This window comes from Amblyomma americanum, chromosome 7 (genome assembly GCF_052857255.1).
Source record: "Amblyomma americanum isolate KBUSLIRL-KWMA chromosome 7, ASM5285725v1, whole genome shotgun sequence".
NCBI classification, from domain to species: domain Eukaryota; kingdom Metazoa; phylum Arthropoda; class Arachnida; order Ixodida; family Ixodidae; genus Amblyomma; species Amblyomma americanum.
The window spans coordinates 24,203,255-24,347,433 of record NC_135503.1 but is presented as its reverse complement, the minus strand read 5'-3'; the positions used below and the strand labels follow the sequence as shown (position 1 = coordinate 24,347,433).

At 46.2% G+C, this 144,179-nt stretch overlaps 4 protein-coding genes and 1 non-coding gene across 6 annotated transcripts; 3 read left to right on the top strand and 2 right to left on the bottom strand.

The window, feature by feature from the left end:
* Positions 1 to 35,472: 35,472 nt before the first annotated feature.
* On the bottom strand, positions 35,473 to 64,361 carry LOC144098700 (GRIP1-associated protein 1-like). 2 transcript variants are annotated; one of them, XR_013307224.1, is made up of 22 exons: positions 64,239 to 64,361; positions 63,845 to 63,911; positions 63,170 to 63,231; positions 60,871 to 61,005; positions 58,700 to 58,853; positions 56,831 to 56,846; positions 56,648 to 56,733; positions 56,523 to 56,593; positions 56,336 to 56,415; positions 54,891 to 54,938; positions 54,614 to 54,791; positions 52,496 to 52,630; positions 50,658 to 50,753; positions 48,470 to 48,616; positions 46,124 to 46,348; positions 45,423 to 45,554; positions 45,195 to 45,297; positions 42,663 to 42,814; positions 39,159 to 39,310; positions 38,792 to 38,885; positions 37,967 to 38,130; positions 35,473 to 37,308 (listed from the first exon to the last, which is right to left on the bottom strand). XR_013307224.1 is itself a non-coding variant. In XM_077631517.1 (22 exons), exons 1-22 carry the CDS (start codon positions 64,278 to 64,280, stop codon positions 37,252 to 37,254), a joined length of 2,358 nt encoding a protein of 785 aa, XP_077487643.1. In that variant the 5' UTR covers positions 64,281 to 64,361; the 3' UTR covers positions 35,473 to 37,251. The 2 variants fall into 2 exon arrangements, 1 of the variants encoding a protein (XP_077487643.1); XM_077631517.1 differs by having other exon boundaries at positions 39,159 to 39,272.
* Positions 64,362 to 64,415: 54 nt separating this feature from the next.
* On the top strand, positions 64,416 to 67,358 carry LOC144098701 (mucolipin-3-like). The gene has a single exon (XM_077631518.1). The coding sequence runs from the start codon at positions 64,665 to 64,667 to the stop codon at positions 66,540 to 66,542; it is 1,878 nt and encodes a 625-aa protein (XP_077487644.1). The 5' UTR covers positions 64,416 to 64,664; the 3' UTR covers positions 66,543 to 67,358.
* Positions 67,359 to 88,475: 21,117 nt separating this feature from the next.
* Positions 88,476 to 90,940, top strand: LOC144098698 (mucolipin-3-like). Its single transcript, XM_077631516.1, has one exon. The coding sequence runs from the start codon at positions 88,832 to 88,834 to the stop codon at positions 90,659 to 90,661; it is 1,830 nt and encodes a 609-aa protein (XP_077487642.1). The 5' UTR covers positions 88,476 to 88,831; the 3' UTR covers positions 90,662 to 90,940.
* Positions 90,941 to 96,144: 5,204 nt separating this feature from the next.
* Positions 96,145 to 131,909, bottom strand: ras (Inosine-5'-monophosphate dehydrogenase ras). Its single transcript, XM_077631515.1, has 15 exons — positions 131,643 to 131,909; positions 117,404 to 117,504; positions 113,782 to 113,830; positions 112,636 to 112,737; positions 112,009 to 112,083; positions 111,646 to 111,852; positions 110,386 to 110,473; positions 109,192 to 109,391; positions 106,038 to 106,128; positions 103,317 to 103,412; positions 102,973 to 103,116; positions 102,712 to 102,865; positions 99,223 to 99,366; positions 98,563 to 98,646; positions 96,145 to 96,930 (listed from the first exon to the last, which is right to left on the bottom strand). Exons 1-15 carry the CDS (start codon positions 131,835 to 131,837, stop codon positions 96,909 to 96,911), a joined length of 1,752 nt encoding a protein of 583 aa, XP_077487641.1. The 5' UTR covers positions 131,838 to 131,909; the 3' UTR covers positions 96,145 to 96,908.
* On the top strand, positions 125,363 to 125,434 carry TRNAS-ACU (transfer RNA serine (anticodon ACU)). The gene has a single exon. It is a non-coding gene; the product is annotated as a tRNA-Ser (tRNA).
* Positions 131,910 to 144,179: the final 12,270 nt, after the last annotated feature.

The window sequence follows — 144,179 nt, the reverse complement described above, 5'->3', positions numbered from 1 at the left end:
AAAAAACACTAATACTGAAAGAATAATAATGCGCACGTGTGATATCGCTTTCTAATTACTTCAGTGGACATACAACTAACTCGGAGTGGAAAAAACAAATGCAGAAAAATAGCAAATCAATCAGCTATCTAGGCACAAAATGAATAAAGGAACAATACTTTTGCACTCGTAGTGTCGAAAGAAACAACGATTCGACATCGCACTCGTCTACATAGTAGTTGACAATATAATGACTAATGAATGCTGGCGGGTTTTGTGAAAAAAAAGGCGGTGAGATAGAAGTAAGGGAGAGGTCTAACGAATCCCCTCGCGAGCGAGGATAGTTTTCGATTTTTTTCAAGCAACATTTATCAGCACCGTACGGAACTATTTGAAACTGAAATCGCGAAATGCGAAAACTTTGCTCACAGGTATGGTAAAAGAAGAAGTAAAATATTTGGGGATAAAGACGTTTCAGCTTCCTCACAAGAACCTCGTTCATAGAGTGAACATGTCTTTTCTAAGATGCATAAATGTATTTAACCCCAGCCTTTTGGTAGGCATCTTATTCCTAACGTGAACCCAACCACGACCAAACGAGATTATGTGAAACAATTTTTCTCACAGCGATGAACTTTCAGGGCGTGTCACAAGCCTGACGCGACTCTCGAACTCTGTGTGGCGAACCTGAAGGCTCCTGAATGGAAGTTCGTTTTGACCTGGCATAGAAAACGAGTTTCAAAGCTGGCGTCATTGGCATATCGTTTTTACATCAGGCACTTGTGGGTGATTGCTGTTAGAGCTTCCCGGCGTCGGCACAAATATCGTGTGAAAGAAGTTATTTAGCACTGCACTTGTCCTCACCTTCTTGTCCTCCCTTAAAAAATTATCCGAATTCGCGTCGTTCAGATCAAGGTGCAATGTTTTCGTGTCAAGTAACCTTGTTATCCTATCTTTTCCTTCTTCTAAAGAGGTACCTCAGGTACACTTCAGACTCCAAGAAAACTATTCACCGTGAAGAAAAAACGATCTTTTTTTGTTAACTGCCGGTTGATAAGTAAGGCATGAATGCATAAATCACGTCTATTAAACGGGGATCCCTCACAGGACACAGCAAACATTTTTTTCTGCCTTCCCTTGTTCCATAAATGTTACAGGCAACAAACGTCCGTGCAAAGCGCACCATCGCGTACGGCCACCCCCGCTCTTTACCTCGTCCGCAGATCATCGATGCGCCTTCTTCGAGTAGAAAAGCTCACGGGCGCGTCTGTGAAAGCCAAAACCGGCCGGCACACAAAATGCCCCCGTCGAGCCGCGGAGCCCCTGAAAAGCGTGCTATGCCCGCACTGCCTCCGAGCGCACAAGGAAGCCCAACCCCTAGCCGGGACGATCGAAAGTTCTTGAGGTCCCACTCTTCCTTCCCTCCTTTTCATTCCCACTCACTTGGACAACCCCTTCTCTGCGCTAAAAGGCGGGTCACCTCTTTGTAATAACATTTTCAGAAGCAACGTCCCCACTTCCTCTGCGCTTCTCTGCCTTCTTCCGACTCGCCCGTACTCTTCCATTCATTTGCTTTTTGGAACTCGTTGGTTCCGGCTCCACTCGTTCCTATTTCTTTTTCCTCTTCTTATCTCTGCTCTCCCGAATTAATTCGCTTATTTGTCCGCCTTCCTCGCCCGCCCTTTTTCATTACGTCACGCTCAGCGTACGAGTTTCTCTCTCATTGTGTCTCGCACGGCCGTCGTCTCTCATTCTTGTGACCCCGCATGTCTCCACCCTCGCGTTTTTTTTTTCCTTTCCAGGTCCATTCTCTCTCCCCTTTATTTTTCCTTTCCTTCCTTCCTTTTCTTCTCTTTCACTTAACTCGACGGAAACCAGACCGGCTATAGCAAAGCAAAAGAAAGACTCGCCAACAGCCAGCCGCAGAGACGCAGAAGTCCTTCCGCTTTCCTTGCTCGGAGTTTATTTCGCTCCGCCATTTTATTTTCAAAGCAAGGGGCGCTCTTCTTCTTCCCTCACTCTCTCTTTCTCTCTCGGAAGTGCGAAAGTGGCCAGAAAACAGCGCAGAGCGATTGTCACGAGGAGGACAATAGGCGGCGGCCGGCCATCACTTGAGAGAGCTCTCGCTGGCCAGTCCGGCCCGGAGGAACTTCACCCCCCCCCCCCCCCCCCCCCGCCGCCTCCAAGCTTCCCGGCTGTGCTTGGCCCCGGCCATCCTGGGAGATTATTTACCTTTCCTTTCTTCGTCCACAACGGGCCAAGTCTGTTTTCTCTATTCCTCTTGGCTCGGCCTTTTCTTCGACTCTAAGGGTTGTCTCCGTCCCGAAAACACACATCCACATACCAACCATCCTAGAGAGAAGCTTGCCTCTCTATATTGCCGCCGCGCGCGCCACCTATGAGGCTCTCTGCTTCAGCTCGCACGCGGAATGCCGAGAAGCGTGCCTGCATATACCACGCGAAATCGAGGTCAATTGGATTGCTTTCTTCCGCTCTGTAGCCGCCTCGGTATGGGGCTCAGTCGCTATGCCGTTTTGCGACTAAACACAAGGCCATCCGTTTAGTTTTTACAGCAGTGGCCGCATTTAATGGAGAGTGAAATGCGAAACGTCCGTTAAAAACGGTGCGCGTTAAACTACCCCAAGTAGTCGAAATTAATCCAGAGTCCTCAGCTATAGGCTACCTGCGATGAAGTTTGCCGTGTCGATCGCAGCGTCATAATACACAGCCTAGTGAGGAAAGCAGGCCTTTTTAGGCGGCCCCGTAGTGTTTTTCCGTGCCACGTACCTACCTGCGCTGATAGGCATGAACTTCCGGGCTATGTAAACGCCACACGTAACGACCGTCAACTAACTGTGTTACGTTGAGAAACCTACGCAAGGAATGTTATCAGCCAAATGCGCGACTAAAATCGTTCAAAATGTTGTATCGCGTTTATCGCGACCCAAGCGGCAGATGGCAACAGTTTTCAGGCGCCCAGTGGAACAATTTCAGCACCCCACTCGGCAGTGCAGGTTGCCTGTATCATGCCTCGTGCTACTTCCTCCATGCCTTGGTAGGTAAAAATCTATTACAGAGGCGGCGCCGTGTAACTTCACGCCTCGAGGGAACATCTTGCCCATCCAAAAATTGAGACCGGTGCCTTATCATGTTCTATCAGTGACCACCTCCCAGTGTTCTTGTGCATGAATGAGCCAACCCCTACACTGAAAGAGCCAGAAGGTATTAGATACCAGCGTATAACCAGTGTTACACTGAAAGCTTTTCGCGATGCTCTTAAACAAGTTGACCTGGCCCACATAGCTCACCTCAATGATGCTAATGAAGTTTATAATAAGTTCCTTGGTATTTTCAAACAACTATACCAATTGTATTTTCCCTCTACAACATATAAAGCCTCACGAAAAACTCGGAAACCATGGATCAACCATGAGTTACGAAAAGAAATAAAAATGAAAAACAAGCTGTATAGAACATTTCTAACCACACGTTCAGTTGAAGATTTGAGGTTATTTAAAGAATTTAGAAATAAATTAACAAAGAAATTGCGATCAGCACGAACAGAATATTACTCTGCATTTCTAGACGTCAAGAAGGGTCGTCATGATGTGGTTTGGACCCGTTTAAACTCATTGCTGCACCGTAACCAGTCACATGGCCAAGTGCGGAATCTTAAGATCGATGATAAAGAACTTTCAGGGACAGAGCTGGCAAATGCTTTCAACGACTTTTTCACGAAAAAGAAAACGGATGGGTCTGCACGGAATGCATGCGATTACTTAGACTTTCATAACGATAATACAATATTTCTTGAACCTGTCACGACGGATGAAGTAGCATCGGTCATACTCAGCCTAAAAAATAGCAGCAGTCGAGATATTGACGACATCCAGATAAAGCCCATAAAATATGTAGCCGATATTATAGCTCCAGCTGTGGCACATATTTTTAATGTTTGTTTAGCTACATCAGTATTCCCAGAAAAAATGCAGATTGCTAAAATAACTGTTTTATTTAAAAAAGAAGACCGAAATGACTTGGGTAATTATAGACCCATCTCTGTATTGCCTGTTTTCTCTAAAGCATTGGAGAAAATTCTACACTCTAGACTGAATAAATTTTTAGATAAATACAACTTGCTCACACCATATCAGTTCGGATTCCGGAAAAACAAGTCTACTGAACTAGCACTCTTAGAGCAAAAAGAATATATTCTGACACAGTTTGAACACAAAGAGCTCGTAATAGGAATATTCATAGACTTCTCAAAGGCTTTTGACTTGGTTAATCATAAGTTACTTCTAGAGAAGCTATGGCACTACGGAATTCGGGGCCAGGCTGCAGAACTAATAAAATCTTACCTGTCAAAAAGGAAACAAACTGTCAACATAGATAATACATATTCAGAAATAAAAGAAATTTATTCTGGTGTCCCACAGGGAAGCATACTTGGGCCCCTACTTTTCAACATTTACCTTAATGATATTGTGAACATTAACCCAAATGTCAGGTTCATCATATATGCCGATGATACTAGCATTTTTTTCTCCGGAAGTAACATTCATGACCTGATACAAATGTGCAACACAACAATGATCACACTGGAAAGATGGTCACAATCAAACTATATGCGCGTGAATGAAAAAAAGACTAAAGCTGTAATATTTCGACCAAGAAACAAACCGATCACCCCACACGATAGTACTACCTTTAACTCGAGAGAAATAGAAATAGTTGATCACTTCAAATGCCTAGGTGCAGTATTTTCTTCGCACATGTCTTGGGAAGATCACACAAATCATGTTGTCCGGCAGTTAGCCAGGGTAACAGGCACGATTGGCTGCATTAGATACATTCTTCCTAAATCAATTAAACTACTTCTCTATAACACACTGTTCTGTGCCCACATTAACTACTGCCAGCTTGTATGGGGCACTGCAACGTATTCTTCATTACAAAAAATTTATGTTCTGCAAAAAAAGTTTCTTCGCTACGTCTTTAATGCGGACTATGGAGCACCCAGCAAAGCGTTCTTTCGTGAAACGGGCATAATCAAAATCTTTGATTTATATCAATATCGACTGAGTGTGCGTTTTAAACTTGAAACCAAAAATAACATAAATTATATTCGACGTCTGGCAAATTTGAAAGAAAAAGAAGCGAGTTACCCTTTTAGAGAGCCTGAAACCTGGTTGGTGCCTACACCACGCATAAATACCGGTAAACAGCGCCTGCAATATAGACTTCCTTCTCTTCTAAACACATACAAATCTGCCAATTTCAACTTGTCTACCTGTACTAATCGTGAGCTGCGTTGCTTATACATAGACTGTGTTACAAAATGATTTTTTTTTTCTTTAAACTGCACTAAGAGGTGTTTTTGTTTTGTTTAATTTGTATTGTTTGATTCATTGTGCTTTTGTTGTACTGCTGAAAGATACTTATGCAATGATGTTTGGATGAACATGTAAATTGCCCACATGTACAATCTAGTGGTAGATTTTTTTTTTTTGGTGTTAATGTGTTTTTCTCTGAATTGTTTTCTTTTGTTTGTTTTGTTATTTTTTCTCGTTGCCTGTCACTGCTGCCCGGTATAATGGGGGCTGCGGCTCAGTCAAGCTGTCTATGACAGCTTTTTCTGCAGCTCCTCTGTCACTTTTTTGAGGCAGAAATAAAATTGATTGATTGATTGATTATATGAACGGGGGGGGGGGGGGGGGTATTATTACTGTAGCAGCTTAGCCTTACTTTAGCAGCCCGCTCTTGCTTTCATTTGGCGCCACCACACTTGGGTACCGCCACTTGTCTGTTTACTGCGCTCAAAATTTTTTGGAGTCCCGTCGATTGCCTTGCTAAATTTTATAGTATTACCCTTTGTCTTTATTTGATTTCGTTTTAATTGATTTATTTCTGTCTATATCCTACTTGAATTAAGAACCACAGATGTTGCTCTTTCGCGTGCATTATCGGCATTTTTTGTTTTTCTTTTCCCACTTTTATGTACACCTTAGTGGCTCCCTCTGCCTCCAGTTTTTGACCGATCCGCCAGTGCGGGTATGTGCCATCTGTTGTTAAGCGAACAATAACAAAACCTACATCTTACACCGGCGACTTACCTATGCAAAGCTTAAATATCACGTTAAGATTAGTTAAAATTAAGTATTGTGATAGAGAAGAATTAAAATAGTAACTGAAACGAACTAAACTACATTTAAATTTCGTTTCAAGACAAACCGCGTCAAAATCGAAAGCCGCTAAATCCACTGGCCTTTTGAAAATGGTCTTTTTCGACACATTTCTGGACGTCATAATTGTGGAATTCATCCGCACCGAAGATGAGAGGGCAACTTACTAGCTTGGCTGCAGCGCTAGGAAGCAGTGAGAAGCGCGATAGTCACGTCAAGCGCAATGCGCTCAAACCGGCTGGCGCCGGCTGACACGCAATGGTGACAAGAAGCTCGTACCAGAGTGCAATGCAGTAGATTTATTGACAGTTCCAGTGAAAGATACCGCACAAGAAGACACGGGATACCGTCTTTGTTCGAGAGTCAGGTACAGTAAGGGAGATTGAGGCGGTGGAGCACACTGTTCGATGAACGCGCTGAACGCCGCAGATGCTTCTGACCCATCAAAGCGCTCGTAGGGAACAGAAAGAAGAGAGAGAGAGAACTAACTGTTTGAACAATTGATTTGGGGCACACAGGTCCCAGAGTCCCCGCACTACCCCACTGCACTACACGTTCACGAGTTCATGGAGTTCCATGACGTAGGCGGCCCGGTCAGTGGCGATCTCTTGTCCGGCCGAGTCCGTCGAGCGCATTAAGGTTTCCCATTCCTTCCAGGTGGTCAGGAGCTCCGAGCCCCACAGGGGAGGGTCCACCGGGCATTCAAGGAGAATGTGGTAAGAGTACCGTGGGGGTGGGTGCTTTGGGTACAGAGGGTGTGTGTGTTCCCGGATTGATGCGGGAGAAGAAATAGAGGAAGAGAAGGGTGCGGGTCTGAAGGCGGCGCCAAAATATTTGGTGACAATTGTCAAAGTATTGGTGGGGTGGGAGGTAGAGCAGAAAAGAATCTTGCACGACGCGCGGCTGTCACTGCGGCGCCAGATGTGAGCTCGGAAGATACCACGCCGGATCCACGAAACAGTACGTCCTATCGGCGTGCGTCGTACGGTAAACCCAGAGCCTGTACACCAGCAGACACAAAAGGCGATGTAAACAAAATGGCACAAAGATGGAATTCGCTCGTGCTCTTTGACAGCATTCAAACAACCAACGTTGCTAGGCCCAGCAGACTTATTCGGCAGCAAAACGGGAGCAAGAGAGTCCCCGGATGTTTACCCTCCCTTGTGAAAAGGCGAATTCCATCGACAGATGGCGTGCGTGGTCGACAAGTTACTGGAGAGGATAGGGGTGTGACGAATAAGGGGAGGGGGGGTGCTGTAGGAATGCGTCAGGCACGGTCACTCATTCATTCATAATTGATCTCTAGAGACATGGGCGCGGGTGAGCAAGTAGCGGTGACAGGGTTGGAGTATCCGGGTACAGTAAGCAGTCAACGAGTGCGGAGATGGGGGTTGGAAGTGTGGGGCTTGATTGAGGTGTTATGGTGCATAGATGGATGTTGCTCCTCAGGTTGACCTTTCGATTCAGTGTGGCGGCTGTGCAGGCTCTATATTATATGGGTGTAGGGGCATAAGAACGACACTCATGCAACTATCGCTTAAGATGTAAATGAAAAGAATCGAAAGTAAATCAAAGTCTGCTGGTGCGGGCTTACTCTGCAACTAAACAAATATCAGATAATAAAATGCGTTTCTGCTGGTCAAAAGTAATTCTCAGGAAACCAAAACAAAGGTATGAAAACAGCAAGTGAAAAACCGCGCACAAGAACGGGAAAATTGAGGCCTCGATCCAGACGAGCCCGCTGCATGGGGAGAGCTTCGAGGAGATTAAGACACAGCAGTGGTCTGAAAAAAAAACAGAACGAAAGAAAAATTTAGCAAGTGAAACGAACAAAGCTTAACGGGGTGAAAACTACACAAGATATGGAAGGTTTTAAAGCGTCACGAAGGTGTTTGCAAGCGACATTTCATACAACACAGAATTTACGAAGCTCACATATTCATAGCAAGCAAAACAGAGGATGAGTCATATCAATACCTAATCATTTTGGCCCGACGCAGAAAACAGAAGTCCAAAAGCAGCTTGCTCACTTGGGGCAGACGTGGATGACATGGACACTCAAGGCCCTCGACACGCCACCTCGCGTCGTTTATCACCGAGTAGAGATGACGGCGGCAGCTTTAAACGCCATGTCGCCAGTATCTCGGAAGCTGGCCCACTGGAGCCCTCGCAGCGGTGACTACGGTCCGGTAGCAGTAGGTCACCGCGTCTTCGTCCCATAGGTGCTGACCGGGGGCCATCGCTTTGGCGGGAAGGATCAGCGTGAAAAGCGTTGGCGTTTATGCCCAGTCGGTAGGCCTCGCGAAGGAGACGACGAAGTCCGCTGGCTGCGTTGCTTCGCCGGCAATTATACCGAAATTTGCACATGTGCCACACGTTGTTGTGCCACGTCGGGTTTTACTTTTACAATCCTTGCTACACCTTTCTCTTCTGAGCGCATCCCGCAAGCCTCATTAGTTTCTCTTTTAATCTTCATTTCGCCCAACCTTGTCCACTAACACATGACATAAGCACACTGAACGCCTATATACGAACGCCTATATATGTGTTCGAATAACAATGACATAGTCGTAAGAAGCACAGCAGCTTCGCTAAATGAATAAAAACGCACCTGCAAAACTGCTTTTACTTTGTCTGCACACACACACACACACACACACACACACACACACACACACACACACACACACACACACACACACACACACACACACACACACACACACACACACACACACACACACACACACACACACACACACACACACACACACACACACACACACACACAGAGAGAGCCGCCGCCGCCGCCGCGGTGGCTGAGTGGTTATGGCGCTCGGCTGCTGGAGCGAAAGACGCGGCAGGGATATGTTATGCGCCTTTAAGAACATAACGCAAAAACAAACAAGATAATGCAAGAACGCAACGATAAATTTTAGTTCTTTCTAAGTCTCCCAGGTACATTTCTGAGCTCTTTTATCCTATTGCTGCATATAAATTCGTAATGTAGGCATTCATTTATCTTCTTTATTTTCGTGTATCTTCACGCATTCTGATACCTACATCCACTGATTGCATCTTACGTTTCCTTTCTACTAAGAGGAGAAGTTCTGATTGCAATTTTTTTGTTTGCCTTGAAACCTCCTAGTGAATATTTCGTTCACAATAAAAAACCTTGCACAGAAAACGAAACAAAACTAGAAATTGAATCCCAGCATTAACTACCAAGTATCAAGTATCTCAACTTGCTTAGAAAATTTCTATTAATTACCCTAAATCGCCCTCCCCTCCCCGATTCCTTTAAGACCTTCTCACAGCTTTCAGGATTGGTTGATTTGCAGCTAGTCCTAGCGGCTGACGCCATTTATACAACACAACCTGTCTGTCTAAATGTTGTTGATTTCTGTCTTCAGCAGACCAGCCAAATTTACTCGAAGATATAAAGCAAGCACAGGATTTACACAAATAATAAAACAGGCCGCCGCGGTGGCTCAGTGGTTATGGCGCTCTGCTGCTAACCCGAAAGACGCGCTGGTTCGATCCCGGCCGTGGCGATCGAATTTCGATGGAGGCGAAATTCTAGAGGCCCGTGTGCTGTGCGACGTCAGTGCACGTTAAAGAACCCCAGGTGGTCGAAATTCCCGGAGCCCTTCACTACGGCGTCTCTGATAACCTGAGTCGCTTTGGGAGGTTAAACCCCCATAAACCATAATAAACCATATACACTCGAATAGAAAAACTGAAAGAATCATACAGATACCAACATACAGGTGAAATACGTAAGAAAGCAAGAAAGGCAGAAAAAGAAGATGCCCAGCAGACAGAGACGAAAGTATTTTAAAGAAAGCAAAAAAAGAGCCGGACTGGCGTCCACCTTGCGTGGTCAAGAGTCCCCCTTGAATGTATGCTAAGGTAGCTAATTAGCCCATACAAGTGATCAAGCAGAAATTACTCTACTTATGAGAAGGCTTCTTCTTGAATTGCTCAGGCACGGGTAAAACATGGTTTGCAACAAACGTCTGAGACTAAGAATGAGCAATTTGGATGAAATCGGAAGGCAGTTTCTAGAGTAATGCCAAACGTCTAGGCGTTCGTCAACACGTGCACAAATATCGATGAAATGTGAAAACTGTGCTAATGAAAAGGGAGCTGCTTTAATTCGTAATGGTGTTAACGAGAACTTTGTTGGGAGGAAAGTATTTGTTGATATCGAAATTATTATGCACCCAAAAGTGATGCTTGTCTGAATCATGTGACAATAACTGTCTCCAAAGCAGGCGTTATACAAGTAGGGCGCGTATGTACGTGTTTTTGGAGCGTGAATAAACTCTAGAATGTGCGACTATAAACAAGTGCACTAGCTGCAGCTGGATTGGGCGGAATTAGTGCAAACATGGGTGACCGGTAGCCACCCGACTAAGCAAGACAGACAAGCGTAAAAAGAAGAATTTATATTCAAAAGAAGGGTAAACAGACCAAGTGTTATGTGTTCCTTGTGCAGTTATCAACTCACAATACATACTTGTATTGTACTAAACAGAAAAAGCGCTTGTGGCGAAGGCGGCGGCATACGTGAGGTAAGAAGGGGAATATCTTGCGTGGCGCACGGATGTCGGACAGGGCCTTACATCCGAGCTCGCACTTGCCGAGTCAGCGAGCACATAAATCGGCGTATCTGCAAAGAGACGTGAAAGCATGGATGTCGTGCGAATGATATACAGGCGTCCGACTGACACAGTGTACACTTACCGTAGTGTCGGGGGCAAAGCAAAAATGACATATGCCACGCGAGCTTCGACTCACTTATCGCCCCACTGCTGGTATCAAGTGCACAAGGCACACAGCACAGTTCCGTGCAAGTAGCGGTAGCCAGCAGCATATGCAAAGCAGGAAGGAAATATCTTGCACAGTGCATGGATCCCCACCGGGAACCTCCACCAAATGCAATCATGGATGCCGTGAGCATTCGGAGGCTTCCGGGGGTCACGCTGTACACTGCTGTACTGTCGGCAGCAAATGTGACGCATGCCACGTGACCTTCCACTAAACTGCATCCTCCACCTCCTTATACCACCGCGGTGGCGCAGTGGTTATGGCGTTCGGCTGCTGACCCGAAATACGCGGGTTGGATCCCGACTGTGGTGGTCGAATTTCGATGGGAGCGAAATTCTAGAGGCCCGTGTGCTGTACGATGTCAGTGCACGTTAAAGAACCCCAGGTGGTCGAAATTTCCGGAGCCCTTCACTACGGAGTCTCTCATAGCCTGAGTAGCTTTGGGACGTTAAACGCCTATAAACCAAACCAAACCATCTCCTTACATCCAAACCCAGTGGAGAGACCGTTCCGGGGGGTACAACTTTCGTCAGCAGCCATGTCAGATTTCTCGTTTCGATAAGTCGCGGTCCTGCTTATCGAAAACGCAGAAAACTGGACGCTGCGATGCAGCGCAGTCGAAGGATGCGACAGTACAGTGCTTGTTGTGGGAGGCAGCGCCCGGTGGCATCCTGGCGCGATGTAAGAGTCAGCATCCCTGTAAAATAAGAAAAAGGCATCAGACACTCACTCATATCGCAGTTGCGCATACTCACCGCGGTAGCATGATGAGCGCGACGGATGTCTCAAGCCGCAAGGCTGAAAAAAGTAGGGAAATATAACTACCGACCTTGGCTGCTGCGGAAACGCGATGCAGCGTCCGTTCTTCGGAGTTGCTAGACGAGGCTGGCGAGAATTTCCCAGCGTCGTGTACGGCCACAAACCATATGCCGCTCAAGGGCACATCCGCGCACGGGCGCTCGGTGGCATGACAGTGGCTTGGTCGCAACGCCGTTCGGAACGTGTTTTTGTTCCGTGACGCAGACGGCAGCGGGTTCGCAGTTCTAAACCCCCTTGAGACAGCGAGCAAACCGAACATACAGAATGTGCTCGGATAGTAATGCAATTACTTTTTTCGGGTGCTGCTATCGGCCCTACCGCTCTCTGATTGGTTGGGTTAGGTGAGGGGGACTTTCAGCTTTTCATCACTGCCAAGCGCAGTCTGTTCCAAGCTCTGGGAGCGTTAGGATCACTGTTTCCATGTGCCTAATGATAGTGGTGTGTCACGACGTGCGATAGCATCCGCACGTGAACAACGGTACGCGCTCAAGTTCTACGCTGAACTCGATAAGAGAATTGTAGACGCCTACCAAATGATTCAGCAAGCCTACGAGAATTCTGCTTTGTCACATTCTGAAGTTTCAAGGTGGTTGAACGCGTTTAAAGCGGGCCAGTAAGACTTCGATGATGTATCCCGCTCTAGACGGCCATCAACGAGCAAAAGTGACGAAAATGTGTCTCTTGTTCGTGATATTTTGAAAACCGACCGTCGATGAGTGTGCGGATGATATCAGAGACTCAATATTCCAAAAAAAAAAACCACTGTGCACGACACCGTAAGCGACAATATGAAATGCGGAGAGTGCGCGCCAAGCTGGTACCCAAATTGATTATGGATTTTTATGGCACAAGGGCATCTGTTGCCGAAGAGCGCCACGACACAAGGTATTTTCTTCTACTCAAGGTGGGGTCAAAGACCCATCTCCCAAGCATTTCACCCTAAATAAGCCGAGCATCAGAGCAGGAGAAAGTTTTTACCCATTGTATCACCAGTGGGTACCCGGCGGCACTGGGGATCGAACCCCGCACCTAACGCATGTGAGGCGGATGGTCCCCAAATTGGTGACTGACAACCACAGGAACAACCGATTGGTGATCGCGAGTGAACTTTTGGAAAGCGTGCAAATTGAACCTTATTTTTTGGACAGTGTCATTTCCGGCGACGAAACACGGCTACTTGAGCATGACCTCGAGCCGAAGCACCAAAGTTCCGAATGGCACACCTCAGAGTCCCCTCGCCCCCAGAATGACCAAGTTGAAAGTGAAAACAATGCTAATTGTCTTTTTGACGCCAAGTGGTTTACAAAGAATTCGTACCCCAAGGGCAGACAATCAACGCTGTGTGCTACGTGGATGTGCTCGAGAGATTGAGAAAAAGGGTCCTTCGAACGCAAAAGGAGATCGCCGATACCTGGAAGTTGCACCACGACAACGCTCCCAGCCACACCTATCTACGCGTACTAGAGTTCCTGGCCAAGCACAACTCGGCGACGCTACCCCAGCTTCTCTGTAGACGTGACCTGGCTCCGGCAGACTTTTTCCTGTTCCCGAGTATCAAGAGCGCCCTAAAAGGAGTCCGTTTTTGCAACATCGAAATGATCCAAACCGCCGTGACAAAGGCTCTAAACGAGGTTCCTGTCGGTGCCTTCCAGGATGCGTGCAGTGCATGGCAGAGTCGCTGGCAGAAATGGGTAGATTGCAAAGGGGACTACTTCGAAGAATTTTAAACGTTTGTAACGATATCCTGAATATTTTTTTTCTACGGATAAAATTGCTTTACTTTCCGGACACACCCTGTACTGTACTACGTGCAGTTTCCTCACTGGCTCAATACCTACAGCTGACTAAGCCTAAACCTGTACACCGCAAATCCTAGCTCACCGCGCTTCCGCCACGGAAAAGAAACCCGATGGCGACGTCCTATGAAACTTCCACATGCTACGTCTTACTTGCTGACTATTGTCTAGTGCTCGCGGAAACAGCGCGAGTAAACCTTAAATTCGGTCTAACGGAGCAGGGCAGGTTTCACGAACGCATCGCCCTCGCTGCGAGGCCTAGCCTCGCACTCACCTTCGATGCCGAAGGCCTGGCTCGGTCATTTGTCGGTCGGTCGTGAGTGAGTAACGGCTTCTAGGCGTCTCCGGGGCTGTGAAGACAACAGCAGCTCACTGAAAACGGGCACAAAGTCACGTCCAGAAGCACGGCCGCTTGTACTACGGCGAAAATAAGTTCCCGTGGCTTGTATATTATCGGGGACAGCAATGCTCCAATGTAAGAGCGTGCGAGCAGTCGCAAAAATACGTATCGCCTGCGACGTTTTTTTTTTCTTTTTTACCGTCGTGTCCATTCCTGCTAGAAGGGGCGATCATCTGAGTGACTTCGGAAATATAACCTTTCAGCTTGATACGCGAAGAAACGCCAGGAAGCGAGCCAGTTTGTCGACTCATTCTGTTGGCTGCGTCTCGCACCGAGCCCAAGAGCAGAAGCTTCCACACGAACACCCCTTGGCGCGCGATATGGACTCGCCATTACTGTCGCCGACAGGGCTTTTTCTAAGGCAGTCTGCGCTATCAGACTTTTCACCGATAGAAAATTTCCCCCGTGTATGCAGAAGCCAGGAACAGTCACCGTGCGCTTCGCCGCTGCTTCCATGGGCGGACGGCGCGTCGTCGCGTTTCCTGCGGCCAGGCTTTTTTAAATTTGTTTTCGTTGTCTGCCTATGGTCCGGCTAGATGAAGGGGTACGAAGCCATGCTTCTGATGCGCAAGTTTAGCCCTGCATGCGCTCGCTAGAGCTAGGGCGACATTTTTCGTCCCTCTTCGGCACTTATAACAAGCGGACTGAAAGCATAGAAATTATTTTCGCGTCCCTTCTTGTTTATTCAAAAACCTAGAGGGGTGCACTTCTGTAGGGTGCACGAAACGCCTTGAAACACGGAACGGCTGACCATCTGAGACATTTCTGCAATATGCGTCCAAACGGCGAGACACTGTACGTTCGATTTCTCTCATTTCTTCTTCAGTGGCTCTAGGCTTCCTTCCTTATTCTCCTTATTTTCTTGCCTGACTGCTTCTGTTGACGTCTACGTTACGGGTTCACCGTCCGAAATGACGGCGGATGACCCTTCGCCTCGGCTATCTGCAATGGGTAGTAGCTTCGAGCCGGCGAGCAGAAAACGAATGTCTCACCTAAGAGCCCCCGGGGACATCTTAACCTTCACCGGCTCAGAAGACATGAAGCACGATAGCGGATGCACCGAGGTCGTGTACCGACGCCCAAAAAGGAAGCTCCGCAGGATATCAGAGCATGCGTATCTGATGTCGCTGAGCGTCCCGGCAATACGCCAGTTGCAATGGAGAATCGGTTGCAATTGGGAATCAATGGAGAATCAATGAGTTACTTTATGTGCCTGTCGCGGCCGCAGAAAACGAATTAATTTGAGAGACAAACTCTTGCAGCCTCTCCTAAACAGCTGGTTCCTGGGCAAGTCAAGGAGGTCCGCATCAACGCCAGGCGGAATGTCCTCCCTGTTGTCGTGTAGAACCTGGCAACGTTGGACACCCTGAAGGCCGTATCGACCTTCGCCACTATGGGGGGCCCATTTTTCGCCAACGGAAATACAGCGGCCGCTGTGATTTCCGACGTCGACGCGGTGATTAACGGCGGTGACTTGGCCAAGGTGCTTTAATCTAGTGTGCGCGTAACAGACATTCACTGTTCTGGACTGCCGATGTGTGTGGATGTCGTGTTTGAAGATGAGAGATTGTCGTCACATGTAAGGGTATAACTCGTGAGGCACACTTCCCTCCCATACGTAGTACCTACGGCTTTTGCAATGCCGCAAATGTCAGAAGCTTGGACGTCACTGCAACGTTTAGAAGCAGGACAGCATGTTTGCGGTGTGCCGGCACCCATGATGAATATGCGTGCTCAGTGGAGTAGCCGATGTGCGCGAACTGCGATGGAACACATTAGGCAACCTTGAGGGACTCTTCAAAGCTCGAAACAGAACTGAAAGTGCTAAAGAAAATGATCAGGGGTCGCTCCACGCAAAAGGAGGTGTCAAATTCTGTCGTCGCAGCAGGGCACGCTCACGGAAGCTGCACAAGTCAGCCGCTGCAGGCGTGCAAGCTACACGTGCAGAGGGTACGGCTCAGTACTCTGCTGGGCAGAAGCCATCGCCTGCGCCTCCACCAAGGCAGTATTTGGAGAGCTCGCAGGTGGCCTCTGCGACGTGACGGTATAGGGTGGAATGTATACGTACAAGTTACGCAGGGTGTATATATCCCGATTACGAACCAAATATACTGCGCACTGAAATATTCACGTTACGGCCACGTGAAAGCAGTGCGCATATTTTTTTCCCCGGGCGCGTAACTGTACGACGTAAAAGGCGCGCCGGTCTTTCGTGAAGCTTTCCACGAGATTACCCAACCGCCTTACAGTGTTCTACGTTAGATAAATGCAGAAATGATAGCAAGGACGTCGTTTAACCTAAACCACGAGGGGGGGAATATAGAGAACGCTGAGAAGCGTTGTGCGCAAAGAAGCCGCGGGTGTAAAGAAAGGCTTCCCTCCCCGTGAGTTGGCGTTTTCCAGCTATAAAGAGCCAAGCGAGGGAGGAGTAAAACGTGCGCGTCGAAAAGGAGCCCTCTTTTTTCTTTTCTTTTCTTTTATCTCTCTTTTCTCTTTCTTTTTTAAAGCCTGGGCTTTTTAGAGCGCAGACGTGCGCAACCATTCAGCGAGCTCCAATAAACACAAAAAGTCGCCTGCTGTGCCCCCTGACGACTTTAACGCACCGTTTTATTCCTTCGTTTTTCTCTTTTTTTCTTCTTCTTTCTCTTTCATCCCTCGATCTCTCTTTCTTCCTCCGTCTGGCTGGGGAAGAGAGGAGGAGGAAAGGAGGGTAGCAGAATATACGGCATACTCCTCTCCCGTTTTGAAAGCGTCGTTCGATCACGCAGGCTTTGGTTCAGAACGAAGCTAATCCACGGAATACACGCAGACAGAAATCGAGCCTCCACGGCTCGCAGCAGCCGAGGCGCAGAGCCCTAGGCCAAACAAGCCGGTCGGGCAACTTCGATAAACAAGAGCGCAGCGCGCATCAGAAAACCGAGAGAATGCCCAAAACTGTACGGAGCTATGGAAGGAGATAAAACCGGAAATAAATAAACGAAGAAGGGGTTGAGTAAGTTTTCTCTCTCCCGCCATCTCTCTTTCCATATCCCATAGTCTCTACATTTTTTTTCTTTTAGGCAAGTGCGGCGTCAAATTCTCCGGGGCCCCAGAAACGACCTGACGGTGCCCCGATAAGCGAGTCGCGCTCAAACCGGCCGTCGAGAAGCGCAGGTGGCTTCGTCCCCATCTCAACAAAGAGAGTTTGAATCGTATCGCTGCCACTGAATACTGCGTTGCGGTTTTGGCGTGTCGAAGGAACCCCTCGGAACAAACGTTTGGGCCGCATACAAGCGGTTTTTTCGTTGTGGCTATCGAGTAAGAAAAGAAGCAAATCAAGAAACATGGAGCAGCACGTAGAAATTCCATCTAGACGAAACTACACAGGGTTCGTGTGCAATCGTCAGTGGCAAGGGAGCGACCGGCGTAATATCGACTGCGCCTGCAGTGTGCTCAGCACTTTGAAACACAGCTGTGGTTTTTCAAGCCCTATACAAGTTTGGTGTGCAGCTGTGTAAGCAGCGAGAGAATAAGTGTCCATATATTTCACCATGCGCGCTATTTTTATTTGCTATTTTCAATACTGTGAACATATTGATATCAGCGCCGCGGGACGAAGGAAGTATTAGCATTGTGCATCAACCTCATCTTCATATGTCAATATTGATCCTTATCTCTCATCGTCGTCTTCGTCGATATTTACAGTAGACACTTTGATGACACACAGCCGTAATGCTTCTAGCGTTCATGCTGTTTGTGAAGTTGCAAAAATTTAATTAGTGTTAACACTGCATCACACTCAACGGAGCGACGCTGAGAAGAGGTCGTTTGTTCCAAGCTGGCTGGGCGTTTTTGGGAGTCTTGTTTAACCAAGCTACAACACAAGTACAGCTCTTGTGCTGTTCGAGTGCACTTTGGTTATATCTCTTGGACTGAGACCTTTGCGAGCATGGTTTTATTGCAAGCGTCATCGCCTTCCTAGCGCTGAAAGCAGCGGCACGTCTCAGTTATAGTTGAAGCCGTTCGAACGAGCCATTGCAAGATGTCGAGACTTGAGCACTGCGGATTCCTACTGTCGCGGCGGTGCGGTGTCAACAGGCACCGAGGTAACTCTATGCAACCTTACAGTAAAATAGTTGTTCTCTGCTGGCTTTTTCTTCCTTGCACCAGTGGTTCCCACCGCCAGAGACGGTTGGTTGATTTGACAGACTGAAGGCTTTCTTCGCACCAGGGGTGCTCCGTCAGAGACGGTTTTGCGACGGATTAGGATGCAGGTATTAAGGGAGTGCGACTTGAAGTTTTGTGTACAAAAATTTGCATTACATACAAGTTGATTCACCAGAAACAATTTAAAGCGGCAAAAAGGTTAAAGAAAATGCGGAACTGGCTAACACTAAGGGAGACGCCCACTCGACATAGCCGAAGATTAATTACATCTGACCGTAGCCCAGAACAACTTTTCAGGGCTCCGGGCTCTGGTTTTAATGACCTAAATGCCCGGCCCACATTCGGTAGCACCCAATCATATCAAACTATTAACATGATTGGTTAACAAACTGCATGGCACACTTTCCAGTTTCTGCAACGTTCAAAACCCTCTCCCTAAAATATAAATCATACAACACGAAAAGAACATCAAGGTTGCTCTAGGAAAATGGCATTGCGGGAATGGGCCTTCAAAATGATCGGTCCACTAGGTTTATGTGCCACGCCCCATACTTGCACAGTATTACTCCAACTCTCTCCCTTACAAATTGCGCTACGCTTAATTGGCCCCCGGTCAAGCACGAGCGTCCGGACCCGTCTCGCCCAACGGTGGTGACCATTCAAACCTAGGCAGTCTTTGTCAGGACGAGAGGGGGGGGGGGGGGGGGGGCATATGGCACCTTCGACAGGGTCACTGTCCGTCTGCCTCGCCTTGCCCGCTTCTTGCCGACGCACCGACAGCGATGGATGGATGGATGGAAGGTAGGAGCGTCCCGTTTGAAACGGGGCAGTGGTTGTTGCCACTATGCTCAGTTTTTTTCCCTTTATTTTTGTTTACTCTGCTGTAAGTTGTTAATACAATTCGCCATTTCCTTTAAAAAAACGTCTTCCTACACTTTAAAACTTATGTCACCTCTCTGCTTTTGTGCCACCAATCCTCCAATTGCTTTTTTGCTAATTTCCACCGCAGATTCATTTACATGACTATTGTTATCTCTAAACCATAAGGCCTGAGGAAGTGTGACTGTGCCTGCATCGACGTCGGGATGGATACCATCGCATTTTTGGATGAGGTGTTCTATTGTTTCTACAGATTTACCACACACAGCACATGTGTCATCTTCGTTAAATTTTTTTCTGTAGCTGCGCGTTCTAAGACACCCTGACCTAGCTTCAAATAGGAGGGCACTGCCTCTTGAGTTATCATAAAACGTTTCCTTCCTGATCTGCCTTTTCCAGCATCGATATAGTTCTACACTATGGTTCTTTTCCATTGAATCTATCCAATTTTTACCTTCGACGTTTTTAACCTGTCGTTTAATGCTCTTTCTTACTCCTTCCTCGTCTCTGGCAAACTTACTGGCCAGCTTTCTAGTTCGTTTCCGCCACTGTGTGTCAACGCTCTTTCTGTACAGGTATTTAAATACCTTAGCTGCCCACCTGTTATCATCCAATTTCCTCAGGCGTTCTTCGTATAGTACTTTACTCTGAGCTTCCCGTGCTTCGAACGTTGCCCAGCCCATATCCCCCTGTACTGCCTCGTTTGTGGTTTTCCCGTGGGCACCTAGTTCTAATCTTCCGACAGTTCTCTGATTTACTTCTAATCGCGACTGAACTGCAGCCCTTAAGCACAGAACCACATTCCCGAAAGTAAGCCCCGGTACCATATTCCTTTCCAAATACCAATGAGGACTTCATACCTGTTGTACCCCCACAATTCCCTATATTTCATTATCCCGGCATCTCTTCGCCCTTTTGCTATGAGAGACTGTTCGTGCTTTTCCGTGTACATATGCCGGTTGTTTACCCATACCCCGAGATATCTGTATTCGGCCACTCGGGGTATTTCATGGCCTTGTATTGTAAGCTCCTGATCAGTTGTGCCGTTGGAAACCATCACACCGAACTTAGCTGCGCTAAAACTGAAACCTAGACTGTCTCCTTCATCTCCGCAGCAATTCACCAAAGTTTGCAAATCTTCCTGGCTATCTGCTAACAGTACAATATCGTCCGCATACATTAAACCCGGTAGTCGTTGCTCAACAACCTTTCCGCCTAACGTGTACGACAGATCATAACATAGATTGCTTCCTTGTAGCCTTCTTTCCATACTTATCATATAAAGCATGAACAGCAGCGGTGATGGAGGACAACCTTGCCTTAATCCTTTGTGTACCTGGACAGTTGTTGTACTCTTAATTCCTTTCCATGTTATTTCAAATTCATTTTCTCGATATATTTCCTGATGAAAATTAGTTACCTCATGACCGACACCTTCACCTTTTAGTATGTTCCACAGGAGTTCCCTGTTCACGTTGTCGTATGCACCGCTTATGTCCAAGAAGGCTAAATACAGAGGTCTGTTTTCCGCCTTAGCTATTTCTATGCAATGGGTAAGCACGAACAGGCAATCATCTAAGCGCCTACCACTTCTGAACCCGTTCTGAAGTTCTCCGAGTATTCTATTACTTTCTACCCATGACTGCATTTAGCGATTAGCGAGCAGAAACCGCCCCTTCGCGATGCCGAGCCATCAGCAAAAGGTCAGATGGTTCCCACAAAGCCGCGGGCATCCGCAGATACCTTACACTTACTATATTCAATCAAGTAATATTTAACTTCGTTATAGTCGAGCCCGTCCTAAAAAATGCTCGTGCTTCAAAATCGTGCTCGGTAAACTCCTACGGCAGTCATAGAAAAACCGTTCCAAGCCCCCACTCTCTACGTAAGTCCTGTTCTTGTTTTCATTCGCCTCTTCACCGTTTTATGTTTCCTCAAGAAGCGGGCATTCATCCACCTAAAGCACCAGCTGCCTTCGGAACGACAGCGGCTGGATTTTACGAGCGCTGGCTTGAGCTAGCAATACGTCACAGGAAGTTATTGTTTGGGCAGTTGCTCCAGAACATTAAAAAAAACATAATGTGAGGGACGCACATAGAGGCTAAAGAACATTACAAAACTTTGCTTTTCACGTTTTTTTTTTTCTTTCCTAAAATATCCTCCACATTGCCGAGTCGCGAAATTTTCAAACTTCTGACACCAGTGCGCGCACGGCGGGCGTGTGCGGGACATAAGGCAAAATTCGTTTTCAAGCACAATGCATAATGCTTATGAAGCATGCTCAAGAAGCCCATCCAGTGCGCCGCAGGAGCTCTGCTTATAAAATGACCAGCCAAACTTGGCCGTATGGATGCCGCGCATATGTGCCCACTCTTTTGTATATACTAATTTCTGATGTAAATAGGACCAATACTTAAAATAGCAGCACTGCTCCGAGCAACGGTGAAACTGCGGCAATGCTCTTACAGATCGTTTCGCCCAGGGAAGGGTAACTTGATTTCGCAGGCAGCCTGAAAACATTAGTTCGCCACTCGAAAAAGCAGACTCAATAAAACGTGTAGTTTTCGTAGAGGTACTGCTACTGTTACGTTAAAACACGATTGGTTTTATATTTCTCGCTCGCTGAGTCGTTCTATACTCAACCGCTACTGAGTCGAGCTAGCAGCACGGCCAGCGCCACCTGCCGCAAAACATGGATGTCATGGAACGCTCATGTCTAGCCCACGCGGTTTTCTCCAAGACCCCTTTCCCGAGCAGTTCACATCAGAAAAGCCCGAGCACCAGGGTGGGGAAAATCTTGTGCCCATTAGAAAGCCGGTGGGTACCCGGCGGCACTGGGGATCGAACCCAGCACCTCCCGAATGCGAAGCGTATGCTCTAACACAAGACCATTTGCTCAACGTTCCCGCGTTGTGTGTTTGTTATCGTAATCTTTTCGAACCCGACCGCGGCGGCGGCGTTTCGATGGAGGCGAAACGCCAAGGCGCCCGTGTGTTGTGCGATCTCAGTGCACGTTAAAGATCCCCGGGTGGTCGAAATTATTCCGGAGCCCTCCCCTACGGCACCTTTTTCTTCCTTTCATCTTTCACCCCCTCCTTGATCCCTTCCCTTACGGCGCGGTTCAGGTGTCCAACCATATATGAGACAGATACTGCGCCATTTCCCTCCCCCCCCCCAAAAAAAAAAAACAACCAATCGTAATGTTTGCAATAATATTCTTCGCGGCAAGCTAACAAAGGCTGTTCTAACGCACAGCGTGAGTTTCAGAGACTGAAACTGAATGAATGAATGAATGAATGAATGAATGAATGAATGAATGAATGAATGAATGAATGAATGAATGAATGAATGAATGAATGAAACGTGCGCGCCATCCTTGATAGAGGCCCTAGTCCGAAGTTCTCCTATTGCAGGAGGTGCGGAGACATTTAAAACAATGGCGGCTCTTCATTAATACATTTTACATCAACCCATCTTATCAAGGACGCCGTAGCGGAGGTATCCGTATTAACTTCGATAAGTTGTTCTCAATACAACATGACGACGCAGAGACTGGAACAGGACAAGAGCGCTAACCAAACTTGTCCTGTTCTAGGCTCTTGGAACAGGCGTTTGTCTTGCTTCTGTGTGTCGTCATGTTGTGCTGAGAACAACGCATCAATATATGCACCACAAGCCCAACAAAGTATTCTTCTATACCAACTTCGACTCTCGATGTCTTTTCGGCGTCCTCTAAAATTTCAAAACACCAGCGATTCAGTACACCGCTTGCCTGAAAAATGTGACAGCCGAGACTGGTAATCGAACCCGGGACTTCATATTCAGCAGCACAGTGCCATAACCGCTAATCTATCGCGGAGATAAACCCTCTCCTTCCCCTCCTGTCGAACGCACACACTGACGTGAGGGCGATGCGCGCACTCAAAGCTGGCGTCACAACTAATTTCAAGTATACGGATGCAGTAAGTATAGGCGAAAGTGGCTCCTCATTCGTCATTCGCTCCCTGGCAGAAACTGTCTACTTGGAGTCACAAGCGCAAATAAGCATGCTATATATAACCGGCCTATATATGGCGCGTATAGCCACACTCGCGTTCACGGTGAACAGGAGACGTCGCCTCGTTGTCGCCCAACGGCACGCGAGGATTCCAGCCAGCGGAGGAATTCGTCCGCCGCCCATAATTGCATTCTCACTACCGCCGACTGAAAAAGAAAAAACCGGAACTAAAAACGGAGTGAAGCCAGAGAGAGAGAGAGAGAGAGAGATCCGCTGCCGCCAGACTCCAAGCAGGACTGGCGGCGGCGCGCGAAGTGTTGCAGCGCCCAAAGCCGCGGCCGCGAGTGTTCCATGCGGAGAAGACGCATGCATTGGGGTCTGCGCGCGCGCGCTCTTTGCATGCGTAACAAGCGGCGCCTCTCCCTAGCGCGTCAAATTTTTCCCGGCTTCCGCGCAATTACGGATCTGCCGTGGGCTCCGGATGAAGAGAGCGTGGAAGAAGGCCGCGACGGCACGCCTCCGCGCATGCGTGCGGCGGCGCTGCTGGCAGCAACGCAAGCCGACGAGCGGAGAGGACGTCGGTCGCCCCACACTCTAAACAGAAAGGAGTTTACTCCCTTTAAGGAGTTTTACTCCCAGTTAAGGACAGCTAACTGTCCTCTTATGAGTTTACTCCCTTTAAGGAGTTTTACTCCCAGTTAAGGACAGCTAACTGTCCTCTTATGAGTTTACTCCCTTTAAGGAGTTTTACTCCCAGTTAAAGACAGCTAACTGTCCTCTTATGAGTTTACTCCCTTTAAGGAGTTTTACTCCCAGTTAAGGACAGCTAACTGTCCTCTTATGAGTTTACTCCCTTTAAGGAGTTTTACTCCCAGTTAAGGACAGCTAACTGTCCTCTTATGAGTTTACTCCCTTTAAGGAGTTTTACTCCCAGTTAAAGACAGCTAACTGTCCTCTTATGAGTTTACTCCCTTTAAGGAGTTTTACTCCCAGTTAAAGACAGCTAACTGTCCTCTTATGAGTTTACTCCCTTTAAGGAGTTTTACTCCCAGTTAAAGACAGCTAACTGTCCTCTTATGAGTTTACTCCCTTTAAGGAGTTTTACTCCCAGTTAAGGACATCTAACTCCCTTTTTACTTTCATATGGGCGTATTCATGTTTTGAGAGCAGGGAGACATTCGCTTCACTGCGCGGGAGTTTTCGGCTATGACGTACTACGACGCCGAAGTCATTTACCACGAGAAAGTCGTATCTTTAACTTCGTTATCTTAGAGTGATCCACTGGTGTCGACACAATCATGTCGCCTCAGGGTATGGCTTTTGTACGGCGTATAGCTTTCACATGTGACCAATAAAACTTTGCTGTCCGGCGACCTGGTTTTGCGCACGTAGCTGTGGTGGTGCTAGATGGGAGATCGGGGGACATCAAAGACTAGTCCAGACTGCTGGCTTATTTAATTACAACTGCTTCATTATTTATTCGCGACTTTGACGACAACTACACACTGACGTCATTCACAGATGCGAGCTCAACGTGAAGCGATCCTGAAAAGGTCGCCTTTGTGAACGCGACTTGTTGCGCGCCTTTTTTTATAAACTGAGAAAAATGTTTTAATTGATTTAACCTTTTAATGCCTAAATTATGAAGGAATCAAATCAAAAATCAGTACTTCTATATTATGCTAACTAATGCACTCACACTCAAAAGCCAATTTCAAAATTTTGTTAACGCCGCTAAAATTGGAGAATCAGTATATCGCCAATTAGCAACAATTACATTTGGAGCATTTTGTGCAGTAAGTCCGAGCTGTGTGAAAGGCCAATTCGAAGACCGCGAACTAACTCTTGGGCCCAAGTGTGTAAACAATATTTTATGCAACAAATCTTTTTCTATTTTTCCCACAACATCATTAAGAAAATATGATGAGGAATTGTTCAAAGCTGGCCGGAAACCGCGCATTACAGCTTTCCTTTTGCTCCACACTGCTTGCTCACGCTGAACATTTTGAGTGAAAAGCGCTGGCTGCTGAGAACACGTTGACATCAAACTTCATGGGCAAGCGCTCCGTGTAGTAATGAGTGCATGGCGAGCAAACGGTATGCCGCTAATCAAGCGATATCGGTCATTAAATGGCTAATAAAGAGTGGAAACCTTTATCACGCTCTATGCTTGGCAGCCTATTCTAGGTAACCAGGGATCAATCACTCAGTAAATCTTCATCAGTAAATATCAATACAAACATGCTTATAAATATATTATTCAGGAGGTCCCAACACAAATGCTGTGAGGAGAGCTTCCATGTGAACTAAAACAGGAAAGTCGTAGTGATTGTAAGGGCCGGCCCCTTAACAGTCGGTCCAGTCATACCTCCCTGCACGTACTGATTTCGAGCCAATAATGCAAAACTCTTTCACCACAAGAAAGCAAGGAAAAAGTGGAAAGTACACTTAAGCTCAGCCTTAAGGGCATGACGCAATAGGATTAATGGGTTTTAATGGTCATACAAGCGTAATTGGTCATTCTTCGCTATTATACATTCATACATCGCGGGGAGTCCTCATACCAGCCCTGGCGCAGATCTAGGTATACAGCAGGGCCCTACTCCGGCTGAGCGAATGCACCATTTTATAATACGCTTGCGCGATCATTCTGCGCGCTTTTCTTGTTCAAACAGCCCAATGTAGGCATCATTCAAAAGCCTAATGTAAACTTCCTCAATCGATGCGCACGACTATAGTGTAGCTGCATTATCGACAGCACAAGAGGTGGCATTGCAGACGAAGAAGTCGGCTGCTTCGATTATATGACCTACTTCAGAGAACAATTCTCAGGGAACTACTGCACTTACGACAGTTTCATTTGGTTTACAAATAGAACGGATGTTTATCTAGTATAATATGGTCTCAGAATGTGATTTCGTTTGAGTGCATCTGATCGGCAGCGTTTTAAATATAGCAAAATTTGGCTATATTGCGCATGAAAATCTGCAGCGCATCGGGGTGCACAGCATCAAGTATTGCACCACGCACAGAGTGCTCACACGAATGTAGCCTACAATGGATCATTCGCTTAGCCGGAGTGGGACCGTGCCACTGTCCCGTGGCTGTTTCAAACGTCGCCATCGGGGGGTCTCGTGAGACTCAGGTTGCTATTCCCGATCAGGCAGGTTGTGATGATGTCACCAAGTCAAGTGACGTAGGCGGTCCATCTACGGTGCTTCTCCGGTGGTTTTTCTCTCACGCCGACGATGACGCCTGGTTTTCTGCTGAACGTGACACTTAACGCCAGCGCGTTAAAAATTACTATGGTGAAACAAAGAAAAACAACAATGCACTGCTGAGAACAAAAGCCAAGACTGCAAAAGGAAATGCACTAAGGACTTTATTAAATAGCAGATAAAAGGTAGGATTTAACTTGTCGTTTGAAGACGGATAAAGCACTCGAGCATTTGGTCAAGGTTGTTTGTTCCACACTGTTATGCTTGAAAACGTTAACGCCTGCTTTCCATATTTTTGTTTTAAATGCATGCAAAAGCGAAACGGCACTCGCGCAGGACACACATCACCGGTATCCACACCTCAAGAGCGAGTAAGGGTATTTTTAGGGCAGGGAACTCGTTATACTGCTACATTTGCATTTTCCCACGTGCGAATATCGTTTTTCTCTGTCTTTCTGAGCAGGAAAACTTCAAATGCATAATAATAAGGCTCACCCCTTACAAGGCTACATATCAGATTTGTACAAATAAAGATATGTTCTGCATATATTCTCAAATTTAATCTGACTCATTTAGATTGCTAACAGCATAAGTGTTCTTAGTCGTATGTGCACCGAAGTTATCCTGTTAGGGCTAGTGCGACGATGAGGGAGGGAGGGAGGAAGGAAGGAAGGAAGGAAGGAAGGAAGGAAGGAAGGAAGGAAGGAAGGAAGGAAGGAAGGAAGGAAGGAAGGAAGGAAGGAAGGAAGGAAGGAAGGGAGGGAGGGAGGGAGGAAGGAAGGGAGGGAGGGAGGGAGGAAGGAAGGAAGGAAGGAAGGAAGGAAGGAAGGAAGGAAGGAAGGAAGGAAGGAAGGAAGGAAGGAAGGAAGGAAGGAAGGAAGGAAGGAGCTCTGCAATGAGCCTATAGGCCGATGTGTTTCGGGAAACGGGAACAGCGTCATGCGGCTTCTTTCTCTTCTTCCCTTTCCCCTCATCCATGCAATGCACATGTATGAAATAAACACTCTTTAACGTGGTCAGTTACACTTATTCACCTCACATACGACACCAAATTCCCAGCACAGCCGCTCCGTACGAGGGTAGCGCTGCTACAGCCAGAAGTCGCGCATGCGCATGACGAGACTGTCGCTGAAGTGTATTTGCATTTTGTGCCCGCTTGTACACAATGGCATCGCTGTAGCGGAGCAGTTCATTTGTTTATTCTCCATTCAAAAGGGGAAACCGTCAGCTGCAGCCCTCGTTTACTAAAGCAAGAGGGCGTGAAAGTGCGTTGGGCGACGAGTCAACGTCCACACCAACAGCACCAATTTTGTTCAATACTCACTTTCGCTCTTCTTTCTTTCTCTGTTGTTTTCACACTTATTACTCATTCCCACCACCGCGGCGGCGCCGTGGCAGGCTTGCATCCGGCGAGCGATGTAATGAACACTTAGCTGTAATTATGCAAATACCCTAATCTTCTGTTAACCCTTTTCGCGAGACTCGAAAATGATAAAAAGAGGTTGTGGCGCACCCGCGCTCAGTGGACGCAACGGACGTGCTCGCCGACCTCCAACGAGCGGTTGACTCTCACCACCAAAAACCGGCATCTTTGCATACATTGATTTTGGAAGCTTCGCGCATCGCGCTAGGCAAGAAAATTCGAAGAGAGTGGACGGAGCAGAACATGGGAAAATAAAAACTGTGCCTATGTAAAACAAAAACGTGTATGGTCAGTGGTAATGAGGTGCACGTTTTTGAAGCTTTTGTCTTTCGTAGTCTGCGCATTCGCGTAATTTGCCTCATTTTTTTCATTCACGGTACAGTTTCCCCCAGCTCAGTTTGCGCCTAGGAGAGATAGGCTGCACGAGTCTGCGACTCTCCTCTACATAACAGTGGTATTGGAAGGTGAACGTAGTAAATAACGTTTACCTATATATGCCTACTGTCCAGCATGTAGACAGCCGCTTTTTTGCGCAGTAACTTTAAAGGTTTGTTGCATAAAGCTTGCAACCGATACAATCGGGTGAAGAGGTTCTGAAATATTCTTGTGCAAGTGTTGCGCTGTGTGCATACATAAACAGCTGCCAGTCTTGCCTGGAAGCAGTGAACCGATTCGACCGCGTAGACTAAGGTTCTCTAGCGCATGTAGCTGCTACAGAAACCTGGAACTAGAGGTCACGCTTGGCCGCTAAGTGTAACCTGTAACTATGTCTAGTCTAATACACTATACCTATAACTGTGCAACGTCTAAGCGGTATGCACTGGCGACGCCGCCGGCCGCCATGTTTGGGGTACAAGACGGACTCCTGCTCTGCAAGCATGTTTTTTGATCGCGTGTCGGATTCAGATTGTCGTTTGTAATCCGCGAGCATCGAAGATTTGGCCGGTAGTCACTGGGGAATGATAGCCGCACGAAACTGCGTCGTAGACGAACGCCGCTCCAGGTGGGCATCTGCGCTGGTTAGCGCTGCTACATATAGGGCCGGTCGAGAAACGGGCGCGCAACGAGAAAGGTTGATGGAGGGTTGAAGTCCTCTCGATCCCGCAATCGAAACTCGGATAGTGGTCGGAAACAGCAGCTCTTCCGTGAAACCGGACAGCCACGTACAGTTGAAGGTGTCTAAAGGTGTCTAATAGACACCTTTACCGGTACTGGTACCGGAGTACCGGGAGCCCGCGCGCAGCCAATGTGCATGCGCAAATCGCCTTAACGGCGCCAGATGGCGCCAGGCACCCGGCAGCTGCGCGCGCCTGCAGCATCGGGACCAATCAGAGCGTGCTCACCGGAGGTGGGCGGGCTCCTGGTACTTCGGTAACGGTAACATGGTACACGGTATGTTAAAGGTGTCTACTGACGGCCCGAGCAGAGATCGATGACCAGGCCACTGGAACGCTACGGCGTCTGCAGTGTATGAGCACACCATGCTGTATCTCAGAGAAAAGGCGCAGATTTAGCCGTGTGTGGAAGTACTCTACAGACAACGCATACGCATCACCGAACTTGGGAAGCCTATATTGTCAGTCCACTGGATCAGTCGCTTTTTTTTTACACAAATGTGTGGTCGTAGGTTGTCACAATAGCACCTCATAATTAGGCAACAAATTGGGTAAGTGGTTGTTGATTTTTGCAGTATGCGATGCGCTCAGAAAAGTCGGCATGAAAGCGTATATGGTAGCTCCCTTTTGATAGTCCGCGCTTCTTCCGTGTTTTGTCTCTCTTACGTGTCGGCTTCTGACAACACAGCGCACGGTGCTGAAATCAATGAGCTGTTTAGGTGGGGAGGCTGCCGTGCGAGCTTGCGGTACGGCCCCGACACGAGCAAACGTAATTTCAAATCGTTCACGATAAAAAAAAAAACGCCACCTGGGTGGCCACGTGGCCACGACTCCACCGAAAAAGAAATCGCATGCACCAAGGAATAATTTCAGCAGTTTAGAACACCACTGCAACCAACTGGGAGTTTCAGTTGGTTCCTATTGGATTCAAATGGACTCAACTGGACATAGCAATCTAAATGGTTTATCCAATTGGTTTCGAAGATGCCAATTGGAAGAGCTGGCCAATTGGACATTACAATTGGTTACTGAGAACTCAAGTGGCCGGTGTCCCAGTGAAAAAAATTGGGTGCTCTTTCCAATTATGAAATTCGCAATCGTGAAACTGGAATGTCCAAATGGAATGCCTTGAGCATTGTGAACAAAAAAAAAAGGGAGCCAATTGGAAGGTCCAATTGGCTCCAAATGTCCAGCTGAAATTTTTTACCTTGACTGGTATCTGCATATTGCTTTCTGGGAACGCATAAGAATGAACTAATTAGGTTTCTGGGAAAAAGACATCAGCAGCTTTAGCTGCTGAATTGTTTTCATCATTTTTGCCATCCCCGCGGGCGTGGTTAAATGAAATAACTTCGCTCAACGGACAAGCGCCACTGGCTCTAGCAGGAGGGTCCCATTAAAGGGAATATGCAATGAATAAAAAGTCGCTTGTAAATGTTTTCAATGCTTAGAAATGATGCTAAGAAGCATTCACACCAAGGAACTGAGTCGGCATTTTAAAACCGTGTTTTTTTTTTTTAATTCGCGGGCCGATTGTTGTGCTCGTAGTGACCGATTTAGAAACTAAAATCGTGAAAAAAGACGTCACTATACCCGTGATGTCACCAGGCCACCACACGCTGTCATTCGCTGGAGCCACGGCAGCCACGAAGTCACGGGCACACTTCTGGTAGCCGTACAGATCGTCTGCTCGTGCCGCCGCGCGACCCTCTCGAGCAAGCTCGAGCCAGGACATTGCCTTCGCGCATATGGTTTAAATTTTTCTCTGCCGCCTCCCCCTGTCGGGTGTTCCGGAGCCACTCACACTGGCTCGCCGAGTCGCTACTGTCGTCGCTGGCGTTCAGCCCGTACGGCGTCAACGCCTAGGGCTCGATGCCCATCGCGGCCGTAAGAGCGAGCAGTCGTGCCTCGAGGTCCGGGTCCATTACTGCTAACTAAAACAGACGACAAGCCAAGAAACCCGACGCGCGCCGCAATCACGCCGCCGACACTGCTGCTGGCAACGTTACTAACCAAGTCTAGTAACGTTGGCTGCTGGGGTGCTAGGAGCGACAACCGGAAGTTGCAAAAGGAACGTCAGCGGATGACGTATTCGTGGCCGGGGCCCAGTCCCAGAGCTGTTTTCTTTATTTTTGTCTGGTGCCCCGCGTGTACGAGTTGAGGGGGGAGAGGAGGAGCGTAATTTTTAATCGTCTATATCTTCGTTGTTATTGATGCTAGCTTAAAAATTCTAGCGTTGGGGTGACGAGTGATGAGATGTCTATCTCTCGTCTGCTTTACGTAATCTCAATTAATTTATTGCATAGTCCTTTTAATGGAGTACATAAATGCAATATACTCATTATTTCAAATCCCCATGTAAACATGCCGGTGCCGGCAGAATGTCCCCCGCAGTACTGACAAAAAAAATCAATTTGAACCAATTTACTTTTTGACAGACCCGCCGCGGTGGCTCAGTGGTTAGGGCGCTCGACTTCTGATCCGGAGTTCCCGGGTTCGAACCCGACCGCGGCGGCTGCGTTTTTATGGAGGAAAAACGCTAAGGCGCCCGTGTGCTGTGCGATGTCAGTGCACGTTAAAGATCCCCAGGTGGTCGAAATTATTCCGGAGCCCTCCACTACGGCGCCTATTACTTCCTTTCTTCTTTCACTCCCTCCTTTATCCCTTTCCTTACGGCGCGGTTCAGGTGTCCAACGATATTTGAGACAGACACTGCGCCATTTCCTTTCCCCAAAAAAGCCAATTATTACTTTTTGACACCACTGCAAGAAATTGCAGCCAATTGTAGTCGTCCAAATGGAACCAGTTGGAAGTGTTCAGTTGGCATCTAAAAACCGAAACTGGTTCCAGTTGGGACCAATGGACTTTTTCAGCTGCGAAGACAGGACGAGGTCACATCTTTTCATCAAACTTTTCAGCAAACTTTGGCGGCCGTCCTGCACTTCATCGGGACATACCTCGTCCAAATAGATCTCACGTAACCCTAAAATATTAGACTCTGAAGCATCATATATCTAGGTCACATATGTAGCACAGCTCGGGTATCAAGGGTTGTGCACAAATACGCCGCCCACAGGGAGCACCACAGACGCTCCACAGCGATCGAGTGGCCGTGTCACCGATCCCTTCCCAGTGAATTAATGTGCCTGAACCGCATGCGGGTCTCCAGTTTCATGGAAGCGCTGCTGTCACTGACCACTAAACGAGCAGGGATTCCGGAACCGGAAGAGGCGGGGATGTGAGGCGCCACACCCCCCCTTCCCGCCAGGATGTTAATGTAAAGCCCAGTGGGGCTGAGGTTGCCTTCATAACCAGTCGTAAAACATTTAATTTCAGTGACCTAAACTAATCATGTCCCAACAGAAATCGTTAATTTATCTCTGTTCATGAGCATGATAGTAGAATTGAAACAGTATGAATAACAATGCAGTCGATCACTCCTCGCCTGTACATGTTTATATAGTTGGCCATTTCAACTTCAGATTTATATGCATTACAAATACACTTTTGAACAGTGAAATTTAGAAATTAAACAAACAGTAAATGAATCGAATTAAAATTGAAATAAAACATGGAATAAATAAAAACAAAAAAAAAAACTCGAAGACCTGCCCCACCACTCGAAATTAAAGTTCCGGAGTCCCTGTATCGGAGCTTCGATTCCGGAATCGAGAGGAACCTTACCTGCGACCAACCTTCGCTGCTCAACTGGCTCGAACAGCGCTGCTGCCATACCAGAGCGGCGTTCGCTTACGCGTAGATTCGCGCGGCTATCGCAACCGAGGACTGCCCGCCAAATATCTGGTGCACGCCGATTACAAGCAGCGATGCGACACGCGAAGATAACATGCCTGCGGAGTAGCAGTTAGAGCTCGTTCACACTTCGGCATTTGGCGGCCAGAGCGAGCGGAATCCGCTGCAGAGATTCTACCGAAATATCAAGCGGTAAGCCTGATAGGTCCAGGACCGATTTCTGCCGGCATAAAAATTTCCCCGATTTTCATTGGCCAATAGGACGGCAAAGAAGAAGTTGCGTTCCCGCGGCACCCATGGCGGTGCACTTCGGAGCAGAACCCCTCGCCATGTCCCTTGGCACCCTCACTTCTGTAGTCATTACTGCCTTTTTAGGTACGTTCACTGGCCATAAATGGGGCACTGGTCTTTCCCTGCGATAAATTTACTTCCCGTTCCCATTCTAACAACTTGAAGGAGCCATTAAGCGGAGCTTATCGATAAGTCTCTGCAGACGCTGTAAAAGTGGGAATGTGACAAGTGGCGCAATGTCCCGAAAAATTCCTGCGTTTACATAAGTACGCTTATGGTACGTAAACAGCGTCGATTTGTACTGTTTTTCTAACCGTATCTGTGTACGCCGCAAGCAGACGACACGCAGATTACGAGGAGCGGAGGAACACGTTTAAGCTCGCGGTCGAAGCGCCTAGGTGGTGGCCGGGAAATGAGCGTTTCGGCGTCGGCGGATTTCGCTCGCTCTCGCCGCTGAACGCCGAAGTGTGAATAGACGACGTAAACGGACAATTGCACAGAATTCCGCGAGATTCAAGCAGGATTCAAACCTGTACAGGCAATAGGTAAAGCTTGCCAAGGTTTTTAAGAGCGTTAGCTCTTACTCATCACGTTTCGAGATCTCGTGGGGTCTGCTACCACGCTTGATCACAGCGCCATCCGTGGCAGCAACTACTCATCACGTTTCGAGATTTTGTGAGGTCTCCTACCGATGGATGGATGGACGGACGGATAAGGCTGAACCCTTTAAATCGGGCGGTGGTTCAACCCACCTAGCCATGACTTGTGAAATTTTACTCTTGTCTTGATTTTAGCCACCAATCAGATAACCTTCGCTTGGTTACTTCTACCCGCTTAAAATCTACTTCTCCTTCACTGTCCTTAAACCCCAATGCCTTAGATAAATCAGCCCCGCTGCTTTCCACTGTAGGGTGAAGCCCTTTACAGAAAAGCATTAAGTGTTCAGCCGTTTCCTCCTCCTCTCCGCACGCAACGCACAACGTTCGGTATCTCGTGGTACCTGACTCTCTATGTCTTAGTGCGCAAAACTCCCGTCCTGGCCTCAAACAATAAAGAGCTTCCCCTACAATTATCATAGATATTTTCTTTGGCAATTTTCCTGCTTAAAGATCCTGTATGTTCCCAGTGCCGATTTCATCAGCATCCTTGTTTTCCACAGAGCTCTCTCTGTTTCTTTAACCTTTTTCTTAACCGATAATTGCTGACTTGCCCCCCAACTGCTTTCCAGATATTTGCTTGTCAATTTTCTAATTCGCCTTCTCCATTTCGTGTCACCATTCCTTATGTACAGGAATCTGAAAACTTTCCTAGCCCACTGCTTTTTCCCCATTTTTCTCAATCGCTCCTCAAATGCTATCTTACTGCTAGCTTCTCTCCTCTCGAACGACGCCCATACCATATCACCCTGTACCCCTGATTTGGTGTATTGCCATGTGCTCCCAAATCTAGCCACCCTGAGATCAAATCACCATCTGCGGCTGTATCTAGAAAACAGCGCACCTCGCATTGAGACGTGTAGCGCCATCTACAATAATAGCATTGTAGAAACAACCACCTGCCACGTGCCAATGATGACCGCCAGGAGACGAAATGGCGGCATAGTTTCGGTTTCTCGAATCCAAGATGGCAGCCACTAAAATTGGTTGGGCCCTCTCATCCCTAACCCCTGACCAAAAAATATTCTAATACGGGTAGCAAAACTGTCTCGTTACGGGACCATGTACATGAATACATTGGTTCCGCTATGTATATACGCCGACAACAACGGGCACCCATTCGGGGACAGTTGTATACCGAATTTGGTAGGCAAATAAAACCCTATGGGCTGTGGTACAGAAATAAAACCATAATTACATAATTGGTAAACATTGTATACATGCAACTACTAACTGAAGCGTTACTATATCGCGCCGCAAGCCGAATTCTAGGCCCACCTTGAACCCCCAAACGAAGCAAATTCCGTTTGGGATGTATATTGAGGGGGTGCAACTCGACAATGGGTAGACGTGCATCGTAAACTCTCTGATAGATGGCACTAGGCGGCGTGCGTGCATGCACAGCCGAGCATAGTGGAAATTCACCCCATTTCAAAGGGCATTACATTCCGTTTCTCGAGACGAGCGGCGCGTTCCTCTTCGCTTTCTTCATCCAGTAAACCAAACAGCTCACGCTCGTTACTTCGTCTTCCAGATGGTGGCAGCCTTTTTTTTTGTTCTAGCATTTAAAGTGGTGAAGTAATCGACAATTAAATTTTGGGTTTCTCCTGACAGCACCGGAGGAGTGCGGAAAAGCTCAGTGTGATGTCACGGATGGTAAGACATCACGGCGCCGATGTCACACTAAAGCCATCACCACCTGCACCTGTGCGGTACCGTTGGGCAGTTGCGACCGCTTCCGCTTGAGTAGGCGCCCGTATCGAGCGGCAAGGCAGTAAAGAGCTATTGCATAACGTGATGAGCTACCCCGATACACTTAAGCCGGAAGCAAACTGTGGCTGCGCAGTCGCAGCTGCGCGCTTGCGCATGTCGCCAACGCCAGCCACGCATACGCCACTCTATCTGCGGCAAGGCGGCGTGTGTGAAGTTGTCGCCTCGCGGAAGCGGATCGCTTTGCGACCCTCCATGAATCTGAAGTCACATTCTTTGAAATAAGTCAGTTTATTTCTTTCATTACACACAATCTAAACGCAGAGACAGCACACTCCAGACAACTGTGACCAGCACTACAAGTTGCGGAAGGCTGGGGCACAGCTGTATATTTACAAAAAAATTAATACCTGCAGCTGTTACACTGACTGATCGGAGCACGCACATGCACCTCCAATGCATCTGAAAGGTGCACTACGTACAGCACACCACAAAGCCACTCAGTTGTTCCTTCTGTCATGGCAATGACACCTGCACACAATACAGGTATGTACAAACTAGCTGTTTTACATATGATTAAGACCTTAAAACGACATTACAATAAGCGCAAGCTGATAAAATCTCAAGCTATCACTGTGCAAAGTGGAAGGCCCAAGCAAGAAGGCAGAGGATCCATTGCAACAACACTTCCAGGTATATAACCACTACATTACAGTTTTCAGACTAGTCATGTAGAGCTAAAAAAGGATCATTTACACCAGACTGCATTCTGACAGCTATGACATAAGGCTTTTTTTCTCACCATGGCAAGAGTCCACAATGCTGTGCTGAATGAATGATGATACACTTGATATTTTTGGCATCCTTGGGAGTTTTTCAGAAACTTGCAGATCATTGAGAAAGAAAGAAATGCAGACTGAGAGCACTTCGAACCATCTGGCATACAAAGCTTGTAAGCTGCTCTCACAAGAAATAATCTTTTTTAACAGAAAGGAAGGGAACGTTGATCTAAGCCAGCACACTGCGGCCTCTTATGCTGCTTTCTAATATGAAGCTAACAGAATCTGCAAGTCACATGTAGTACTCCAAGTGTACTGACATGATTCCCCACCATTACCGAGCTCTTGTGACCATACAGAGCTGTAAATGTCCAATCATAAACCGATGCTCGCAAGCTACCCATCCTAAGCCATCAGCAAAGCTTGCTGTAGAAGCTCACAGCAGAAACTAAGTCCGGGCCATCAGCATAGTCGACTGCCTAAGACCACACATGGAGGCAAGTTATATGAATAATACCAAGAAGACCATTAGCTACAAAAGGGCTGAAGTCAGCCCACACTTCAACTTGCAAACCTAGATAAACATGCCATTTCACAAAGACAATACATGGCAGTACACACTGCGGCAGGACTCGTGCCACACCGACTTCAGGAATAATATTGCACAGATTACAAGTTTTCCCAATCACCAACATTTTACATGCTCTACTCAAGCCTACCGCAAAAGAAATGCTAACCGGAAAGGAATTTACAGTTTCCTTGCCACGTGCTGCAAAGAAGAAACACACACACAAGCATTGTGCTACCACTTCCTAAAATCCTTTACGATAAATAGGCAAAAAAAAGCATTTTTACACTGGTACAAGCTACACCACATGCTGTTTCTGTAAAGAAAACTTCCTAAGTGCCCGGAATGCTGAAGGTTATTTTGCATTATTAAAGCATGACCTGATTCAGAGTTTACATCACTGTAAAGAGGGAGCTGCTCTATCTGGAGAATGTGCTCACGCAGGCATTAATTATACTTGATAATTAAGTCAAGCCAACAGTAAGCATTATCTCTCTCCCTGCTCCCTAAAGGAAGAAACAATATCTCATTTACTTTGCTGACATGATAAAAAAAAAAAAATAGGAAGACATGTATTCTGCCTCCCATTGAATGGCAAACTTGTATACAAAACCTATTTACAAAAACCCATTCACACTATGTATAAGGTCACTGTTTTGATTTATGGTCATGACGACAACAGCTCGGGTGGCTGATAAGGCATTCTACAGCTCGTTGGCTTGCCTCAGCTTGTGCAACTCTTGGGAGATCACCTCCAAGTCCTGCCAGAAGAAAAGCCAGAGAACACTGTCACTCAGCATGAGCCTGGCACCAAAATGTCTCGATTACAGCAATTACAGCACCAGCAGAACAAGCCACATCAGTTGCCCCATGAGAATAGTTACTTGCAGGAAACTTGCACAATAAAGTTTAATGCAGAAAAAAAGTGGCTAAAGAAAAAAAAACATCGAGGCCACGGTTACAGCAATGTAACTTGAGATGCAGCAATGGCTGGAGGCATTGGTGGCACCCCACTTGTGCATCAACAGCGTCTGTAAGTTGCCGGTTTTCCCATTACGCCTCTCTTTGAGGGCTCACTTAGATCCCTCTTCAAAAGCCAGAGAACACTGGTGCCATAACAATTTAATCATTTTTTTTTCTCATATCACCCATACATGCCTGAAACTTGCTGCCAGAAGGTGTAGTGTCAGCCACTGTCATCTTCCTTTGATTTTTTTTTATTTGAATGAAGTTTTTGTTTTTTATTCATTTAGGCTGTAATAGCAGTGTGGCTGAGTTTCCTTTTAATTTGTTGTTCTTTTGTTCTCAAGGAGCAGCCCCTACCTTTATATCTTTCCACTTGTTCCCCTTCCTCCTCCAACGATGCCCACAAAAGGTGCTGCGAGTACCCGAACAAATGAATAAATAAAACAAACTTGCCTTCTGCAGGTGCATGTTCTTTGTGAGCGTCTCCTCGAGCATCCGCTGCATGCGCCGGTTGATTTCCTTGAGGTTCTCATCTCCCTTGTCCTTGATGAAGTCCACCAGTCGCTTGACAGTGAGCTTCTCAGTCGACGACGGGTGGTGGCTGCCCGAGACAGGCTCTGTAAGATTGCCCAAGGGAAGGGGGCCAGTGAAGCAGCAGGTCGGAAACCAGGCTCGGGTCATGGCATTGCAAATTTGATATGAAGGGAAGTCACTTCCTAACAAAGCACATCACTGGCAGCAGCGACGGGAAAGAAACAGCAATTTGAATGCATTCATTTCGGGGGAACAAAATGCAGACCGCGACTGTGCAGGCAGGCTGTTCACTGTAGATGTTTCCGAATAAACCCAGTTGAAAGTAGCGCTTGTCCCATCCTGTTTCCTTCTCCTTTTTCTTTACCTGAGCTTTCAGAATTCACTAATACTATGTTCACCATGCTCTTACATGCACTGCGAACAGAGACACATATTATTCTATAAGACATGCCACATTAGGATGTGTTTTATGGCACATGCTATTCATGAGGAGAAAAAAAAAAAGAAGCAGTTTCAACTTTTCTAAGCACAGCCGCAGTTCCCAGTTAACTACAGTGTCTCTGCAATTTCCCTGACAACCGCTTTGACAGATTCAGAAAAATAGAAGTGGCCTTCAGTCGTGGTATGAGTAGCAAACACACCACCATTCCTTAAGATACAGAATAAGCTAAAAGACGAGTTTTACAACTCTCTTTAGAATAGCAAAACTGAGTAGTCAACGATGGCTATCAACATGGCACCTACCATACTTGCTGTCCATGCAATAGTACTGGATGATGGCCGTCTTGTTGACCAAGTCATCAGCCATGGAAGAATTGCTCACCTCAAGGTGGTTAATCTAGAAATAGACGCACGAAACAGAAACAAAAAAATATTCGAAAGGCTTGTACAGACTACATTTTTGCAACATAATCGTGACACTGGGAAAGTCTCATCAACTTGAGCAAATTCCATGAGCCCTTTTCACCAACTTTAGTACCTGACTCTGCTGCGAGCAGATCTTGTGCTAAAAAGGCGTCACAAAAATACCACACATCTGCATGAAGTAAAGAAATGAGGTAACGTAAGACGCTAGGAGACCACATGGTTAGCAGTAAGTGTTCCCACAAACCTTCTCCTCCATGATCCACTTCTCCTCTTGCAGGGCTGCCAGCCGGCTAACCAGGTCGTTGTTCTCCTGCTCCAGAAGGCCAGGGGATGCCTTGCTTGGAGGAGGAGGAGGTGCCTGGTACACAGAAGATGGTCTGATCATCCGCAATGGCACTAACGAAGGGTACAAAGCACTTCTACTGCATCAACTGCTCATTTACAAGTACACACACGAGTTTCCCAACCAATGTAAAGTTCACCTTTCCACTTTTCGGTAACAAAGCACTAAAAACAGCACCTGCGCATAAATCACACGCTGTGCTGCATGCAACAATATATACTGTAGTTTCTTTTACAGTGAGAGCCATTATATGAAGCCCACCCCGGGCTTTCGCATGGATAAAGTACGTAAAGTATACAGTCGTCGACCAATTTTTCGGACTCGAAGGGACACAAAAAATTATCCGAATAATCGAATAGTCCGAAAAATCCGTGAAGTAGAAAAAAAATCAATTTATTGAGATGAAATCGGCTAAAAAATGTCACTGATTTTTTCTCTTGCAGACGGCGATTTGCGCCTGTATTTGCGCCAAAGTAGCACTTTCACTGTACACGCCAGACAGCAAGGTCATGGCATTTAGTTGAATACTTCCCACGCTTCTTTGACGGACCCGGCGGCACGATGTTGTCCACAACCCGAGTGTGCACCACACCACTCGTCAAACACACGCAAAGACAAGGAATGTTTCGTTCAAAGCGGTGGAACTACCGAATGCAATCACAAAACGGCGAACGGATGTAACTTCATGAAGACTAAGCGCCACTCGGTCGACGCGGTCGGATTAACCCAAGTGACGAAACGGCGAATGGCGAACGTATGAGACCCGCTGCGGTGGCTCAGTGGTTAGGGCACTTGGCTACTGATTTGAAGTAACCGGGTTGGAACCCGACCGCGGCGGCCGCGTTTCGATGGAGGCGAAACGCAAAGGCGCCCGTGTGCTGCGAAATGTCAGTGCACGTTAAAGATCCCCAGGTGGTCGAAATTATTCCAGAGCCCTCCACTACGACCACCTCTTTCTTCCTTTCTTCACTCAGTCCCTCCTTTATCCCTTCTCTTAATGCCCCTTCAGGTGTCCGCCGAGATGTGAGACAGATACTGCGCAATTTCCTTTCCCCAACATTCTTCAACAACCAATTTTCAAACTATGAGACAAGCGATAACAGTCCGCGACATCATTGGCGACAAAAGCAAGTTGACGGCGATGACAATCCGACTGCCACCTCGAAGTCTCAAAGATTGCAGGAACCTCTCCTGGCAAAAATGAGGTACAGAAAGTATGTCAAGCCAATCCAACTGCAGAGTAAACCCACCTCAATCCAAGATGGTGCCTTTCGTGCAGGCGAAAAGCCGATAAAATGGCAGATTTTGGCCCGAAGGCGACTGAAATTAGTGCGAAAAATCTAACTTTCGGATTTTGAAGTCCGAAATATCCGTCGCGAATATGTATGCGCTTCTATGGGTTGAATGACGGTGCCTCATCGAGGTCCGAAATATCCTACAAGTCCAAATTATTGGAGTCCGAATTACCCGTCGGCTACTGTAGCAGGCGCCCAGAGATCCACCCACCAGAGCATGTTCTGGAGGAGGCACCTTCCGGGTTCGGTGAGTGCCAACCAACAGACTGTGCAAATTTTTGCACACACACAGCTTCTTCGCCGAAAAGGGCGAACCTGAAACTGTCATCTCAGATGAAGCTCGTGCTACAAAGGTCGTGCAGCAATGCGAGTATAAGAAGCATCAATGCTAAGTAATTTGTGACTAATGGTGGCTCTCGCCGAATCTTTAACAGTAGCTTAATTTACTAATAATTTCTTTATTGCAAATTTTTCAGGGCTTTTTTCAAGTTATACTTCAGCTACATTTTCTATTTTAAACAGTGTTCTTTGTCGATTCATACCACAGCAAGGTCCCGCGATTTTCTGCTGGCCAAGTGAGGTGAGTAATCTAGCATACACTAACTAAACATAACTAGACTGTGCATGAAGAACCGCAGTCAACTATACGTTACGGCCATGTTCACGAGTGTTCATGACAATGTATATTTAAATTGAGCACAGAGCAGCCAAGGCCATTCAGATGATGGTGATTTTTTTTTTTTTTATGACGCAAAGGCATCTTTGACCAAAGAGTGCCAAACTCAAGGTGACTGGAGCCAGAACCATCCTAATCCTGATGACTCCTAAATGCAGTAATTTGAGAATGCCTTTTTTTCTTTTTCAACATCTTTTTTTACTGCGAAAGCAGTACTAGTGTCACAATGCGAAGAAGCCAGTGTCTGTGTGTAGCCTCAGCAAGTGCACCTTCCACCCCACATAAGCACTACGCACCACCCACCCTCTACCTCCCCCCTCCAACCCCCTAGCTAGAGGGCTGCCCACGCACCCACCACCACCCTCGACGACCCACCTCTGCGTGCCTTCACCCTCCTGAAAAATTCCGCCGTGCATTAAGCCTGGGCTTAGAGTAACAGCATCAAGGTAACCATTGAGGGCAAAATCTAACTGCTTTTGCAGAATTGTCGCATAGATGTATGCTTCTGGAGATGGTTTTGATGAAAGTTTTCTCTCAAACACACACAAATGTACGAGTACACCAACTCTGGCAGAACAGGCATTCTGACAACACATAGAAGGGAAGCTCTGCTTCCCTGACATGACATGACATCACCGCAGAACACTAAAGAAACTTTGAACCTTCTGCAGGCTGGCAGCATCTCAAGGAGGGAAAGCAAAGCTGTCCCCTGACGATTTACTTCACGACACATTTCGCTGAACTATTAAAGCACATGCAGACACTTCAAAAAACAAATTAGAGGGGTCTGCTGAGGTTCTAATATTTTAGCAAAACTCCTACTGTAGGTTCTCCTTTCTGTGGCGATCTATTTGCCAAATTTCAAAGTCGCACAGCATTTTGCTTCACCACCAATCAATTTTACGGTTTCCCATTTCAAGACCTCACCTGGCATGCCTTCTGTCAACTATCCTGCTTTTTCATGTCCTCGAAAGCATTACTGCTTACCTTATGATAATGAGCTCCCGTTTGCCAAATAAAATAGCGTCAGGCTTGTTTTTGCACCAGACTTTAACCATCAATATTTGCGACTACTACTTCATACCAGGCAGTGCCTCCAGCTGCGCAGCCGGGTCTTGGTCTGCTGTCCTTGGCTCTTTTATTTGGAAGTCAAATTTAGTGCAACAAAGAGAGGGTGCTCCAAGAAATGCAATTCTGTTTTCAACTTAAAATGCTCAAAATACCCCTCTGAGGTGTAGTACCCCAAGTTTTGTCCATCACTCTCACACAAAAGAAACATATATGAAAACTTTTGTTACGTGCCACCAGCTGTCACAAGTGCATGCAAGTCCATTTTTGGGTGCTTTCACGTAATGTCATCAAGCAGTCTGCTCACACCAGTGCCAAGGGCCAGGCACCCCCCCTCATATGTCCTTCCTACAGCATGCAACTTACCTGTTCACCATTCAGCGACACCGCTCCATTGCTGTTGTTGTTGGTACTGTCCTTGGAGTTCTCATTGTTGCCAGAAACATAGCTCCATGAGCCAATACTGCTTGAGTCGCCTCGCTGCCGCTCCTCACAACTAATCGGCTGGAACAGGTCATCTGCGCAAGCAAAACACAAAAGCGGAGAAGAGCACATGCTATCAGCACTTGTAAGGGTGAAAGATAATCTTTAAATGCAAGCTATTTGCAGTTAGCATCTAGAACTTGAAACTGGGCTTTTGAATGTTCAGTTAATTCACAGACTTCCTGCAGACCTGAAATACTCCTAGATTCCAGCAGGCAGTGCATGCATACAGTCGTGCCCTGATATATAAACCCGGATAATTCAAGTTACTCTCTATACTGAACACACAAATTATCACCTTGAAAATCCTATGTAAAAGTAGAGAAAAGTCGTGCAGTATATTGCACTCCAATTTCCCCGGTCATTCACCACATCGAACCGTGCACCACACCACTGCAATGCTTCTCCTAACAGTGCCCTTTGATGACTTTCCGCATACAGAGACAGACCGGCTGCACGGCCTTGGACACCTTCTGGTATCGCCAGCATTCTGAAACCATGTTACGAGGTGAACGTGGGGTGTCTTTGAAGGTGGCCTTCAATCTCTTGCAATCAATTTCCATGCTACATCACTGTCATGCAGTGAAGCCAACCTAGCTAAAACCTTGCGGAAGCTCACTGTACCTTAATTGTAATGAGCAATTATTCTATTTATAGTGTAATCAAGGAGTAATTCGTCATCAGCATCCACCCAAGAGCAGCCCCACAGCTGCAGAGGAAAGCTATACAGCTTTCACTAAAACATTGCACTTGAAGAAAAATTCGTCCTGGTCCGGGGTTCAAACCCGGGGCCACCGCTTAATCAGAGCAGTAGCTCTACCAACTGAGCTAACCGGGATGGCTAGCAAATGGTAAGACAAGAGTGATTTGATCAGCAACTCGCAGTGGGAATGGTGTTCGTTCAATAATTATGGGAATCCACCAAGGTGGAGTAGATTTGTATTAAAGGATTAATTACTCATTAGCATCCATTGTTTACTGAAAGCACGGTTAGACATTTTATGATAGGCAGTGCCTAGTTCCAAAGAATTGGCGGACAGTATGTCACTGCAAGAACCACATCACTAGCATGGCCGCGATGTATACCTGCTTCTAAACGACAGATACATTTATCTATTGCCACTTCGTATATATACAAGCAGATATATTGATATACCAAATTATTTCTCCATGTCCTTTGATTAGACAGATCTGAGTTCGACTGTACCTCCAGAATCTCTAGTTGGTTGCCTCTGGCTGTAATCTTTGCAACAGACAAACACAGCAGAAGCTGTATGGTCTTATAATACCCCTGTCACACGGGCACTCTAAAGGCGCTTTGAACTAATGCTCCTTTACGCTCCCAAAGGAGCACTACTTCAAGGGAGTTCGTCCGTGCTACACGGTCGCGGAATAACCTTCGCAAGAACTTTTTAGCGCCCTCATCGGCGAAAAGCGTTATTTAAATTGCAAGCCTCACTGCACATGTAAATACATAAATGTCACATTTTTTTAGTAAATTAGTTTTATAACCGTATTATGTTAAAACAACGCAATTTTAACTGCAATAATGACATGATTTTCCAAGTACAGAGCATAACATCACAGCGCTGGCCACACTGAGCCCAACTCGCTGTATATCTGGAACGAGAGTATGGCGTAGTGAGACTGCCACAAAACAAATGATCTTATATTTTAAAACACCACTAATCTTATGAAGTGAATTTATAAAACGAAAATTGAACGTTTCTTTTCTCAATTTATTTATGCTGTTAACTCGCTGGGAGAGAGAGTACTCCCTTGAAGCCTCAAAGGACGAACTCGAGCTGCCTTGTTTCGAAGCTCCTTTGAGCTAGGTGTCCTTTGGCGCGTCGGTGTGGCAGCACGCGTTCGTCCTTAGAGTAATGGAGCATTAGTTCAAAGTACCTTTACAGTGTCCGTGTGACAGGGGTATAAGTCTGCTTGCCATAAGATAACATTCCCATTTATAGCTTTCAAACATGTGCACGCACTTCCATGAGAGAAGGTTTCAGCCACACGCATTATCTGACTGAAAAAAAAAATGGTGCCACGGCAGTGGTGAAGGAGAAGGAAAAGAAGAGAAGGCTTTTCTGCGAAGGCAAGATAACCACTGGTCCTTAAGGGTAACGGAGTGGATTCCAAGAGAAGGCAAGTGTAGCAGGGGGCGGCAGAAGGTTAGGTGGGCGGATGAGATTAGCAAGTTTGCAGGCATAGGGTGGGCACAGCTGGCAAAGGACAGGGTTAATTGGAGAGACATGGGAGAGGCCTTTGCCCTGCAGTGGGTGTAGTCAGGCTGATGATGATGATGACCATGAATATCTGACAGAGCCTTTTGTTCCCACAACCTGACAGCAAAGAGTAGACCGAGACCTCCACATGATACGGGCTACACGCTCAACATCTGCAAAAACTCACCAGATCGCCCTAAGCTGGAATCATTAAGGATTTCCTGCAGCCTCTCCTGCAGCTTGTCAGCCCTCCTCCTTTCAGTCTGCAGTTGCCGTTTGAGCTCTTTCACCTGACGCAGGAGAGAAGACTTTCATGATGATCAAATCGGGACTCTCTTCTGCCAAGTGGACAAAAGCCAACTGGCAGAAAACAAACTAAGCAAGAGCACTGGACATCAAGTCAGCCAGTACTAACCATTGACAGACCTTTCTTGTCTTGAATTTTGCGCTCCTCCACACCATCTTTTATTTCCTGCTTCAGCCTTTTCACTTCGTCCTCAAATTCACACTTCTGCGTGTTGGAGATCTCCAGCTGGATGGTCAGATCCTGAAGAATTAAAGCAAATATGCATCAAGAGCTCGCACGAAACCTTCCTAAGAACTGCTTGTAAAATACTCAAAGTGTAGAAAAGGCTTAGTTGTAAATTGTAGCAAGTTCAAAATTTTGTTCTCATACCAAAAATTACACAACACCTGCAGGTCATCTTCTGTATATGAAAGAAAAAAAAAGCACCTTTCCGTTACTTGACAGAATAATGCACACTAAATGTGGAATCCTCACGTCCTTTAAGTTCACCAAAGCAAAAATAGGGCTACACCTGGAGTGAACAACCAGTTGTGAGCAGCACTTTATTTACAGCCCCTCTCTTTTTATGCCTCAACACAAACAAGTCGCTTTTGGGACTGCAGTGCAAACAAAATGGACAGAAGACAGACAAGATGAAAACAGTGCTGCACTTGTCCTGCTCTTCCCTTTAAACTGCCCCCCCCCCCCCCCCCCCCCCTCCCCATATATGTCGGCGATTCATCAAGACAACAAGTCCGATCATCAAGCTTAAACCTAAACCTGTCTGCACGGTGCAAATGCAGCTTCTGAGCCCTGCACCTCCTCCGCACCTTGATGGCATCATCCAGCTGCCCCTTGAGACGGCCATAGTCCTGGGACAGGCGCGTCCGGCACTCGTCCAGCTCCTTGCGGGACGCCTCGATGGCTGCCTGCAGCTCATCCACCTGTGCCTGGGCTTCTGCGCGCAGCTGCACCACTTCCTCCTTGAGCGAGGGCAGCAGCCGCTTGTACATTGCCAGTGCTGCTTCATTCTCAGCTGCCTTTGCCGACTGTTCCTGCAGGCCACATGCACAGGAAGGCTTCATTACTCATTCATCCTCAGCCGCCGCCAACTTCACCCTTTTAGGTGCTATTGCACGCATAATTGTATACAAAGAGCGTACAATTGTATACAAACCATGCAAAACATGCACTACTGTGTAGTTTGACGTGATTTGATGGTGACCAGTTTAGACATTATTGAATCAGAAAAAGTACTGCAACACATCTTACTTTTGCAAGAAAACAACTAAACACATGAGGTTAGCTAGACACCCAGTTACTGCATTCTGCGGTCACTTTTACAGTCAAAGACTTGATAACTCGATCTTGGTTAAATCGAAATCCCTGATAATTCATAGGACTTGTGATGTCCCGTAACTTTTCATGAGAATTTTATCGGAAAATTCAAACTGGCAGCTTGCACCAGCTCGGTTTTTTTCAAAGACCTGGGGTGTTCTGCAGGAACGGCAGAGTTTGCCACAAACTGGGGAACACCCAAGTCTGATTGATAACACAGTCATGCCATTTATAATAGGCGCACGGGCGCATAATAGGCGAGGCATAATAGGCACCGAATAATGCTTGATCGGACTCTTGAATGCTTCACACATTATTGCACAAACAACGGTGTAACTCCGAATTACATCACATGACAAAGTGATGTCATGCCAGAATTTATGTCAGACAAAGCGACCCAGCAACCCTGTTAACTTCACTGGTGCCTGACCATCATTCGACAGCAACAGGCGAGGTAAAACTGTGCCAGCGCCAGTACAGAATAAAGTATCTGTTTCGTTCTAACCGCACGCGACGCCAGCCCCTTTGTCGATACAGAATACACTGTGTCAGCAGCCCTGGGTTGGTGATGGAGTGCATGTGTTCTCTTCTCATTTTTTCAACCAACCTCCGCTCCTATCAAAAGCCCTTCTGCACATGCTCCTTAGAGCTGCGCCATGCCACTATCCTGATGAATCCGAACTAGGCTGCTTCCTTCACACACGCAAAGAATATTGGAGTACAAAAATAGCAGTGAACAACACAAAGCATTGCAAATCCTTGAGTGACATCGAGATTCGCGATCTTGTTCACTGGTCGTCAAAACCAGCGTGATTGATTTTCAGGTAGCTGGAAATGATGCAGCAACCATGAAAAGTTCAAACAAGTGCCCACTGAAGGAAAAGCTAATTGTTAAATGGTCAACAGCAGTTTTGTTGAGTGCAGTGGAAGCAATTTTAAATGCTGCAGGTGGGTGAACAACATTTCACATTTGCCTTTTTCATTTTGCTCCATTTTGCTCCATTTCTCACTGCATGTAGTGCCTACCGCGCAATTAGCGATCGCGGCTTGAGCAATGTGCGGGCTGCGCACCGCTGCTCACTGCGCTGCGTGATTTATGATCGCGACGTCGACGATGTGCGAGCTGCGCACCGCCGCTCACTGCGCTGCGCGATTAGCGATCGCGACATTGGCGATGTGCGGGCCGCGCACCGCCGCTCACTGCGCGTAGTGCCTACCGCGCGATTAGCGATCGCGGCTTGGGCAATGTGCGGGCTTCGCACCGCTGCTCACTGCGCGCGGTGCGTACCGCGTGATTAGCGATTGCGACGTTGGTGATGTATGGGTAGCGCTTAGTGCTCGAGAGCGCAGTCGCGGCTCGCACGTCTGTATCATCCGTAGAGACGAGGGAGAGAGTTCGGAACATCCGAGATTCCATTCATCATACACAGTGCACTCTGGCTGGGGAATTTTGCGAATTCGTATCATTGCAAAATTCGTGTCAACCGAGTTCGTATGACCGAGATTCTACTGTACATGCTAAGAAAAGGATAACTGACCAAGTGGACTCTCGGGTGCCTACTTCCTGCATTCATCAGAAGTCCACTACAATTTTGCAACCATCACGACGCTTTTTACACAACTGTGCAAATGCCTGAATTACCAGTGGGTGTTTCGAATTTGAAGACAAAATAAGTCGTTTTTCTTTTGGCCTGCAAAGACTTTTCATGTGAAAAAAAAAATACTTGTTAAATATAAATGGCAAGTGGTCTCCGCAAGGGTTAAATAAGAAGCTGGATTTGTGTAGTGTGCGCATAAGAACTGCCACAAATGAACACAGAAGAAAAAGAGAGAGAGACCTGCTCAACCAGCAATGCCTCGGTGACCTGCTTTAGCTTCTCCTGGAAGTTGAGCTCAAGGTCTTGCATGGCCTGCCGGTGCTTGGCCTCCTCCTCCAGCAGGTGGGCGCCCATCTCCTCTACCAGAGCCTTGCGCTTCTCCGCCACCTGCGCAATACCACATGCACACTCTTATGCACATTTCAGCAGCTGTAGGTTAGTGAATGGTGTACAACTGTTAAAGATAGAAAACTCATGTGTGCTTACTGAGCAATGGAGCAGAAAAACAAAAAGCTAAAGAAATTTACATGTGCTCACTCAAAAAAAAAAAATGAACTGTCCCATCAGTGCTTTTCAAAATGACGATGGCACCAGCTTCCCATGATCTTCCTTCAAGCTTCCAAAAGACAGAGAGAGAGCAAGATGAACGGAAAGGCAGGGAGGTCCCAAAGAATTGTGAATGCCTGGTGCTTGTTCTCGTTGCTACTGCAGCCTTCTGACACACACACATGCATGCGCACGCACAATAAGCATAGTCCAGAACTTCTTTTGCAGCTGAATGCAAATTCAGCAAAAGTAATTAAACAAACTACAGCAACGGGCTTTTCAACGGGCTTTCCAACAAACTTTTCCAATGGGCCTGACAGAGCTCACCAGATCTTTGTAATAGCCAATGTGAATGCCCCTTCTTACAGCAAGGCAGTGCATCAAACATTGTGCCCAGATCGAGAAGAGGGTCTTCAGAAATTTTTTTATTGATGAAGTCACAGTTACGAAATTTCTGTGCACCAATTCCAAACATGCCATTTATTTTTGTAAAAAAAAGTCCTTGTGCACCTATGCAACACGCTATGCAACTTTTTGTAGACAGCTTTGAAGATACTTTGCAGAAAGGAACTTGCTAAAATTGCATGCCATTCGTTTCCCTTGACATAAAGAAATGCAATAAGGGTAAAATTACCGTCCTGCCTATCATAGAAGCGCTAATCACATGAGGCGGTAATTCGCGGTGACACGCACCACAATGAGCCAAGGACCACCAAACCCCTGTTGCTCATTGCGTCGCTCAGGTTCAGAGTTTGCATAAAATTTCACCCACTTCGAGGAAGGGCTCATGAAAAAGGGCAATAAAGACGTTACAGGTATATACGAGACTTCTGATCTATTTTGCGAGTGAAGTTCATTTTCCTAGCACAGTTTCAGCGAAGAAGCTGCCGATGCTCGTTTCATCACATCACGCATCTAGACAGCTCAGTGAAAGCCCGCATGGTAGGAACTGTGGAACAGGAAACGGTGTTGCAGGATATGTTTCTCAATTATTACAAGGGGTTTAACGTCCCAAAGCGACTCAGGCTATGAGAGATGCCGTAGTGAAGGACTCTGAAAATTTCGACCACTTGGGGAACGTGCACTGACATCGAACAGCACACGGGACTCAAGCATTTCACCTTCATCAAAATGCAACCGTTGCGGCCGGGATAAAGCCCGCGTCTTTCAGGTCAGCAGCCGAGCAGCGGCAACATCAGAAATGTAGTTAGGTGCCATGGTGCAGTGTACTAGCACAGGTCTAATCATTTGATAACACGAGGTGATGAACATAGAAGCAGCTGCAATCAAGCAACGTTGCTGAAATGTGCCGCTCTGCCGCCAAGTCTCATTTAGTTAGTGCGGGTGTACAAGCGGCAGAGTTAGGTGGTGGCAGTTGCCATCGTAAGTTTTATCAATAGGAACATCATTTCATGTGGCTACCACTTTAGAGGGTTTTGAAGTTGCCACTTCAGAAACAGGAAAGCAAATTTTTCTTCCTGTTTATGAAGTGGAAGCTTCAGAACGCTACAACTCATTTAATAGCAGGACGATTTTACCTTTATTGCATTCCCTGATGGCAAGAAAAATCAATAAGATGCATTTTAGCATGTTTCTTGCAGCAAAATTTTTTAAAAGAGCCATGCCACCCACTCTTGAGCACTCGCACAACAGACCCCACATGGTTTTCCCATTTTTCCACCTTTTTAAGTTCTTCCTGCTATCACTGTAATGAGTATCTACTCTTTTTCACCAGGATAAGACCTTAATTTCAGTTTAGATCAACACAACGCTCTATGACAAAGTGTGGATGCTGATGAGTAATTACTCCCTAATTGCAAAAGTGGGCAAAAAGTGCCGTGCTTGCAAGCACGCAAAGCTGCCCCATCGGCTGCTCTCTCACCTTGTTGGCCTCAGAGGCTGCAATGGCACTACTCCGTGATGCATCTTCTAAACCATCCATCGTATTCTGCATGGCAGTTATCTTGGAGCTCATCTCCTGCAAAACGAAATGAAACTCACAATTATATTTCCTCCAGACATGCAATAAGCTTCTGCATAGGCACTCAAACTGCTGCTATTACCTCAATTTACTGCAATACAGAGAACTCTTGTTTGTCGAACTCACCTTAATTTGAACCTCCGGTTTATTCAAACCAGCGTTTTCGGTTTTATCAGAAGACACGAGTGAAGTCTATGACAACCAACATTTAATTCCTTCTGAACAAGCTCACCAAATTGTGCTACAGAAGGAAAAGGATGATAACCTAAATCCTATGAAGTGGGCCGACCAAAGCCATGACATGATCAAACATGTCTATGAACTACGGCAGACTCCTGACAATTCAAACTCGGATAATTCGCACTTATAGTCAATTCGAACAAATTTCATAATTTTGGTTGGCTGGCTGTATTTTCAATGCATTTCAAAGCCACTTCACTCGTACTGCAATTTCTCTTGAATTCGATTGATTCAAACTTGTTGTCATGCTCCAACGCTCCTGGTGCGCTAAAGGACAGCGACCAAGGTTGAATTGAGAATTTCAGCTCACCGTGCAAGCTGAAAATTCGGCCTTTCCAACCGATTAACTCAGAGACAGTCCTAAGGGGGGCCATGCTAATCAAGTCACCCCCGTCACTGCGTATGTAGTTTCGTTTTCAGTTTTGCTACCAACCCGCGACAATTGTGGCTGTCGGTAGCGTTTCAACAAGCCAAGCCCATCTCCACACAGTTCAGGCGCTAACTGGTGCATTACTGGTCTTTTTTTTTTTTCTCCTTTTTAGGAGGAGTCTCGTCGTTCTGGCGCAAATGTTATTTCCCCTCGCTTCCATGCACAAGGCCATGTGCATCAAAAATGTGCGCTCATCATGAGCTGCTTGTTGAGTGGTGCGGCGTTGGACACTGCTGCACATGAGGAAAGTCCACCGCTACTGCATTCACCTGTGAAGGAGGCCGTGGAAGGCCTCACTATTTTGTAGCAGTTCTGTTTCGATATTCCCTACAGTGGGCATGTAGTACACCATGACAGAATAGTGAAAAATCATCATTTCCAGCAGTTTTCATTTACAAGCAGACAACCATTGCCTATTTTTATATCAATTAAATTTGCTGCGGTGTGAAACTGTTTCTGAATTTTTTTTTTGTAATTGCTCAACTATTTTTTTTAGTCCCTTACGGTCTTAATGTGGTTTCACTCTATTGGGACACCAGCGCATTATTTAAGCTTTTTTCAACCAACTTAAGTAAATTTATCACTGCCTTTCACCAATATTTTATATTGTGTTAAAGCTTTTACTAATATTTGCATAGAGAAATGGATCCAAAGTGTTATTTGTATGCAGATATCCATAAAGCAAATTGCATTTAGCTTACAGTCACAGAATAGTGAAAAATCATCATTTCCAGCAGTTTTCATTTAAAAGCAGACAACCATTGCCTATTTTTATATCAATTAAATTTTTATATCAATTAAATTAAGGTGTACCTCTGATAATTCAAACAAAAATGTTTCATCCCTTGAAGTTTGAACTAATGATGAGAGCATATTGTACAAGCACTGTGCCTTAACAAGACCAAAACCCCAAAGTCACACACCTGCTCTGCTCAGTGCCCATACTCGAACGACAGGTTTACCACAAATTAAGGAAAGCCACAATCCATTTTCAAACAAATCTGGTAAAATTTATCATTACTCAAACTCACACACCCCCAAAAAAGCATGAACTATGGGGATGACTCACCTCGTTCATTTTAAGAAGGTTCTGTGTCTGAGCCTCAGCCTGTTCACACTTCTCCATAGTTTCTCTAACAAGCATCTCTAAGGATGCCTTTTCAGCGAGGGTTTGTTGCAGAAGTTCCGGGGAGGCATTGTTTAGCTGGAAGAGACAAGAAGGAACACAGGAACATTCTGTAAACACCTCTCAAAGGCACAACACAGAAAGGCCAATGCATCACACACACACAAAAAAAACCATAACTAAACTCTAAGACACAACAGTCCAATGTTTCAAACTTGCTTGTTTGTTTTTCAGCAGTGATCATCATTATTCCTGAGCAGCAGACTTACACAGTAGTGGCCATTCATTTGTCAGTCTATACATGCATATCAATGCAGCATGAATAGCCACTCTGACACAATGGCAGCTTGCCTCATACAGAAATATAGATACAGCCAAGAAGGCAGTAGTACAGATGTGAAATCTAAACTAAAGTTATGTGACAAGTAATAGATTTACAACATTCAGAAACTTTTCTAAAATTCCGCCAGTTCTATGTACTCGACACGCTACCTCAGCGGTTACAACAGTGGCCATGCTTCAATGGAGGCCAAATGAAGAAGACACCAGTGCGTTATGAGATGTCAGAGCACATCAAAGGCCAACTACAACAAAGTTTTACTTTAAACAGAATGGCTCTTCTTAATGTGGTGAGTATGTCATAAAACTAATCATGAGCAATGTTCAACAGGTGGCGTGGAATGGAATGCTAAAGGCTAAAATGTGGCTCGGCAGTCCTAGGATTGCTACTGTGGTTAAATTTTCAAAATTTCAGTCACTAGCGCAATGTCAAAATGCTGTGTAGCCATCGGAAGCACAAACGTCCACACCCGCACCACACTTGAAGTAAGATTCCATTCGTCTTCAAAGCACAGAAAGCAGCTGATGATGTGCAACATGCGGCTATCAGTTTTCTTTATCGTGGCATTCCTCTCCCGATTTGGTCAGAATGAACTGAAAGTTCGCATCGCCATGGCAATTCCAGAAAAAAAAAGTTTTCGCAAAAGCCATACCAAACGCACCACCTCCCATCAGTGACAGGACAAAAGCAGACGATGGGGAAACAAGAAGTGCTTCCTGTTCCCGACATTCCTTCACACAGTGCAGTAAATTTGTGTGATCAGCGCTCACATCACTCACTTACACGCTTGCAAAACGCAGCCGCTTGCTGCAGCTTCTACGGGTAGCGGTGAGTCGCCAAATCAGTGCAGCTATGAGTCTGAGTAATTTGAAGTGTTGCGCCATTTCCGGCACTTGATAATGGCCACCCTTTGTGTAGTTTCTCTGAAAAATGACGACTTCCGCAAGCGATTCAAGACACATTCACTTCTAATACGAATTTAATCTCTTGCTCTAGCACTCTCCCTTGGCATAGTACCAAGATAAGTTTTACAAGACAAAAAATTTTGTTCCAGTTGGCTTTAAAAAAACCCGGGTGATCAAAATTTAGTTTAAGCCGGAGCCCTCCACTATGACACCTCTTCATCTCTCTCATCTAACTCCCTGCCTCACCTTTATCCCCTCCCTCACACCATGGTTTATGTGTCCACCCTAACATAGTGGTTGTGGCCTTCACCTGGGACGGAGGCAAAGAATAAAATCCCACTGCAGGGGCCGCATTTCGATGGAGGCAAAATGCATAAGACACCTGCGTGCTGTGCGATGCTAGTCACCAGCCCAATTAAACAACCCGGGATGGTCCAAACGATTTCGAAGCCCTCAACTATAGCACACACTCTCTCTTTTCCTTCTTTCTCTCCCTCCTTCATCCCTTCCCTCACGGGGCATGGTTGGTTGAAGTATCAGCCCAGAGTGAGATAGTTATTGTACCTTTCTTTTCCTCACAACAAAGTGAGAAAAGTGCAGTGCATTTCCTTTCCTCATATTATTATTAGTAGTAATAGTAGTATTATATACATTCAAACTGTTTCTCCCAGTAAAAAAAAAAAAAAAAAACAAGCATTTTCTTTAAATTGCTTCTCACATATGCTTCAGCATGAATGAACTGTGCAGCTGCTCTGCACAGCAAGTGCGTAGGGGCTTGCTCATGTCCCTCCTCAAGGCTGGTCCGTCCGTACGCACCTTGGTCTGAAGCTCGGTGATGGTCTCCTCAAGCTGTTGGATAGTGCTAGTGCTGACCGTCTGGTGGTCCTGCTGTGAGACCAGGGCGCTGTTCAGCTGGCTCTGCAGGCGTTGAGTCATCTCCTTCAGCTGCTGGATCTCCTGGTCCTTGGCGATCTGCATCATCTCCAAGGCTTTCCTGTGATACCCACCCCGGCCAAGAACAATGCCTCCAGTCAGTAGCTTGGGGTAGATGTAATTTCGGCTAGCTGCCATGATCACGGAAGACCAGACTCACTTGCTCTCTGCAAGTACCATGTCCTTTTCCTGCTGGATTTGGAGAAAGCTGCAGAGAAAAAAAGCCAGACAGCAGAGGGCCACTCTCAGAAATATACTGCACAACCTTCTCCCAAACTGCTTTAATCGCAACCTTGCTAATTGCTGTAGACACCAAGTTTCAAAACTAATTACTATTGCGGCAGCAGGAGCAACAGCTACGAAAAATCTGTCCACGCTAAAACATTTTGATCTCTAAATCCTTGGTTCCAAGATGGCTTTAACTAATTTAGCTAAAAAAATCGCTATCACTGTGAAGCCATTGTTGGGTGTGTTTGCGAGCACTTAATTTAAAGTATGACAAATTAACAGCTTTGCTTGCCTTTCGTGACTCACAGATTTATTACAATAGCAGGTCATTTTAATGACCCTACCGAATGATAATATGCTAGCAGCACCAAGGACACGGTAAGGAAGAAGCGATCAAATACCAGACAGCTGGTCTAATTGAGACAACAACATCATCATCGTCGTCATCATCATCATCATCATCCTGACTACACCCACTGCAGGAAAAAGGCCTCTCCGATGTTTCTCCAATTAACCCTGTCCTTTGCCAGCTGCAGCAACATACTCGACCACATCTCTGATACTGAAGAGAACATGTGCGTATGCTTTGGGATTTATGGCGCATAAACAACTAAGGCTATCATGTGCCAAACAAAGGTTTGAAAAAATGACTGCTGTGGTGACAAATTAACAGATTTGATGTGTCAGAGTTGGTTTATGCTTTGGGATTTATGGCGCATAAACAACTAAGGCTATCATGTGCCAAACAAAGGTTTGAAAAAAAAATGACTGCTGTGGTGACAAACTAACAGCTCTTGATGTGTTAGAGTTGGTTTATAATATTTCCTTCCATTAGGAGCCTAACAAATCGCGATGAGTCTACTACTGCATTCTCTTCTAAGAGTAAATTGGGGTGGAAATTGTGTTTGCTGCAAAATACTGCAAAGAGATTGGCTAGGTTTGACCGCATCAGGCTACACATTCAGAACCGCAGAGTTTTGCACTAAGGATTATGCACAAGCACCCACATTCTCTCTCAGCCGCTAGACAAGCCCACCCAAAACACAACACACCAGAATGCGATTACCAAACGTGGATGCACATCACCACATGCAAATAAAAAATGGCACTTGGAGCGCATGGTCCCAGGTGTATCTGGGGCAGCGTAATGGCATGCTGTTAAGTTTCCACTCAATGACGGTTTCAAATCATAGTTGCATGCTTCAGTCGCAGATTTTAAAACTCTCTCAACCCATGTGCACTTCACCAAAATACTCAACGCACTGAAAGCCAATTGCTCTGAATACATACCACATCTCATTTACTGGGCACTCTACATGTGATGCAAGGTAGTGAGCTACACTCAAGAAAACGCTCTCACAGGTGTTAACTTTTTACCTTTCATGCTTGCGCTTTAGCTTTTCTTGCAGCTTTTCCTTTTCATCTTCCAAGTTCTCCGTCATTTCCTTCAGCTTCTCCTGAATTGAGAGAAAGACAAAAATATTGTGAACAGAGAAAGTGTTATGGTACCGCCACACAAACACCTAACTACGAAAAAGAGAAAATCACGACACAGTGGTCCCACCTCGAGTTCGGACAAGTGCTTTCTAAGCATGTTCTTCTCTTCTATCTCAATGTTGAGCCGTAGCTTCGCATCTGAAAGAGCAGAGGAAATGAGAGAAGCTCGGTTTTCAACCTAAAGAGACTCACCCAGGGCCTTCTGGTCAACGGCTTCAGAGAGGCCATCTTCACCATCAACCATGAGGGGGTGATCGAGCGCGGGCAGAAGCCCATTGCTGCAATGCACAAGGATGGGGGCATTGTCACCGTCAATGTGTCAAGGACACTGTCAGTATCAAGGACGCAGGCAGCGGTGAAAAGAGCAATACTCACGTGCTTCCACGAAGCTCTGCAAGACAGGAAAGAGACAAAAGAGGTGTATTTCAACAGCCAACAAGTGATGTGCAATTGCAACAAAAGAAAGGAAAGCAAAGAAAATACTGAGAACTAAGAAATCAGATTTTGTTCCAGTATGATTTCAAGGCAATTCTCTGGGAGGTGAAAAATTAGCTTACATATGTGCCAAATGCCCACATAATGCATAGAGCTCACAGATTTCAGTAAATTATGTACTGTGCCAACAAAACGCAAACCTCCTTAAAGGGATTTCGTTCATGATTGAACTGCGCGAAAGAAACGGGGACCAAGAAGAAACACGTACACACACACAGCGCAGACTTTTTTTTTTTCTTTAAAGGAGGGTTCTTTGGTGGACGTTCACTTACAGTGCGGATGAGGCTGTCAACTCCGTTACCGATAACACGTCCCTTGTCTTGGTTTGTTGTGCTACGGGCAATGCGCTGTGTGTGTGTACGGGTATGCGCTGTGTGTGTGTACGTGTTTCTTCTTGGTCCCCGTTTCTTTCGCGCAGTTCAATCATGAACGAAATCCACCAACTAACCCGCCTCAAAACCCTCCTTAAAGGGACATTTCCATACAATTTTTGCATAGCCGAAATCGATTCTACAGCTTTTTCTGGCTATGTCAATGTTTGTCCAGCAGCAAAGCACGTTTATTGCTCAAAAAATCTGATTTATAAATTTTCCTGTCACTCATTTCAAATTCTCAACATTAAAACCGAAAGGTACTCCGTCATCAGTGTTTGAAATTGAATAGCAGAGCAGCCTAGCCTCAGGGATCAGCACAAAAAATCTATGTAGACGCGCTGCAATTTGCTTGTGAAAAGTGCTGGAGGTAATGATATCTGTACTTAATTTTTTTGCCTTTTTTTTAGATTATAAAAGCTCCGTTTTAAAGGAGAGTAGTCACTTGGACATTAGAGTACAGTGATTTATGAATACAGGCCCACTTCAACTTGCCCCCAGTGCCTCTTTGAATATACACCATGCTGTGTGTCACCCATGGCAACACAGAAGCATGGGTCATGTGCAAAAGGCTACGGCTAATAAACCCTGCTATTCAACAGCCATACAACCTGACTTTAAAGGTGCACTAAAGAGGATTCTAAGCTCATCTTTTTACTATGAAAACTCGATCTATACGCTCCGAGCATTCTTAGAAACTTCAAATTGTTGTCCTGTGCAGTTGATTTCCCTATTAAATCGAATTAAACGTCCCAGCTCTCGCCATTTTTTTTACCTCACCTCCAAAAGTAGGAGGAGTCAACAAACGCGTTGACTGCCTTTCAGCCAGTCAAGTGGCGGCTTTGCTTTTGCTTTTACTGTGGATTTTTGGTTTCCGTGAACAAATAGTTTCAGTTGCGGACAACATAGTTGCAAATTGGGCCCACGGAAATAAAAACACGCGTGGACTCTTTGATTTACGCATCACTCCGCCCATGGCAGAGCGGCAAGCCACCACGTGACTGGCTGAAAGGCGCTGCACGCGTCGGTTGACTCCTCCTACTTTAGGAGGGGAGTTCAAAAAAAAAAAAGGTGGGAGCCGGGAAGTTTCATTCGATTTAATAGAAAAATCGGCCGCACAGGGCAATAATTCGAAGTTTCTGATAACGCTTAGAGCGTGTAGATCGAGTTCTCGCTGTAAAAAGGCGAGCTCAGAATCCACTTTAGTGCACCTTCAATTTACTCACCTGCAACACATCTACAAAGGGGGTGTTCCTAGTAAACAGCACTCTTGGGATAGTTGTCTGTAAAATAAAACTCCACCGCAGGACGGAGGGGCCTCTCTTATCCCCTTCCCTCCTTCTGTTCCCAACACCAACCACACCCACCCTCTATGTACCTGCAAGCGATTTCTGCAAGGCCAGGTTTTCCGCCTGCAAGCGGCGTATTTCATCGAGAGACTTTTGGTCGCACGGCTCGGGACTCCTCTTGGGTGGCCGTATGCCTTGCAGTTCCTCCAACTTCCGCTCCAAGGCTTCATTTTCCGTGACCGTCTATGCAAGTGCAAAAGAAACGCTGTTTTCAGGTGCCAGGCAGTGGCAAAGTTTTATGAAGGGGTCCGTGAAAAGAAGCAATGGCAATGAATAACTCATTCATACATGTGTTTTCTCACTAACAGTGGGTTTATGAGAAGAATGCATTTAATCTACAACATAATATTAGTACTGCCACAAACTCAACTCGTCAAAAGTACCTAAGAGTGCAATGCTACACTGCACAACTAAAGGGTGAAAAACTGCACTGTGAAATTTAGTCACATTGTAGGGCGCTCAGCTTCACAACACAGGTGAATGTTAGCAAAATTAATGACGACATGATGCCAAGGCATGTGAAGCTGATGCAAATTTGAGTGTTCTGACATTCTAAAGAGTGCACTTTAGGAAGTATTTATTTACTCTTCCTTTTTTTCAATTCCAAATGCCTTCAATTGCTGAGGTCCTTTGTGTAAACAGAATTAAATCTATAAATTTGCTTTTGGTATCATACTGCACAAACCCCACACTACCTCCAGACCTTTCCATTCACAGCACTGCAACACTAGATAAATGCTGAGCATTTTCATAAAAGAAACTAAAGATAAGTTAACCTCACTCAGATGTGATGAGAATTATAATATAACAAGGCCACCAGCTCTGCACAGCAGAGCAAAGAGGGTAATGACATGCCTATAGTTTAGGAGCACAGATCTGCACCCAAAGGATTCTGCTGCTCTCATAATACTCACCATATCAGCATATTTGTTACTGCTACATACTTGCTTCTTTAATTAAAATGTTATCACTATCATAAGCAGAATGTTATAGTGCACTCTTACCATATAAGGCTGCCATCAAGCACCGACTATGCACATGCACAACGAGCATACAAAAACAGTTCCCATCACGCAGCATTAGCATATTAAGGATAACTAGTACCTCATGTGAAAAGAACAAACGCCAAGCTACGTACAGCCAGCACCAGTAACAGCAGTGGTAGCACCATCACCACCACCACAAGCTCATCATAAGCCACGTTACACCCACTACAGGACAAAGGCCTCCCCCAATGCTCTACAACTGCGTGCGTCGTGCACAGACTTCTTAAGGAAGTGAAAAACCCAGACCTTCTGTGCATGCCCATCAACTACAGACAAAAAGAAGCTATCTCACTCAGCACCCATATCTGATATGTTCTTTCATTTCCTTTTAAGCCCTTCAAATTGCTCAATGTGTGCAGGTGTAGTTCTGGTGTCCAGTGGTGTTCGTGCCCATGACTAGTGCACTAAAGAAGTTAAAAAGCATAACAAAAAGGTTTTTCTTTCACTCTCAGTTGCCTATCATATCTACACTTCTCTGCTTATCTGGTTCCACAGGTCAGTCCTCCATTTTGCTTTCTAGGTTTATTACTGGCTATCTAAATGGGTCTTATCTGTGTGTGCCATTACAATGCGCTTTTTATCTCTGAACTGTGAAAGTTGTTTGTCGCAATCATTCACATCATGGTAGTCAGAATGTTTTTTTGTATGGGTATGGAAGTGCTCCTTGCTGTTGTGTTCGTGTGGTGCTGAGAGCCCAGTTAGGCAAATTTTACTTTTGCGTTTTCCCTCTGCCCCAAGACACTGTGTTGCCCCTTTTCTGAACAAAAAAAGAAAAAAATCTACTCTGTTACCTTAACAGGGTAGTGGTGGCACAATAAATAATGCTAAGCCAAAATATTCTATTAATATACTTCAGGTGTACTTGAAGGACCTCTCCCTTTAGGCCGCACACTGTTTCCATCCTTGATCTCCGACAATATTATAAGCGTTGCAACGAAAAAAACGGAAGCAAGTTTCCTCGTGCAGCCGCAGACTGTAACGGCCTTCCAAACAACGTTGCCATTATCACTTGCCCAAGTATTTTCGCTGAAAATGTAAAAACTTTCCTGTTATTGTGAATCTGTGCTTTTAATTGTTGCCACCCCTTATGTAACACCCCTCTTTTGGGGCCTTTAAGGTAATAAAATGAAATGAAATGGAATTCCCAGACTTACGGAAGAGAGCTCTTGCATGAGTGTCTGGTTCTGCAGCCTGAACTCATCCTCTTGGCTCTGCAATTTGCGTTGCAGCACTTCATTGTCCACAATCAGCTTCTCAACCTCCTTGGCTTTCTTGCTCCGGCTAAGGGCCTACACGCAAAAGTGAATTCTGTTATGCCAGCCAACATGATCAATAATCGAACAACAAATTGAGTTTACAGACTTATTCCGTGATATTTTTAACCACACACTGCTTCAGATTTGCTAGGTTGGTTTGGTACGAGTACAAGGAATATTATTGACATCACCATTATGACTCTGGAACAAAAGCTGCCACTATTATGCAACATCCAAAGCGCCACAAAAAACCTAATTCACAGATACGAGACATGAGAGCATGCCTAGGAGTGCACACTGCACTCAAGGCACTGAAGGGAAATATCAACAAAAACAAGATGCTGCATTAGGCTCATAGGCGGCCCTTCAATAATATACTTTCTGTGTAAGAAAGTGACTGCATTGATGGGAAAAGCACAAATAAATTTCCTGATCTCTTTCCTCCTTTTCACCCGCATGAAATGCAGGCAGTGTTACGTCATTTTTACAATGTGCAACTGTCGAGGCCTTTGGCAAATCAGAGAAAAGGAACGAAACAAACCAGCTGGCCCACCCACTACAAGGCTTTTTGTTACCCTATTTATAAACAGAGGCCATCACCATAATGTTTACTATGGAGCCTAGTTCGCCGCCCTTCATGCTATTTAAGGAGTAGACACATCAAATTTTTGGTTCCGTGTTTAGTGTTTCATAATGACACGCTCGGCATTAGTATATACGGATCACCACATGGCATTCACCTACGATCATGAAATTATTTATAATTGAATTTTTTTTCCATGCTGTTTCCGTTTCAACAGTTGAACAATGATTGTGACATCGAAGTTTAGTATAGGTACATGAGGCATGAAAAAACTGCCATGCAATTGCTCCTTTATCGTTTTAATTCAGTGAAATGCTAAAACCAGCCTGTCTCAAGAGCCAGAACGACAACAAATGAAGCAGTGATTACATTGCAGTTTCTTCATTCACCAAGTGACTTATACTAAACTTTAACACCACAGGGCTGTTGAAACTGAAACCAAGACAGCATGAAATAAAAATTCAACTACGAGCTATTTAGCGGTCATACGCAAATACCACATGATGATCCATGTACGCTAATACCACACACATAATGACGAACAAGAACATGCAACCAAAATTTGGTGTCTATACTCCTTTAAGCCATCTTCCCAAGATATTGTTGGCCTCTGTTTGAAAGAGCACAAACAGTCTTGCGAGCTTGTGCTTGGCTTGCACTTCCGAAGTTGATGCATGTGATGGCTGCACACAATCTGACTGGACAACAAGCAAAGCAAGCAATACCCTGCCTTCTCATTTCCCAGTAGTACTCACTGCACCGCTTTCCTATTTCAATGGGTTGCACATGGAAGCAATGAACCAACCACGGCTGGTGAATAACTCGCAACTAGATGCAGTTACCGAAATTCCCAAGGGGCATCACTACACTCTTTACTCAATGCAATCTTTTGTGGGTTGTCCTAGATCTGTTTGCAAAAATCACATAATTGCAATCTTGGGACACCAACCTTTCACTTTTGCAGGACATAGCATTGGACCAATCACCAGCCACGGACCAACCACGGCTGGTGAATAATTCACAACTAGATGCAGTTACCGAAATTCCCAAGGGGCATCACTACACTCTTTACTCAATGCAATCTTTTGTGGGTTGTCCTAGATCTGTTTGTAAAAATCACATAATTGCAATCTTGGGACACCAACCTTTCACTTTTGCAGTACATAGCATTTCCCTTTAGTACCCCGTTAAAAGCTGATTTTGATCACAAAGTGCCATGTCGGTAGCGAGTGCATGGCATGATCTACCTGAAGACATAAAATATCTCCAATATTACTCGCCCAAGCTATGTTGCAACAGTTGTCTAAGGATGCATTGAAGTGGGGCAGGCCATCTAATGAAGGAACTGAAAGACAAATTTTTGTTTTTACTTTTTAGTAGTATGAAATTACTTCATAGATACCATCATTAATGTTATCATGCTGTCCTCTACTGGTGCTCTGGCCTATTTTGTGGCCTTGACTGCCTCATCCCTTCCGAGATGTTACAAATGAATACATAACTGACAGATCACAAATTTACCGTCATGGATTTATATAGGCATCAATATGGACTTCACAATACAGTATCACTTTGGCTGAAATAAATAATCGTAGTTAGTTGTCATTTACTTACTGAATTGGCCTTCGACAACTCCTTCCTGTAATCATCCAAGCTCTGCCGCAGTATTACAAGCTCTAGATTAAAATAGGAAAGAAAGAATTCCTGCTCAAAATACAGCAATTTCCGACACATGAAAGTGGTGCATAGAGATTTTTACACACTTTCGCCGACTGTCACTGCACCTCTGCTGATGACAGGCAGCAGCAGACAACCGAGCCTGAATCATTGCGGGTATGCTATCAACGCGAAAGCAACTTCTTGGAATCGGTATAAACTCTGCTCGACGGCATTACGTAGCTGTCATTTAGCAAGACACTCAACGGCTTAGACACCCAGATGAAATAATGAAAAAACGAGCAAAGCAGTTCGGAACAGATGCAGCTTGTGATTTCTGCAAGTCGCTGTAGCAGGCGCATAAGCACGTCAGGTCTTTCGTGCGCTGCTGACGGCTAATGACACCACCATTTAATATCCGGACACAGTACCTTGCCGATCAGCATCAAGAAATGCGCGCATTGCATCACGACAGCGAGATGTGACGAAACTACGCACGATGGAGGTGTTTACTAGCCTTCAAGGACAACGCTCGGCCGCCCTCCACACTAGTGAAGCAAATGCAAAATGAGTGGCGCTGAATTTGTTTCTGCGATGTGTTCTGAAGCTAGCAAACGAAGGCGAAACACTTGCCTTGACTTTGGCGCTTGCAATGCTCATCCAGGTTGTAGTTCCTACTCCGCAGATCCAGCAACTGCGTCTGGTTGCAGGCAAGTTTATAGGGCGAACGCATCAGTAAAACGAAGCATGACAGCAAGCTGCGCAATAATGCTCGACAGGTAAGAGTGCTTCACGCTTTTTGAAAACTCCCAAAGCTGTGCAATGACAAGAAGAGCGGTGGTAAGTAGGAGCATAGGAGTATTTGCGAAACAAATGCAACACTGCGCGAACAAAATGCTGTCGGTATGCAGCAGTCCACACCAACAATTTAAAGCACAGCTGTTGACTGCGTTCGATATAAGCTACGCAAATCAGTAATATTAAACAATGCATTGAATGCGCAATGAGAAAAATAAAGCATCATTACTTGCATACGCTGGAACTCGTCGTCGGAGAGCGTAGCCGCCATGTTCCCATCGTTGTGCAGATGGCGACACCTGCCGGTGCGCCCGCTTGGGGAGACACCTGACACATGACCGGAAGTAGAATCCCAAACCTCGCAAATAAACCAAAACAAACATAGCCCGTGACGTATAGTTCCACGTGACAACCTAAAGAAACACAAAGCGACAAGGCGCGCTGAGAGCCAGCAGACAGCAGCGAATGCAAGGTCGGTCTTTGTAGGGGGTCGAAAGAGTGGTGTGATGAGCAGCTGTCACCCCTCACTTGTTCGATCCGTCTCTTTTTCACTTTATAGTGCACATCGGTAGACAGGAGTGACTGTGGGTTGCCGTAATGCCACGGAGCACGCGGTAATGTGGCTTCTCATGTGACCGCTGGGATTCTTGGAAACATGCACAGACAAGAGACCGAAGATCCGTCCGCGGTCTGCGGCCCGCATTTTCCGCATGACTGCGACGTGTACGTGCGTACTCCACGAAATCCGACCATCCAGCGGTTAGTTTCCAGCAACGCAGAGTCCGCGGCATATGATTCAGCTGAGGATGCTACCACTGCAGGCGACGCCAGTTCCTGTGAAGAGAACGACGGTCAGGCTGCGGAGCTTCATCCGGACGTGCGCGATCGAATGCGGAGAAGGTTGCGCTTCTTTTTCATGAACCCTATCGAGAAGTACCAGGCCAAGAAGCGCATTCCATGGAAGTTAGTCATGCAGGTTGTCAAGATAGCTCTAGTCACTGTGCAGCTGGTGCTTTTCGGCACAAACAGCTACTCGTACCAGCAGCAACACAGGGACACGATTGTCGCCTTGCATCACATCTTTCTCCACGATTGGGACAGTGTGCGCGAAATCGCCAACTATCCGCCCGCCGCTGGGCCCTACGCCGTGTACACAAAGTCCGAGTTCTACAAGCACGTCGACTATGTTGTTGGGCAATACTCGAATGTCACGACGTCGGCCATCGGCTCGTTCGGCTACGACTCCCCGACGGGTGCCTTGATCCCGCTTGTTCTCTGCAAGACCTACTACCGTAAAGGCTACGTGTGGCCCTTCAACGACACCCTGATTTTTGACAACTACCCGGTGCGACGCTGCTTGCCTATCGAAGGACCCGCAGCGGGAAATCCCGACTGGCGTAACTTTAGCTCCGAGGGTTATCTCCGAAAGCACAATTTTACCATCATCTTCGAGCGCCTCATAAGCGTTGATCTGGAGTTCACGTTAAAGACGGTGTACCTCAAGAGCCTCAGTAAGTTTGACTTGCCAGACTGTTACAGGTACAACATCACTATTCATTATGACAACGAAGCTCACGATGGTCAGCTCTTGATTACACTTGAGGTGCACTCAAAGAAATTGGTCTGCACTACCAACGTGCTTTACACAGACTCGAACAAGATCGCCTATGCGTGCCTTCAGGCTGTCAATATAATTGTGATTCTCATTTGTGGTGCCTCACTCCTGCTCTGCGTCAGGTCTCTGATCCGCGCCCAAGCGTTGCGAAGACGAACGGTGAAATTCTTTGCAAGGTACTACAAGAAGAAGCTCACATTATCTGATGAAATGGAGTTTGTAGACTTCTGGTATGTCATGATTGCCATCAATGACGTTCTCATCATCCTGGGTTCCTGCTTTAAGATACAACTGGAGCAGCGTGTCCTTGACGGCCAGCAGTACAACTTGTGTTCAGCTCTGCTTGGAACCGGAAACCTGCTTGTATGGGCTGGAGTCCTGCGCTATCTGGGATTCTTCAAGAAGTACAACATCCTCATTCTGACAATGCGCCGGGCATTCCCGAACATTCTCCGCTTTCTCCTTTGCGCGCTTCTTCTGTACTGTGGCTTCTGTTTCTGCGGGTGGGTTGTTCTAGGACCACACCACATCAAGTTCCGGTCACTCAGCATGACTTCTGAGTGCCTGTTTGCACTCATGAACGGGGACGACATGTTTGCCACCTTTGCCATTCTGTCGGAGCGCGATGGCATCATATGGTGGTTTTGCAGATTTTACTTGTACCTCTTCCTGATCCTTTTTATCTATTGTGTTCTGAGCTTGTTCTTGTCAGTCATTATGGACTCGTACGAGACCATCCGTGAAATCCACGAACATGGTGTGCAGCCTGGAGAGCTGCAGAAGTTTATCGCGGAGTGCAACGACACGGCTACTAGCACGGCATACCTTGAGGATGACCAGTCTCCCAAAAGAAGCAAGAGAAGTATTGTTGCTGACTGCTTCTCGTGCTTTCGAAGGAGAGGCTATACCGCCATATGAGGCTTCTAAGAAGCTGATTTTAGGTCGGCAGATGTGTTGCTTTTATTATAAGGATAGCAGATAAGGGATTCATCTGCTCGTAGTCCACCAAGACTGTTACCATCCCCTACTGGAGTTAAATGAATCTCTGCAAATGTCATTAAAAAATGGCCTGAATGCAAATGTCGCAGTAGCAGTGAATAGTGTTTTAGCTCTGCAGGGCAACTGTAGTACATTTTGCAGCTGTCATAGATGCTAGTAAGGGTCATTCTAAATAAAGTAAGTGTTGCTCCAGGCACTTCATCTAATGGAGTATCAGCATGTATTTGTATCATTGCTCATTCTTCTAGACAGACAAAGCTTTGTTCGTGCTTGAAAACAAATCATTGTGGAACTGTATTTAGTGAAAACATGCGAGCGCATGGCTGCACGCTTTAGAGGACCACTGCGTGCGACACAACCACTCATTGCGGCAAAGTGGCGCAGGCGAAGATAGACCTGGACATCTTGGTTCAAGGCATGTGCCACTTCGCTTCGATGCGCGACCGTGTCGGACGCAGTTGCTCTTTAAACAGCACAGCTCTGCTCTCGCATGTTCGCACTAAGAGTGGACGACCCTGTACATACTCCCTTGGCAACGACAGGAGACCTGCACTTTCTGCATTGTTGTCTAGCTCACAAGTTCATTGTCTTCCGGCAGCCATGCAAGTTTTCCGTAGTTTCTGGAAGCAGCTTCACCAATGTTCACTCAGCATATTTCTTGTTGTGCCCAATTGTGGATTACAATGTATTGTTTTCTGATAAGAATTACAATAGTAAAGGCACATTGCGAAATAACCTTATCCTGTTGTGTGCATTGCACCGTCTACAAAAGGTGCCAGTGGCTGTTAATTTCGGCAGGCTTATTCCTGTCTCAAATGAGGTTGCATAGCTTTGGCTGAGTGTTGCTGAGAGCCTGGCATCGTTTTTAGGGTTTTCGTTAACTTTGGACCTTGTTTACTTCACGTATCAACCTTGCAGGGGCACACGCACAGTTTCTACTAAGCATGCAGATTTAAATTAAAGGATAGTACGCAAACATGCTTTGCAGAATGCACTATTGCCTGGAAACATCCAAAACACAGCTGTCCAGGAGTGTTAGTGGACTATGCATGATGGGGTGTAAATTTCAGTTTGTCACATCAAGTCATTAAAAACGCTATTACAGCTACAGATATGAAAAGTGAGACTGATATGAAACTGAAATTTTGCTACTTGTTTTATGGGGACATTGTTGGAAGGAAAACAATTAGGCCATCACTAAATGCTTTAATGGTTGTTTGGTGTATTGTACCGTGCACATGTTGCAAGAAATGTTTAGCAGGCCGTAAACCGCACAAGGCGTAATTAATTTGTGCCTTGGAGAGTTGGCAGCAAAGAACTGCTTGCTATACTGCTGCATGAAACATCACCATGGGCAGTCTTGATACTACTCCAGATATGCTGCTCTTCTGATAAGCATTGAAATGGATATTCGCCTGATAAACTGGTCGGTTCACAATAAGAAATTGATTGTGTGAGGCTGGACAATCGCAGACCCCTAGAATTTCAGTATCACCAAAGACTGATATAATTCTGCCAAGTACTCTTTGAGGAAGCTCTTTCACATGATGGATAATGTACAGTAAAATTCTGTCCTTCACAGAGCACAGGATTTAAAACGTGGTGTGAGCATGCTTTCTGCCAACTTTTTTGCATGTGAAGTCGGGTAAATCATCAGACCTTGGTTATAAACGTGCTGTATATATTTCCTTTCATCAAAAAAAATTGCGAGCTGCAAAATTGCACAATATGTGTAGCAATCCTTAGCTAAACTCCTGCTCTGACATTTCTGATGTGACAGAGTTCGGTATGGAAAAGCAGAACTGCTGAGGAAGCAGAAAAATTTGATGGATGCAGAGGCAGTTTTCAAATATTCATGGAAGGGTCGAGCTGTTGAAAACTCGGGCAGGGCCGTGTCAGTGATATGAACTCATGCAGGATTAGTAATTTTAATAATGCTAAAATGTGAATTGGAAAGCAAGTAGATTCTTAAAGCACATTGCGATTGATGTCAAATTTGGTAGTTAAAAACATAGCTGTTCTGTAGGATTCTCATTATTGCAGCTGAATGCTTTTACCGTGAAATATGTTATTTCATGGGGAACGGGTGATCGGGCATGCAATTCAGTACACATGGTGATGAACATAATATTCTAAGATGATGGGAGAGAAAATGTTATAGATCTGCTGAGACATCCAGCAGTTTTTATCAGTAAGTTTTTATGGTTACTGTATTGTGCCACAGTTTTTGTAATCTTGTTGATATAGTGTGCTACAGTACAATATGGTGCGCAGGGTTTGATCCCAAAGCCGTACATTTTGGGGGGGTCGCTGTGGTAGGCTATGAGAGGCGTTGCAGTGGAGGTCTCTGGATTGATTTCAACCACCTGAGGTTTTTCAGCGTGCACTGACGTCGCACAGAACACTGCATTTCGCCTCCATCTAAATGCGGCCGAGATTCTATCCCGCAACCTTTGTCTCGGCAGCCGTTATGTTGGAATGGAAATAGCAGTTGAGCAGTGGGAGAGGCCTTAGTAATGAGCAAAAGTCTATAGTTCTGCAGGTTTTCACTTTGATTAAAACTTCCTGTTGGGCGAGTTGGTAGTTCATCTCGAACTAGAAATGTTCTTTTGCGCAAATAAAACGACACACGAAAAAGGCGACACACACCGTGAGCTATTGAACGACCTCGTTGCGAAGTCCGGCAAGTGCGTGTCCGTCTTCTACTGGTTGCCTAAAAACTGCGAGAGGTGGCGTTTTCGTTCGAAGAGCGCCAAGTTCAATGGTCTTGCGCGTTCAATGCAAATGAACACACATTTCCACGAAAATGTAAGTACGTATATGCAATCCTTACAAAGTGAACGAAGTGCCGCGAGTGCTTCGAAGGCCCGTGTGGCTGTGGCCACTGTATTAATTAACCCCATGGCTCTGCCTCAGCCTGTGCGGTTTTCGACGGGGGTTTACCTAGTCGGTTGAGAAATGAGCGTCAAGTATTATAGCACGTCAAACTTATTTGGCAGATCATGACAGCAGGTACACGCCTTACATAAACATGAAGCGGCCTTGAAAGCGGGCAGAGATGAAGCTCCGAGCTTCATATCGCAGCTCGGCATTTGTCATCAGCTGCCACCACTGTATGTGAGTTGTATTCATTGCCCTGAAAAGTGCGCAAAGTGCGACAGTCCTGATATCGTTTACGTGATCACCTCTCGTATATATTGTTGAAGTGATATGCCACTGTGAGAGCCGTTTTAGTTCATTTTGTCTGTGAGAAAACGATGGGTTATTTCCATCACTGTTTTTGTATTGTTGCACTGGGGCTGCGCATTCAATGCATTACAATGCGCGTATAAGACATAAGACATCGTTTTAGCATAGTGCCATTTGTACATGCACATCCATAGCGCCTGATAAAAGTGGTATTGTTTGTTTGCTGCATGCTTTGCATATTGTCCGAAACACTCATGTTTCGGTAGTGCAATGCGAGAATTTACACCCTGCAGACGACAGCGCCCATCTTATATAAGCATGCGTCAAAGGAAAAGATATGGAGGCTGAGGCAGTTCATGGATGTCATCGGTTACGAGTAGCAAATAGCAAATTCGTGCTCCCATTGAATCGGTCACATTAGCTTCTTTTGTGCAATAAAAAGAGGAGGGGAGAGAATCTTTCCGGAATGTCATACAGATAGGCTGCACATTTAATTCAGTAACTCCAGCCTCAAGTCCGAAATCCACCACTGCTGTTATGGCGCTGATTACGATCGATTGACCGATTAGCTGACCCTTATTGTGGGCCGCGGAAGGGAAGCATTGGCAGATCAAAATGCCCAAAGCATACAAAGGCACTTTACGCTGCATATATCTAAAGCACTTCATATGTATGTCGCGTGCGTCTTTTCACCGGAGCAATGTCCTTCTGCGCCATTCCTTAAACAAAGGCTGGTATCTTTTTACTGCATGCAACTGTAGCATTTCCTGGCATCACGTAATATGAAAGTCTCATCAAGCTCTATCATCGGGAATCCAAGCTGACCACCCATTATGCAAGCTTGCATCATGGGTGGTTATCTTTCCTTCCTTTGTTCTTTAATTTCATTTTTTGTTCTGATATAGTATCAGGCATCCCATCAAATGACGTGCACTTGTCAGACCATCGGCTCAAGATTCAGTCTTCAATTGCATAGGCACACAACGAGATGTGCATGGTTTAAAGAACTGTAGTCTTCTTTAAAATTGTCACTACCGCACTCAGGTTTAATTACCTGTCTTGTTCGCAAGGCGCAGAGGTTTTCGGTGGACATTGTTTTACGTGGTTTTACTGCACAGTATTTCAATGTGGAGTGGGCTTCGCATCAGCCCATTCTGCCGGCGCTGATTGCAGTATATACGGTAAGGCTAATCCCACTTTGGTGGTGAGATTCTGTCCTTCATTTCCACGTACCAATTTCGCTTCTAATAAAAATACAAATATGACACAGTACGTGCGTACTGGGCGCTTCATCTGTCTAAACATTGCAGCCTTTGTATATATCTGCATTGGCTGGAGACGCATATATTAGCGATACATCTGGTACAGTGACTCGGCTATTTCTGTTTTGCCATTTTGACCATATTGTAATTCGTAGTGCGTTTATTTAGATTCACCGCATTCTATCAAGAACACGCTTGAAACAATATCAGGGCAAAACTCTGCTGAAAGCAGATCGATGGTTCCCGGGACAATCTTTCAGTCAGGTGCTAGCAAGCACTGGATAGAGACTGTAAGGGCAGAAAATAAAAAAAAACGGTCTAATAAAGTTTTATACACGAGCTGATTTGTACAGCATAATACAGACGTGCGCTGATGCTGCCCCGAAATACGCGGGTTCGATCCCGGCCGTGGCGGTCGAATTTCGATGGAGGCGAAATTCTAGAGGCTCGTGTACTGTGCGATGTCAGTGCACGTTAAAGAACCCCAGGTGGTCGAAATTCCCGGAGCATCACAAGACGAGATCGAGCTGAATATTTACAAGCACTTGCCTTTGGCGCAAAGCGAAACTATGGATTCATATGTTAATGCTCGTTCTTTCACGACACGTGGTGTTGTGCCGCAACTCGTTCGTAGTAACTGGGAGATTTGAAATATTTTTATGTACTGTGCCTGTCTTACGGATGGGGACGAAGTTTGCTGCGCAACCTGAGAGGTTCCGGTGAGCCCATGGTCATCGTTGAGCACTTAATGCTCGATCCCGGCTGCGGCGGTCGAATTTCGATGGAGGCGAAATTGTAGAGGCCCGTGTACTGTGCGATGTCAGTGCACGTTAAATAACCCCAGGTAGTCGAAATTTCCGGAGCCTTTGACTACGGCGTCCCTCATAGCCTGAGTTGCTTTGGGACGTTAAACTCCACAAAACCAAACTATATATATATATATATATATATATATATATATATATATATATATATATATATATATATATATATATATATATATATATATATATATATATATATATATATATAGAACACGGCATGTTGGCCAGTAATAAATAGGAAGTCCATTCACACCATAGGGTGTAGGCGGAGTAAATTCTGACGACGCCCTTTTACAAGGCAAGAATTGCATGCATTGCACTAACAACGCCACCAACACCAACGGTGGTCGCTACACTCTAAACAGAAAGGAGTAAAAGGGAGTAGGCTGTCCTCTACCACACTCCCTTTTTACTCCCATATAGGTGTATTGGTGTTCAGAGTGTGCTGTTCCTGCGTAACGGAGTGCACTCTCCATTAAAAGTGATTGCTGCTCAGCAGCACATCAAATGCCGCGTATTAAGGCGAAACCAAGCACCTGCGAGTTTTAGCGCTCCCTTCCCCCTCCTTCAGCCATTTTTTTTCTTTTTTGGAAAGAAAAGTTGAATGCTGGACGCAAGTACAGTCCGGGCCGTAATATTACGGAGCACGCTTCGGCGATTCAAATTCTCGCCACACCTTACCTAACGCAAATTAGGAGGTACTTCTTGCACAGCTTAGCACACGGCACTGGCTCGTTCGCGTATGAACAGAAGACACACTCTTATCTCCTCTACAGAACACGTGAGAAAAATTTCAACCCCGAAGCATGCTCCGTAATATTCTGGCCGCACCTGTACGTTTCATGTACAAGTACTTTTGGTCTACGTCGAAACTCGTTATAACGGAATAATGGATATAACGAAGAAATGACGATTCTCCTTGGAAGCTGTCAACACGGGCTATAACGAAGCAACGGCTATAACGAAGTAATAGTCGGGCTCCTTCAACTTCGTTATAACGAGGTTCGTTTCGACAGTACCTCATTCCTATAGGGGAGAAGGGGGGGGGGGGGGGAGGGGTGCTTAAAATCGCCTTATTAAAAGATGAAACTGCAACGCCCCGAATACTGTCATGCGCGCTCTTGCTGCTGAATGCTGTTTGTTGAACAGTACTTTCGGTAATGGAAGTCGAACAGACTTCACTCCTCCCCGGTTCCGTTCCGTTCATCACGCACTCGCGCTCACTACCTCAGTCTGTGGTCGACCTGCTCTGCCTTAGACGTCCAATGCTTATCAGCACTGCTTCGTCGGCAGAGGTGTCAGCACGATATAGAGCTGCTGGGCGTGCGCAGTTTATGGGACGGTCGGCTTAGTAATCTTCTGCACAGCAAGCATTCTTACGATGTCGGGGCCGTAAAAGGGGGTGTTCCGGCATTTATAATCTTTGCTATGCCATGTTGCACACATTTTCATTTTGTGCATTGGACGCGCACTTTGCGCATTATATGAAACGCACTTTGTTTCCGTTCGGTCTCGCCCTTTCATTCTACAAAACGTACAAGAATACGGGAATAGCGCACGAAAAGCTTGCTACATGTGCGTACACATGATGAATATGCATGTTGCTTCAGCTTCATGTGCGGGCCGTGCATCAGAAGAGCACTCCGAGAGAATTGCGTATATGTCTGCAGTAAGTGTTTTGCGGCTGTTGATTATGGTCGTGATACAGAGAATCCAAAATACATACTTACGTCCTGTTTTAAACTGGACTGAAATTCGTTCCGTGAGGACGAAACCAACTGGGTGTTATATGATATCGTATCGCACATGCAGTAGACGTCTTGATTTTCTAATTACCCGACATACAACTTTCACTGCTAATGAACTCATTGCCCAGGGACATAGCACAACACCGAGAGCCTTTGTCCCAAAGAAAGTTCCTCACATAGCTATCGCTGTAAAAGAATCATTCATAAAAGTATATAATTCGGCTGAGCCTAACTCCGACAAAGCGCGCCAAACGTCAAAAGAAAATGAGCTTTGTAAAGAAAGTTCGCACCCTTAAGCGCGTTTTCAACTCGCAAATTGAGTGAACGTACAGAAGAATATTGGTTTAGTTTAGTAGCTGCATTGCATCATTTTGCTTTACAGATGCTAAATTGCCGTTGCTTTACTGTTCCAAAAACACCGACTGATGTGAAAGGCGGCGATGATAATTGTTATTGCACCCTTAAAATAACAGTGGTAGTCACTTGAAAAAAAATCGCGGTGGTTTAATTAGCTCTGGTTGAACCTGGAGTGACGCGATAGCTACAGCTGACTGAGTGGAACTCGGTCACGTGACGAACCACGTGATCAGCCACGGCGCCGCCGCCGGCAGCTGCTCCGCACCACGTGACATCGTGGCGGCGCAGCCACAGGGTGGTGCGCCGCCACGCTGAAGGCTCGAAATGCTATCATAATGTAGCTATCGCTACAAAAAACAAACAACTGCTTTTCTCTAGTACTCTGCTTTGGGCTGGTTGGTTCATATATGAACCAACTACAGAGCTATAGCTACTATAGCTAGAGAGCTCAGTATGCACTAAAGTTATGGTTACCGGGGGCACCTCGCACTAGAGCCAACATAATTTACTTAATTACAAAATTCGGATGGCTCAGTTGGTAATCAGAGCTGCGTGCATTAAACTAAGTATATCCTTCAAGAGTAAGTTCGAATGAATTCACATCACAATCGATGTATACTTAATGAACAGCGTTTGAGGATATTAAGCAAGCAAGCAAGCAGTACAAGGTGTTTATTCTGCAAGTTCAGTGACTGCTTATAAATTCGTGTATGTGGATGGTACGTGGACAGGCATACTACAAGGCTTCCTCAACGAAGGCCTTCGAATCAATACGATTGGTTACCGCATCGTCTGGCTGATTACACCAGTTGGCCGCTGCTCTGGTAAAAACAGGATATGAGAGCAGCATGAGTTGAATGTCTACGTGTGGTCGCACTAAGAAATAGTATTTTCGTAAACGCCATTTCACAACATTGTGCATGTTCACTTCATCCACACAAAAGCATAAGTTGTTTCCCTCTCAAAAACCACCTATCCTCTACAACAGAAAAAAAAAGGGGGGGGGGGGGCGGGGGGTCGGCTTCAAGCTTTTCTTTTATTATAGTAAATTTATGCATTCACTTCTTTAAATATGATACGCGCTTTGCTGCTACCCAGCTTGCTTCTCGTGGGAACTGTATATGCATTCAGTGAATGAGTCACTGAGGAGGCATCATCATCATCACCAGCCTGACTACGCCCACTGCATGACAAAGGCCTCTCCCATATCTCTCCAACTAACCCTGTCATGTGTCAACTGCAGCCACCCTATCGCTTACGAGATATGTTAGTGTATGCCCCATGCCAACCTTCTTTAGTGAACATAGTGCTGAAATGCTTCTCAAACAGTCGGTACTTACTCATGATTCACGCTGCAGCAAGTGTTTCCTTGTTAAGATAATATTTAACACACACGCCACTGATCAGTGATCACGGGACAAATTATCGGCCGGGAAAACTGTTATCGTCAGTCTTTCACTCTATTTATTAGACCATCTGCGCCACTGCATCTTCGACTGTGATTTTTGTAGTTGTTGCGCCTTATTTACAGCATGACACATCGTTTACATTTCAAGAAACAACCCTCGACAGCTGGAGTTATGCGCTTGCAGCACGCCGCTTCATACAGACATCCAATTGTTCGGCCCCATTTATTGCCCTGCAGGCAGATGGTTTATGGTTTATGAGTGGTTAACGTCACAAAGCGACTAAGGTTGTGAGGGACGCCGTAGTGAAGGGCTCCGAAAATTTCGACCACTTGGGGCTCTTTAACGTGCACTGGCATCACATAGCACACGGGCCTCTAGAATTTCGCCTCCATCGAAATTTTGGTCGCTGCGGCCGGGATCGAACCCGCGTCTTTCGGCCAACAGCCGAGCACCATAGCCACTCAGCCACCGTGGCGGCATCCTGCAGGCAATTCTGCAATGTTTAAAGGGACCTTAATTTCATTACATACAACGCCAGTCTATAGGCTACGTAATGTGAAAAAAATAGCTCAAGCGTGAAGTACACGGGCCGACTTACAATGGTATTTTCTGCACTTCTGTACTGCGAGTGGCGACATCCTAACATGACCAGCTTCACTATAGCCACGCCTTGCAAATTGTTTATGAAAAATGATTACACCCCCAACGTGATGAAACGAGATATACATTAATTTGTGTTTTGGAAAATTGTTTTCACGGTGATGGGTAACTAACGGAGAAGGCAAAGCGCAAAAAGCCTAAAAATTCTTGAAAATAATAGCAAAGTCGCCGTGGTGTCGCCATAAGTATACGTGACACAATGATTTTGTGACGTAAGTCTAGACGTTAGGATCGAGGTTGACCTCTGCGGTGCTAGATACGCATTCGAGCATATCGCGAATTTCCCGAAAATTTTCGCACTGAACGAATGGCAGGTTAACTAATTTTATTAATCTTGTGTGACATTTCTCAGAAACTCGAGTGGGAGGGCCTTCTTCGAAGCTACCTAAAAATAGATATAGCTTACACTCAACTACTGCTGCCCTAGCTGTTACACATTATTGAAAATAATAGAACTGATGTAACAAAGTGGTGAAGCAAAAGTTTGTAAGTACTATTTTTTGATTATGCAGGCGTGCTTTTATTGTGAGCATGTTTTTTTTTTCTAGTTTTCCCGTTTGCTGATTCCATATTGTGCGTATACTTATATGCTTGTGTTCATGCATTTCATGTTGCGTGTAAGCGCGCTCCATTTATCTGCAAGCTTCACACCTGATAGTCTAGATCCTTCCGAAATGTCAAAACTTGCTTTGCATTGACAATCCTAGCTTTCTGACCAAATCGGGGCTGTCGCTTACTGTATCCGCCTATTTGGCCTATCTACCTTTACAGCAGCTTTTCTGCTGCTGCTCCATCCTGAATAAGAAGAACAGATTACTGGATTTGACTTGAGAAAAGTGCCCCATTGACACCAGATAGCTGCCCTCTCCGGTAGTGCTGTGCCGTGTCAGGTTCTGTGTCTCCAGACCACCGTGGGTCGCGTTTCGGCCATACGGTCAACTTTGAACAATGAAAACAAGAGAACTACGAAGTACAGCTGAAAGAAATTTTTCACTCTTAACGAAATATGCATGGCCCACAAATGTACCAAACGTGCAAGTGTTTTGTCAATTAGATGGGAAGCTATTGAGCAGCTAATATTGGTCATTTCTGTCAATTTTGGTCTTTTTTTTAGAGCGCCAGTTCTAAGTAACTATCTACTGAAGCCAAAAACCGCTCAATCAATATACCGAGATTAATATTTTATATAAACGCTGTAGAACTCGCCCCCCCCCCCCTTTTTTTTGTGCAATAGTTTCTTTTTTCAATAAACATGACGCGAGCAGGCAAGTCGAACAAGAGTATTGTTTTATGCGCTACGTTTTTTGCCCACTGCACTCGTACCAACAATCACTGAAATTAACAATGCATGCCATTGAAATGTAAACAAATTTATCTTTCTAATGAGCTAAAAACTTGTCTTTCCGTCATAAGCGGAAGGACTACAGTGATCGCGCAAACATCGTGAAAAATAGCCAGTGTCCCCCCCCCAAACACACACACACACGCACACACACACACACACACACACACACACACACACACACACACACACACACACACACACACACACACACACACACACACACACACACACACACACACACACATGTGCTGTGTGCAAACAGTTCGCGTCCTCCGATTCCGTGATAACAAAACGAACACGGAATACGAAATATATCCGTCACCCACACTTTGCTTAAGATTTTCAGAAAGCAGGCCTAAGACTAGGGGATTCAGTTTTGCTATGAAAACGGCAAGTACTGCACCGCCTAAATGCACAGGAGCGGCTTCTTCGAAGAGGAAAAAAAGCTCGTGCAGTCGACGGCACACCATAAGCCTCCTCCCACACTGTAAACACTAATACGCCTATATATATGAGAGTAGAGAGTAAGCTGTAATCTAGCCCACTCGTTAAAGGAAGTGCGCTATAGGACAGCTTAATCCCTTTCTACCCCTTACTGTTTAGAGCGCATGTGAAAGGGCATCATGGTATGGCACGATGCCATGGCGTAATCGAGAGTAATATGTCCCACACATGTAGTGCCTCGATGGAAACAAACGGGAACAACCCGGCACCAACACGCCCCGCTGTTTGAATTTATTTTCATGGCGCTTTTAACTGGATGCTACGAAAAAGACGTTAGAGTCGTCCTAGGATGTATCGCGGACTAGTCTAGGGTCATTTTGCTATCACCGAAGTAAAAGCGCGGTGAAAAGAAATTGAAACAGCGGAGCGTGTACGCACCGGGTTGTTCGCGTTTCTTTCCATCGAGGCAGTACATACGTGGACTATGCTAACGCCATTTCCAAAACATAAGACATTCGCAAGGTGCCCGGGCCGCTTCGCTTACGACATGAACACTCTAAACAAAAAGGTGTAAAAAGGGAGTAAACTCTCCTGCAGCGCACACCCTTTCGTAGAAGGGTGTGCTTACTCCTTTTACTCCCATATTGCGTATTCGTGTTTAGAGCGTACTGCATCTGCCAAAAGTACCGGCCAACAGCGTTTTCTTCTCAGCTGTGAAGTGAAGCACTTGCAGCACTTCTAACAACTAAAATGTTCTCGAAATTGAGGGCAACGATTCCCCTTACGTTACACAGATTTAGAGCTTAAAGGGTGTCATAAGCGCTCGCTGCACGGCTAAGAAACACGTCCAGTTGCTTGGTCACTTATGGCAAAGACGGTACACACTTTCGACATCCGAAACACGCTGGGAATAATGAAACGTAACATTCCCTTTTCTATGGCTCAGTTCAGATTCGGCTGCCAAGTCTCGCGCTTCCAGCGCGTGGATAACGACGCGGGAAAGCCGACGCTATCGCGAATTCGAACAATAGCTCGTTTTCTGCCAACCTCGTGACGCCGCATCCAACATTGTATGATAGGGTTTCACTCCCTCTCGTCGCCAACTCTAGCGCTGCTGTATTCGTTTAGCCCTGACGTGTTGAATGTGACGCTCCCTCCTTACGCACGGTTTTTAGCCTGATCCCAGGCGTGCTACTATGCATAAGGTTTCGTCAAGCTACATGCTCACAACGCTGTTATCAAAGCTCGTTATGACAGCCTGAAAGAAAAACACTACAGATTTGGGTGTGTGATAAATTCTTTTTGATCTATCAGGAGTACATCACGATGATGTTATAAATTCAGTAATTGTTTTGGTGCAAGATAGTCAAGAATCTGCCCAGTTTATACACTGGAAAATGGAACCTATAGCCCCAAATAACTTGGGCGTTTACGAGTATTGAAAGAACTGCAAAATCAGCTTACCATATAGTGGTATACCATATACCATACGGTATGGTATATATGGTATATATACCATATACCATATGGTATGGTATGGTACCATATGGTATACCATATACCATATGGTTATACCATATACCATATGGTATATGGTGCCATATACCATGGTATACCATATACCATATGGTATATGGTGCCATATACCATGGTATACCATATACTGGTAAGCTGATGCAACCAAATATTTTTGATATTCATTATATCCACGGTCTATTTGAATGTTATAGATCATTTACATTCACACATATGACTGCCCCATTCTTTCCCAACACCTGGCATGGAGTAACAGCATTTACACGCTACGCTGCAAGGCTGACACGATTATGCAGACAGAACCAAAAAAGAAGGTGACGTCCTCTATACAAAAAAAAAGGCGTCTGAATTTTTTTTGTGCAATGTGTTAAAAAAAAACTGCGCACAGGTTTCTCGTGACCTTGACACGGAAGCCTTCCACTCGTCTCCGTACTGACTGATTAACGCACACGAGCTAATAACAGCTGTGAACACGCACTGCATCGGCCATAATAAAGAGAGGCTTTCTCAAAACACTTCGTTTTTTATCTGCTTCCTGCATAACAGTGTGCAGTGGAAAGGAGATCAGAAAGAGAGAGAAAAATATGTCGCAAGGGACACGGAGCTCTATATAATCTCATTCCGTCCATTTAATATGTTCCCCCATGTACGCACGCACTGCTTCGAATGGCAGATGCCAGTGTGGCGCAGCTGCACCGGCGTTTTGATAATAACCGGGAAAATGCGTTCTTGTTTTCACTTCCGCCCTAATTTCGTCAACGCAGAGATGCTTATGTCGATTTCAGGGTGCAAGATAAAAAAAAAGAAAATAGATAAATGTCCTTGGAAATCGGGCCTCATGTGTTTCAGCGTACCTGTCGATCGAATCCAAACACATGCGCTCATTTTCAGATGTGACTCGGTGTTGCAAAGAATCGTTCCCTGCGTATGATAGCTCTGCCAGCAGTGACTGCGGCGTTTGGCTGCTGAGCACGAAGTAGTGGGTTCGAATGCTATCCGCGGTGGCCAATGGAAGCGTAATGCAAAAACGGCCGTGTGCTGCACGATGTCAGAGCATATATATACAGCATAGGTGCATGGTCCAAGTGACTGATCAACCTCGCGCGGATACTTTGGATACCAGTGAGGACAGGTAAGACGCTGATACAGCGTAAGTTCATGCATTTAATTAATTAAATAAGGAATCCAACAAGAAGAGCGACCACCAACCGACTGTATATACACTTGATATTACCTGCCACATGCCTTCTACCCCCTCTTCCTTTTAATAGCTGGAATAGGGATCCTTTTTAGTTACAGCTGCTTCTCCTACGCTCGCGTAAATGTACTCGAAGTTATCCTGAACCATACATCCTCAAACATAGCGCATAGCGTTTCCATTGACCGCCAGCAAGTTTTACCGAGCCATACGCAGAGTACATGATTTTCGCGCTGCCCTTTCATCAAAAGTACTGCAGTTAAGTAGCAGTATGCAAACCGAATTCTATAGGAAGGGCCTATCCCATCTAGTTACGACACAAAAGACCATCGTATCCCTTTGTTCTATGCTAACAGCGTGAAAGATATGCGGCAAGATTAAAACAACGGAAAGATATGACTGAGCAGTAACTCTCACCTCTTTCTTGTGTTCCATTTGTTCTTGTATGGGGTCTTTACCGCTGTTAGCTTAGAACGACGCCAACTTGCCTTGCTATGCCTTTCCGGCGAACAAAATCGCAGCTGTATGGCTCGACTTCCTGCAAAGAGGTTTATGGTTTAGGAGGGTTTAACGTCCCAAAGCGACTCAGGCTATGAGGGACGCCGTAGTGAAGGGCTCCGGAAATTTCGACCACCTGGGGTTCTTTAACGTGCACTGACATCGCACAGTACACGGGCCTCTAGAATTGCGCCTCCATCGAAATTCGACCACCGCGGCCGGGATCGAACCCGCGTCTTTCGGGCCAACAGCCGAGCGCCATAACCACTCAGCCACCGCGGCGGCTTTCCTGCAAAGAGGATTATGTTCGGGACAGGCGTTTCAGGTCTACAATGTAACTGAGAAATGCGACAACAGGGCATACAATGATTTCCTTTCTTTTTTCCTTCAGAAGGGTTGAAGAAATTAAAGGTTTGGTTTGGTTTATGGAGGTTCAGCGTCCCAAAGCGACTCAGGCTATGAGGGACGCCGTAGTGAAGTGCTCCGGAAATTTCGACCACCTGGAGTTCTTTAACGTGCACTGACACCGCACAGCACACGGGCCTCTAGAATTTCGCCTCCACCGAAAATCGACCGCTGCGGCCGGGATCGAACCCGCGTCTTTCTGAAGGAATTAAGAGTAAATTTTTAATTTACACACGCGCAGTGAGAAAATTATTCGGACGCCGTTGGCGTGATCAGAGTGGAGTCACTACAGGGCATATTTAAAGCGCCCGTGTGATTATAGTAGGATACAACTTTAAAAAACAGCATTTGATAACAGTGCACGGGTCATGGTCCGCGGAGCCCTGTATTACTCATGCTGACCAATTACAACATTAAACGAAATCAGCTTTTGTTTCACTATAGCAAACAAGCCAGAGCTATGAAACCTTCTGACTATATAATTTCGTCTTCGGACCAGCTTCTATAGAAGGACTATAGAAAACAAATTTTTTCTCGCGTTTATTCTTCTTCCAAACAATGCGTTTGACTATACCTAGAGCACCACATGGCATTCGCCTACGATAGCTGAATAATTTATAACTGAATTTCTTTTCTCATGCTGTTTGGGTTTCACCAACCAAAAGATGGTTTTAACATGCTTAAGGTCACGTGAGGCACGAAAAAAAAAAACGGCACTATAACTGCTGATATACGTCGTTTGTTGTAATTCTAGCTCTTGAAGCGGGCTGGTTAAGTCGTGCTGCGTGTTAAAAATATGCGTATCAACGTTTATATCACAGTTTTTCCGTCCCTCACGTGGTGTAAATGCCAGCTTCACATCATAGCCTCACACCCATCGTTCGGTTGATGAAACCGAAACAGCACGAGAGAAGAAATTCATTTATAAATTATTTAGTGGTGGTTGGCGAATACCATGCACGTTGGCATCCATGTATTCTAAGTTCTAATGCATCATTTGAAGAGAAAACACGCAATCAAATTAAGTGTCTATGGTCCTTTAAGGCAACCAGAAAAGGTTTCACGACGGAGTACTTTGTGTGTGACGGTCCTGAATGGGGGTGGAGCTTCACCGCACATTAAAGTAGTGCGGCAAGGCTATCAAATCGGTGGCAGTTTCGCCCCTGACGGCAGTGGTTGGGAATGGAGAAGGAAATTACGCCCTCATTCCCCCCCCCCCCCCCCCCCCTTGGAAAAGTTCGCCCACCGGTGTCTGACTGACTCTAGAGGATATTGCTCTGACCCCCTTGCCCCTGAATCCCTGCGCACGTGCGCTAAAGAGTCCGCACGATGGCCGAACACACATATAAGCTTCCGCTTCGATGCACAGTTTATTAACATCTGCGGCGCCGATGAAGTGTTAATGGCCCCGACATGGCTGTAGTGCATGCGGAGGCAAATGGTAGCTTCGGCATGGCGAACAACGACCAGTTGAAAAGGTCAAACACGCTCTCACAAAAAAAAAAACGCCTGGGGACAATCGTTAACAACTGTTTTTACGCGATTGCCAGCGCTCTCTCTCCCTTCAAATAGTGAGTCCAAACTGATAAACTCGCTTCCCTGATAAACAACTTTAGCGATACTCAGTGCAAGTGTAAATCTGTGCTCTAGTCATTCAGATGCCCTGACCATGACGTCAGATAAATGCGATAAGGAATCATAATCTCTTGCCTGTTCCTACTGATTATGCATTTTCTTTATTTATTTACTTTTATTAACTGTTAGTGCGAAAGCATTTCCAGCCGCACTTGCCGGGTTTCAGCGGTCTGTGTCTTTGTGTGAAGACTCTGAGTAGCAAGTGTAACTGCCTCACTGGGTAAGTGGACACCTCAATCACGCTGTGAGGTACAGCCCCCGTCAAAAGTGCACAGCCCAAGGTGTTCGCTTCCAAGCTGTTTAGCAGGGCTCCCTAGAACATCTAGCAATCCAAAGCTTGGGAGGATCGAGCACTCGAAGACATTTATCGTTCGAGAGATTACGCTCGCTATGCATGCATAACCTGCAGGCGCACGGTGAAGGCCTCGCAAGCAAATCCCTTGGGCTGTACACTTATGACGGGGGGGGGGGGCACCCGACCTGGAGGACCAGCGTCTTTTCGTTCGCCGGACTGAAACGGCGTCGAGGGCTGTTGGGGTGTCCTGGTCTGAGGGCCCCACTACCAGTCCCACAACATGTGCTTCCCCCCCCCCCCTCCCACACCCTCAAGTAATAAATGTTTCTCAAACACACACACCAGGAAAAATATATCTGTTTTCGCACAATATTTCGTGCTTAGCAGTGCTCTACCACCAGCAATTTTTAATTGACACTCGCTTGACCATTTCTTAAGTTTTACCTTTCTCATCTTGCTGTTCGTATTGCTATTTGTTTACCTTTCCTTAACTGCCCTTCTCATCACCTTCGTCTGCTCTTACTAGTAGCAGTCCCTGTCCTTACCTTCCCTTACCTGTCCTGTTTCTTGGAGATCGCCTCTTCGGCCGAGATTCATAACCAAAAGACGGAGCTTCCGTTCTTACGCGAATAATCAACATGGTTTGGCCGTTTTCCCTGAGGCAAGAAACTGGAGCCGGTTTTTCCTTATCTCGATTTCTTTGAAGTTTCTTTCAGCAATCTTTTTTCCATTTATTTATAGTTCTCAATTGGCTTTACAATTCCGTTTTTTTTCTCTCTCTCTCTCTTCAGGATGGTGAACTTTACGCGGGCGGAAACCTGCTGTTGCTGTAAACTTCCGTTTTAAAGCTGGTCGAAAAGGCCAGAGTCTAGGCGATAAAAAGAGGCATGATATGGGATTGTGAAATTCTTCTTCATAATGTCTGCCACATTTCATTTGTTTGGGTGACTCCCCGCACATACAGAGCGCGCGAATGCTATCCAGAATGAGGAAATGCTGCAGTTGGCACAGTGCGTCGAATCATCACTCAGGGAGAGTTTTTCCTGCGCAGAATGAAAGCCTGTAATAATAACTGAATAAGCTGTTCTAGTAACGTAGGCCTATGACTTTGAACTCTTACCCCATCTGCCCATACCAGACTTTCGCTCGTTCTACAAAGGAAAAGAAGAAAAAAAAGCCAGAAAAAAAAAACAATAACCTTTCGATCGTGTCACTACCTATGACCTTTCGCGGCTGATAGCGCAGCCCCAAGAGGAAACCTTCGTTTCTTTTTTGTTTGTTTGTTTTCAAGAAATGGCGAGGCTTGAGCACAGGAAAAGAAGGCGCTTAGAAGATGGAAGGGGTTATGCAAAACAGTTCCAATCCTCGGGCCTGTTAGTATAGATAGCCAGCTCGAACCATTTATGGTAAGCCTCAATAAAATTCAGATGCTTTGTTTCTTTTCGACCAATGCACACACCCTACCAATCATCACCTAGTTACAGCGGCACGGAGGTCGCTGTTTATGACCTGATAACGGCTCGGACCTGCTATGCGTTCGCAAATATAACTGGTGTCATATTTGTCCACCTGTGCTCTTTTAGCGTCATACATCGGGATGAGCTGAGCCTCTTCACGAGAAGCCAGCCAGGTATACGCAAGGAAAGGACTGGGGATGAGGGCTTGAACAAAAAATGGAGCAGAAGAGCGACGGGACCGTATACAGTGTGCAAGCGTTCATTTATACATATTGAAGACAACTGCTCTGAACTCTATGCCGATCTTCTCTTTCAATATTCATTCGATACTTATCCGCAGTTCGCACTTGTCCAGACATTTATTTCTTAATACCTCTCCTAGCGTGTCCGTTCTGCACAGCGCTCTTTACATCCATCGAGTTCACGCTACACCTTATTAAGCCATACCGTATAAATAGGTTTGGTTTATGAGGGCTTAACGTCCCAAAGCGACTCGGGCTGCGAAGGTCGCCGTAGTGAAGGGCTCCAGAAATTTCGACCACCTGGGGCTGTTTACCGTGCACTGACATCGCAGAGTACACGGGCCTCCAGCATTTCGCCTCCATCGAAATGCGACCGCCGTGGCCGGGATCGAACCCGCGTCTTTCGGCTTGCCACCACGGCGGCTATACCGTGTAAATAGGTTTCATTACATTCACTCTTAAAGGAACACTGCAGGATAACTCCATCCAGTTGTTGTTATTGGTAAAAATTGACTCTTTTTGAGTATGCTGACGTTTTTTCAGCAGCAAAAGACGCTTTTATAAGGCTGAGAAAACTGATTTTTAAAATTTTTCCGCCACTCGATTCAAATACGTGGCGCTCACACAGAGAAGGACTGTTTGCCACCGTTTTGAAATGAATGGCGGTGTAGCCTAGCCTCTGAGATCCACACCCAAAAATCGATGTCGACGTAATGCAATTAACTTACGCGATCGGCCGGTGATGGCGACACCTGCATTTCATTTCTTGGCCTTCATTAACTTACAAAAGCTCCGTTTTTAAAGGGAGTAGCATCTTTGTCTTTAGAATACCGCAATCTTACGATACAGTTCAACTTCAGTTTTTCCTCAGCATTCCTTTGAGTCCAACTTTACGTCCACTGCACTTTGTCCTTGCTCCAATGCTTCTTGTACGCGCGGAGCATATATACTTAGTGCGAAACTGTCTCATAGGAGGGAGGACAACTACAAGAAACCTGTCGCTTTGGTCTAACTGCCCCTGGACACAGGGCGACTTCTGTACTTTTTATGAACACCCCCTCCCCCCCTTTCCCTCACCGGCCTTCACTTTGTCTTTCTTGGTTATGATGGAGTTTAGCGTCCCAAAGCAACTCAGGCTATGAGGGACGCCATGGTAGAGGGTCCGGCTTCTGCTCGAAAACTTCGCTACTTTTTCGAAGGTCCCATTCCCTTTCTCTCGTGACTGCACGCCTAGCCGCGCGGCAGAGCTCTTTTGTAGGGTGCCTCGATGCGCGCCCGCTCTCCGAGCGGGCGCGCATCGAGGCACCCTACTCTTTTGAAGCTCCTGGCGCTCTCTGCCGGCGTTTACAGGGCTGTTTCTGTCGAAAGAGTCTAAGCGCACTCCCACACAGAACCAGCAAAAAAAAAAAAAACAGCCATCGAAGTCATTCAGATGTTCCGAGGCAAGAAAATAGCAGCGACATTTACGCGCGTCTGGAAAGGGTCTGAGCGAGCAGGAAACGCGAAACTGCGCGCGAGCGTGCCACAGCTGTGCGCGGGCGCAGTTGCAGAGACGCCCCGAGCGGCCGTTCAGCTCGGCGGCGGCCCCCCCACGAGGCCAGGCGCAGAATAAAGGCGCGCAATAGCGACACTTACAACGGCGCAAGCAGGAGTTCGAAGGGCCGGCGGAATTGGCGCGTGACGCGGGGCTCACTGTTCGCAGTGGCATATTTATCGTCAAGACGTGAAGGGAAAGAGGGCGCTGCGAGAACGAGACATTTGTTCGTCACAAAATACACGTCTGCTTTGCCGGCTGCAACTCTTAATAATTGTCAAAGAATGCTGCGTATGTTGTCTGAATTTGTTATCGGGACAGTTTAACAATATTGCGAAACTGTGAAGAGTGCAGATTCACTTTTTTATATTTTTGTAAATATTGTAAATAGTGTATATAACGTTCTGCCTTGTCCTTTCTCGCTATGGTTTTCCTTAGTACCACTGTGCTCTGTGCTTCTTGTTATCCTCTTGTTGTCCCTTCAATTCCGTCGGCAGCAGCTCGGGTACTTAAGATATGAGATAACAATTGCCGTGGCTGGCAACATCTTTTCCTTCGCTTTTGTATTTTTTTTAGTAATAAACCACTACTATAGTGTATACTGCTAAGTGCTCTGTGGTCAAGAGGCCATACTAACCTAGCTTGGTCACTATCCATGTTGACTGTTGCCTATGTGCCATAAAACCCTCACTCACACATAAACACACATAAAACACACCAACACAACACCCATGTTGACTGGCACAGCATTAATAACTTCCATCGAAGTTACTTAATTATTACACGTTCGCAAGCGAATGCCCGCAGCAACACCCTTTATATCCCACGTACTAATTACTGGTGTAAAGCGGGTATTCTGCAAATCACCTGCGCCATATGCGTCAGAAGAAACCATATGTGCCAGTGATGCATCCTTATCGTTTAATTCCCGGCCACTGAATTTTCCGAGGATGTGCGCAGGATGCGAACGAATGTCGAAAAGTCGATCGTGCACGGTGTGTATACAAGGGCATGCCACTGGGATGTCCACGTACTTGCTATAGATAACCATAAGTTATCGCTGGGAGTCAACTGTGTAGTTGGTGTAGCGCGCAGCATGCTTTGATGCTGTGCCATTGCTGCTATCTGACTTGAGTTCCATTTCATCATAGGCAGTTGAAATAATTTTGAATATCTTTGACGGTCATATCACAGCTTTATTTTAATTTCAGCACGTATACGCAAGGTTAACCGCATGTTACGCCTACTCGTTTAAGACATTTCGCTTTATCTGCCTCACTCTGAAAGGAAATCATTTATAACTACGTCATGACTCAGCCAACACTTGCTGCAGTCGACTTTCCTCTTCCGACTAAACTTCTGGATAAGGAGGTTCTCTTATATTCGCGTGAGCATGGTATTCTGAGATTTCGCTTGCGGATGCCTTTGACTGCCTGCGGTCATGTCTGCTTAATTGTGTTCGGTACTACTGGTTGCCGAACATATTATACGAATCGGCCGAGTTTAACGTGACTTACGGCCCCTTTTCAAGCGGACAAACCAAAACGGCGTGCACTATCATCTCGATGGCACCTTCATTTACTGTTAGCCGCGTTTTGAACTTAATCGCTTTTAAAAGCAGGCGCCGGTGTGCACGTAAACACACAAATACTGGGCGTTATGCGCGCGTCGTTGAAAGCGCCAGCAACCGGCGCGACTTGATACTTTCGACTGGACTCTGAGATCAGTTGCGGGATATAGGAACGCCCCTTTGTCAACGCCCTCTCCACGGCGATACCGCCCTTTGCGCCGTCGCGCGCCGCGTCACGTGCGTGATGCGATGTGGGCGGTGGACTAGCCGTGTACGTTGCAACATAAAAGTACTTTTACGGAGTTTGTACGGAGTGGTGTGCGTCGCCGCTGTGCCGAAAAACTTCCTTTGAGCGGCACATTTACCGGACGCGGTTGCACAGCTGACAGCGTAGCGACTCCGCGAATTTCCGGCGCAAATGCTTCAAATACAGGCGCCTGCATCGATGCAGGCTTTCTTTCGTTATCAAGCTGGGCGGTCCCAGTGCCTCTCGCTCACGTGCTTCTTGTTTAGAGGGTGACGGGCAGTCTGCAACACGATATGCCTGAAACACTCTGTTGTTAGCACCGCTGCCGCAAGGACCAGGCGGCGGATGCCACGATGTGTGCCGTGTCTGTGAACGGCGACTGGGCCGGTTCATCGAGCGACGAGCGACTGACGGAATGCAGTTCTGGTGGCTCGGGCTCCGGCAGCTTCGACGAGAAGCTGCGCCGCTACTTGGAACGATACAGCCTCGGGTCGTCAATCAACGACAGCGGCAGTCGCTGCAGAATTGCGACGCGCACGGACTCATCGGCGGCGCAGCACGAGGAAGTTCGCGAGCAACTTGCACGCCATCCTGAGGCCATGGAGCGTTACATGAGGGTAAAGCTTCGGCGGTTTTTTATGAATCCGCTAGAGAAGTGGCGCTACAGTGGACGCTACCCGTGGAAACTAACGCTGCAGATTTTCAAGCTCATCTTGGTGACAGTACAAGTGATCTTGTTCGGCGTGGAAAGCGCCACCTTTCAGAACCAACACCGGAACACTTACATGGCTCTCGAGCACATTCTGCTCAATGGCTGGGACACGTCGCGGGACGTGCTCATCTATCCGCCGCCCGCGGGGCCCTACGTGGTGGAAACGAAGGCCAAGTTCTACCAGCACGTCAATAACGTCGTGGTCCGCTACAGCAGCATAACGACCGATCCAGTGGGCACCTTCGAGTATGCCTCCCCGGACGGCTCTTTTGAGCCGGCCGTCTTTTGCGAGACCAGCTACAAGGAAGGCCGGGTCTGGCCCTTTAACTCGACACTCAGTTTCGACAGCGGAACTGTCACCAACTGCACAAATATTACCTACCCTTGGATCTCGGATTACGGAGACTGGCGGAACTTCCACCTGCCGCGGTTTCTGGCCAGAGAGATCTCCTTCGACGAGCTGATCACGGCCAGAATTTCCTTCTCACTGAAGGCACTCTACGTGACGAAGACGAACCAGGGCATGTTCTCGGAGTGCTACAAGTATCATCTGTCTGTTGTCTATGATAACTCGAGGCACGACGGCGTAATCGGCATCAAAATGCACCTGATACCGAGCTCAGTCCACTGCCGCAAGAACGTCACGAACGTGGTGTCACGCGCTACTTACACCCTGCGTCAGTGTATGAATGGCCTCACCATAGCAACGTGCGCCTTGTCAGCTTTGTTGTGCGCCCGATCCCTCTACAGGGCCCGAAAGCTCATGCGGAAGACGTCGAAATTTTTCGCCGAGCACTTGCGCAGACAACTGTCATGGAAAGACAAAATGGAATTCATCGACTTCTGGCTTATCGTGATTATTATAGACGATGCTCTGCTGGTGGCTGGGTCTGCTGTAAAGATCCAGATCGAAGAGCGGCTAGTCCCGAGCCTGATGTACAATGCCTGTTCCGTGCTTCTGGGCTGCGGCTGCCTCATGTGCTGGTGCGGACTTCTCCGCTACCTGGGCTACTTCAAGGTGTACAACATCCTCATCTTGACCTTGAAGAAGTCCATCCCCAATGTTATGCGTTTTCTTCTCTGCACTTTGCTCATCTTCAGTGGTTACGTTGTCTGCGGGTGGGTTGTCATCGGCCCGCACCACATCAAGTTCCGGACGGTGTCCACCAGCGCCGAGTGCTTGTTCTCCATCATCAATGGCGACGACATCTTCGCCACGTTCGCCATGTTGTTCGACGGCAAGGACCTGGTCGTGTGGTACTTCGCGCAGCTCTACATGTACAGCTTCGTGATCTTGTTCGTGTACGTTGTGGTCAGTCTGTTCGTGGCCATCTTTGTGGATGCTTACGAGACCATACGCGATGCCCAGACTGGCGAAGAGGAGCTTAGTGTCATGTGGAGTTTCATCTTGGAGTCAGCCGACGAGACTGCCAGCGCGTGCCGCTCTGACAACGACCTCGACAAGCTATGACCGTTGTCCCACGAACTTTCATGACCGGTAAGGACTAGCAGTGCACATCAACTTGACAGCGCTGTCCACAAACTGTACCTAAACGTGGCGCGGCTAAAATCCATGTCTCTCACATTTTGTGCCAACATGCGGATTCTGTTGTTCGAGCTCCTGAGGTCGCGAAAACAATCAACGTGTCCGTTTTTTTTTTTTTTTCGCCACGGTGACGTGCTTTGTGTTCTTCTCCTTGCTGGCTGAGGAGTTGGCGGTTGTGAAAAATAAATATTTAAAACAAGTATATGGAGCCACAAGCACGTTTAAAAGGCCCGGACTGCTGCAGTCGGTTCCCTTTGACTCTAAAGCGATACACTAAACTTTGTGAACGAGATTTCCTTTCAAGTAGTTTCGAGCACGTAACGCGATGCGCTTCAGAGCACAACGCTGGATGCAATGTTCTGTAAGGTCCGAATTAACTGCAGCGCTTGACGGGCAAGTGGGTGGTTCGCCTCACTGTCGGCCGTCCATCGCGAAGCACGGCTTGGACGTCGGGCAACTTCTAAGCAGTTCAGAAACCGGCAGAGGGCAGAAGCGCGATACGCAAGCTAGTGTTCCTATGCGGGAGCATATACAGGAACACTAACGCAAGCGTGCTGCTGTGAAAAGAGGGCATGCGCTGACATACGGCCGACAGAGCGTTTTGGCAGTTTTGGCGCAGTGAGGGAAGAGAAAGGAGAGGAGGCTTAGGGTTGCGGATTGTTTGGAGGGACACTGCGGACAAATAGAAGTATATTTGTACCAATAGGTTACCGGGTTCTAACTGCACACAGACCACTCTCACCAAAACCAGCATTGATAAGCGATAGATAAAAAAAAAAAACGAAATACAGGTGTCGCAGTCACCGGCCGATTTCGGAACTAAATGTGTGCATCGACCGACCGGTCTTTGGGCGTGGATCAAAGAGATTACGCCGGCTACGCAACAGCGTCATTCACTTCAAAACGGTGGTAGCATACACTAATCTACAAAGCTGCCGGATCGGGGGCATGACCTCTGTGCTCTGGTCTCGGGCGAAGGCCAACTTGGGCAACCGAATTCAACCCAAAGACCGTAACTCAGACCGTGTTTGTTCAGAGGCAGTTCAGGGGAAGCGGTGGAGGTCACTGACAGAGGAACTGATGCTCAGCGTCATCATTAGAGCTTTAGAATCGGATGTCCTTCCAAGCGGGAGCCGCCCGCTTCAGCAGAATAAGCTCTCATTGCAGTTCCGGTCGGCGCGTTTACTGGCAACTACTTGTGTCGTCGCCTTTCCCTACGATTTATCTTGCTTCGACGACGAGGTTGAGCTGCAAATCAACCCAGTTTTTAAGACGCACTCTCGATTCTGGCGCGCTCAAGCCTATTGGGGCTTACCGCTATACGCTGCAACTGCTCGGGACACAACACAAATAGGTTTCGAGTATTGCCACGGTGTTTTATCAATTTCAGTGACGTAACACGCCAAATATTAAATTTTACTTCGAGTCATGTAAACCAAAATATTCTTGCTCGAACGGTTTGTACTTAGCATCACCATTTCCCTGACTAGACGGCGCCACAGTGTTTACGTTTCTTATTTCATATATTTTTAATCGCAGAGGCATTTTCTTGTGCCTACTTGCTGGCGGAAATGAGTATTACTGCATCAGTGGTCGGTAAAAGACTCCAAACTAATATGCTGGGTGAATTAGCGGCTGCGGCGACGATTTTAAAAGAGCCTTTTCAGTGCGGATATATTGCTTACGACAGGCTATTTCCCCTAGGTCCGCTATAATGGTAACATTATACTAAAGCTCTCTATTGTGTCAACCACTACGCGAACTGATCACTGGTCATACTGCGAGGGTAAGAAACTACTTATTTTTCTTATTGAATAAACCAAATACACACTTGTACCCCAACGATCGCCATGGGGGAGTATCCAAGAAAAACTACCGGATTAACACCCTAGATAGTAAACCGGAGTGCAAAATGGGTGTTACCATATGACAACACCCTTATCACGAAAATCATGGGTGTTGTAAAGGGTGACATTTTGCCCTTAAGGGTGCAAAATGGTTTATAGTGTAGGAAATACCAAGATACCGCCATGACACACATTCACGCGTCCAGAAAGCATGATGCGCCTCAGACTGCACCAAGTTATTTTGGAGACAACGGCGACAACGATAATACATGAGCAATTTTGTCCAATTTTCACTTTACTGCCCATCACTACGCACAGAAGCAGAGATTAATGCACAATTTTTTTCTGTAAAGTATTTTTCGTTGCTATTTTTGGTGCTTCGTTATTACGGACGACTCATTTTATGAACACTTTTGCTGAGGGACCAAACTGTCCATATTAAGAGGGCCCGACTGTTACACGTTCTCCTCGGTAAGGACGTAAAGAATTTGAATGGACTGGCGGGAAGATTTTTAAATCCAATTTCCCCACCGACAAATGCGTATTTTGCTGCCGGACAAACGTCAATATAGCCAGAGTATCTTTTTTTGCTGACAACAGTAACTGGATGGTGTCGTCCTCAGTGGCCCTTCAGTGCATGGGCACCGACATCGCACAGTACAAGACGTTTTTGAGTTCCGCCGTCGAAATTCGGTCTAAGCGCAGTGGGTGCGTGGCTGTGCCCTCCCTGGCACTCTTCAGTTCTTGATGGGGTGTCAGGAATGCCGCCAAAAACGAAGTGTTCGCGCAAAGCCCGGCAGCTTGGAGCCGCGGTATTAACGAGAGTTGCCGCTCGACAAAGACCGTTCAGAACTTTTTCAAGGGCGACCTGGGTTCGAGGCACCTGATGCCATGCTACCTTCAATCTCCATCACTGTACTGGATCTCCTTTCTGTCCTAACCTAGCTTCCAGAGTGCTGGGCGTGGTTAAACAGATTCTCGCGGTTAAACAGACTGATCTCATTTTTTCTATCAAACTCCGTCACACGAGTTTGACTCACTGCCAGATTTTTTGTCGACGTTATGCGTCCATCTGCACTGCGAGAAGTCAAACTGCCAACTCTACACATCCGTGCTCACGGGCCTCCGGTTTCCCGTCCAATATTTCAAGCACAGCCGACAGCGACGCGTGGAGCACGACACTTCGCAAGCGAGTATACCTTCACGAGGGAGTGTACGCCCGAGAAACCGCTGGCGCTTTAGTGCATCTTCGCTCAGCGACCTATCACCATGTCAGACATTTCAAACAGACATCGGGACGCAGCAGTGCTCCGAGGAGAACCCTCCCCCCACATCAGCACTCCAAATACGCCCACACTGCAGGAAAGCATCTCCCACATGACCTTCAACTCGCCATGTCGTGTGCAAGCCGCGACCAGCACATCCTGGTAAATCTCCTTATTTTATCTTCAGCTGCCCCACGTTTTGTTTCTTTCCCTTGGAATCCACTTTATCTTAAAGCTACACCCAGCACAAACTGAAGTTGGCCAACAACAGAGACGCTTTCACTCAAAAACTTTTGTAAGCTAGAAAAGATCAAAAATGAAATACAGGAGTCAACATCACTAGCAGCTTTTGCAGGTAAACTGCACTGCGTCGACAGTCTTTGAGTCCGGATCTTAGAGGCTAGGCTACACCACCATACACTTCAAAACAGTGATCATAGACTCCATTTCGGTGTAGACATCATGGGTTTGTACCGAGTGTGCGAAAATTCTTTAAATGAAATTTTCTCAGCAAGGAATGTATCTTCCGCCACTGGACAAACATTTATAACACACCTTACTAGAAAGAGCCACAGAATCAATTTTTACTGAAAAATTGGATGAAGTAGTTCTCAGTGTCTGTTTAATGATTCATTAATTACCTATTCTTTGCATTATGTATTCTGCCCAAGTTAACTTTCTCCCCGTGTCGCTTGTAGAGAAATTTGCCTCAACCTAGAGAGAGTGTCAAGTGGGTTTGTTCAACCTCCTTTAGGCCGAGACATTTCTAAGCATTACTCCCTTGGGGAGTAAAAAGTGGTAGGACAGGGCATTTAGCCAGTCAGTCTGTTCCCAATGGTACCAAGATTCGAGCCTTGTACCACTTCCAAAAAAAAAGGAGATGCTCTACCACTAGGCCATGGTTCCAGGAAGGGGACGTAGCTCATTAAGAACGAACAACCCTCTGACTTGTCACTCCACACTTGTGGAAAAGGGAGCAAAAGTAAATGCGGGAGTGATGATAAGAGGCTACAATACACTAATAACAATAGCCATGTGTAGTGCGCAGAACATTAGAAGCAACTTATGCCCAGCATATTCACCTGCAGGGGTATGCACTACCATTGTCACAGGATTACATGCTTTATGCTAGCAAAAACACCATTGTTGAATAGGCTTTTGCAAGCAGTGAGGTTTGGTATGAACTACCCAGCCATATGCCTGGAAAAAAGCAAATTAAAAATATTTTGCACACTCCCACTAAAACATGAATTTCACTTCGCTTACAGCAGTTGTACGGGACATACGGCAACCAAGCTCTGTTAGGGAACAGGAGCCCAACAAAATCACCCTAGTATAAGCAAGCATCAAGCAGGGTAACATGCTGCTCCATCTCACCACAACTGCCAATTAGCCAGCACTGAGTGAGCACACCTATGAGTACCATACTGAAAGGCACGGTTGCAAGAGTCATCTTTGAAGCATATAATCCAGTACAAAAATGAAAAAACCGGGCAGGCTTGCATATGGACAAAAATTAAGGTGCCAATAAGGCCTGCTTTTGGCAAGGTTTCATACCTTTAGTACGTACTCTGGTACCACGGCTGATTTCTGCCAGCAGTTAAGGGAGTAAATCATCTTTCAGAAATGAAAAACTCCTGAAACAAAATTTTTAGTTTATGGGGGTTGAATGTCCCAAAGTAACTGAGGCCATGAGGGACACTGTAGTGAACGGCTCCGGAAATTTCGACCACATGGGATTCTTCAACGCGCACTGACATCACACATTGCACGGGCCCCTGGAATTTCGCCTCCATCGAAATTCGACTGCTGTGGCCGGGATCGAGGCCGTGTCTTTCGGGTCAGCAGCCTAGCACCATAACCACTGAGCAACCGCGGCAGCCTGCAACAACAAAATGTCCTAGATAAAGCTGGCAAGATGAAAACAGGCGAACAGTAAATGAAACTGTACAGAGCTCTTAGGCAAAAACCTCTATCCGCCCAACTTCCATAGCTATCACAAAGACAACAAATTATGAAATAGCAGCAATGAAATGAAGCTCTGTTCCTCTTAGAAACATCTCTAAACCTGATGCAATGTCCAAAGTGGCACTCCTTTAGACACTCATGGTTCTGCCTTGCAAGAGTAACTGCAGATCCGCAAGGAAAGACCTCAGTTATTTAGTTCGAAAAAAATGTATTAAACATGAGAGCAGGGCTATGTACTATGTTATAAAAAAAACAGTTCTAACAGGTTCCAGTTCATTAAATGCATAGCAGCACAAATACTAGCTGCAAATTCAAGAGGAAAAGAAAATCAGATTGCTTGTAAACTTTATTCAGATGGCACAATATAAAAAATAACGAAACGGTAGGTACAGCGATCAACTTCAGAATGCTTTCCAGCTGCCTCGAAAACAAGCCTCGTGCCTTGCACATTCTGTGCTTCGCTGACTGTACAGGTTTCAGAAAATATCTAACTGCAGCAAAGCCCGCAAGTAAAAAAAAAGAATGAAAATTCCAACAGATAATTATTATCGAACAAACAGCATTAACTAAGCTTAACGCTGATATAGCGACTAAACTCCAATTCGCAGCCAAAAAAGGCGCGAATGTTCCCAAGCTTTTGAGAAGATTCAGAGTATGTCAGTATCGCTTGCCTATAGACAACTTATCATAAAAGGAAACCAGTAAACTGGCCTGAACAGATGAAATATAAGTACAGTTCAGCTCTTCAGGAGCTTTGGAATGTAAACAAAATATAACATGTGTAGCGTGCTGAAAATAAATGAGCACATTAACAACTAAACTAAGTCAACAGTCTGGATCCTTTTCGTTTCATATGGGCAAGTAAAAAAAACTGCAAAATATGAACCGGGCGATGCACTATCCGACTTGGCTGCAGCAGAAATGTGCTCAGCACTATTCCGACCCTTGTATCCACAATTTTCCTCTCCAGGTGGCACGGCTTCTGTTTGCTGCTGTCTTTGCCTGACATTGGTGGCCTGCAGGAATGTCTGTCGGCATGGGCGTGTCGGCGTTGGAGGACTTGTTGCCTTTGAGCGAGGCACTCCTGGCTTCTCAGAAGAGCTTCTTCTCAAACCTGGATGAAAAACAAGCAGGAGAAAATTGAGAATGAAGAAACTCTACTGCTAGTTAAATTTTATTGAGAAAAAGCCTAGAGGAGGCTCACAGCAACTTGAATACTGCTAGTGCAATGTGTTTTGGGGAATCACAAGGGTGCAGTAGATTTCATTCCAGGGAGCAACTCCTAACTCCTAACTCCTAGCAACTCCAGGGAGCGATTCTCCTAAGCACATGGGTCAAACACCATTCCTATTTCGAGTAGATCAATTCAAATTCACCATGCCATGTACACGCTGTCACGGCTAGCTTAGCTCGTACAGTGACTGGCCTGGGCAGGTGGCGGTCACGGGACTGAGCCCTAGACGAAGATATTTTTCTGCATGGCATAGTTTCTGAGAGCAGAGCTTTTCTTTGTAGATGTATGGTTGCACTCGAGTGGATGCTAACGCGTAATTACCCCCATAATAAACAAAATTTGATATGGCTACTTTGAACTGCAGTGGAACCTCGATTATGCGTCCCCTATTCATGAGACTACCCAAGCTTTCCCAGATAACTGTTGGGTAACCTTCGGCGCTCGATAGAATCCGGACCTAGCAAAAATCGTATGCTGCTCGGTTTACCCCTAGACAGCCAGGCCACATGCGAGAAAGCCGTTTTATCACCTTTCGTCTCCATTTTCCCCTGACTGTGGGCTTTGAGATTGTATCTATCTGTTCAGCCAGCGAGGTGTGAGAGTTGGGATGTTGACCGTATAGGAAGCAATATATGGTATATAGCGTGCGTTATGACCTCTATAGTTTTTTAGGTGATGTTTGCAAAATCTCAAATTTGTGCACCCGTTTTTAAACCTTAATTTAAAGAAAAAAGTGTGCAAATTACGCAAGTAAATACGGTAATCTCAAAACATAGTCCTGAACTACCTTTTGGATTACTGCAATAACTGACTGAAAAATAGTCACAACAGTGCTCAAATATTTATGGGACTGTTTATTGTCTTCCTTGGCCCTCATTGGACAGGAGAGCTATAACTTACACAGTGCTGCGAGATGACCTATAAATGATGGGGTGTTCTAGATGGAGTGAACAGAAAGAAACGGTCCTCGCACGCTTGTGCCGCGCCTTGCAAAACGTCCTTGAAAAGTTGAAGCAACCGTACTTCTGGCACATTGCCCAAATCATTTTCGAGGTGCATATCATGCCTACTTAACTCACAGTGATGGGAGCGCATGCGTGCCTATCCGCACATCAATGCCAAAATGCCTTCTCACTGCATGGTCTCAGTACTAATTATCACAGAACAAAAACGAGGGCTTTTTCATAATACATGAGGAAAAGAAATATATCACATTTTGATAGCCAGGTGCGTTTACTGCATGAATGCATCAATTCGAGATTTCTCAATATGTGATGCGCGGATTATATAACGATGTCGCGTGGTCCCCTCAAAGTTGTACAATCGAGATTCTACTTGATTCAAGGTTGCAGCCCTATGCAGATAAAAGGGATTACAAAGTGGTTGCAGGAACAATGTTCACAGCCAGCTCTGACACAAGTCTGGACACACCCCAAAGAAAAATGCTGGCAACGAAAGACAGAAGCACTCCATGTTTAGTAAGCTCAGTAACAAAGGACAAGAACCACTTACGAGTACAAGCCATGCACTCCACCCTCAGCCTGAGCAGAGACAGATCTCTTCTCAAACTTGATGTCACCTGAGTACATGTTTGTCCTGCAAGAAAAATTAGGAGTACCATATTAGAATCCCCCTGAAGCACCAGCCTGAGTGTTCTTTGAAGATCTGGAACGAGCAGCAAAACATGAGCATAGAAGTATTCAGATCGTACCTAACTGAAGCTATGCATAGGCATTAAAGCCATCAAGCCACTGAGGAAGTGTTTTCCCGTGCCTAGGTGGGCCTTTTAGATGCAACAGATGGTCTAAGACCCATTTGCAGAGCCAAATGGCAATTGCATCCTAATGGATAATGGGCCATGCATATGCTGACAAATACGAGCATCTAGACAGTGGGTGTAAATATTTCTTGAATTTACTTGAAGAAATTACGGTAAAAAAAATTGGCAAAATACCGAGGTGCTGTCGGATTGCTCGCTGCCTGTACACTGAGCACTCCAAGTATGTTTCTACAACATAAAGTGTTACTTCGACTTTAAATGGAAAAACCAATAAAATAATCGCATACTAAACAAAATTTAACAAAAATTTAAAAATACTCTTGTCCCTGTGGTGTACACCAGTTCTTGCCTTAACTGTCAGGAGGTCTCTCTACCAAGGGCAGCAAACTTACTTGAGCACATCTAGACTGCGGGCACCAATGTCCTGGAGGCCGAACCTGACGCCAGTGATGATGTACGGCACGTAACGGTGGATTGATCCTTTGTCCACAATGGTGCCTGTCACGCCTTGGGCTACCCGGACCTTATCCTGGTCGCTGCACATAAAAAAAAAAAAGAGCTTCACGTTACGCTTTGTCAGCATAATATAAATCTGGCTAAATGACACAATGTTTCACGCCAAAATCAAATTATTAACTAACAGCATGTTATCTTGAGAGTGGCACATATGTGCCTACACACCACGAAATAGCAGAAGTGAGGCCCAAAATGAACCGATTTTCTAGAAACAAAAAAAAAAGAGCCACAACAAAATAACTGCACCCAATGATCCATGCTTAGCCAGAGCCCAAGAAAAATTCAACATCAACCTAACACGAAATTGCTAATCATCAGGCAATATTGTATTTACTCAAATGTAACACAAGCTTTGTGTACTGATAATAGAAAAAGTCACTCCTTGTGTTGTACTACAAGCGAATCTTATGCAGAAGCAATTGTACAGATTATATTATATTTACTTGCACATTGGTCAGTACATCATATAGGCTGACCGCTCAACTACCAGTTAAAGGTAGATAGATTTTGCAATACAGGCGTACACAAGAGAACACGATGAGACGGGTGCAAACTTACAACTGATATTTACTGGAGGCACATATATATATACATTGCCAGTATGGAAGGATGCAGGTAGGAAGAAATCGCATCAACCTGGTTACAAAAAAATGTGCTTCACTATTATGAAGCCCGATAAATGCGTGTCACCAATGCAGTATGCTCTTTCCTTCCCAATAAATAGGCTGCAAGCAGTTCTCTTGCTTTTCCATTTTTGCCTCTGCCTAACATCTTAACATCTTTTAAAAGAGGCCTGCATTTGTGTGGCAAGCAATGAGCTGGCATGTTACACTGAGTCTGATTGTCAATTTAAAAATCATGCTCTAGAACGTGTGCCATATTTACTCATGTAAAGATCGCACTTATGTAATAAACTCATCCCCTACTTTGGCAGTCAAAAACTACAATTGTTCTGGATATTTTGCCCCGCATAATGAACGCACTCCCCAAATTTTTCAAGATAAAAAAAAAGTGTGTTCATTACGTGGGCAAATACGGTATATTGATACAGCGGCAAATCTGGTATCCGTAGGCCTTGCAACGTGTCAAGGGTATCTGATATATCTACCAAACAGATTTTGCACTCTATCCAAGGGTTGTCGTGTTTTAAGCCGCAGCAGTGTCTCTTTTTGGTGGTGCTTTTCCCAATACAGTTAAAACCTTTAATGGAACCCAACTTTACGAAGTTCTCGATCTAATGAACAAATTCTGACTCCCTGGCAAGTACTCATATGGCTTAATGTATAACCCAAAATAACGAAACAAGCTACCACCAAACTTGATTTAACGACGTTTTTCTGGGAAGAAATGAGTAAAAAAAGAGGTGATTTCTCTCTTATTTTGCCCATGATGTCTCGCAGCTTGTTGGCAGCGTGCCAGCAGTAACATCTAGGCGCTTAAGTTACGGCCCTTGTTTTTTGACGGGACTGCAAGCTGCGCCGCTGCACAGAATCAGACTCTGCAGTCGGTCGCGCTTTCCACCTTAACCTTGGATCCGTTTTAAAAGATGGCGCTTTCATGCACAAGTGATTCGGGCCACCTTCACGGACTTCTCATATACACAGGCACGAGTTATCAAAAACTGCGATGCCATGGTAGCTTTTCGGTGCTGATACGTTGTGATTTTGTATTTGGAGCAGCGGAAAAATACCTTCGTCGATTTTACGAATTTGCCAATTTAACAAAACAATTCGAGACTGCTCTTGACTTTGCTGAATCTAGTTTTAACTGTATGTGTGCATTAGCGACCTAGCTTACAAAGCGCTGAAAATAGCACTGGGAGACCGCGCCTTTTTGCCACCATTCTCAGATTGTGTGAAAAGTGAATTTCTTTAATTCTTTAGTACTTAGCTTTTACCTTTAGTACTTAGTACTTTATCTTCTTTATCGGAGATTCAGCAATTACCAGCACAACCACATCGGAAAAACGAGCCACCTTCAACTTTGCAACCTTGAAATTGAAGCCAACCTAAAAGGCATATGGACAAGATTTTATGAGTGCATTCTCAATAGCTTGTTTTGGCAATTGCCCATATTAGTCTTTGAGTGGGTGGAATCATAAGGCAGCAGTTGCCTTTTTGTATGGGGACTGAAACACTAACAAATATGATCATAAAGGAAGGTTAGCTCTGTGTTGCGCAGCCCGTCTACATGGAATTGATATGGACCAACTCATCCAGTAATGCATCCTACCATAACTCCCAGCCTCGGGAACCGAAAAAAAAAAAATTGAATGTTGTACAGGCCAACAAAAGCTACAAGTCAGCAAAACTCAACTAAAGAGACCGGCACAATGCATCATATATAGGAGCGGCGGCAGCGCTGTGAGAACCTCACCAGAGATGACGCACTTGTGCACAAAATGTGAATTAGATGCTTCATCCCGAGGAACATGCAATAGAACATATGAGATGTAAAGACCTTCATTTCATTCCATTAAAGACAAGCGGACACCCTCACCATCCGCAGCGCCACCCATGTTGCATGTTAACAGCAGTAATCCACTATGAGTACACTGAGAGCTTGGGGTTCATACTAAAAGTGAAAACGCACTCTCACAGGTTTCTTTGTGTCAGCCTTATCTGGGAATATTCAGTGCAGCTCTCTTGAGATAGGAAAGGCACACAAAACCTTCATGTAGTAACAGCAGTAGCAACTGCTGTAATATGTTAAGAAGGCAACTGAGGTATAGGAATGCCAATTTCTGAGGTGCTTTTCTTCATTTAACTTATACCGAACTTTCAGTTCACTGTGGTCCCATTACTCACACTGCATTTGTGTACATTTTTTCCTGTTTCATGCTATCAAAAGCAACCCTCGCATTGCAATCGTGGCAGCGCTACATTCAGGTAAATACACCATGCTATGAACTCAAAGAGAGTTTACAATACATGTTATTCTGCTTAGGTCGCGAGTCTATGACGAAAAAAATTGGAGAAACTCGACAGCTATAAGGTTTTGCCATATATTAGCAGCAATCACTTCTACCATCAGTACAGTCTATACAAAAACTACTAGTGAATTCTTATGTGCCAAAGCTGGACCTGGGCATGACGTAGTATAGGCTATGAGGCATGCTGTAGTAGGGGGCTCCAGGTTAATTCTGACCATGTAGGAACCGAATCGGTTCTTTAGTGCGTACCGAAATCTTGGGATACATGTGATTTCGCATTCTGCGTCTGACAAAAGCATGGGAGAAATTTCTGGCAAAAGCTGCCCGAGGTTAAGCCACAAGCCTCAGGTTAAGCTGTAAGCCTCAAGATGAACAAAGTGTGAACTGGAGATGTGGCAATCAACAGTGCAATGGAGTGCAGCTAAGTACTGACGTTTGGTGGTAACGGTTGAGGCTGCCGCTGTCCTTGGAGCTGTCCATTGCATCGAGGGAGCCCATGCCACGGTACTTCTTGAGGCGCACCCCGTTAGAGAAGAAGTACTCGCCGGGAGACTCAGTTGTGCCCGCCAGCATGGAACCCATCATCACTGCAACAAACATGTCCTTTAATCAGTACCCAGGCAAGCCAGCTGCGTGGCTGCAGTCAAGTGAGCGACAATGAAAATTGTTCCCTTTTTAGGCACCACAAACATACCAGTAGAGGCACCGAGGGCCAGGGCTTTGATGATGTGCCCCACGGAGCTGACACCACCATCGGCAACAATGGGCACCCCGAACCTCCTGGCGTACTCAGCCACCTTGTACACTGCCGTAGCCTGTGGCCTTCCACACGCCATCACTGAAAGGAGACAGTTCATACTTTAAGTATGAAATTGGGGATATAAATACTATAAGCAGCATTGTGCACCTGCAATTATTAAAAGCTGGGCCTCTAGGAATTGCAGCCGCCAGAGCCCTTAAGCCACCTTCACTAAAATGCCAAGATATAGGCAAATGGTTTTACACTCAAGAACAACGCAAAAGGACGCAGAAGCACACCTTCCTGGGTGATGCAAATGGAGCCCGAGCCCATGCCAACACGAAGTCCATCAACTCCGGCGTCAATGAGGTTCTTTGCCTGAGCAGAAGTGACAACTGCAAGGAAAGCAATGAGGTCAGCAAGCAGAAAAAAAAGAAAAAAAAGGAGCCATGAGGGACAGCTTTCAAAGTCTGCGCACAAAGGTTTAACAAATGCCACAAGCCCAGTATTTTTGTCACAAATAAGATAAGGAAGCCCTCAAGGTGCTTCATAAACCCAGTGTGTATGTTACGAAATCCGATGAACAAGATTAAATACTATAAAGAAGCCCAAGTATTGCAGTAGTCTACATTGTACATTATTCTTCCTCCAAGTCAATAATCACACAATGCCACTAATGTTAAGATCAAAGGAAGTTGATGTAGAGTTTTATGGTGCATAAAGAACTGGGGCTAATCACATGCCAAACACAGCACTGAAAAAGTACCCTTTCTGTTAAACATTTAAAACGTTCTAAATATAATGATTTGCATAAAATATCCATCCTTTAAAAAGCTTAAAAGCAAATGAGGGGTTTGCAAGTGCATTCCCCAAGGAGCAAGCTGGACTGGAAAGGTTGACAGATTTGTGAAAAATAGTTTTCCTCAAGCATTAACATCCTGACAGTAACTTACACAAAAATTAAAATACAGTAATCCCTCTTTATAACGAATTCAGCGGGACGGCGAAAAAATTCGTTATAAGAGGTAATTCGATATAAGCGACCACCCGAGAAAATCTAAAGCAGCCGATCTTTAATTGCGCCCAAACGGCGGGGAAATCAAAATACAATATATTCAGTGAAGCAAAACTTTATTCAGGTGCAAAAGAGGCAGTGAGCTTTCGCTGTTTCAAGTTCAATTACTGGGCGCGTGCAACCCCTGCTCAATCTGACCAAGCATTGCACGAGGCCGAGGTCATCGCCCATGCATTCAACCTTCGGGGTATTTCGAATCGCGAAGGCAGTGGCCGCTTTTATGGGGGTATTTCAGGGTATTTCGAAGGCAGTGGCCGCTTTCATGGGGGGGGGGTCACAGAAATGCCGTGGCTCGAATCTGAGGTTGTGTTTGTTATGCTCAAAAAACGATTAGCCACTCATTGTAGGTACGCAGCGCGGTCGTGAAAACTGAACAGTTTTGCAGTAGGAGATTCGCATGATTACTGGGCAGTTTCTTTCTTTCCCCGAGGTGTGTAGCTGTGAAGTTTGCAATGAAGTTTTTGGGCGAGTTTTTCGGAGCACCATTGTTGACGACACTGTGCTAATTCTACGGTTCAAGTGTCGATGTTCGCGCAGCGTCGCGTCCGCACAGTTGACAGATGTCTGGGAACAAAATTCAATGACCCTACTACGCATTTAGAAGTTCGTCTGGTCGGAAGGCGTGAATCGAGCATGACCAGCTCGAGAAAATCGCTGGGGAAACACCGTGGTTGCGTTGACCCGCCATGTTGACAGTCTGACTCGCCGCTGGCGACGCTCGGATTTTTCGTGTTTTCGGCAAGTTATCGGTCGATTTGCATTGTGAAAAGTGCAACTAAGCTAGGGGCGGTCTTTTACTGCGATACAGGCCGATTATGACGAGCGGCAAGCAAATTTCTAGACCGGCTTCCCCAAAGTCGTCTTCCCGATTTGTTAACGTAGCTCCCCGCGTCGAACATGTTAACGGGCGTGCGACCAGCAGTCGCTTGCGACCAGGCAGAAGCTTGACAACACCATTGTTCGCATATGCAAGCGCAACCTGCCGGTTGCCTTGTCATTTGAAGAGAAACATTTGAAGCGAAAACTCTCGGGAATAACGTTGTTTGCGCGCTTTCAGGAGTTTCGTCTGCTTTGACCGATGTGAAACGGTTAGGTTTAGTGACGACTACGGCAGCCAGGGAGCAGTTCAGTTCGCTGCCGAAAGCTCACCTCGCTCGCGACTCGCAAGCGTGAATGGGCTCATCATAATCGGAGGGACGCTTCTTTTGTGCTTTTTGGCATGTTTCAGTGCCAGAAATGTTCTTTAGTGTGGTAAAATTTTGCTCACCGAGCCGAGCACCATGGAATGCTACGGCGCAAGTCTGCCCGCAGTCTTTTGGCCACTTTTCGGCATCCATGAGGCCACGGTTTTCTGGCATCGCAAAGCGTCATGAAAATTTTATTTTCATTTGGATTCTATCACAGGCGACACCAGCAATGCGGTTGTGACTGATTCAGGTGCACTTCCGTTCGCATCCGCTTTAAACAGATGGGAGCACTTGGCACTTGCTTGGTACTCATTACTAGGCAAGTCATCGGTCGTAGGTTTGGTACTCTTGTGGCCTCTTCTGTGCCTGCATAAGACTAATTCGTCGGCGGTATTAATTTGACACTGCATGCTCAAAGGGTCGCCGCCATGCCGGTGATGCTTCCACTCGCCGCTTCGCTCTAAGCGGGTCAAGCTCTTCGTGCGCTTTGAGTAATGTAGCTTAAAATGCACATGTTTGGTGGGTTGGAACTTGAAGAAATTTCGAATAAAGCGATATTTCGAGTAAAGTGATTTCGTTATAACGAGGGATTGCTGTATGCTGCATGATGACTAGTCCTTTGTAATCGTCACTTCTGAATTTTTTTTTGTGACTATGAAATGGTACACATGAGATGTGAGTGGGCAATATGAAAGTGGCATAAAATCACAATGAAAAGAATATTCCTTGTGTTTGTGCGATGACAAAAAGAGGCCTACCATTTCCACCAATGATTTGCAGGTTTGGGTACTTGTTCTTGATGTACTTCACCATGGAGATTTGGTAGATAGAGTTGCCTTGTGAAGAATCCTGCATCAACAATGTCCATAAAACAATGTCCAGTCCCAGTTTGACAACAGAAATTCAGTTAAAGCAAAATGGTAAACTAAGTGGCGAGTCATGGTCATTTATAGGTTTCTGAAACATCTCTTTTAGTTAATTCACATTGTGTTACATAAGAACGTGTGATATTTGAAAGAAATAACTGCCCAAGTTTTGGCTACAACATTAGATGCATTTAATGAGACTCCCCCGCTCTTAATGTAAAGTTTTAAATTAGTGACTGTGAGGTCACACTGTGATTGTCTACCACTAAGAGTCTCATCAAAGCAGTATGTAGGATCAAGAGCCATCTACCACCCAAACAGCCAGCTTCAGTAATACCTCATGTCTCATTCTTATAAGCTGGCATACAGCTTGGGGTGTCTTAGTTATGCTCACAAGACAATGGCCTTAAGTATCAATACAGATATTTTCAGCCACACTGCACAAACGCCAGCACAATCCAGTTGCGGTCTTTGAACTTGGCATGTCAAACTACGAAAGAGTTAAAATCTGAAAGCCTGCATGAAAGTGAAGCAGAGTTCTGAGTTCAATGGTGCAGCCGGTCAATATACAAATGCGAGCAAATGAAATCACTCCAAATGAGCAAAACGAAAAACTGTGGCACTTGCAGCAACTTGCGTGTGGAGCACCACAATCGGTGTGGTTTAGTGTTGAGTTCACAAGGCAGGCAAAGGCGGAACATTCAAAGCATTTTCAAGTATTCATGACCATTTACTAGACAACAATTTCAAACATGCTTTATCTCACTCAGCTCATTCGTACTGCTTTCTCTGACCATCTGATGGGACATGTTCATAGTATTCAAGTATCGGCTGTAGAACTTGGTGGTTTCTTTAGCCCATGCCATTCTTTTTTTCCCCATTGCTCAAACCACCAAGCATTGGTCTCGAGGTTTTTTTTCTCGAGTTTAGCTGCATGGTTTGTATTTGCTTTTAGGTTCAATACTCAGAAAGTTCAAGCTGGTTTAAAGTGGTCAGCATCATATTTTGATGACAATGTCAGAAGAGTTCAGGGAAAATAAAAGATCACTATCACGTAAACTAGTGGCCAAATCCCAACTATGTTTGCTCCTGGCTTTGTGAAGCAACATCCCTTGCTTCTGCATTCCAAATCACATCGCTAGCAGTGCCAGTGTTACCAACGGTGAGCCTCAAGCCCAATATCACATGTGTACGTCATAACTTATATGCACCTCATATCCCCTTCAGGAGCTGTGTTAACAGGTGTGGATGTGACCTAAGCCTCCTCATATTTTCGTACGCAAGGCGAAAATTCCACCTTTGAATGCCGCGCTCTTACCATTTTAACCCTCCCTGTCAAGTTTGTGGCACCATCTCCTGCAGCTACAGCAAAGTGCGTTTGTACAAAGAAAGAAAATATGTACACAACTTCATTTTTTGGTGGGACGAGTAAATAGTTTTTCTTTTTGCATTCTATCTTTACAAATGACTGTGAATGATGCAATGTAGGGCTCGGAACATGTCGATAAGTTAATGTAGAAACAACCCAATTTTCATCGTCATAGACAAAGGAAAAGTGCTGCGGTGGACATTCAGAGTGGTGCGTCCACAAACATGGACATGGCGCCTTAATGCCGAAAATATCTAAGTGGTGTTTTCTACCCAAAACACACCGTTGTTTTTGTGCACATGCTACGAAATGGGCTTACTGCTTACGGGCGTTGAAAACTATGCTTGCACAAAAAGAACGTTGGACGACACCAGCGCTGAAGCGTTTTTCATGAAAATAGCCGATGGAGGAGCACCTCCAAAGAAGTGTGGCCGACTGAGCAATTAAGACCCGCAGATGGTCACAAAGAACCGCCACTTAGCCGAGCCGCAGCCGACAAACACAGCGTGCTATGACCAATGCTTAAAGTTAGGGAGGTCTAGGAGGGTTTTAGGCCTGCTACCAATATTCAAAAATGGATCTGAGACCATCTGTGCTAGATTGTATAACGCATGAATCTGAAGGAAGCAACCATTTTCAGTGGCGGTCAGAACATTTTTTTCTCTATCGCTTTGAAAATTTCGCTGCAGTTTTTAGCAAGAATCATTACATTTTGTATGAAACCCATGACGGAGAAAAATACAAAGTGGCAGCGCTACACAAGGGGGGATAAAAAAGAGGAACCCGTGCCCTCACACCATGGTCAGTTCAGAGCTGGCTGCTTAGCTCCAAGGCTACAAAACAAGACAACAATCAGCACTTTGATAGACCAAGGGGAGATTGTTTCAGGTCTCTGGGGAGTTTGTTTCAGGTCTCTGGCATAAATTGAGCAAACAGCAACCTTTAAAAATGATTTCTCATTTTTGTAAAAACCATGCGTAAAACAGGCAGCAAGATGCTCTCCCTCCCTTTCCACCTGTGCTCAGATCACTCGAGACCCCTTCGATGCAGCCGGACTTGAAGCAATACTTATGATGGAAGCAACCATTGGCCCCAACTCCTGAACACGTTAATTACACAATGGTGCCAACAAGAAGGCTGCACATCGAAAAGCCACGTTCAGTGCTCGAAATACGAACTTTTTCTCTGCCTGTCATCACAGAATGACTGCTTTTATCTGTTTTATAAGTCATGAACTCCAGAATAATTCCCTGAAGCATATATTCTCACAGCTAAACACTTATTCATGTCTAATGACCAGTTAGAAAAGGCAAGCAAATGTAGCAGCGTCTAAGTTCATGTATCAGGTTTAAGGCACTATGTCCACAAATATGGACGCGAATAAAATATGCTTAAATATGAATATTTTTGCGTAATTTTTTGCGCATCACTTTCTGCTTAGTCTACTGATAGTCATTTATGCAAAAGAAGATTTTTCCTTTCAGCAGATTTAATTGGCGCCTGAAGGGAATATGTCCACCGCTCTGAGCACTCAAGATGGATTGAAAGTGTAGTCAGCCACTGACTTGACTCCCAAATACATCACTCTAAAAAAGAAATCCCCCTTAAGAGTGGATTGCATTTCTGTGCCAGCATAAGGAGCACGCATGCGGCCACACAAGCGTAAGAGATACCAACCAACACGACGACGTCAACACCTGCTTGAACGAGGAGGTCGAGGCGGGGCTTGTCGGTTTCCCGTGTGCCAATGGCGGCACCCACCAGCAGCTGCTTGTTCTCATCCTTTGAGGCCAGCGGGTAGTTGCGGCTCTTCTTCAAGTCTGTACGTGCGATCAGTGACACCAGCTCTCCCTCCTGGTTCACCAGTGGGAGCTTGCCTGTCCAAAGGAAAAAAGAAGTGGGGAGAAAATACATGACCCGCTGTGCCACAATCACACAGTAATGATGAATACCTGTGGGTTTCACATTGGAAGACGTTAACTTTCTGCATAGAAGCATGTATTAACATTAGTATGCAGAGTTCACTTCGCCTAAACATCAGTGGGAAGCGGTTCTCACAAAGGCCACATTATGCTACAGTCAACTCTCAACAACTTCAACCCATAGGGGACCGAACCTTTGTCTAATTAAGCAGGGCACTTACAATACACGTAACGTTAGTTTGGTTTATGGTTTATGGGAGTTTCACGTCCCAAAGCAACTCAGGCAACGAGGGAAGCTGTGGTGAAGGGCTACGGAAATATCGACCACCTGGGGTTCTTTAATGTGCACTGACATCGCACAGTACACGGGCCTCATGAATTTCGCCTCTATCGAAATTCGACCGCCGCAGCCAGGATCGAACCCGCTTCTTTAGTGCCAGCAGCCAAGCACCATAACCACTGAGCCACCGCGAAGGCGCACTTGATGTTAATGGAACCAAAGTAACCATACCAATAAACTGGATGCTCAAATGAAGAGTTGACTGTACTACTCTGTTTATAAGACCAGACAAACAAAAGCTGATAATCAACACAAGGCTAACGACAGATGCAACTACAGAATCATTTTCTCAGTGTTAACATGCACAACACTGAGAAAACAATTCGGTACAACCAGCATACAAACGCTAATCTAGTCATTCCTTACAGGTTTGATACACTCAGTGCACATATGAATTCAGCCTGCAGCGATATAGCACTAGCAGGATTTCACAACAGCAGTTCCACTCTGGCTCTTACCGTAAATCAAAATAGAGATGCTCTAGGGAGCCACGAAGGCCAGCACAGTTGCACAACTGACAGAGCACAGAGAAACGAGGTGGGAAAGCAAGCAGGCCAAAGGGAGCTCCCATGATGAGAGACGATGGAAGAGCGTAGCATTTCAAGTCACCTTTCTTGCTCTTCTGGAGGAGGGAGTTGGCTTCGGCCAGGGTGACCTTGGATGGCGCCACAACCAGGTCCTTCAGCTTTGTCATCACCTGAGCATAGTCAAGTGGAGAGCAGCGGTAATCATGATGCAAAGCGTGCCCAACTCTCACCTCTCACACAGCCAAACAGTTTTTACAAATCACTGTAGGTAGCATGTTATAGGCACATTACTCGTCCAGACATTTCTTTAGCTTTCGTTTGCTATAACACGGGGACAGAAACCTGGTGACAAAATAACGGAATTAATCAAAAAGCAACAGATGCCAGTTGAGCTCTTGTGGTAGGCTTTCAAAAATGTTGAAATTTTAATTTGTGCACTCTGATATGCGAAAGATCTTATACAGTACTATAATCAACTTGTCCACACTGTTCTCACTCCATAAGGTATTAGGAAATGTGAAAATCTTTCAGGTTTGGACAATGACTGCCAATAAGCATTCCAAATAGCACTGAGTTTGACTAGATGTTTATGGCTTGTGTCGAACAGTAGTAGTTAGCTCTAACGTGCACAGCCAACAACTTTTTCAACCGCTGCCACAACTCTTCAAGTACCATCAACAAGCGCAGTATTTTACAATCTTCTGTACAGCCCAGTGCTATGTACCACCTATATCAAAGGTTCCCAGGCAAACGCACCCATGGCCGGTGTGCAGTCACAAATGCATCCCGTGAAATAGGTCTAAATAGTTTGTGCAAGCTCATCAGCAAGAGCAGACTGCCTTGTCGATGTTTTCAATATGAAATGCAATGAGCAGCAATGACCAGTAGCAACAGTCTCAGAGCAGAATGCCTTGTCGATGTTTTCAATATGAAACGCAATGAGCAGCAATGACCAGTAGCAACAGTCACAGGTGCGTTGGACTGGGAGAGTTTTCAACAGATAGTCACTTTCAGACACTGATGCATTTATGCACTGTAAAATGTGGAATTTCTACCTCAATGACTTCTCAACAAAAAAATTTACAGACATGAAGCTATTCAGCAGTAATGAGCAGGCTACAAAAAAAAAAAACATCAAAAGAAAGACTCAATAATTAATTTGCCAACAGAAATCTGTGCGCTTTGCTCACATAACCATGAAGCATGCTGAAACAGCCGATATCAGCTGAACAAGATGCATAAAGCGACAGTGGTAATCTAGCACAAGGCACATGATTAAAAAAAATGTTGCAGTTTTCAGATATTTGTGGGCCAAGCACATCAAGAAAGGGATAGGCCAGACCTCCGAAAGGCGCTTGTTATGGTCTTCAGGAGGAATGAAGTCGATGTCCCTGGATGTGACCATGCCGACAAGCTTGCCACCAAGCTTGCCAGTGTCGGTAATGGGAACGCCGGCAAAACCATGAGTCTTCTTCACTTCAAACACGTCCGCTACACAGTTGTCTGGGCTAAGCACAACTGGGTCGTGGATGAAACCATGCTTGTATTTCTGCAAGAGATTTCAGTCAGACTGAGCATTTCAAGCACATAAGATCAATTTTTTCAAGCACATCAGTAAAACAATTGCTTTTGCTGATTACCAAAATAGTTCCATTGTCCAGAGTCACTTCCATTATGACACTACGTGTAAGAAGCAGATGCGCACCTTCACTTTGTTCACCTCGCTGGCTTGGTGTTCAGGGGTGCAATTGTGATGGATGATGCCAATGCCTCCACAGAGCTGCAGAGACACAGCATTAAAATCTGGTTAACAAATGCATACAAAACACCTAACATCGCAGTGTGCATTGCTAACAGTTAAAGGAACCTTCAGTGAAGTCAAAAGTGGTAAAAAAATTGTTACAGGTGCGGAAGGACAAAATTTAAATACAAGAAAGTTTAAAACATGCTCACAAATTTTTTAAAACCTTCAAAATGTAACCAACAAAGGTTATGGCACTTTAAAAAAATGAAATTGTGGCACAGACACAATTGCGCTAGTTGCAGTACATACTACACCAGAAGCACAAAGCCTGCATAAACGCTACTGAAGGGAAGGAGGTGAAGCCGTTTAATTATGCCATTACAGATTACAGTGTAGCCTCGATGTACATGCATTTCACAAACATAACTCTGAAGATTACACTCCAGCATAAAAGCTGATTTGGTGATGGCATTTCAGTTCAATACGAGAACTAAACAATGTGTAAGCAAGCACAGAAAGTGCAACAAGTTGGTCACTTGTGTTCAACTGGATTTCAAAGCTTTGGCCAACATATGATCAACTACGCACCGCCATGGCAATGGCCATCTGAGCCTCTGTGACTGTGTCCATAGGTGACGAAACCAGGGGTGCTTGTAGGGTGATCTTTTTGGTGAGTTTGGAAGTAAGGTCCTGTGTACAAAAGAAGAAATAGGACAACAGACTTTAAAGCATATCAACAGCTACCGCAGTGTTTATCTGGTCTATAAGAAGCACTTCAATGCTTTCTCAATTGAACCATGCTTAATACATTTTCAACTGATAATGAGTCAGTAAAACTTTATTCTTCATAAAGTTTGTTACTACCTCTTTCGAAAATGTTACAAACAACTGAACAAATCCTAGCCCACTGAAAGAGCCTTGCTCTTGCAAATACACACGCTTTTCATTCATACAGAGTTGCTGCACCAATGACAAGCACTTCTTATGCCGAAACGCAAACTAATATCTAAGAATGTTTAATGATGCATCAACTATTATGCAGTTTTAAAACTGTGCATAGTATATAATAGTATGGTTTCTTTAGTTCGGACTATAAGGAGATAGAAAATTAGTTCAAAATTGTGCAGAGTTTGAACTTAGGGACGCCTTTATAATACATCTGAGGTCAATGGGATTAAGTGTCAGTCTCAATAAACTTGAAGTATCAATTAACAAAAGTCCACCGCAAGAAGTTTTGTCTTCCAGCTACACACAATGTGTATGAAAAATATTGCAGAAACTTTACAAATAAAGTATAATATTGTTCACAAACTAATCCTGGGGTATGCATACCTGGATTGCTAGCATAACTAAAAAAAAGTGGGCATAAAAAATACTTGACACATCAGAAGGGAGCATTCTCCATTGTAGCAGTTTCTTCCAAGCCATAAGCGAAGTGTGAAATGCAGTCTACTGACCCTGCCCGTGCACCTTTCACGCTCATGTTTCCAATGTGAATAAAAAACCTGAATTAAATGCCGGGCAATCTAATTAGCACCTAACACAAATAAAAATTCTTCCAGCTACACAACATGAAGCAATCCACTTGAATGCATTTACATACGAGCTCAAATATGCAACAACACAATGTTAGTACTAGTAGGTGTGCAAGGTGCCAGCAGGTTAGTGCTGCTGGGTGCCGGTAGTGCAGCATACCATTGCTAGCAAAAACCGTCACAAAACCAAAGTACTTACGACATCGTCAGCGTTGAAATCGATGTAGCCGGGAAGGATGAGGAAGTCACTGTGATAAAAATAATGGAGGAAGCGCATCAGCGGATTGCGGCGACTAAGCTGCAGACGTGTACGCTTGCCTGCAAGCCCTTATAACCAACAGCTCGCGTTAACATGAAAATCCCTCATGGTATCTGCTCAATACTTGATGTTGGATATACACCACAGGCATTTCAAGTTATTTTGAGAAAGTTTAATTATTAAAGCGCATGAAATTCACGACACTGAAGCTAAAGCCAAGAGCAGACAAGAAGGTTTCACTACTCGCATGAAATGCTAGCCACTCGCTGGACCCCCAGTGCCGCTCTTTATTGACCATGCCACCTGTAGATGCATATAGCTGGCACGGGCTGCAAACAGGTGTGAAACTAAAATTAAATATTGTATCTTGCACTATTTCGTCTTTCTATGCAGCTACTAAGAATAAAATTTCACAAGTTTCCACATGGAACTAAAAGTATGAGGGACAGAATGCTTTGTCAAGACTGCTTGAGCCAGATATGCAGAAGGGAATAAGAGCAGCACTCAATAACAGTGCAAATGTGACGTTGAAGGAAAGCCCTTGCTTCTATGGCTGCACCACACACTTCTAGGATGGGATACCTGCTTTGACGTCATATTGTAAAAAAAAAAAAGCCACTAAACAGAAACAAGGGATTCAAGTATTTAGTTCAGCCTTTCCCATTCTGTTTAAATACTTCATGCATCTAGTCTTATGCACAGCAGGTCTAACAAGACAAAAACTATGTGTTTAGGTTAATTAAATATCTTTAAGCTCTCTGGCTTTCCTTTCAAGGACAGGCTTTGTTGATCAGTAACTTGGTACACGGTGCAACAAATGGTCTTAAAGAGCAAATGAATGACCAGCATGTACAGTCAGCAGCAAAAGTATATGGCAGTTCTGTTTATGGGAGTGTTGCATGGTGACTCAGTCGCATTATATTGGTATCAGCAGATGGAAGATGCATGTTGTTTCAGATCCCAGCCACGGCAGTCGCATTTCAATAGAGCCGAAATGCTAGAGACTCATGCTGTGCGATATTAGTGCACATTAAAGAACCCCATGTGCTATAAATGGGAGCATAAAGGCTGTGATGCATAGCAAAGAGTCTAATCGGAAGAAGAAAGGCCGAGGGGCAGCAGAAGCGAAAGTAGACAGTTCTGCCCATTGTATGCGCTGTAGGAGCTGGCAGCTTAAACCAGTGGAGCTGGAGGAGGAAAGGCACGCATGCGCAGAGCAGCCGTGTGAGCCCTCAACTACAGTGTCCCTTATAGCCTGAGTCACTCTGCAACGTTAAATCACATGAAAGCCATAAAACTTTTAGGCATTTCAGGTGATTGGCTTGCGTCAATGCACTAAGATCAATTTTTTTTCTGCACGTCAATATCCCGTAAAGTTTTGCTGCCAACAGTACATACTGAGTTTCTATACTAGAGTACAGTGCTTTCAAGGCAGTTGTGTCAAAAAACACTAAAATGGTCCATGCTATGATGATCTGCAAGTGATATCTGCTTCCACCTCATAACAAAGTGGTTCATTCTAGCCTAAGTGAGCGTGCAGTACTCTTCTTGAACTATGCCCTCTGGTAATATGCATACTGCACAACCATGTCTTGGAGGCCATGCTTTGGCAAGAAACACGACGTACCCTGTATGCCACTAATGCTAGCTTTACCTCCACAAACTTTTGCACAAGCCTGTTTTCTTCACTTATTCAATTACACGCATCATTTTTTCATTAATCATGGCAATACTGAGAGAGAAAGCTAAGGTACCCCATACCAACCCATTTTTCATGATCATACACACCACTCGAGCAAAGTGAGATTTGTCACTTCACATTAAATGTTTGACAAACAATATAAGCACAGTGTGACTGCCACGGAAAAAACGAATTAAAAAGAGAGCTTCAAAAGTAATAATTTAGAAAAACTTTTTAATGCTAGGTACTTCAGGATTTGTTACATCTGGTGTTGATAGTAAGGTTCTATTTGAAGAGAATCTCTGCCACATAACCTTTTTGGAGGGTTTTACACATAGCACAAAAATAAATAGTGAACATCACTCTTTTGAACTGAATTGAATTGAAGTTTATTTTGTGTTGTATCTGGCATTCCATGCTATCAACGATAACTTTGTATATTTTTAATAGGGACTTCAAAAGCTAAAATAAACCAACATAACCAAACCTATTCTCCAACACTCAACAAACATGCCTTCAATGTTGTACAGCAGCAAACATTATGCATTCAGCATGTCTGCGGCGATTTGCAGTACAGTGAATGTGCAATAGTTTCCACGTCACCACTGCGCCCAAAACACCAAGTGGTTCTGTTTGGGTTTGCAACGAGATGTTTGAAGATGCTGCAGCTGCCCTTAGCTAGCGAATATACGTGTTTTGTAATCCAGTACATTTATTTACGAGAGCCACTACTTCTGCGATTCCTGTCGAAATTGACTACAAACACTTCATTGTTAGGGCCAGCCACCAGCAATGAATGGCCCACTATCCCAATCTGTACCAAGCCAGACAGGGGCCTGGCTTACTTAAGTGGCAGGATAGGCATCTTCAATGCACCACCTCACCGGATCCGAAGCAGATTTCGATAATATCCACGCTGACAAGATCCACCACTCGACAGCACTTATTAAACAGCGTTTTGATTAACGAAACTAATTAACCTCCATCGCTACACTGTCCTGATGCACTCACGAAACAAATTAAGCACTGCTCGCAACTATGACACTAATTTTTTGCCAGAAATCTCCTCTCAGACTTCTTGCCATTAACGCGTACCGCTCAAAACGTTCCAGCGTGCCGAATGACAGCAGCTGCAGCGATTTACACTGCTACCAGTCAACAGCTGTCGGAGGAGGATGGCTGCTCGCATCTTCTCACGACTGCCGGAATCGCGTTTTGCACACGAAACGTATTGCGCGCCACAGCTAACAGGTCGTCGAAAGGCCAACACAAAAGCTGCGAGCTGCCCGTTCATCTATCAAATGGGAATGTGGCGCGGGACGCGAGAGTTGAAGTCGGGAGCTGGCTAACGCGACATACTGGAAAAGCAGGATCAAGCACAACGGATTTTATCGTCTCGGGTCAAGTTCAAAGACCTCACCCGGCGCGGAAAACAAGTCGCGACGCGTAGCGAAAAAGTGAGAAGAAACAACGCATCAGTAAGTACCCGACTAGACCCGACTCCGGTATACTAGGAACGTTTTCATGCAATACGCAACCGGTGAGGTTGTCCGCACGTACGCGACGCTCGCGCTACTTCCTAAACTAATAAAAGAATTTTGTTTTATTTTGATTCCAAGGCTACATCTACCGAAAAGCAAATTTTTGTTGTTTTCCGCCTCTCCTAAGAGCGCTGACGCTTGGCAACCGCGTGAAGATGCGGAGTGGCTCAAAGGTAGTTTACTTGGGTTGACTACGACGGACCTGCTTGCGCTAAGCGAAGGTACTCCGGACAAGGAAACAAAGTGCCGCAAAAGAAAAATAATCACGCGCTAAAATCGGAGGTAGGAAGGAAAGGCTGAACACAGTCCAAGTGGTGTTTATGTCGGAGATGAGACGTACTTGTAGGTGAGCCCGTCGCCGGATCCAATTAGCTGCTGAGCGGTGAGGCCATCCTCGTGAAACGTCGTCTTCTCCGACATGGTCACTGACGATGTCAACGCCTGAATGTCCCAAACCCAAGTGAGCTTATCGGCCCAAGCACGTCTTGAAAACGCACATGTGCCTGCATTCCCTCTCGCGGGAAGCGGCAGCAGCCAACCATAGCCCCCTCCTGCGATGGCGCCACCGTTGCCTCATCGCTGTGAGGGCATGGACAACGCGCGGGAACCTCGCTAACGTGCGACGGCAGAGTGATTGGCTTTCGAATTGACGTCACACTCTTCAGCGAGAAGTGACTTGCGCGTTTATGTGATCGACAGCAACCGGACCGCTTAATTGTATTATATAAAACCGGTAAAAGCCACCGATTCGACGACACAGTTGATCTCTCCGTCTCGCACCCCCCCCCCCCCCTTTTTTTTTTTCTTCTCGGTACTCTTGCTACAGGTTTTCTCCGTGCACCGTGTTTCCTTAAACCGAAACTGACTCTGCCGACGCACATGTTTCACTTCTCGAATGCGAAGCACGTTCGAACTGAAAAACGTGGAATTAGCACTGCTGCAGTGAACTACCAATACTTCTAGTTCACTGTAGCACTGCCATCGAATGTTATAGTGAGCCTGGCGCGGGTAATTAAAAAAGCCAATCTCACCAAAAACTCTGCTGTGCGCATTGACCGATTGCAATCACCGCACTCCGTACTTTTTATGTGGCAAAACGTCGTTAAAAGTTATGCAAGTGTGGTTGTAGATAATTAATGCCTACAGTGCAGCGAGCTAACTGATTAGGCGTGGATCACTGCAACCAAAAAGACCAAACTGATCGTCCTGTGCTTGTTTTCTGTTTTTACTAAACGGGTCCCTTTTGCTTATTGTTTTTGCAGTCTAAAAGCGTCGCTGTTGCTCTGCCAGTCAGAGCGAATCAGCGATGCCGACAAAAATGACGCGCCACGACTCTATTTATCTTTCGCAATAAAACCGAACAAGTGAATCGAGAATATGAAGCACACATAACCTCTTCAATGGGCGTATCGCTAAAAACGAACACTTAATTTTTTGTTCGCTCACACCACGAAAATGCTACCGGTTTACCTATGTGTGCTGACCGCTGCTGCATGCCAGCGCCCCCCACCCCCCTTTTTTTTATTTTCGTATAATCTATCCGTGGAAAGGAAGCCCACGACTCAGGCGGCTTCTCCCTCTCTGGCACATTCTTTCGAAGGCAATGCGCACGCGCCAAGAATTTTGATGAGGCGCGCGTAGCCGCCGGGCAGCCTAGCGCGAACAGAATGCCGTTCGCGCCGACGCCAACCGTGCTATTGCAACTACACGGACTCGCCCTTCTGCGCTCGACAGATGCGATAAGTGCGACGGACGTCTCGTCTGCGTTCCCGTCTGAAGATAACCGCGAACGCTGGCTGACACTGCGTGGCGGCGGAGTTCACCCGCGTGCACTTGAATAAGTTTATTACCGCCGTTCGTTTATACGACGCTGTCGAGGTACCACGTCCGCTGATTGTTAAACCGGCGGAACGTGCAAGCACTGAAGTTTCGCGCCAAGCTGTTAATTCAGAGGCTTTAATTCAGCCTGGCGCACATGCACGAATCCCGGAATCATATAACTATATTTGCTGACTTGATACACTGCAAACGACCAGCAAAACAGTACTAGCGCTTGTGCGCTAGGCCTCGATCTCCTCTTCGAATGAGTGACATACGGTTACAGTCATTAGAGGAGACCCACCAGCGCCATGATTGAGACCACGCTTACGACTGCTTACGACAGCAGCGCTGATTTCTCAGCTAGTATACGGAAGGTAAGCAAGGCTTAATTAGGCTTCGTTCATCTGGCAGCCTTGGTCTTTTTTTCCTTCGAGGCCACGTTTCGACGCCGTCGATGGCTGCTCCGATAAGACAGGGACGCCGAAAGCAAAGCGTTCGTTAACCTTCAGCCACTACACGCGGCAGCGCGTGTGAGCGCGGTGGGAAGGATGTTCGGCAGCATGTTGTGGTATTAACTTTTCTCATTTTCCTCCACTCCCGTTGCATTTTGGTGCGGCAGATTAAAGGCAAGGGCAGTGCAAAGTCTCTTATCGACGACGTCGTTTTAGGCGGCGATGCGACAATTAATAGCGACAGTTCGTAATTACAAGTGGTCTTACATATGATTTCCTGTAGCGTACAGCGAGCCTAAATTATGTCTTTACGGCAAGTGTCCGTAATAAAATAAACAGATGAATAAAAGTGGTCTGCCTTAGGCAGCATGGATCTCCAGCGTCGTGATCACAGTGATTGCTCTGCTATATAGCCGCGTACACATTTACAGTCAAGGTTTCGCTTAATAATAATAATTGGTTTTTGGTGGAAAGGAAATGGCGCAGTATCTGGCTCACATATCGGCGGACACCTGAACCGCGCCGTAAGAGAATGGATAAGGGAGGGAGTGAAAGAAGAAAGAGAGAAATAGGTGCCGTAGTGGAGGGCTCCGGAATAATTTCGACCACCTGGGGATCTTTAACGTGTACTGACATCGGACAGCACACGGGCGCCTTAGCGTTTTTCCTCCATGAAAACGCAGCCGCCGCGGTCGGGTTCGAACCCGGGAACTCCGGATCAGTAGCCGAGCGCACTAACCACTGAGCCACCGCGGCGGGTAAGTTTCGCTTTGTATACGAGTTTTTGCGTTTCGACGCAGCGTCAAACGAGAGCAAGCATTGGGTGCTGCAAAACGTGACGCATCACAAATTCCGCTAATAAGCTTCCTATCATCCTCGAATTAAATGACGCCACTGTAGAGCTATCTGTAAACTATGTAATGAAGAACCGCCCACAGAAGAGAAATAAATGTTTTTCATCTCGGATTCCAGACGGCAGCCTTGTACCACGAGGTACAGCAAAGGCAATTTATACAGAATTTCACGATTCTTTGTAGTTCTTGTTATGGAGGAAAAACGCTAAGGCGCCCGTGTGCTGTGCGATGTCAGTGCACGTTAAAGATCCCCAGGTGGTCGAAATTATTCCGGAGCCCTCCACTACGGCACCTCTCCCTTCCTTTCTTCTTTCACTCCCTCCTTTATCCCTTCCCTTACGGCGCGGTTCAGGTGTCCAACGATATATGAGACAGATACTGCGCCATTTCCTTTCCCCAAAAAACCAATTATTTATTTATTTATTTCACTCCCTCCTTTATCCCTTCCCTTACGGCGCGGTTCAGGTGTCCAAAGATATATGAGACAGATACTGCGCCATTTCCTTTCCCCAAAAAACCAATTATTATTATTTTGTAGCTCTTGTTGTCAGTTATCATCGCTGATCACGTCGCCTTTTAAAGTTTCACTTTCTTTTGTCTTCTTTCCTTCAAGGAAACATGAAATTATATTTACTCAGGTTAGGAAAAGTGCACCAGTGATCGGCATTCCGTCACTCGTCACAGCAACGCAAATTTTTTAAGAGCTAGTTTCAGTAGAGACTTTTAGAGCAGACGCCCCGCTGTTCCCCTGTCCCCTTAACTGATTTGGTCCCAATAATCTAAATGTTTCAATTAACACCGAAGATATGGGCGATTGAAATGATGCTCCTTCTCTCCTCCTCATCTCAAACACGCCGATGCTCCAGAAAAATAAATAAATAAAAATGATCGGGACTGCACCCCACCGCGCCCCATCACGCCTACGTCACTTGAGCATGCCGATGAGAATGCTCGCCAATTCCCCACTCTACGTCAGTGGGGTTGGGACGGCTAAAAACCCGCAGTGAGGTGTCTCTTTAATCGGTTGCGAGCAGCAGTTTTTAAAAATTATTTGTAAATTATACGGTCCACGCAGAGGTTTTAAATTTGACTCGAGTACTCGTGAAGACCGCCTCTACAGATTTGCATGCTTTATAGAATACAACCACCAAAATCATTTTTCTCGGTTTTTACGGCCTTTCCGCGCCCGTTCTCAGAATCTTCCACATATTGAGAGATCTGAAGAAAAAAATCGTGTGTTGAAAGCGCTCGCACTGAACTGGCAAGATAAACCGGTAAGGCAGTATACTCCGGCGGAGCATGCACAAGTGATGAAACTGGAGGTACCTATGAGTGCATGGGTGTCACAACCAAAGCCGCACTTCCCGCGTATTAGTATGAAAGCACTACCTAACGGGGTCAAACCTAACCAAGAACCTTTTGGCGTTCCTGGCATTGAGGGTGTTAATAATAATAACAACAATAATTGGTTTTTGTGGAAAGGAAAATGGCGCAGTATCTGTCTCATATATCGTTGGACACCTGAACTGCGCCGTAAGGGAAGGGATAGGGAGGGAGTGAAAGAAGAAAGGAAGAAGGAGGTGCCGTAGTTGAGGGTGCAGAAATACTGCCGCTACTGGGTTTCGAACACGCGGCGGCGCGAACAGTGTGCACGAGAGCACTGCGCTTTCGCCGCAGCCGATCGCGATCCATCAACAAAATCTCAACAAAACCTCAACAAAACCTCAACAAAAGCTCAACGAAATCTCAACAAAATCTCCACAAAACCTCGCGCTGTGCATTGCACATCGTCGTTGTCCTCAACACATCGTCGTCTTCATCAACTTCCATCTGCTGCGCGAACAGATCAGATCAGCTTAGCTTCGATCAGAGTTAACCTGATTCTAATATCGTTGCCAGAGGTGCCGAAGACCCATGAAGCAAATCAAGACCATGAGCCAATAGGGCTAAACACATGCTTTCGCACCTCTGTTATGTTTAACCATGCTAAAACCGTAGTTATTTTTTTTTTGCGTTCAGCGCAAAGACGTGCTTAAAAATGCGATACTGGGAGAAAGTGACGGAATACTCGAAATGGAACCCACCACTTTTTACCGCTAAACATAAGCGTCCGTAGCGTCAACGCTGTCGCGCATAAACGTTAGTAATTCACAACGAAGTGCCGCCGCGGCGGCTCAGTGGTTACGGCGTTCGGCTGCTGAACCGAAAGACCCGGGTTCGATCCCAGCCGCGGCGGTCACATTTCGATGGAGGCGAAGTGCTATAGAGGCCCGTGTACTGTGCGATGTCAGTGCACGTTAAAGAACCTCAGGTGGTCGAAATTTCTGGAGCCGTTCACTGCGCCGTCTCTCATAGCCTGAGTCGCTCTGGGACGTTAAACCTCCATAAACCGAACCAAACCGAACAAAGAAGCAACGATTGCGTGAACGCGCTATCGGAGAACGTGGGGTTCAGTGCTTATTGCCGTATGCCAGTCTTATCTTGGAATATTTTTCGTTGCTCTCCTGAAAAGAGATGGCGCGTGAAACCTTTGCCAACTAGCTGCGGCAGCAACTGTAGTATTTCAGAACCTTTGCCAAGTAGCAAATGTAGCAACTATCGTATTTGAGAAAGGCGATAGTAAGGAAAGAATTTCCGTACTGGCATCGATTACGCCGGACTCCGCCTATTTTTTGCTGCCTTTAGAGCCGTGTTTGCGCCTTTCACTGGCCGTGACCTTTATCTTAGACCGAAAATATCATCTGCAAGAAAGAAAAAAAAAATCCCTTGATTGCCTGCTAAATATTAAATTGAAACTGATCAGGATTCCATTTAGCCCCAATTTGAGATTTAACATTCCCTGGAAAAGGAAAAACTGCCTGAATGGAACATCACCATTCAAAAACGCTCTGCAGCTTCTCAGATTCGCGTCAAATATTTGTCAGTCTCCAATGCATACTGTGTCCTTACTGTCGATTACACGCAGAAGAAAGTGTATCAGACATTTCCTGCATTCCGTACACCGCTTTCACGTGGAAGACAACATTTTGGCCTGAAAGCAAAACTATACGTAGATAAAAATGTCCAACTGCTATATATATATATATATATATATATATATATATATATATATATATATATATATATATATATATATATATATATATATATATATATATATATATATATATATATATATATATATATATTAAGGACCGAACCTATATATGAAGGACCAACAGTCACCGAAAACCAAGGTGCTTAGGAGAATATTTCTATTTTTTTTAATTTCTAGTGCCAATCAATTGCATTTAAAGAAAATTATTTATAAAGCAGCAGAAAACACACACACACACACACACACACACACACACACACACACACACACACACACACGCACACACACACACACACACACACACATATATATATATATATATATATATATATATATATATCAAATCACCAAAAATTGAAGAAACACTACAGGATTTCATTCACGACGTTTCGGCTGGAGGACCAGCCTTTTTCTCGAAACGTCGTGATCGAAAAAGGCTGGTCCTCCAGCCGAAACGTCGTGAATTAAATCCTGTTGTGTTTCTTCAATTCTTAGTGATTTGATATATATATATATATATATATATATATATATAACACGAGGCAATAACACATTCAATTTATACAAAATGTGGCGCAAGATCGGGAGAAGGGAAGGGCGCAACAGAAGTCCTAAAATGTCAGCCTGTCTCTTGCATGCACAATATACCCGGCGTTCGCACCTCGAACTTGGCCTCGACTAAACGCCTCAACACGACGGTCGCTCCGAGGGCCGAACTACCTGTATACGTCATCCAGCCGTGTAGTGTTCCTACGGGAGCGCCAAAAAATCTATACATATAAAAATACACAGTCGCCGTATACGAAGGTGCAACGGCGCTGGTGATAGACTGTAACATGACGACTGTGGCTGGAAAGAAGAAAAGGATGGGAAAGGGGGGAGGGTGAGAGATAGCGATCTCCAGTTGCGTCTAGGCAAAAATGAACTGCATATACGACTCGCAGGCTGCTTCAATCCGCTCGTGATGGAGACAGGCACACATTGCCATCGGCGCGCCGGTCGTCTAGCCAGTGCACCCGTCCTGCAACCGAGACTTCGCGTGAATAAGTTATATATATCCATGCTGTCCTTTTCGCCGAACCATATATTGTTCGCAAATACGGCTTTATTCGCAGTGTTATTTCGCGGTTCGAAGATACATAACGCACACGCCGAGTTCCCGCTTTTAGCGAAGCGCCGCTTACACCGACATTCTCAGCCGCCTGAGCACTGCGTATAACAAGGCGTTAAAGTACTGAAAAGTTAGAAGAAAAAAAAACAAAATCTTTGCGGAACGAGCATCAACCCTGGAACTGAAATCTCTCTGCGGCGTTTGCGAAGGAGCCAAAATTAACTCAGGCTTCGCGCCTAAACGGGTCTGGAGGAAATTTATTTGACTAATCTTTACTGTTATTAGTTCTTCGATTATTTTATTATCTGTTTATTTTTGTATAGCTGCCGCGGTCCGTAAACTTTAGCCGCCAAGTGGCAACGAGCAGTACACAAGCGGTATCCACATTGCAAAAAACGGTTCACATTACAGAAAAGTCGCTCCGTGATGCCGACAAGCCTCCGCGGCCTGCATGACGAAGCTAAATAAAACTACATGCCCAGCGCGGCTTCTCCTATCGTCCGTTATCGGTCGCCGGAGCCGAAGCCTCGAGCGCGTCACGCGTCACCCGACGCCGCTTATCTAATCGGGAGAGAAGGTCTGGCGGCCGTGCTGAAGAAGCGGCTCCTTCGTACGGGCCCCGTCCTCCTCATACCCACAGCCACTACGGCTGGGAAAAGCAACGGTCGACTATCGCCCTTAGTATTACGTGCAACAGTCAAGAACCATGTTCCCTTACGGCGGCCTTCCAGGGACACCCTCGCGTTCGGCTTGCACAGTTGCGACAACAGCGCCACGCTAGCTATTAGCGGCAGCACAGTGCGCCAACAGCGCGTACGCAAATGGTCCCCAGGGTTCTGTGTGGATCCCCAGTGTGGGTGCCCTCTAACCGTCTGCGCCGTTTCTCCAATAATACATTGGTCACGATCAAACTCGCACCATGCTTTCTCTCACTAAAAACTGCTTGGCGTTGTTCAAGCAACCCGCCGCGGTGGCTCAGTGGTTAGGGCGCTGGGCTACTGATCCGGAGTTCCCGGGTTCGAACCCGACCGCGGCGGCTACGTTTTTATGGAGGAAAAACGCTAAGGCGCCCGTGTGCTGCGCGATGTCAGTGCACGTTAAAGATCCCCAGGTGGTCGAAATTATTCCGCAGCCCTCCACTACGGTGCACCTCTTTCTCCCTTTATTCTTTCACTCCCTCCTTTACCCTTCCCTTACGGCGCGGTTCAGGTGTCCAACGATATAAGGGACAGATACTGCGCCATTTCCTTTCCCCCCAAAACCAATTATTATATGTTCAAGCAGAGCCCTCCACTACGGCACCTCTTCATTTTTTCTTTCGCTCCCTCCTTTATCCATTCCCTTACGGCGCGGTTCAGGTGTCCAACGATATACGAGACAGATACTGCGCCATTTCCTTTCCCCAAAAACCAATTATTATATGTTCAAGCAGAGCCGATAGAACGAAACGATCTTTCTCCTTGGTGACTATTTTGTTTGTATGATGCGCCACGAGTAGTGATCCTTCACGATGATAGGATACGCGGTTTTGCCTAGGCCAGTAACGAGGTGTGTCGGGGAAAAAAAAAAAATGTGCAGACGAAACTGAATCGTTATATCTCGGCCCCAGAGATGGAAGACGGAAATCAAAGGGCGAATTTTTAGCCCTCGAGATTGGCCGGCCCACAAATCGGCAGATCGGCATAGCAAACGATAGCCAACACTTTACGAAAACTCGCGAACCTTTCTGGCATGGCACGATTTTCAAATTCGGCAGCAGACCAATAGCTGGCGTCAGTTCATGTTCCGAAGGTTTTATTGATATGGAATAATATATAAACAGCTAGAGAACGAAAAAAAAAGAACACTGCAACAACAAGAACGTCAAAGAAAGACAGCCCGAGAAGAAGCAGGAATTACGTATGCTCGATGGCGCACGAAAAAATTATGGCGCACGACGATTAAGCCAGCCCATTAATGGTCCCTGCACACATAAAAACAACAGCTGTCTCCATGGGACCCTCCGAGCCCGGTAGTGCAATAGAACTAAATACAGCTTGGCAATCAATACTGACGCGGATGGTTAAGACAACATAAAACAATGCAATACTGCAGCGGATAGACGATCCCAACAGAACGCTACGGTGAAGCGGTGGTCCCGGATTCGAACCCCGGACCAGGGCGAATTTTTCTTTAACTGCGAAGTTTCTGCGAAAGCTGTATAGCTTTCCTTTGGATGCCAGTGGGTAATTACTCTCTTATTACAAATCTACTCCACCTTGGGGGATTCCCCTAAAACATGTGACCAACGCTCATAAAGATAAAAGTAAAAGCGATGGAGATAAAACACCAACTGCGAAGAAAGGAGCGTCTGCACTCTGCGGGCGTTTATTGCACAACTACGCCACAGACCGAAGCCTGCATGTATGCATGCAGGGGGGCAGATTTGTGGGTAACTTGAAGGGGGCAGTTGGCAAGGGTGTCGGGGGAAGGGACGGCTGACCCTGAACACGATACGAAAAGAAAACAGCTACTGTGAAGCCGACACAGGAGACAGTGCCGTTGCTGTTTTTGTATCACGAGGCGTATTAACCGCGTTCCTGTGTGAGCTGTTTCTCACCGTACAATTTCTTCCGGGTGTTGGTTTCCTCCTGTACGCGCCCGCTGGCTCGATCGCTACAATCGGTCACGGCTCATTTCATCTCTGCCTGGCTCCTCGACTGTCGGCGAAAAACAACACCGCGCAAGGTGGCCGAATCGTACGAGGACCCTGAGAGCCAGCATAAAAAGGCTCGATCTGCTATTCAAAAGGTGTTCATCACTACTTCCGTTTTCAATGAGGCATCAGCAAACGAAACTAATCCAACATGGTCGACGTCTTTTGAATTGTCGCAACATAACTCAGTGACTTTCTCCGACCATCGTGTGATATCACATGAGTGGTGCTTTAAATTGCAAGCAAGGTGCAACGAAATGAGTCGTGTACTGTTTGTAGCACAACTGCGACGAGATGATAGACTCAGCCTAGCAGAAACCACATCTTCTTCCTTGTCTCCTAGCTCATAAGTGAGCACATATGCCGGCGCCAAGAACTTGGTATGAGTGGGCGAGCGCCTCGGCCGTCACGCGTGCGCTGCGAGCCACGCTGAACGAGCGATAGCATATATTGTAGAGTTGCGAAAAGGGAAACAAGGGGAACACTCAGATAGAAAGGGGAACACTCAGATACGGCGCTCAAGAACCAAATTTATCCCTGCTTCTTCATCTAACTTCTCGGGAAAACAAAAACAACCGACTACGGGCTATGCTGCGCAAGCCAAGAAACTCGGCGAAAGCAACAATAAAATGTTTATGAAATTTTTGAAAATCTGACCCTTTCCTCAATTCCTTCCTTCATAGTCTAGGTGCCCACACCGTCCACCCGTACTATCTTAATGGAAAGCAATGCGAACAACGCGGCGCCAACACGCTCCGCTGTTCAAATTTATTTTGATTGCACATTTACCTGTTGGCAGCAAGAAGACTTTAGAGTCGTCCTGGAATGTATCATGAACGAATCCAGCGTTTTTTTTTTTTTGCTGTCACCGAAGTAAAAGCGCGATGAAAAGAAATTCGAACAGTGAGCGTACCCGCCGCGGTGGCTCAGTAGTTAGGGCGCTCGGCTACTGATCCGGAGTTCCCGGGTTCGAACCCGACCGCGGCGGCTGCGTTTTTATGGAGGAAAAACGCTAAGGCGCCCGTGTGCTGTGCGATGTCAGTGCACGTTAAAGATCCCCAGGTGGTCGAAATTATTCCGGAGCCCTACACTACGGCACCTATTTCTTCCTTTCCTCTTTCACTCCCTCCCTTATCCCTTCCCATACGGCGCGGTTCAGGTGTCCAACGATATATGAGACAGATACTGCGCCATTTCCTTTCCCCAAAAACCAATTATTATTATTAACACTGGAGCGTGTTGGTGCCGCGTTGTTCGCGTTTCTTTCCATCGAGGTACACGCATGACACGTAAGGCATTCACAGTTAGGGTGGCTGCTATGTAGCGACGTCTCAAGGGCACTTGCTTTGTACAAAGCTTCGAAAATCGTGTTGCAAGAGCGTGGCAAACCGTGCATGTGCATTTGCTGCAGCTGCGCATAGCTCGGCGTGACAAACGATACCCCAAGCAGCGAGACAGCTGAAGAGGTGGACGAACTGGGGGAAAACATCTGCCGGGACGAATTCCAAACGCTGTCTTGTTACGTTATAGCCTCTTGAAGAAAGATCGCGGCTGCTCGGTTAAGGGAGGCTCGTCGTGCGCCACTAGCGCGGAATTGTTTCTCGGCGGTCTTCGGGCGAGCGAGTACGACATCTCCGCGCCTTCATTGATCCGCGGTTTCTATTCTTCTCTCGTCGACGACATCGGACAGCTCGATCGTTTGACACGCACCGTCTGTCAGCCCCGGCATCCTCACGACCGACGAGCACGCCGGCCCTTTTCTGGACGCGGCACTGCCTTGCCACCGTCGGGCGAACGCGGTGTCGTTGGAAGAGAGAGAGCTGACGCGACTGGCATAAAAGGGCAGAGAAAGCGATGAAATGACGCTTCAGTGCTGGCCCAAAATGTGGTCCTCTTCGTCGGCCTTCGTAATACTCACATTTTCTTTCACTCTTCCTTCCTTTCTCTTCTTAATTCATTTATTTAATAATAATAATAATTGCTTTTTGGGTAAGGGAAATGGCGCAGTATCTGTCTCATATATCATTGGACACCTGAACCGCGCCGTAAGGGAAGGGATAAAGGAGGGAGTGAAAGAAGAAAGGAAGAAAGAGGTGCCGTAGTGGAGGGCTCCGGAATAATTTCGACCACCTGGGGATCTTTAACGTGCACTGACATCGCACAGCACACGGGCGCCTTAGCGTTTTTCCTCCATAAAAACGCAGCCGCCGCGGTCGGGTTCGAAGCCGGGAACTCCGGATCACTAGTCGAGCGCCCTAACCACTGAGCCCCGCGGCGGGTTCATTCATTTGCTTGAATTAATTTCATACGAATTGTCTCCAGAGGCTCAGCAATAGGACCACGGGAAATGCCTGACTACGATATTCGACCCTGGCAATTATTCCGGAGCCCTCCACTACGGAGCCTTCTTCCTTCCTTTCACTCCCTCCTTTATGCCTTCCCTTACGGCGCGGTTCTGTGGGACAGATACTGCGCCATTTCCTTTCCCCCAAAGCCAATTAATGTTATTATTATTAGCACGCCACACATTTCGTATTACCGCATGGTTACACGGCATTCAGGATGTTCAAAGTTAGGCTTTACGGCTAAAAAAAAAAAAAAAACCAAGAGCAGTACACAAATGTCATATTGTAGATCGGTTATGCGACCAGGTGGACACAAACAGTGAGAAAAATTGTCATCGCAACACGACTAATTTGACTTTTTATCACATGCAGTTAGCGCGCATGTTCATTTCGAAAACTTAAAGGCGGTGGCATTCAAAGAGTATTCTATTTTGTGCAATTTCAGCAACGCGCCTGTGTCCCGAGATATTACGACTTTCAAAACAAATCTTGTGGCGCACCTTCGGCAGTTTAAAAGTTAATGATTCTGTACAAAGTAAGAAATGTAAGTTTACTACATGCGATCACCATCACCGCTGCTTCCGTTTCATTCCCATAAATCGCACAATTTCTTTTTTATGTCCCTGGGTAAAATTATCTGGAACACCATGTATTCATCCACAATGCATAGTGGACGCCCATGTATATAGAGCAGAACCGAGCATATGGGATACCGGTCGTTCTATTTCCTACAGTGCCGGACTCCACTGCTATATCTTCGAAGCCGAGCCTTACACACCATCATATCGCGATGTTCCGATACCGTGACATTCCCAAAAATTAGCGGCGAAATCGGGAAAAAGGTTTGAGATGTCCTCCTTCGCTCAAAAAATTTGCGAATGGAATAAACTCCCACGTGATATTGCTACCATTACCTCCACTGATGTATTTTTTTTTCCTTTTTGCGAAATATTCATTGTTATTAAGCTCATTGTTTTTTTCTGCAATGATTGTCAGTGTTGCATGTATGCTTAATTGTTTGATTCAGTTGCTTGCCTATTTGCTTTTTGTCTGCATTTCCCGCTTTTTCGACTGTTTGAGTTGCCTTACCCCCCCCCCCCCTCCCCTTACTGTGATGCCTCACGGCACTGTGGGTATAGTATATAAATAAATAAAAAATAAAGTTTGGCATCGCAGTTTACTGCATAAGCGGTAATTCATTCTTTCCCGGTGTGCGACAAATGCACCGCCTTACTCTGACGAAGCATGCGTTAAGAAACAGTCCGCAGAAAATTATCCCGAGCTGCAATGAATCCACGGCAGGCTGCTACCATTTCAGCGTTTAAATGAACGGTTGCGCGGCGCGTTTTCGTTGCCTTTCGCGGAGGCGCTGCCTTTCGCAATAGAAGAAGAAAACAAAGCCCTTTGCTTTTTTTTTTATTCTGTCTTCGCCTCCTTGTTGTGCTGAGTTAAAAAAAGGTCACCTTTCAATGCCCTCAACAAACGTCACTGCCATCACCTTCCTACGAGTGCGTCTCCCTCCCTGTGCCTTCAAAAAAGCAGCCAATTAAGTCGGACGAGAAACTCTACAAAGGAAAAAAACAATGAGAGCGAGAGAGAGAGAGAGAGAGAGAGAGAAGCTTTATTGAACCCAGAACAAAAGGAGACATGATGGAAAAGTACAGCGAATTACCGCGCGGAATTCAAAGAGCGATATAGCGACTGCATTCAGTGAACTCTCTCTCTCTCTCATACACACACAAGTATGAAAGGGCACAACTCGCACACGAGCGCCACAAGTGCACCAAATTAAGTCCAAGAGAAAGTAAGTGTAGCAGGGGTCGGCAGAAAGTTGGGTGGGCGGATGAGATTAAGAAGTTTGCGGGGATAGGGTGTGCGCAGCTGGCAAATGACAGGGTTAATTAATTGGAGGAAAATGGGAAAGAGGCCTTTGCCCTGCAGTCGGTGTAGTCAGGCTGCTGATGATGATGATGAAGTCCAACATCCAACATCCAGACCAGTTATTAGGACCCCTGTCAAAATACACAGGATGTGAGACTGACAATGGGCGCGCAGTGGCTGCCCCTCCTGATTGGACGAACCGGCACCTTGGCTCCAATGGCGTTTCGCGTAGCTATCGAGGTTGACCAATGACCGCTCGCCGTCGCCCGCCAGCCGTCTGCCCACGACCACTTAAAGAAAGAAGGAGAGCGCCAAAGCATCACCTTGGTTCCGCTGAAAGACCGGCCAGACACGAGGAATGTTGTCTCGCACGGAGCTCGACGGTTGCAAAAGAAGCGCTGTCCGTAATCAGACGCCACCAGTCCACTTCTTGCGTTTGCGAAGAGCGACGCGCGAAGCGAGCAGACGACGCCTCGGTTTTCGAGCAGACGACAACATGCGCTGCTCGACAGCGCCATGGCCGACTGATACTACGTGCGCTACTTGCAAGACCGGCAGCGCAACGTGTGCCTACGTCGTGTCGCAACGCCTAAGTGGCAGGGTGCCGCCGTAGCGGCTCGCAACCGTGAGATAACAACCGGGAAGCGCCGGTACGTGATGAATAAAGAAGGAATAACAAACAGAAGAAAGGCGGATACGAGCTCAACTTTCGAACCCTACTAATTCGCGGTTGGGCGGACATGATAGCTGCTTTAAGCTTGCAGTAGACACATGCCCGACAAAGGACTAACATGTAATGACCAACTACTCAGACTTATCGTTATCATCCCAAGTAACGGCAAATGTTTACGGCGAAAGCTGTTATAAAGAGCCCTCCCTCTTCGATGCATTCAGAGAGAGAAAACCGTCAATATTCGGTCACGTGGCCGTTCACGTGCTAGCGCCAGGCACGTTACCGTGCGCCCATTGTGGTAACCCTGATTTCTGCAAATTCTGTAGGTCTCAGTGTTACAAAAATGTAGCCAGCAGCACGGCGACAGTTTCCGCTGAGTTTAGCGAGTCACAAGCAGAGCGTAAGCGCTTGTCAATTATTTATCGCACCTCTCAAGTCCGTTTATCGGGCCGCGCTGACTTCTGACTGTTGTTCTATCTGCTGGGAGAGGTGCGGCTTCGTGTATCTTACATATCGGGGAGGCGCATGCAAGTGGTTTTCTGCTGGAGCAGGGATACATTTCTAAAAGCTAGACGTGGTGTAGAATAATTTGTGCTATTTATATTTAGCTTTACATGCGCTCTAAACAAGAATTGCCCTATAACGGAGTAAGAAGAGAGTAAGCGGTCCTTTAGCGCACTCCCTAATAGGGAGTTATTCTCTAAAAATACGGACTACTTAACAGCTGGTAACAGAAACAGACTGCCTCTTCAAAACATGCGAAGTTCTTGCATTTACCAAAATTTTATCTGAGGTTCCGATCTCATGTAATTGCTGAATTCAAGACCTACGGCGCCGCGTTAAAAAGTCTCCTTCCTTTGCTAACTGCATCAAGTTGCCACGCTTTCAGGTGGGAATAGGACTTCATTGCCAGCAGTATAGACAATCCGTATATTTAGTGGCCGAAATCTACCCCGGGACTCGGGCAGCATATCCTGCCTCTGAAAGTTAATGCTCTAGAGGACTGTTTACGCCGACTTGACTCCCGTATGTGGAATAATTTATGCTAGCTGTGTTCTGCCGGCGTCTTTGTCGAAACAGCTTTTAAAAATGTACCCTCTTTGCCAAAAGTATATGCCCAGGCTGTATGGTATGCTTATCACTAGTATACAGCATCCCTCCCTTATAAAAGAGGTCTATAGACAGTCTATGGACTTCTTATAGACTCTATTGCCATACTAAATATATTTTTTCCTGTCTATTCACAGTCTGTAGACTGCCGATAGATAAAAGTCTACTGAAAGTCTATGGCCATAAATCTGTAATGTCGATAGACTGCCTATAGGATTTGTATTGCCTATATAGACTACTCTCCAGGATTGTAATTTAGGCAGTCTATAGACTTTATAGACAAAAGTCTATGGACGGTCTATAGACTAAAGAATTTTTTTAAAGGGCTTACGGCTTCCCTAACGATAAAAAGGTCCTAAAAAGTGAGAACAAGGGTTCTCTTTACCTTACAAAGATATAGAGCTTGGGGGGGGGGGGGGGCATAAGTGCTACAGTATAAGACCGAGAAGCAAACCATGCAGCCTGGTCAATTTTGGCACAGAAGGTACCTCGTCCAGTTGACCGCTGTTGGCGCATGACCGGGCTGGGCTAACTTGGGAGAAGGCTTCATCCCGCAGCGGACGCATCTGTGCATCTAACGATGACTGTCATATTCTGGACGCCACTGCGCCACCTGGCATGCCATTCATTAAACCAGAACTTCTCTTTTCTTACCGAATAAATCCTCGACTAACAAAATTATTATTTGGTCATTCTACACCGTGCACATTTGCGCTTTCAAGAGCGTTCACAAAGAACAGCGTTTCTCAACAATCAGCAGTGAGCAGAAGAATGATTTCTTCACAATGGCCCGTTTTTGTTTACACGAAAGCCAGCAATCACACTGCAGATAGTTCTTTGTTCTGCTATGCGTACGATTACTTTGCGCGGTCGACTGTGGAGAAGTTACCTTGTTTACGATACATAAAGGACAATGCCTGATGAGCAATGCTTTCTGATACCACCAGTGTTCAGGAACATAGAGGCTGGCCGCGCTATCGGGTCTTTCAGCCTGTTTTTCTGAAAAACTCTTCGCTTATGCTTAACAAATACGCATATGGCTGCCTGAAATGTCTATAAAACTAAGCGCCGCAGTCTTTAAATTAGGTGCGCAAATACATACAAGCACCTGTTGGTAAAACTTTAATGAGGAGTGGTAGCCGTGTGGCGTTTGCAAGTGGAAAAACATCTGAGCCTGTATCACAATTCTTTTCAGACGATTATGATCCATTGCTGCCATCCATAATAATACCGAATGGCTGATACCAGCGACAACAAGGGTGTGGCTGCATACCAGTCAATGAGGACTGGCGAAAAGAAACAGAATTAGAAAGTGATAGTTATATTATCCTGAACTTCGTGTGCCGCGCGCGGCACATCAGGGTCATCCGATTCCACGAGACACCCACTGAGCTTGACACACACGTTTCCTCCGCGGTTCTGCTGCAAGATGGCATTGCTCCAAGAAAGCGTTATAGAGGGGACAAGTAAACAGCCGCCTTTGCTTTCGTCATTGGTTGCCTCGGCAGGAAAGCAGCGACCGGTTCACGGGCAAGAAGATATTTTTGTGACCACATAACGCGTGCGCTGCTTACTTAATTACCAAGCACTCGCTGTGAAGGCAGCACGCTCTCTAGAAGCATCCAGCTGCAGGTAATGACCGCTACGTACAAAGTAAAGTAGTAAATTTTGGGTTTAACACCCCGAAGCGACACTTAGCCTATGAGGGAAGCCGTATACTGGAGGGCTCCAATTAATTTAGGCTATCTGGGGTTCTTTAACGTGCGCCGACATCGTACCAGCCAACGGATATTTGCCTCTACCGAAATACAGCCGCGACGGTCGGTATCGAACCCGCGACCTTGGGATCAACAGCCGAATGTTTAAGACACTAAGCCATAGTAGTATCGTGGCATACGTTTCAGTTTTTGCAAACGTAATCTACAGCAATGCTAAAGAGGCAGCAGTAAAACCGCTAAGAATTGCATAAGCACGCCGTACCTACGAATGCAACAAAGAAAAAATAATGATGAGCGGCAACATCTAGTGTGCATGATAATGATAGCTTTTTCTTTATTTCTTCCAGTACCGTGGCCACTTTATATCTTTTCTTCATGAGACGTGCCACTTCTAAGCCAGCCGCACGATCGAGTGTAATATGCGCCGCCACAGCAATTCCTCGCAGAAGCCTTTTGGACTCGCAATAAGCTCTCCGACGTCCGCCGATCGCTCTCAAAATTCAGCAGCCCATGCCTTGATCAAGAAGCGCCTCACAGACGCGGGTCTCGTCTGCCCACTTCACTGACTCTTGGCTTCGGGCAGGGAAAAAGGAAATGCACTAGGCAGCGGTTGTTAGCCGCTTTCGCAAGAAGAAACAGGTTAGCGGAGCGAAGTCGCTTGCGCGGCGCCGCGCGCGCAGGGTCACCTTGGATGCCTTCTCTTTAAGCCACGGTTTATCTCTATGAGGGCAGGGACGACGAGGTCGTTATCGCAGGCAGGAGCTAGCGATGGGATAACGTAGACGGCGAGGGCCCTTGCGGTCGTGTCGTAAACAAGAGGCCACCACGAAGATCGTCCGACCAAAAAAAAAAAAAACGAGTTCGGCGCCCTCTCTCGGGAGAGCCGCCAAAACTGGACAAGGAGACGTGCCCTCTGGCTAAGGTCTGGCTCCGGCAGGTGGCGATCGCGGACATAGCTTTTCGCTCTTGTCTGGTCCGCCGATCGTGCGTGCCAATAGATGAGGCTAAGAGAAGGACTTCACGAGCTGAAACAGCCATAAGCGGATACAACTCAAGAAAGGAGCAGCACATACAACTCAAAAGAGGCCCCTCTAGACCATGGCTTCGGCCTGCTGTGATGACGTCGCGGTCAATCGCCTTGCGCCTGCTATCGAACATACGATGCCACACTATCAGGTGGACGCAGCTGGCTGGAGGGTAAAGCGAACTAGAATACCAGTATTCTAGTTCACTATACTATACAAGAGGCAACCTGCTTGAGCCAGCCGAGAAGACTTCTCATTGAGTCTATGGCCCACAGAGAGCACACTAGACTTCATTAAACACAATCTTAAGAAAGGAGTAAGCCGGGCTAGTTGGCACATTCTTTGCATGGAAACAGCGCCCGTGTGTGTCTTCCTTTCTTGGTCCCGTCTGCTGCGCTGTTTCCATGCAAACAATCTTAAGCTACAATGTTAAGCGACATCTATCTTGCCCATCATGACCGACTGCTTGCTGAATGACTTTCTTCATCCACTGTTGCAAAGGTTTTCAGATTCGTCGATGATTACTTATGGTGAATTCCAATCGCAGGCCCGGAGCGGTCTGCACGCTGTGACAGAGCGCCTGAATCCGGCGCAGAGCGCGCGACCTGAAATTGCGATTGGAGTACACTTGCTCTGGCCAGAGCATGCAGGCCAGAGCATGTAGGGCGCCGCTATCGCCGCTGAAAAAGAACGTCACGAAAACTTCCGGTCGGATCCGCCGATTTCGGCGGAGCAGTCCCGACTGCTCCACGGAGCAATCTAGGCTCGGCAACCGCTCCCTGCGTATACGATTAGAAGACGCGATCCGTGCCTCAGATCTGCGTTTGGAATACAGTTGCTCCGAAAAGAGCAGGAAACGTCAATTCCATTCCAAAAACCTTTATTTCCACCAGAGAAGAGGCTCCCCTACTCCCCATCTCTGGCACGCAGGCCTAGGGGTGGGGGCCGGGAGCCTCGCATCTAAAGGCAGGCATAGAGTTCTTGGTCTCTTGCGGCCTCCAGTGCCAGGTGAATGACTTTTTTCTGCACGGCGGGGTCCGCGCTTTGCAGAAGGGTTTCCCAGGCTTCCTTGCTATTTATTCCTTCTTTAATCCCTGGGGAGTGTGTACATTCCCAAATGATGTGATCTAGGGTCCCCCTATTCTCACATTTTTTGCATTTTTCCTCTATTTCCTTTTCCCTAAATACGTGTGATGCCCACACCGGGTTTATGAAGTTCCCAGCTTGTAGTCTACGCCAAGTTGTAGCTTCTTTATTCCATAGTGTTTTGTCCGGCGGAGGGAAAATCCTCCTTTGACTTCTATAGCTCTCTATTATTTCTGCATAGCTGATCAGTCTCTCATCCAGGTCCTTGCAGTCGGGCGGCTCTCCCCTGGCTCGGAAGTAGAGGTCTCGAGCCAGGGTGTTTGCCGCCTCGTTTCCAGGGATGGATGCGTGAGCTGGTACCCACACGATGCGTACGTCCCTCCCAATTTCCTTCTTTTTTAGAATTTGTGCTGCGTCTAAGGCAATCCTCCCTCTGCCATAATTGTAGACTGCAGTTTTGCTGTCACTAGCTATAATTTTGGCCTGCGTTCCTACGCATGCGAGCGCTATTGCGACTTCTTCCGCCGTTTCCGGGTTGCGGCTTCGAATGGATGCTGCTATCTCAGGTTCCCCCTTTCCGTTGACCACTGAGGCCACGGCTGCTCCTAGCTTCCCACTTGCTGCATCTGTGTATGCCACTGCTTTCTTATCTAGACTGTCCAGTCCTCTGGCCATGGCTTCTGCCCTCTTTTCCCTTCTTTCCTTGTTGAATTCTGGGTGCATATTTTTGGGCAATGGGTCTACTCTGATCTTTTCCCTAGCACATTTTGGAATGTCTTGTTTCTTTTGCATCCCCCTGTCGGTTTGCCTGTCGACCGCTTCTAGTATAGCTCTGCCGGTGCTCGTCCTGCTGAGCCTATCTAGCTGCGCTGATCTTACCGCTTCAGCTATCTCACTCCAGTTGTTGTGAAGCCCCATATTTAGTAGCCTTTCGTTTGAGGTGCTTATTGGCAAGCCCAGCGCCTTCTTATAGCTTTTCTTGATTATGGCATCAAGCTGCCTTTTTTCTCTTGCCCCTATCTTGAGGAAGGGGGTCGCGTAGCTGATCCTACTTATTATATATGCCTGTACTAGTTTCATTAGGCTCTTCTCTTTGAGGCCTCTACCTCTAAGCGATATCCTTCTGAAAATGCCCGTGACTTGCGTCGCAAACTTGTCCAATCTTTTTAGGGTTTCATCATTGTAGCCGTTACTTTGTATGAATAGGCCCAGAATCCTGATCATATCTACCTTAGGCACCACTTTTCCTTCCACAGTGATTTTAAAGTCCTCACCCTGCTTGAGCCTGTTTCTTTTTGGGTTGTATACCAGAAGCTCAGATTTCTCTGGTGAACATGCCAGTCCTCTTTGTGCTGCATACTCTACCACAGTGTCTGCTGCCTTCTGGAGTTTCCTTTCTATTTGCCCGTCGTCGCCTTTGTTCATCCAGACATTGATGTCGTCTGCATACATACTGAACTTTAGACCCTCTATTCCTTGAAGTAATTTAGGTAACCCTCTCATTGCTATGTTGAAGAGGAGTGGGGATAGTACCGACCCTTGGGGGGTGCCCCTGCTGCCCAGTTCTATGTTCCCTGATTCTATGTCCTGATATTTGATCCTCGCTGTTCTCCCAGTTAGGAAGTCCTTGACATAGTTATATGTTCTCGGACCTACCTCTAGACTATGTAGTTCCTCTAGTATAGCCTCGTGTTTGACGTTATCGAACGCCTTTTTGAGGTCGAGACCTAGGATTACTTTTGCATCTTTAGATTGGGATTCGATTATGTCGTGCTGCAGCCTCAGCATCACGTCTTGCGTACTCAGCCCCGGGCGGAAGCCAATCATCTCGCTTGGCCAGAGCTCGTTGTCTTCCATGTATCTGGTTAGCCTTGTCTGAATTACGTGTTCCATTAGCTTCCCTACGCAAGATGTGAGGGATATGGGTCTTAAGTTTTCGAGCTTCGGCGCTTTTCCCGGCTTTGGAATGAGTATGATGTTCGCCTCTTTCCATTGCGCGGGAAGCTTTCCGGTTTCCCACACCTTCTGCATATATGCAGTGATTGCTGTTATCGAGCCATCATCTAGGTTCCTCAGGGTTTTGTTGGTGATGCCGTCCGGGCCCGGGGCCGATTTTGACTTTAGCTTAATTATTTCCGCCCTTACCTCCGCTTCTGTTATTGGGCCGTCTAAAAGCTCCATCGGGGGACCCTGGTACTCTGGGAGTTCTACCCTCTTCGTGTCCCCTATATATGTTTGTATAATTTCTTTAACGAACTCCTCGTCCGTCCCCTCATAGATGTGCTTTGTCTTGGCTAGACTAATGCTCGCCTGCGTTTTAGAGTTGGTAGGGTCGAGTAGGTGCCTTAATAGGTTCCAGGTCTTTGTTAAGCTCATACCCCTTTCCATCTCGTCGCACCTGCTGCACCAGTTTTGCTCACACAACTGTCGTGCATATTTTTCTATGTCCCGATTTAGTCTTGCTATTCTTCTCCTGAGGTTCCTATTCCATCTCTGCTTCTTCCATCTGCGTTCGAGTCCATTTTTGGCCTCCCACATGTGCAGCAGTTTGTTGTCTGCTAGTTCTAGAACATATTGCCCCTTCAAAGTTACGGTCGCTTCAAAGAACGTCAAAGAACGTCACGAAAACTTCCGGTCGGATCCGCCGATTTCGGCGGAGCAGTCCCGACTGCTCCACGGAGCAATCTAGGCTCGGCAACCGCTCCCTGCGTATACGATTAGAAGACGCGATCCGTGCCTCAGATCTGCGTTTGGAATACAGTTGCTCCGAAAAGAGCAGGAAACGTTGCTCCAGAAGTGCTCCAACTCTGCGACTGGAAGTCACAATTAGTCCGCTCGGTTGGTAATGATGTTCCATTCCAAGAAAAGTTTCAGATGAGCTTTCTTTCTTTGAGCAGTGTCTCTCGCTCCTTGCATTGACTCATGAGATACCTGAGAGTGGGTCCCTACGCTTCGTAGATTTGAGGCTATTAGTGGCAGAAAGCCACTTGTGTTGGCGGCATGAGCAGAGAGGGGGACAAGTCCCTGTTACCTTACAGCTCTGCTCATTCCAAGATCGCTACACCCGCCGCGGTGGCTCAGTGGTTAGGGCGCTCGGCTACTGATCCGGAGTTCCCGGGTTCGGACCCGACGGCGGCGGGTGCGTTTTTATGGAGGCAAAACGCTAAGGCGCCCGTGTGCTGTGCGATGCCAGTGCACGCTAAAGATCTCCAGGTGGTCGAAATTATTCCGCAGCCCACCACTACGGCACCTCTTTCTTCCTTCACTCCCTCCTTTATCCCTTCCCTTACGGCGCGGTTCAGGTGTCCAACGATATATGAGACAGATACTGTGCCATTTCCTTTCCCCAAAAACCACTTATTATTATTATTAAGCGCGGCATTGTGAACCTGTGTTTCACTAATGCTTTAATGGACACTTGTGTGCACTCTATGGGCCAAGGCCTCAATGAGCAGACTTCTCGGCTGGCTCAAGTAAGTTACCCTGAGCAACTGCCCTTTTCAGTAGCAGGTTGCCTCTTGAAGAAGCTCAAAGGAGGAAGTGGGGATGGTGCTAATAAAGTTGCCGGTGATGTTGGTCCGGAAACTAGATGCACCGCTTGAAGGGCTTCTCGATGAAATGACTCGCCGGCGAAGCAGATCAGTGAGAAACGAAGAACTTTTATATAGGCTATTTACAGAGGGACACAACATTCAGTACGGCCACAGCAATCAGCGGCCGGCCTAGCCGACCGCTTGCACGGAGACGAGGGACACCGAGTCCCAAGAATCGAAATAGCGCGCCTTGCACCAACTCTCAACGGTCGCTACCTCCACGCTCGGCCAGACCGAACATCTGCCCACTAGGAGTAGATACCCGGCCTAGCCGACCGCTTGCACGGAGACGAGGGACACCGAGTCCCAAGAATCGAAATAGCGTGCCTTGCACCAACTCTCAACGGTCGCTACCTCCACGCTCGGCCAGACCGAACATCTGCCCACTAGGAGTAGATACAAAACTTCCTGGGCGCGGATCACTTCGCGAGTCGACCCCAACATGCCCGCGCCCCTTTCCACACGAAAAATAGACTGTGTTGTGCTAAAAATAAACTGAGCGATCAGTTTTAGCAAAAAGGAACGCTCAGAAATGATGTCAGGGCTTTTCCCTCACCTCAAAATTACTCCCTATGTGGTTGCGCAATCCTCCGCCAAGTGGCCCGGATGCACGCTAAACGTCGGGGGCTACTAGACACACAGTTTCGGTTTCTTAGCGTGCTGGCCTAGTACACAACACGTCGCGTACGAAACCGAGACCTTTCTCACTTGTTTATGGCCGGCGGCGTCTCCCCCGGGAGACGGGATTCCGGGGGACAGGGGCCCAAGGTCGAAGCCGGGGAGAGCAATTGATGAGCATGGGTGTTCGAACTGCTCCCCCCCTTCTAACGGCGCGCACTAAAACAAAACAGGACGCGCAGTCTAGGCCACTGCCCTCTGGCGGAATGTTCGCAACACATGTACAAAAAGATGCGACAGCCTGCCGAAACCTACAGTGCTGCTCTAGGCAACCAAAACGAGGTTGCTGTGGCACCTCACCTGCACACTATTTCTCACCGGCTCAAGAGGATAGGGAAACGGGCAGATATCCTAGTTGTGTTTTCGTAATTAAACCCTACCCGCCGCGGTGGCTCAGTGGTTAGGGCGCTCGACTACTGATCCGGAGTTCCCGGGTTCGAACCCGACCGCGGCGGCTGCGTTTTTATGGAGGAAAAACGCTAAGGCGCCCGTGTGCTGTGCGATGTCAGTGCACGTTAAAGATCCCCAGGTGGTCGAAATTATTCCGGAGCCCTCCACTACGGCGCCTCTTCTTCCTTTCTTCTTTCACTCCCTCCTTTATCCCTTCCCTTACGGCGTGGTTCAGGTGTCCAACGATATATGAGGCAGATACTGCGCCATTTCCTTTCCCCAAAAAACCAATTATTATTATATTAAACCCTCCCGCTGCCGAAGACTGGCCGAGTCGTACCGCTCCCACCGAAGACGAGCTGGGCACGTCGTTGTCCGCGCAGGCTCTAACCCCCGGAGATGAACTAAGTTGTCCAAATGCGTCTGGTACACGCTGCCGTCAACACAAGGCGGTGCAGAAAAAAATTAAGCTTGATGGGCGCCAGACCTGGCCTGAAATAACAGGCAACAGATATCGCGGCCTGCGGTCGTAACGGTTGTCGAGCAGATGAGTCTGCAAAAAAACGGCACCAAACTCGAAGGTGTCTGAAGTTTCCTCAGACTCAAGACGATTATTGATCCTGCTATGTTCACATTTCCTTGCGAGAGCTTCCTTTTTGTTGATGGCCCTTTTTGAGACGTGCCTAAAATCGCCATATTTGCACTCCAATCTAGAAACAGCCTCGAAAGAGACGAGACTATCAGTATGTTTCAGAGTAAAAAAAATATAAAAAGACTCGGAAGTAATCCGTCTGTCTTGTGATAGTGTGGATTCATGCCACCGAGCTATAGTGCTTCGGGCAAAGACGCCTTCGTTCGGGGTCGACGGAGACTTTTCGGCCTGCCGGCAGTGGACGACGTTCGACGTTGACAATCCCCCACCTTCGCCTCCATATTTTCCATTTATACGTGGAAATTAGGCCTCAGGCTGAACGTAGTGTAGATTCTGATTGCTGGAAATATTCCGGCTCGCAACAGAAATGACAGAGACACTATACGGCGTCAGGCTTGACTGGGCGTCACTTTCCGCGGACCTAGTGGCTCAGCTTCACATTTCCTCCAAGCGTTCAGAGGATAAGGCTACCGGACAGACTCTTTCACAGAAGGTATCACTTTTATTGCAGATAACGTGTGAAAGAACTTTCTGGGCGAACACTTTCGAGATAACCGCGAACTCCCGAAAATGTTGTACAGTGAAGCCATACTAATGCAAATGTTTTGCAGTGAAGCTGAACTTTTCTTGCTTCTTGAATACTATAGTATCTTATAAACTGCAATATCTCGCTGTTATCCTTTCTGTTCCCGCCGGCGTCTCTCGTTCTTCCTCGGAATGGACCTCGCTCGAAGCATGGTGTTTTCGCAGCGCGCCTGTCGGCGGATCACGTTCCGGCGCTCTTCTTGTGATCGCGTGGTTTGTGTGCAGCGGGTCGTCGAGTATCCTGGGCTACAGGCTCCGCGTGTCTGTGTTATGACAGCACGACGAGCCGATCTTTAGTCGACGCGTAGCTCGAAGCCCTCGTGTTTAGGCAGCCAGAAATCTTTTTCTACTCCAACAAACTGTTGCTTCTGCATGGAAGAGCGCTCACGTGAGCAAGACTTTTTTCGAGAAAAATACTTCACTGAAACTCCATTCACAAACTGCCTCGTCGTCTGCCATAGCAAACGCATGGGATGCGTCCAACAGGCGTCGTCGCTTATAAGTATTCGCGAGAACTCTTAGCGAAGATCCGACGCGGCAAGGAAACTCGCACCGCCCACAGCCGCGCGGACTTGGCTGCTGGGGCTTTCGTACATATTGTAGGAACTCGTGTTGGTATCTACTCGCTTTTTTCACGACCTGCTTCGCAGACAGCTCGTGCATTAGCTGAAGTATGTTTAAAGACAGCTTGCTTCATAATTAAATATCTGCTTAGAGAACCCGAACGCTACTTAAGAATGTGGTGACGAGGGAGACCGCACGATTGCGCGACTGTTTGCGCAGCCGCTTAGGAAAAGCCACTGTATGTTCTTTAGTGCTCGATAAAAAATGTAAGCGGCACTCCGCTTGTTAAATAATGTTTGTAGAAACAGAAGGCTTACTTTCGCTGTGCGATAACGCTCCAAGAAGCGCCTTGCTGGGAAATGTTCGAGAGTCCGTGCACTTACCGCGACGGCCCCGGCTGTTCTCGGTCGATGCATTTTCACCCTGCGATACAACCAGGCTTTGGCAGTTTATTTAGCCAAATATTACTTGGCGATCACTTGCATTAAACAAGGCGGCCTACTTTGCTTTTCGCAAGCGACGCCGATGATTGCTCTCGACCGCTCCTTAGCAAGTCTGTTGACCTCGCAAACCTTTGTCCGTAAAGTTCCGAGACTGAGTCCATTAAAAAAAAAATGCGTTCAACATTGAAATCATTTGTGCACTACCGCTTCGAAATAGTCTCCCTTGCAGTCTATACACAGCTTCCAACGCTTCTTGTGGTCTTGGAAAGAGTTGGAAAACGCTCCTTTTGGCAGGGCTGCCAGCTCCTTTGTCGTGGCGTCTTGAATGGCCTCCATGCTCCCC

Coding starts and splice junctions, on each gene's coding strand:
- LOC144098700 (XM_077631517.1), bottom strand. CDS start 64,280: ATGGCGGCTACGCTCTCCGACGACGAGTTCCAGCGTATGCAA. Junction 63,912..64,238: donor ACGAGTTCCAGCGTATGCAA/GTAATGATGCTT, acceptor GCCTGCAACCAG/ACGCAGTTGCTGGATCTGCG. Junction 45,298..45,422: donor ACAAGAAAGGTCTGTCAATG/GTTAGTACTGGC, acceptor CTCCTGCGTCAG/GTGAAAGAGCTCAAACGGCA.
- LOC144098701 (XM_077631518.1), top strand. CDS start 64,665: ATGCACAGACAAGAGACCGAAGATCCGTCCGCGGTCTGCGGCCCGCAT.
- LOC144098698 (XM_077631516.1), top strand. CDS start 88,832: ATGTGTGCCGTGTCTGTGAACGGCGACTGGGCCGGTTCATCGAGCGAC.
- ras (XM_077631515.1), bottom strand. CDS start 131,837: ATGGCGCTGTCGAGCAGCGCATGTTGTCGTCTGCTCGAAAACCGAGGC. Junction 109,392..110,385: donor CCTCCAGAAGAGCAAGAAAG/GTGACTTGAAAT, acceptor TCCTTTGGACAG/GCAAGCTCCCACTGGTGAAC. Junction 102,866..102,972: donor GGCCCTCGGTGCCTCTACTG/GTATGTTTGTGG, acceptor TGTTTGTTGCAG/TGATGATGGGTTCCATGCTG.